Below are 144,179 nucleotides of genomic sequence, written 5' to 3'. Positions count from 1 at the left end.
CTGAAGGGTTGAACTCTTGACACCTATCCGGGAATCTGTCTTGCGTTGTATTTAGTTTCATAGCTAAGAATTCTAGCAGTTGTGCCTTAACACTTGAGACGTCAAGTTGTTTTATGTTGTGTCCAGTTTTGGCTGTGTTTTATTGTCTTAAAATTATTGAAATTCAAGTGATTTTTTTCCCTGGAAATTCATAAGTGTTCTGATAATTCTTGGACAAAGACATTTCTGAAAATTATACAGAATTTAAAAACTGGAATAATATTTTCTGTGATTCAACAAGAGATGTTGACATATCAGCTTGTTGTCTTCACTCGTTTCTGTTACTTATTTCAAGAGCATAGACTCATATATGTATGTATGTATGTATGTATGTATGTATGTATGTATGTATGTATGTATGTATGTATAAAAAGAAAAAGTTCCCTATCCATTATTTCTTCGTATGCATGGGTGGTGCTGATGTGTTAGGTGTGTAACTTTACTGAAACGTTTTGTCTCGACCATTTTGATATAATATTTTGTGGGGGATTTTTTTCACCGCCAAAGTCCGTGACAGTTTCGTGATTTGGGACAGATCTTGTAATGTAATATTCCAGGATATTGTTTGTCTCCACATAATTCCATGTTAGTTTTTGGAATTTTGAATAACTTTTGGTTTCTGCCACTGGTCACCATATTTGTCGGTAAATATGGTTGTTGGTCATCATGGGTCGGTCTTGTTCAGTTAGTGTGGGTGATGGTCAGTAAGACTATTTTCGTCAGTAGGTGTGTATGGTGGTACTTAAGTGTGGGTGCTTTTACCGAGAGTGATGCATAATGTTAAATTCCCCTCATGGCAAGCATATGGTGATTTTTAACATAACTCACTTTCCTCCCCAACGTGATGTTATCCAGGATGACCGAACATTGGATTTTTAAAAAAAATTACCAAACACTCTTCTCTTCCGGTAGTTTCATCCCCCTATTCCATACTGACATCATTAATTAATGTTCTCCCGACGTCATTATTAATCGCTAGCATCGATTTTGTTTCACTTACCACTAGTCAATTTTGGACACATGTTTTGTGAAACACCACACTGAAAGAGCAATTAAAGTGTACACAACAATGTCTAAACATCATTAAATATGGCCATTTATTACAACGGAAACGAATCTTTGCAGGCCAATATTCAAAACTCTTCATACCAATAAATATCTTGATACAAATATGACATCAATTCATCATATAATACACTATTCATCTTGAGCATCCTTGGGCTTATTGCAACAAAAAGTGACAAAGTTTACCACGATAGAATTGCTTCACAGGGACACAGTGTAAAGGTGCTTCTGAGATATGTGTAAAACTGATTCTAAGACTGCTGCTATGGAGCATTAAAGTTCATGGGATGCTACGTTTATGCAAAGAACGTCTCCAAAATGATACACACGCTGCCAAATCGAGGAGTGGATGGGGTGATCTCATACAATTGTAAAAAAAAGTTCCCTAAACACACCTTATGGTGTATATAAAGTACTGAAAGTGTTGGGTTGCTTTTTTTTTTCATTAACTACTTGTCAAGTTTTACATCGCTTAACATGAAGCAGTATATTGTTAGAAAACTTTTTTATATTCGGAAAATGTGTAATTCGAATCTATCTGTCCATATATATTTACATACATATGTGTGCTCGCAGGAGAAAAAAGTATGGACTGATGACCGTCAACAAAAGAGTACACAGACAAAAGTAAGGGTTCGGTTATGGCACCGAGACGACCTTCCCGCTGCGATCGGCGATTCCAACTGGTTTCACGTGTCTTCGGATGACCGAATATATATATATATATATATATATATATATATATATATATATATATATATATATATATATATATATATATATATATATATATATGTGTGTGTGTGTGTGTGTGTGTGTGTGTGTGTGTGCGTGTGTGTGTAAAGCTTCAAAGAGAAAAAGAATACGTCTTAATGCTCATAGATTTAATAACGATGATGTGCAATTTGTCGATACTCGTTTTCAGTTACAGTTTTCTCGTGGTCATTTTCCTTAATTTACACTATACATTATACAACATTACTAAGTCGAGTTAACTATTCTTTTAAATTTAGAGGAAGCGGAACATGTTCCGGCCTTCCTACCACTGACTGGAAAACACTTCTGAAATACGACCGTAAACACCATTGCGTATATAGTGGGTTTCACGGTTAGTATCTCCCTTTGAAAACACCAGAGGGCATCTCGGTGCAACTCACTTCCGGATAGTTCAATAAATTAAGATGGCAGATGTAGATCAAGAAAATGTTATCAGCTGGCTAACTATCTATGAGGCGCCGTAGCGGACAAAAGCTTGTCCTATGAGAAAGTTGCAGTTGAAATCTTGATGTCGTATGTCGAGAACTCCAATATCACGTGTTGGACCAGGTTGCATTTCATTAAATTTCTGTTTTCTAGATCGAGATTTAAGATTTTATATGTTGATTGTGGTTTAAAGTTCTATTTCTTATGTCGACATTTTACAGTGTATATTTTGAATTACACAGCGGTGGTTGAAATTTCAATATCATATGTCGTGAATCCCTAATTCATACGTTGTATGCAATTGTTTGAGATTAAAGTTTCATTTCATATGGCGAATATTTAGATTTCATCTGTTGAATTTCACAACAACGAGAAGCAGCCTCCTTGTTTAAAAATAGCACGGTCCGTTCACGAGAGCGACCTCTAGCGAAGAAATTCGTAGTAATTCTCGACCTATGCATGGTTACTTTCAAACTGTCAATGCATGGAATGTAATGGCGCCTCATAATTGAATACACGAATGATGTCTCGTAATATTCGATATTATTTTGAATTGTTAAAGTGGACATTGTGTAACGTTACCTTTAACACCAACACATCATTTCACCATATAAAAATAACAATTCTGACAAGCACAATAAAATGTCCAATCACCGCTCTGTAATTCAACAGATACAATCTAAAAACTCAACATACGAAATTGAACTTTCAGCACAATCAATGTGATTCAACATGATAAATTGAAACTCTCGACATATGACATTAAAATTCCAACAACCGCCGTGTAATTCAGAAGATACAATCTAAAAAACGCGACATTGGACATCGAATTTTCAATCAGCGATGTGTAATTCAACGGATGAAATCTAAATACTCAACATATGAAATTGAACTTTCAACATAAACTCTTTGAACCATACGTAAATTAGGAATTCTCGACGTATGACATTGAAATTTCAACACCGCCGTGTAATTCAAACGACACAATCCAAAACCTCGAAATAGAAAATAAAACTTTTAACCACTACTGATTAATTCAACAAATACAGCCTAAAATCTCGACCTAGAAAATGGAATTTTAAGGACAAGCATTTTTGATACAACATGTGATATTGGAATTCTGGACATATGACAACGGCAACGTTCTGATTGGACCAGCTTTTTTACTGCTACGGCGCATCATAACTATCGACTACAACGTGACAATCAACTCAGATCAAGTATAAACTGCTAGACTGATCCCAGCATTGGTGTATTCTGGGCTGATTGAAGAGTAAGTAGACCAGGCTAGGCTGATTCCAACCTTATAACGTATTCTGGACTGATCTCAGCACAGTAGAACCCCTGCTAATCTAATCCTAGTATTAAAGGGCGAATCCCAGCTTAAGTAGATTGTGTTATGGCTTATAACATATTCTGGGCTGAACCCAACTAAAGCAGAATCTGTGCTAGGCAGATCCCGAATTTGTGTATATTCCCGCAGAAGTGTATTCTGGGTTGATACCAGATTGGTGGACTAGAGCTAGGCTGATCCAAGCATGAAAAAGTATTCTGATTTTCTCATATTTACACTTTCAAGTCTGATCTGCATTCCACATTCCACTGAACATGATGGTTGTAAAGTTGCCGATAAAGAAATTTAAGCACGACACCAAAGCTCGACCAGGGTCGATCAATCTCCTTGCAAAATTAAAATGTCCCATCGAACTAAGAAGCCCCCGTTTTGTACACGATTTCCTATAGACAAAGGACTGCACGGTACCGGACATAGATCGAACCTTTTCAAAAGGTAACCTGGCCTCCATGCTCTTAGAGTCCATATTAATATCCAAATATTCAAACTGCTGTGTAGTTGCTCTGACAATTTTGTTTGGTGACAAAGGCACATTTGGTTTGTTAAAAACCAAGAAGAGGGTTGCTATTGGTCTGCCCAGTTTACCATCTGTCAACTTGAGAAAGTCGTCTAACAAATGCAGTACATATTGCGCATCATATCTGTTCTGTAAAATCCAGCAAAGTATCTGAGAGAAAGATTTTTTGACCAGTCCTAGTACCGAAAATCAATAATGTATCGAATAATATTTCTTGCCCCATTTCACACTATAGAGCAGCCAAAAAGGATCCATGATGGGCACCAGTGTAAAACAAAACCTTTATATCAGGTTTACACACTCAGTTTCCTCTGCCGGTTGTTTTTATGACACTGCATAGTCAATTTTGACATAAGAAAGTGAAAATTCATCCTTGCCTACGAGAACAATTAAGACTCGAGTGTACCAAGTTGTCATGAAGGGCAGACAGGTCCATTACAAATATTTTCTTACCGGAATACTTGCCTTATGCAATGCCCAGTGGGCTAATGCGATAGAGACGATAAGGAAGCTGGCCAAAAGGTCCAACTCATATTGAAGTCACATCTGGCTGCAGCAAAGCGGATTTCAAATTTTTACATTCAAGAGGCAGAGTGGGCAAATTCCCCAGACCTGTGTCAAAACCATTGCCGAATCCCACCAACAACGATTTAACAAATTAATTTTCAAGGTGGGACATAAACTCTAATTCTGACTGGGAAAAGTTCACTGTGCCTCTGATCTGGGTTTTCACAGATCGAACAGGGTGTGTTCCTGGAAGTTTTTGAAATATTTCGTGTGCTTGCAGTGTCCACCGTTACGAATTAAGCACTTAGGCAAACTTGAATGTTGCCACATTGTGTCAACTGACATATTTTCGGAGAGTTGAAATTATTGCACATTTCCCTGTCATTATGTCTCACCATAACCCTACCATGGACATCGGTATTTGAACTCTTGCTTGGAAATGATAGTATGGTTTGTTTTCATCAGCTAAACTGGGACAAAAAGTTGAATAATGGAGCGTGATGTTGCAAAGTGCACAAGCAGTTGCTTTACAGTTAGTGAATATGAAACAAAACCTTATCCGCTGTACTTGGACGCTATGTCAATAATATCCTTGTCACACAAGTCTAGTTCTGGGTACTTAAGGGATTTGCATGACATATGATACTCTTATGAATGCCAAATGCTAGAATAAGTTACGGTAATGGAAGATAAGTGTTCACGCGAAGGTCAGATTCTTCGCTTGAAGTTTCAGAGAGAACCGATGGGAAGACATTATGAGGGAGGCCAGATTCAACTCTTTACCTTCTTGAAGCTGTTTGCGCAGATTTGGATGAATGTTCTCTACGAAAGGCAATGACTACGCCGTGTATCCATATGTCGTTCTGAAGTAACTGACTGAGGGTCGCTGAAATGTATCGGTGGTTATGTTGCGGCTCTCACTAAATGGATGTGCATTATCGTCCCGCAGCACTGCATTATTGATCAAGAAGGGATTATCCAACGGTAGTGAATCTGCATGCCCCAACGAATACGTGTCTGACTGGCATGTGCTTTCCGTGTATCATTTTTTCCTTCTATTGTCAAGCAAGGAACGAAAACTCTCTGATAAAGTAGTCACCGTGTTTTGCAGTGCTACCACCGTCCTTGATAACTGTGTCAAACATTATGCAGGAAAGTGGGAACTTCCGGTTGCACATGAGCGAAAGTGTCTGTTATTAGAAACGGTTGATTGTGAATGTTATTAATGTTATATATATTTATTTAATTGTTTGTCTGTTATTTTTAATTTTTTATTTAATTATATGCTATTGTAATTGTCACAGAAGAAGGTAAGGAATAATTTGGTTTTGCCGTAAAACGATTTGATCATTTTCGTCGTACATGCGTACAACGTTACCTAGGGTGGATAATTGTTTTTTCTAGGTAACAACTGAACTACCATGTATCTCGTCGTAGATCGCTTGCGGTGAGAGACACTAAAAGCACGGTAAGCACGGGTATTTGACCCTTACCAATACTCACTGTCCTGTAGATTTAAGGTAAGTTTGTCTTCTAATTGACACACTGCTCTATGGATTTTTTCAAGGAGTGAACGTTCTCCATTTATCTTCTCCAGCCATAGGGTTAAGTGTTACATTTTTATTTTATTTGATATGTGAAGCATATTCGATTTTTAATGTTGTATAGTGAAATTATGCCTCTACTACGACGCGGATTTGAAACGTTGTGAATTTTTGAATTGGTACAAATTGATAAGGGTTTAATTTAGTAGCATGTATCTATAGATTTTAATTTCCGTACCTGTTATTATGACCAGTTTGGTTTTATTGTAGCTGTCGGCACTTGTCTGTATGTTTGTCTATACGTATGTCTGTGCGCATGGTGGATCCATGAATGGTGGGCGTGGCCAATACAAGGGTGCCAACCCAATTTAGAAGAACTGTGTGCTGTCGGTGCATATGTATGTGCGGGTATATCAGGATGTCTGTCTGACCGTCAGTGTGTCGATATGGATATGGAAGTTGATATAACCATTAAGGCCATACGAAGATGAAACCGCTAATTTGCAATCTTGTGCACATGGTGGATCCATGAAGGGTGTGCGCGGCCGATACAAGTGTGGGCCGCCAACCTACGAATTCGGAAGAACTGTGTGGTTTGTAAGAGGACACATTTTCACGTTTTTACAAATATTTATGAATCATACGGATGTATAAATGACCGAGTCATTTGTTTGTTTGTTTCAATTGATTGTTATTTTAATTTGAGTACAATTGGGTCATTTTGATTAATGAGATTATTTGAATCTTATTTTCATTTTATGAGATTATTTGAATCTCACTTTCATTACATGAAATTACATGAGATTATGTGAATATCACTTCCATTATGTGAGATTATACGAATCTTGCCGTCATACATTTTAATATATGAATCATTTTGTTTTTGTTTTCCTAATTATGAATGTTTGGATAAAGTAACTGAATGAGACGTATGTTTAGAGTATGAAAGAATCACTGTATTTGTAGTTAATGTTATTCATTAATTCATATCATACTTCATCACATTGTGTTGTGTTGCCATTTGATTCAAGCATCCATTCAGGTCTATCCTGTTACAGTTATGTAACATTGTTTACTGGACTTGACCGTGTCCAAAATTGAGTTCATTTCTGCTTGACCTAATTGAACTTTATATTATATTTTTTATTTCATTTATGTAAGCAACTAACAATAAATTCATTAACCAAATTATTATTCAAGTAAACAAGTAGTAAATATGTTGAGCAGGGTCAGGCTTTTTTTGAGATTCCCGTGTGAATTTTATAGGTTATTGTGATGTAAGTAAACAAGTCTCATTAGATCATACTAGAAGGCTATTTTCCATTAGGTAATGGTTATTTATAGAAAATGCTAATGTGACCTGAGATCAAGCAGAGAACTATATTATCTTGTGATTATGAGGATTTGACCAGTCGTGCTACATCTAGTATTCAGCTGATTTATTTTCTATGGAAATACAAAAGTGCTCTGATACAATTCTTGGATAAAAGCATTCATTGGAATTTATACGGAATTAAAACCTGGAATAATATTTCTGTGATTCAACAAGAAACTGTTGACACATCAACACTTCGCTGACTACAACATACACATCGTTACCTTCAATTTCTGATCTCTTCGATACTTGAACTGAGTTTTATTCAGGACTTTTTATTACTAGGACTTGTGTCTTTAATTTTAGGATTATATTTGGATTTAATTCGCAATACAGTAAGTTCTTTTTTCTCATTTTTCACTTTGTATGCTAGGGAAATAAATTATTTGTTAAATTTTACAAAGCTCATTGTCTTCACTCTTTTCTGTTACTTGTTGTAAGAGCATAGACTTGTAACATTAGTAAATTCCCGGAATAAACGAATCAAAAGAGATTTCCTCAGTCCAAGGCTGAATTTAATGTCCTGATTGGAAAGTTCTTTTTCTAAATTTATAAAGAGACCAGTTCTCCGGTAATGACAAATTGTAGTTGGTCGTAGATGGTGAGCCTCAGCAAGCATGAGGCTCGACCTTATTGTTACAGCGACCTTTCCGAATCATGGCAACCTAGTACTAATATTAGTACCCTTGTTCCTACCTCGTGGACAGGGTACTAACATGAACATATACATGTCAATGGAGCAAGCCGGGTGTGAATCACACCCTGCGCTCTTTTAGCCTAATATCAACAATTTGAACATATTCCTTGCATATAATCAAATAAATTGAGTAGTCCTCTTATTTAATACCTTAAGTATCGAAAATCATTGTAAAAATAGTTTTAAAATCTTGTTTACCTTTTTAATCCGATATTTTCGTTAAGATTGTCCGCCATATTAGTTCAAATAATGATTACTTCCGTTCTCAGCCTCGTTTGTTTGTGTGCCATATAAGGACATTGAGGCCTTATTTGCAAACGTAAACAAATCGTAGTAAAAATTTGGCGCAGTTTGAGTAAGAAATTCTGCGCATTAAAAGCAAATACGGTTTGTCGGCAACTTTGAAATTCCACCAAGAAGCCATTATTCGCCACTTGATTGATAATAACATAGCGTAGAATATCCAAAAATGGTCTGGCAAGCCTTAAGGAGAAAAGGGGTCACGGCGAGAGTCTCGCGTTATCTGTCATGGCTGACACGATGAGGTTAGTGTAACCATGCCAATTTATTGTATCGTGCAAGGGCTTAATAAATTCAAACCAAGCTAAACTTCTTTCACAACATGATTATACTTATGTAGTAGATTTCTGCACTGTTTGTTTATCTGACTTTAGTGATGATCTTTTTTGGCTCCATTACATGATATGGGATCAGTTCGTAGCCTCAACCTCAACAATAGCATGGCATGGAATGCATATATATATATATATATATATATATATATATATATATATATATATATATATATATATATATATATATATATATATATATATATATATATATAGTAAATGAGCTATTTAAATGTATCATTTTATGTATAGTTGTAAGTCTTGTATAAACTAATAAAGTAAGGTATTGTTATTACAAGCCATATTGATATCTAAACAGGCCGCATGATAGAGTTAATCTCTTACGTAAGGTTACCGTGACCAGAGAGAAGATCCGACACTTGGATCGGCACAGGCTCGAGCGACTTCCCACCTATGTTACAAAGATCAGAGGAACCCGCGAGGAACCGCGGCTTATTCTAAATCCGTCCCCACGTGGACAGACAGCGAGAAGGACATTGTCCGCTATGTTTGATTGGTTCGAATGAAAGAGACATCTAATCGGAATTGAGACGGAGGGTGTGGTAATAATTTCGATCTGAATTATAACTTCTACTAGCAAGCGAAAATTTAGTTCTCCTGGGAAGATTGCTGAACAAATAGGATTATTCCGAGAAAGCACTCGTAATTTGGAGATAAAACTTAGAGAGGAGCTTTGTAAAGGTCAGTAAGTTATTTGCTCGATTTTTGCAGAATAGTACGGCATTGTAATTGTAATTATGTGTTGCATGTATACTTAATTACTAGGATCGTATAATTGCCTTTGTAGTGTTTAGTTTACCTGCGTATTTGAGAAATTAGATTGAGTATTATGTAGAGATTTATGTACATTGTTAGCTTGTGGTCGGAATTAATTTTATAATTCGCTATTAGATTACATCGTTGTAAAATAGTGCATTTATTCATGTGATATATTAGATTTTATACATACTTGAATTATGAATTTGGAAAATGGTTGAAGTGTGTAAGATTAGTGTACTTTTTATGAGTTATAATGTAAAGAAATGCGTCTGATTGTTGTGATATTGTTTAGTATAATGGATTAGGAATATGTACTGATGTGATGCAATTTATTGATTTATCTATGAATAGTAACTGATGCCGTGCTTTTGTTACGACGTTGTTTTATCATACAAGAACGTATGAGTATTTCGATGTGAATGAATACGTGACCTAAGAAATTTAATGGCCGTTATTTGATGATAGGCTGGGTGTAGTATGAGATGAGAGGGCTTAGGAAAGGATTGTACCGTACTTTTGTTTTCACATGAAGTTTTTGGGGGGACATAATTTCCGGTTTAGTGAGTCCGGAGTCTCTAAGAGAGGAGACTGAAGTAAGACTTGCAGAGCAGTCAGAGTCGACAAGTCTAGTCCGTGTAGAGTCGAGGAGGAGGAGGAGAAAGTGGAAAAGGAGAAGTATACAGAAGTCGAGGAGGAGAAGGAATTTTGAGAAAGTCGGGAGGAAGAGAGGAAGGAATAGGAGAGAAGAATACACAGATGAGTAGAATACAGGGACAGATGGAAAGCTATCTCACACTACAAATCAAATGATGAAATAGGCTTTCACAGGATCGAGCGGAAGGAGAGTACTATACCTGGGAAATTTTAATCATTTGATTATTGAATTGTCATTAAATTGTTATTAGTTGAATTTCACATTTTTGTATATTCAATCATTTAACCGTCGACATTGCTGATTGAGGGCTCGGAGCTTTACATCTGTCTTTCACTAATTTAACTTCCAACCAAAATAGAGCCTGGGTGAGACTGCTATAATAATTTAAATAAATATTGGAAGCACCCACCCCACACCTACCACAGTGACGGCAATAATATATATATATATATATATATATATATATATATATATATATATATATATATATACACACACACACAGGGGAGATGATGTGTTGTAGGTATTGAAAATTACTTTTTTACTGTTATAATAATAATAATAATAATAATAATAATAATAATAATAATAATAATAATAATAATGGTAGTTTATTATTATTATTATTTTATTATTATTATTATTATTGATATAGATTTGTATATTCAAGTCTGGAGTGGTTGTATGATGATCAGGAAGAGGAGCTGTTACTGCTGTTATTATTAGAGTGGTTAAACTGTTAATCCTATTGTAACTATTTCTTTCCTTTAACTGTATCATCTCGCCTTGAACAAAAAAAAACTATTAGAGTACTTTATAAAATTCATACATATTCGAACGAAATGTTTAATCTTGAATTTAATTCTTAAATAAACTTCGTAATTTTGTTACATTTAGTATAAAGATTTGATGCATTTAGATGTGGTTTTTTTTAACATAGTATATAAAGGTCATTTGTTCTCAAACAAAATCAAGACAAAACATAAGCATAGGAAAGAAAGTGTTGCATAGCATAATGTAAGGAATGACGATGTTTTTAAGGGAAATAACAATCGGAATCAGACCACAACATTTACCTCCCTTATGTGCTTTTTATAGCTCTTCAATAATCTGATTAAAATCAGAACCCCCACTGTCCTGCGCGAAGATCTGACAGCGACCGCTTTCAACGTAAATGTCGAAATATCTAAATATTCAGACTGGGATGGGAATAGTGGGAGGAAACTCGGACTAAACATGGACGAGTTCCTATTAAGTCCATACGGCAGTGATCACTGTACAATTATCCTTAATGTTAATAATATTTATTTATATTTCAAGACATATTTTATTTTCCTTAGTCCGTCGACGTTGACAATTACCTAACTATTTATGGCTATTTATTATCAGAAATTTAAACGTACACATTTCATACATGCACATATATAAATGTTTTAATACTACGGCATTAGAGCAATAAATTGTCCAAGGTTATTTGGAACATTTGTAGATGTAAGGATATTTCATTTGCAACATACCATCGAGCTCACATTATAACGGTGCTTATCCCCCCTTTTTAGTTGATCATCTCCCCTGAATTAAGAACGAATAATTATACTTTAATAAATAATACACATACATTCAACCATAAACTTTTTAAATTGCTAGACATTCCAGCCTTATTTATATGATGCCCCTAAAGAAGTAGGATAAATTATGCTTAATCTCTAAGCATTTATTTATATTTTAAGTTTATTACAAACAGGTATTGCATTAACAGACGCTGTTTGTTAGTGGATATATATTCCATTTGTCTTCAAAAAATGTTCAAACATATGCTTAAAAGAACTATTTGTGAAGATTTTCGGGGTAAGCATATTTTTAAATAAAAATGAAAATCTTAATATCGAGTTACTATATTAAATTGTTGTAACAATGCATCCAGTTTCGGTTTGTTTTTGTTTTAGAGAAAAAGGCACATTGAGACGGTTTAATTCTGTTTACTATTGTTTTAATTGATGAAAAATTTATGTACTAACTTTTGATTCAAGGGATAGCACTTTCCGTTCTGTTTGATGTATATCTGTAACTCTGTATCTTATTCTCTATACCTTGAATTATGTCTTAGGACTGTGTAGTTAAATGAGAATTAATTACTAGGTCGACATGCGAGTGTGTCCGCTACGCAAAAGTGCATATACAACAGACATTTTAGCATTTTTTGGTGATGTGTGCTTTGTTGTGATGGTACATGGACTGGTGCGTGCTGGGAAGGCGATAGCTGCCGTTTTACCGCGAACCTGGGTTAGAATCTTCGTACGAATTATATACGTATATTAACGGTACAAATTCATACATACATACATACATACATACATACATACATACATGCATGTCCAAAATAAATAAGGCGGCGATATCTACAATTTAAAAAAAAAAAAAATACCATTAGGCACACAATTATACAAAGTTTTGTAAATTCAGTGCTTTCTTTATGTTTACTATTTGTCTTTTTTTTAAGTTTGCCTTTGGCAGAGAATGAATGAGAGTAGAAAGCGCATACTACAAGGTTATTTTTGTACTGTTCGCTGTCATTTTCTTGTACAAAGATCTTAGCTAAAACTTGACAAATAATTATCTCATACTGTACCGAATGCACATGAAAGGGACTATTATTCGCCATTATATATATATATATGTTGAAAAAACAGAGAAACTAAGATATTAAATTGGTAAGTATTAGCCATTTATCTGTAATTTTACTATTGTATGCAGTTGGATATGTCGAGATTATAACTACTGTATCTTTTTGAGAATTTTTTTTATGCAGCATAATGATATAAGAAGAATTTAAAGGTCAATTCTGCTCTGATCCATTAATAAATAATAATTGTTAGACCCCGCATCTTTTCCAAGAGATAGCAGACGACATATGTTAGATCTCACACGGTGCCTCAATGTATTGTCGCCCTCGGCCGAAAAGAAACCGTTAGTTAGTTTGAAAATTACCGTATAGATACCTAGTGACTTAGACTCAATAAAAAAGGGACTATACAAGCATACGTGAAAATGTGTTCATCTCAGTTTAGATGTTTAATTGCACTTCGTCAAAGCAAATTGATTTTAAAATAATTTAATTTTCCTTGCATTCGCACTGACAAAGGTTATAAACAGACATAGTTTCAGCAAACAAACACTTTACAAAGAGCACCTCTATTGATTCCAAGAAAAGGCGGGGTGTATAAACATACAGTCAGGTATCATTAGTATTTACACAATACGCAATTACACTTTTCCTTTTCATTATTTGCGTTGTCCTAGCGACACGCGCCGGCACGTGCGGCGCTCATATCAATGGCCGGTCCGCTTCTTTGTACCAACTGTTATTGACTCCGTGGCGTCTTCTCTTGCTTTGAAACTCATTAACGGAATGAAAAAATTTCTTGAAATGAACACAATTATCGCTCCTCTTAAGTACTTCTCACTTTCAGATATATTTAAAGGTGTTATCGAATAAACTACTTGATACTTAAATCAGGTGTCATTGTTTCAATTGAGTCAGAGAGTAGACGAACGTGCAAAACTCCCACCCTGTAACAAAGCGTTTCAAGTTCATTACGTACGAGTCTTTCCGTGCGATTCAACTGACACAACCATAAAAAGGATACAAAATTTTTAACAATGCTAAAATAAAGCGTGGTTATAGTGACTTTCCATTATACTAGTAACACCATCATCACTCGGCTTGAAATCGAATTTAGTTTCCAAAATATATAATATATAATAATCTAGAAACGTACGAATGTATTTTGTGGACAAGTTGCTTATTTGTTGGTGTTTCTTTTTCGTTTCTTTTTTTTAAATTTTATTTTTTGTTTACATTTTTTTAAAATATCTTTTTGTTTGTTTCTTTCTTTCTTTCTTTCTTTCTTTGGCGGGGGATACAAAGTTGATATATCCCCATTAATCTAAAGTCGGTACGATTGCGCTGCACCCAGAGAGGGCTGCAGTCACATATCTCACGACATTCGCACTCCGGACTTAATCCTGACTTGCCGTTCCCAGTTAGATACAGATGGACACATATAACATCGAGTTAACAAGGGCTACAGCTGCCCCCAATACTGAAAGCCTTTGTGACCAGATCAAGACCCGATATTGCCAGTGGTCCGGTTACAACAACTTCTCGGACCGTGATAACGAGGATTCTACCCGATTAACTTATACAGAATGATGATACCCTCGTCCGCAGACTTTCTATCTGACACATTGTACCCTTACGGCACCTGCCTCCAGTCGTCATATTTTCCTAACTAATTAGCATATCGTGTTTTCGTCTTTGAATGATCTACCCGAGTCATTTATGACACGTCACCATTTTCTACACTTCTTACATTTCTTATTTTGTTCCTTTTTATGTTAATGATCCATTCTCAATGTATGATAACGTTCTGTATGCGACAACGTACGCTCTTAACATAAATGGTGTTAGTCGAGTTTGTTATTATGTTTGCAAGTGTCTGACAAATTTTTTATCTTGTTTAGATACCTATATATTACATATAATAAAAAAACCCAGGTATATACAGTGGCGTAGCAAGAAAATCTGACCCCTTCCCTGCAAAATATAATTCTGGGACCCATTCCTAATTTTAAAAAATGTTTAGTTTTCATGGGAATTTTGGTTTCCACTCAGCTTGGCTCCAGCCGCCCACCCACGCCCACCCCCACTTCACCAGCTCCTCGGACGCCACTGGGTCGAAATAGTTTATATAATTTCTAACCTTCATTAGTGAGGTGTAACCGAGCATTCGCCAGTTTGCAACATACATGTATATTATCGAGATATGTTGTTGTGTTACGCAGCTCTCTTAAACTTCAACTTTGTAAATATAAAACATTTTTTTCTTCTAGCGGCTGGAAATCAATTTGAAAAGATTGTTTACTTTCTGAAGTGCACTGTCAAGGGGCTAAATGTCGTATGTAAAAAATGATCATCAATGCTAATCTAATCTATCCCCAAACACCCGATACGGTCCCGGAGGTTGTTTTTGTAATGGAACAAAATCCAGCGCTTATTTACAGTATTCTAAGTTAGGACTGAAAATCATTTTAGGTTTTGAAACTAATGTCCATTATAAGCCACCGAGAAGCGCTTCCCGTAAACTAGGCAGTTATGAAATAAACCTACTTAAAGAGAGACGAATCTTTTATTTGCCGTCCGTACTCGCTTATACAACGAGTCCAACTGCAAACTGCATATTCCTTGATCTAAATCGCATAATGTGCCGGATGATCAAGGTCTATTTTATTTTTTCTGCTGATTGCTCTGAAGAAACTGAATAGATCCAAATAGTCTGGTGCATTATGCAGCGGCATTGTTTAGGTCTGTGCAGCTTCCAGCTGAACTCGATTATTAAGCGAGTAACAGTGGGTTCTGAACGAGATTGTGCATAGCTGCCTTTTCAACGGTGTCACACTTCAAAATTGTATACTAATCAATAAATTATTAAGAGACGCTATCCGTTTGGTCAATTTAATTGTTTTTTTTCGAAGATGTAACAGTTTAAAGGCGGTATTTTACACATGTATATATGTATAATAATATTTCGGGAGATAGTCTGTATCCTTTCGTGAACTCGAATCTTAATTTTGGAATATTGTTGAAGGCATTTTCATGAAAATAATACATTTTATTATGAAAATCACAGCATGTTAATTAGATTTTGAGAAAATAAATGTGTTATCTTCTTGAACAGTTGTGTTATGGCATGCATGAATTGCCACACTGTACGGTCCAATTATTTTTCTTAATACATATGAAAGTTCAATAGGACTCGAGAAAAATCGGAATTAAATCGTTTTGAAAAGCCTACTTATTAAAAAAGACAAATTCAGAAATGATGTTGCTTTGTTTTTGCTTTGATTTTCAGGACAATTTTCGTAGGGATTAACAAACAAGGATACATTTTTGTATCTTCATTTATAAATCTGAAATGAGAGCTCCTTACAACAACAACATAGAAAGAAAGAAAGAAAGAAAGAAGGAAACTGGAACTAAATCCCAATCATTGTTCAACAATATTAAAGTTTTAATCGTGTCAAACAAGAGTCTACCTGAGTCATTTGTATTTATAAAGTTACGTTCGCATTACCTGTATAATTTCTTCACCTTTTCTACATAAAGATGTTTACATTGCCTGTCTACTTTCTCCTCATTTACCGTATAAAGTCACGATTACCCTACTTTTATGCTTTCCTGACAATTACCGCATAAAGCTATTTTTCTCTTACCTGACTTGTTTCTTCACATTTACCACACACACACACACACACACACACACACACACACATTTTAAAACATCTGCGTGAGATTTTATATTCCATGACATTTTTTATTATTGCTTTTTTCTTTGTTGCCCCATCTAGTTTTGGTTTCGATTTTTTTTTTAAATTCCATTGTTTAAAGATCCTCAAAAATGCATCAAGTGCCTTGGAGTTATCCTCGGCCCATTAAATTTCTTGAAGGTCGATCAGTTCTATTGTTTTACAGCACTTGTGATAATGGCAGTGTCGTGATGTCTAATATCAGCGACTGGGCGTTATGAGCGCGCGCTCTCTTCACAGCAGCCCTCTTCTGTGGTCACTTGGCCTCGTTCTGAGTGTTTGTGCGGTTAGTTTGGGTGTATTTGTTTGTAATAAATGGTTTCTAAACGAGATAGTCAGAGCAAGTTATCATACAAACAACGTCAATTTCACCAAAGTGTTGTTATGTCGGTCCTTAGACCACTACACGTCATGTTAACCAGCCAAGAATAATCGTTATCGATGACAGTCATTTACCTTGCTGTCGATGGTATTTTCAATACCAAGTGAGAACATAAAGAAGAAACAAGGCGAGTCAAAACATTCAGATTAAAATTTGCGTTTTGTTGCAATCATTAATATCCATCGGGTTTTCGTTTTCCAACGATTAGAGATGTTGCGATTAAATCATAATAATAATATAAATCACTGGCAAACCAGTGTATTGTTCTTTTTTAAAAAAATATGCTACACGCTAGCTTTAATATCACTATTAGCAGTCAAAACGTGAATTGAAACACACTGTGACACCCCCACCCAGCACATCTATCTCACTAATAAAATGCGCGGAAAAGAAAACATTAGCTTGTTTTATTTTTTTATTTGTTAGTTTCAAACGAGGCGACAGTAAACTATGTTGATCAAGGAAATAACGACTCTTTTTTCTTCTTCTTATTCTTGGCCCAGCGACAAATAAACTCTCAAAACCGCCCGGATTTTTACATCACGCGGAGCCCCTTTGAACTTTTTCAATGATGTATTTGCACGCGTTTCGCTCGTGTGTTTACAACTTTGTCCGTGCGTAAACAAACATCCTGTCTCCTTCATTCGAGAGAGAGCGCGGCATTTTTTTTCCAATAAACTAGTTGTGCTGGCAGCCTTAGGTCTATATTTGCATTCTGCATAATGCCTATTAACTCTTTTCATAAGAAAAACAAAGTCTTCTGCCGAATATTTACTTTCAATAGCTTTCGATTTCAAAAAAAATAACAAACCCTTTTATGAAAGTATTCTAAGTGTAACTCATGGTCCAGCTTTGACAAATACCCGAACGAGTCTCCAAGTATTGACACAGTTCGTACAATAGAATCCGTCAGTGTTTAACAGAGCTGTTTTTCTTTACTGACTTCAATTACTCTAATTCAATTCATTAAAGTTCTATATAGTCTCCAAGCAGTAAATTTTAGTTTCTTATTTTAGGCTCAGTTCCCAAGCTGCCTGAACTATGTAATATTTATTCATGAAAGCGAACATACACAGAGTATGACAAAATTTTCATTCCTTTTGGTTTTTGCCGACCGCTCCGGAGGCTTAAGTGGTTACAGATTCCGCCTCAGATGCGGAAGGTAACCGGTTCGAACCCTGGTTGAGTCATACAAAATACTTATAAAAAAAGAGTATTGGCAGCTGCCTTGCTAGGCGTTCAGCATTAAGAGGTTAGTGTTAGGACTGGTTGGCCTGCTGTCAGGATAATGTGACTGGGTGGGGCATCATGCTACATGTCTGCAGCCTGCTGCCCCAGTGCTAGACTTCGTTATAAACTGCCAGACTGAAGACATGGTAGCAATATGTCTGAAAAAGTGTTAAGGCTACGTTAAAAAATCCAAATCACACACACACACACACACACACACACACACACACACACACACACTGTAATTAATGTGTTTTGAAGAAAACAAAATTTTGTACCATATTCCAACGGGAGATTCCAACTAGTCATGTAATGCCTATGGACGTTCCTTCAAGAAAAATACGCGCGCGCGTGTGTGTGTGTGTGTGTGTGTGTGTGTGTGTGTGTTGGACTTTTAACGTTGTTTTTTTTTTTTAAATTCAGTCATATCGCTATGATATCTGCAGTGTCGAAGTTTATAAAGATGTCTAGCACTTGGGCATCATGCCGCCAAAAACGTATCACAATGTTCCACCCAGTCACATTATCCTGACACCAGGCCGACCAGTCCTAACTTTTAATGCTGAGCGCCAAGCGAGGCAGCTGCTAGTACCATTTTTAAAAATAAGTCTTTGGTATTACTCGGCCGGGTTCGAAACCCACCTCCCGCATCCGAGGCGGATGCTCTAACCACTAGGCCACTAGATGTGTACGTAAATATGTATGTATGTATGTATGTATGTATGTATGTATGTATGTATGTATGTATGTATGTATGTACGAACGATGTCTAGCACTTGGGCATCATGCCGCCAAAAACGTATCACAATGTTCCACCCAGTCACATTATCCTGACACCAGGCCGACCAGTCCTAACTTTTAATGCTGAGCGCCAAGCGAGGCAGCTGCTAGTACCATTTTTAAAAATAAGTCTTTGGTATTACTCGGCCGGGTTCGAAACCCACCTCCCGCATCCGAGGCGGATGCTCTAACCACTAGGCCACTAGTGCGATAGGACAATACTCGTAACTTACAAACTCTTTCGGAAACGAACCAGGACAGCTCTCTTTTTAATAACATGAACTAGATTGCCCTTTAAATTTATGTTATTCGACCTAAAATAGAGGGAGAATCTTGTAAGAAATTTAGATTTTGAAACGGATATTTACAAACTAAAATTTTCACCATTACTTCGTCCACCCACCCGTCCACCAACTACCACCAACATGATGATGATGATGTTACTACTACAACTACTACTATTACTAGAAATACTACTACTACTACTGTCTATTACTACCACTGCTACTATTACTACTACTCCGTACTAGGTCGCCGAATGCGTTCCGTTATGAGGAACCTTTGTAGAATACCGCTACATTTTAGCTATTTAATCTGAGAGTATGGGAAATTTACGACCAATTATCACTTCACGAGACACTAATGTAGCTTTTTAAACAAAATAAAAGTGTCACTATATTGACTCAGAAAAGTGGCAAGTTATAAATTAAAACACCGGAAAAAGGCATCCCCTCAATTATGATAATTCTAAAGTAAAATCCCATCTTTTTAATCGTAATTTACTAATTCATTTATGGAATATGCTAAATTTCTTTGCTTCTGGTTCATCTATTGAGATGTGTACGTAAATATGTATGTATGTATGTATGTATGTATGTATGTATGTACGAACGATTGCATGCATGTATGTCTCCTGTTTCCTTTTCTCACTCTTCAGTTGTAACATTTTGATTTTGCTTCCATATCTTATACACATACCTGTTGACTTTGTGGGTGGGTGGGATGTATTATTATTCGAGGAAGACTTTGTTCTGGCTGAAAAGGAGGGACTCTTTATTTTTATTTTTATTCCCTGTACCACACAATGGTAAGTAGATATATCGTTACAGCTAAAGACAGAAGTGAACAGATGGTTCCCAAAAATGAGACAAAAATAAACACAGAAACAAATCTATGCAGGTGTCAAATGCACTTTATATCGGTGTATAAAGGTAACCAGGATTTTCTGTCAAATAAAAACAATTTTATTTGAAATCAAACTTTTCTGCAGCTTCTTTACAAACGTAGGAAAATGCTTTTGTGCCACGAATTTCTCTACCAAAACCACAGTTAGAACAATAAGAAAACAGTATACACACAATAGTTTGTTATTCGTTTTGCCGTGGATACGATTAGACGTCGAGAGTTTGCTGTCTAATATTCAAAACTCTATCGTGCGTTTTTATTTTGGACATCCGTGTTTTTTAAAACTATTTTTAAGCTGGATATAATTATCAGAACGGGAACCACAAAAGATGATCAGATAGGAGAAGAGTACCGTTATAGTCGATGAGAAAGTTGCCATCTGATTTGTCCAGACGTCTTTAGCCTCACGCGAGTTTAGAGACTGGCCCAACAAGTTGTTCAAGGAGGGATGACAGGATTTTAACAAGTTTCTTAAGATAATAATAATCATTTCTGTCAATGTCAAATAGGATTATTTATTTGCATAGTAAATAATTCTTACTTGCCTCGTGCCACTCACGCGACATGACAATAGACTGGATTTGATTGGTTGATTTTACTCAAGTGTCCACGTGCCGAAGTTCGGTGTATAAATAATAATCGCGCGTGAACAGGTATGGAACTTTGGAGACGACAGACGACAATAGCTCTATTACAAATTAATAGGTCATTGAGCTACACCGGACATCTATCAAAAACCGATTTCCTAAATTAGTCTGTTTTATCTGACCAAATAACTGAATAAACATGGAAAGTTTTTTGTACACGTTAGATGAAGATTTATTCGATTTGTATGACACGTTGGAATACAGTGATGATTTAGGATCGTCTTGCTCTAATGAATCTGATCAAGAAAATCAACAATATCTTAGCTTGAACAAAAAATCCCCAAAAGGACCGGTCAAAAAGGTGCAGCAACGGAGAGCGGCAAACATAAGGGAACGACGAAGGATGAAATCCATTAACGACGCTTTTGATAATTTGCGGTCATGCATTCCGGCAACAGTGAACGCGGACAGAAGGTTGTCAAAAGTAGATACACTGCGGCTGGCAATTAGATACATCAGTTATTTATCGGGTATAGTACAGACATGTGACAGATACAATGGTGACAATCAGTTTAACAGGCACAACAGACCACAGGAAAAAGTTATTCTCAGATGCCATTTTTCAGGTAAGAATATTTACTTTAAAATACCTACGTTTTCCTTCCTTCAGTAATTTCATCCGTTGCTCAGCTGTAAAAGAGCATTGCAATAAAAACTACTCCAATGTCAAGAGGACAAAAAACAACTCAGAAGAAGAATACTCTTGAAATATAGAGTAAACACATGTTAAAACACTGGAATTCATTACTTTAAAAGATAAAGTGAATCAGTCCATATCATTGTTACACTTGAGGTTACCAGTCCTTCGATATATTTTTATGCAAAAGGTCTGTGACGTGTCATGCGCTTGTAATATTCCAATCGCTATTGTATATGATCTTTCTTGAAAACTTCACATTTATAACTGAAAATTGTACTTTCCAACAAACTAGAAATGAATAAATTATGTTTTTCTTAATATGAAATCAAACATTTTAATATTGTTTACTTACTATATAAATGTCGATATGATCTTTAAAAGGGTACATAACTTTCCTGTATCTATGCCTCTTAGGTATATGTACAAAATGATCATCTTCGGCAAGTATCAATGCGTTCAAACACATTACAGTTGAGAATTTTGACCAAGAATGTTGATAATGTCGTTTATTTAGTAGATCCTGGAAGCATAAACATTATCTAATGTTGTTTCTTCTGCGAATAAACGAATAATGAAAATTTATTTGATTGTTAAGTATAGGGGCATAATAATTTAATGGCAATATTTGTACATTGAGATTAGTTTTTTTTCACTAGCGACCACTGTCTTGTTTTCTTGTAAATAGACATATAAAAAATTGTTTATATTTTGGCTCCGAAATCTTGTTTCGAATATGTTTTAGCTTCATACAAAGTTTTATAAATGATGCAGTTCACCTGTGAGTTTGGTAAAATTTCAGTGGAAACCATAATGTTCAGTATTGATATAGTGAACTGTTATCGCCAGAGCAGGCAGAACCAAACTCATTAGCGTACTACGTCATATAATATTACTCGCTAGCGTGCTACGTCATATAAAATCAAATTATTTTATGTTGAAACTTATCCAGTGTGAATTTTAGTGATTACTGAAAATTTAGTCAAACGGTTGAGAAAATATTTAAGCTTGCAAAATAGTTGTAGTCCGATAAGTTACAGACATTATACTTAAAAGTTCGCCAAGCAGCCAGTGAGCATTTTAAGTTTTGCGATGTTCACACCTTTGTCGGTGATACCAAGTTCTCGGCACATGTCATGGTTTAAATGCCACACGGTGATGTGTTCATTGGACTAATGACAACTGTTAGACCGAAACGGATTATGACAAAACACTCAGTAGTCTATGGTCAATATCTGGTACATCATTTCCCATCCTAATACCGTATCAAGTTAGGACATACAACATACGGCATTTAAAAAAATAAATATCAACTTAAATATTCGGTGATCTAGATATTGTACCGAATATGTTGCATAGAAAATGCCAGTATCTTATAAAAGATTATTGACGGAAAGTGCGTGAATAATTAAATACATTTTTTTAAAAACAGTGTCGGAAAAAAGCAATTCTGGTTGGAAAAGGCACGTCATTTCCAATATTTGCACACCATTTGACAGGTACTTGAATGTCAGATACCAGTGTTTCTGTCTAAACTTATTTTCGGTGCTTTAAGATCCAAAACTCCAAATTGTTATGATTAAAATGGCTGCTGGATCTTTTAAGAATAGTTGCTTGTTTTAAAGTATAGCACTCACAAACCATGATCAGATATTACCCGCTTCTGCTCTTTATGTGGAAGTGACGAATCACTCTCAAACGTAAAGATGGTATTATAGCAATTTTGCGAAAAGTTATAAAATGAACATAGATAAAAAAAAAGTTGAAACGACTAAAGCTGCACGTATGGTCAGTATGACATGAAGAGAGAGAGAGAGAGAGAGAGAGAGAGAGAGAGAGAGAGAGAATGATGCTTATGATGACAATTTTGGGAGAGAATTACGAAAATACTTTACATTTAAACGCAGAAGCATAACGAGGACGTATTTCACAACTTGCACATACTACGATGGATAGTTATAATGTTTTAAATATTAGTACGCTGAACAACAAAGTTAATTATTAGTGAACACTACGTTAGTGCATACCCTTTAAGTACACCCCCATACCTCTACACGCATTCTCGGTCTGAATATCCAATTATTAAATATCATTTGTATTCACTTTTTGGTATGGTGTTCTTGCACTGGAAAGCTGCACTTACAGCCTCATAACGGCTTCAAATTGTCTACCGCTCATTTAATTTTTTATTACGGGATTCGAACAAAAGTCACTTGGAGTTAAATAACAGTAGTCCGATAAATCAACACCCCAAATCTGTGTTGATACTAATGGACGATATATGGTGCAGATGTCGCCTGTTTATTAAAATGAGCAATTTCGCTGCATACAAATCTTTCCAGAACAAAAATTTAGACACATACGCGTAATTGGTAACAGCCATATCTAGTGCAAAATTCAAAATGGTCACTGGACAGGGTTGTGCTATTCCACGTGGATTTACACGTCACCAAACATAAGATTTGCTCCGGAAATATAATGAACATGTCAACAAAAGAACCCTTCGGCCGACGGTAACTCCATAGCCGCGAGAAGTACAGGTAAGTGTACAAAATGTACACTGATGGGTGCAGACAAAAAATTGGCTGCAGACATTTGCAGGTTTTAATGAATATGTGATATCAGCCTCGAAAATGACAATCAATATCATCACGGGTAAAGGGGTGAGGGGTTGATTTATTGGCAAAAATAAGAGTTATATGGAGGGTGTAGTGCTGCGCGCCTTCAGAAAGTCTGTTACGACGGAGGATTTATGTACTGGCGCATTATAATTGAGTAGACAGACACTTAGGGTACCTTGCTCGAAATGTTGGTTCGGTAGTGTTCCACAGCTTTTTTGAAACACTTTGGATGCAAGAAAATGTCAAGTGACGCAAGCTGAGTCAGGCACAGAAGTACAAATGTCCTGGCCTTTTACAAGGAAAATGGTGCATATACAATTATATAAACAGTCCGAGTATGTCGAGAGATTTGTGGTCTCTGCTTGTTGCTTGTGATTCACACAAAAAAAATTCTCTTGAGTTGTGTTAAAAAAAAGGAAAACATGTTTCATCACCTGTGACAATCTCATTCAAATTTCTCTGGTCATTCTTGTAATATTTGACGAGTATTTTTTGGAGATTTCAACCCGAGCCTGTTTTTAATCAGCCATTAACAAATGCGGGACTCCATCTTGCACAAACCTTTATGAACTTCAGATTTTTCAGTATATTAAAACAGTTGACGAATTATTGCCCGCGATAATAGAAATATCTTCCTCTTTGAATCTAACCTCTTCATCACTTCTTTCCTTCATAACAGCCACGTCCCTCCCGCTAGTCGCAAACAATGGTCGTTTCAAAACGCGGATCATCTTCCGTGTATTTATGTATTTTTAAAGAATGAAAACACCTCAAAAATATAGGATATGACAGAGAATGATATCGGTAAGCTTTAATCAAGTCGGCCTTGATATCAGTACCATTAAAGCGTCCGGATTTTAAACTTTGCTCTTTGCTCAGAGGCAGAATTATTATCCTTCTCTGACATTTTTACGTCACTATCATTTACCTATATCTGCAGGTATCAGGTGCACATTTGCAGATGTACATCGTTTTAAAAGAAGTTATTTTGACAATCAATCAGCATTGAACTTGTCCACCACAAGTTAAAACAAACAAAAAAGTTATAAAATATTCACTACAGTTTAAATATCCTCGCTTAAACCACTTAAACAAAAGTGTTGCATCACGTGTCTCATTTTAGTCAAAACTGTGTTGCATCTGTCTTCTCCGCCCACACCAACATCCTTCACTCATTTTGCGTCGATCATTGCCTAAATGATATGTTTAAACATATTTTCATTGTTTAAGTAGATTTATGTTGATTTGATTGTTTGCAATGCGCTTGGGGAAAACAATATAACGGGTAGTAGGCTCTACTCGGAAACTTCTTCATAATACTTCATGGTTTGACACAGCTCAATGGTTCATTCCAATTTTTGGGCTGATCGGTTCGTTCTCAAATGACGTCACATATAGCAGCAAACAGAGTCTTAATAAATGGAGATGATGTAGTCGGTAATTGTGAACAACCTAACTTTTGATTCATTTAATGCTAAATTTCGAGTATACTGCTGGATTAATGCTTTTCCGAGAAACTAGTTTTTTTTCTTCATTTGAACATTTACTCCATAATTTACCTTTCAATACATAGTACAATATAAAAAGTTCAATCATGTCTTAATTGGTCTAACCTAATACAAGTTTTGCCTATATTTTTTTTCCAGATTCAGAATTAGACGAGAATGACAATATTCCACTCTTAGGCCACTCGTTGTCGTGGACCGACGAGAAAATTCCCATCAAATCTGCTGACAACAAACTGACAGCTAAACTCTGGTACCCAGAGAGGCCGACAGAAGCAGATTTGCTCAATTTGGTGTCGTATTCGTCGGACGTGTCCGGAAATTGTCCCTGAAAGATTTCGTGCACACGATGTGTACTTGATGATGTCATCACTGGTACAGGAATCAAGGTCAAGGACAGTTCCGGATCGGTGAGAGGGTCTCGCTTAACGGTGTGAATGACAAGCGAAGCTTAGGAATATAGTACATTCTCTGACATAAAAAGTGACCGGGGAATCAGAGATGAAGATGAAAAAATGAAAAAATCGAACAATTTACAGTATTATTGCTCAGTATATGTAACGACCGGAACAGTGAATATTCGGAACAATCTTCTTTTTCTGCTCTTATATTGTATACTATGACATTGAAGTGACTGTGAAAAGATTGACATTACCCGATGATAAGATGTTAGAGAGGGTGTTCGTAAAATATTCGTTTAAAGCTTCAGACAAGGAATCAAGATGAGACAGAGAATTCCCATTCCTTCTATAGTTGTGTGTTCAAGCCACTACGCTTCTTTGTATGAAATCATATATCTAATTTTGTTAACGTTGGGTTTGTGTAGAATTTACATCAGAGTCCGTGCCTTAATACAGAACAATCGGTTAACTTGCTTCACACCTCTTCATGGAAAACAACTGTTTCTCACACTTACAGCTTTCCTTAGCTACAACCACTACCACCATTCTCTATAAGTAATATTCATTATAAACAGAGAAGAGATAACATTTAAGATATCTTGGAACGTAGATTCACTTTCAATTCCTCCGAAGAAGTGGAACATTATCAACCTTTCGATAAAAGTTAATATGTGCAATCTTGGGGCTAAAGTATGTGAAAGTTAGGCATTTCGGATTGTCATTACTATGGGAACCAATATGGAGGCAGTACAGCTCCAAGATGGTCTTCTATGGAGCCGAAGCCTGGGTTGACGTCAATTATAATACGAGTTCTCCGATCTGCATATTGAAAAATGGCACCAAACCACAAGGGCGGTCCTAGAATAGTTGCCAGCAGCTGGCGCCTTAGGCGAACCACGCAATCGGCGCCCCCCCCCCCTCGAATTTCTCCCAAAAAGTTGGTGTCCCATTTATCTTGGCTCCCTAGGACACCGCCTAGTTTGCCTATATGGACGGGCCGCCCCTGCCTAACAATTGTATCTAAAAGAGCAAGCAAATATGTGTTACTTAAACAATGTTGTGATGGAAACATAAATATAATATATATACAATCCTTTTTTTTCCTTGTCGTTAAATAGAACAGCAAAAAGGAAACCAGCGCTAAACAAATAAGACACCACTGCAAAGTGGCAAGAACTGGAGCCATCACTGTTGAGCCTGGGTGTGGTCCTTTTTATAATCATATTTTAAGGAAACGAAGTAAGGAAGTTTTGTATGCTTGTTAAAAGAAAATTATTAATATTTGTAATATATATATATATATATATATATATATATATATATATATATATATATATATATATATATATATATATATATATATATATATATATATAAAGAATACAAATCATATGGCGAATAACAATCCTTTCAATTGCATTAGATCCAGCAAGGGATCACGGGTTTCAGAGATTGATTAAGATAAATGCAATGAACTGACAACGAACAGGGCGAAACTAATATCTAGCTAACCTGGGCGTTTTCGACTCTTTAATGAATCTTTTTCAAAGGCAAATACAAAACATTGACAAGACAAACAAATAAATCACAGAATATATATATATATATATATATATATATATATATATATATATATATATATATATATATATATATATATATATATATATATATATATATATATATGTTAGTAATTATTAATTCGCCAGGCAATTTGTAAGTTATATGACTATATGAGTGTACATAAATGCAAATACCATGCATCTATTTTTATTTTAATAAACAAATTTCAGTGCTGCTGAATGCATTTTTTTAATTACCCCAGATTTAAGAAGTGTGATTCAAGGTACCTTTACGCATGGAGCTCGTTACTGTAGTACAAATATTTTATGCTCCCTGTTTGGTTTTTGCTGGTTAAAGTGGAACGAGACCATAACTTCTTATACTTTCGTAATATCGGCAGGCATATAGGGAGGCGAGTGGTTTGTTAGGTAAATGTATGTGTAGACGGGAGTTGCATATTACTTAAAATGTTTTTATTATTATTCCCTTATCTATTAATTGCTTTGTTGTTTTGTTTTTTAATAGTAGTGTTTCTTAGGATATAGTACTGAGTATGATATTTATCGACCCAATTTCATCAACGTATCAAGTTTCATTCTGTTTTTCAAAAATATTTGAGGGTCAGGGTCTACAAGAAACTCAGAAATAATGTTGTTGGCTAATTATTTAGAAATACTGAGTCCAAGATGACGTGGTGTAGTTTGTAAAATGCAACTGTTGTAGGAAAATGAATACGTAGCCTGAGAGATTACGATCTGATTTACAATGACACACAAAGGCCTTACCAACAAAACACATTACACTTGTTCAAAAAGATTTATATTAATCAATTTTAAAATAGCATAGAGATGGGTGTAAGAAACATGTAACTTATAAAGTGCTGTCTCAATAGGTAGGTATCGGATTATCTTTCATCCACCATAAACACAAGCGCGCATGTACTCAGCACACTTATAAACAGTGAAGAAAAAAGTACATTGCCAGTTTCCACTCATCCAAGGGCGAGGTCATAGTGTATTTTGCATACGCTGTTCATTAAACAACTGACTTCTACACCAGTGTTTCATTATAATACAAAACTTAGTCAAACTACTCTGGAAGCACACCAACACCCACGCATCATAATATCATTTTGCGGTTAGTGCGTCGCATAGGGCGGAAACCACGTGCATCTTTTTTGTATTGCCATCTCGTCTATTGCTTTAAAAACTGCAGTTTATCCCTCTTGTTAGAATGTTCTTTCCAGATATTCTTTTTGTCTTCCCTGGCAGGTTCCATTTAAGTGCATTTAACACCCACACATACATGCACGCAAATACATTATGGCTCACGAATGCGACGGGGCCATTGTAATAAAGTAAAACTGGCGTCCTGTAGCATCCTCTTGAATGAAAGTTCCACTGCCAGCTTTTCATAGGTGTAAATATGCAATACAACTTCAAAGTCTGGTACCGCGCGATGCGTAAGAGTTCAGTCAGTGAACAAACAATGAGAAAAAAGTAATTCATTTCTTCCGAGCTAATCGAATTTAAACGCTACCTTGTCAAACATGAGTAGTATTGATCAAAAATTCTGCTGTACACAACCGTCTGTGACCGAAACCTGTGTGACAGTAGCCGTATTTCTTCCACCGGTGACCGGGGAAATGCGGTTTGTGTGACAGTAGCCGTATTTCTTCCACCGGTGACCGGGGAAATGCGGTTTGTGTGACAGTAGCCGTATTTCTTCCACCGGTGACCGGGGAAATGCTATTTGAGTTAAAAAAAATTAATCTTCAATCTAAGATAAAAGTGTTAGGACACAAGTTCTTCGAGCCGTTAGGAGAAACGGTAACCATAATTAGTTTCGACCTTTTCCCACGGTATTTTCACAGTCATTTGTGCTACAAAATAACACTGATGAAAAAAACATTATGGATTCTTTCATCAACTATAAAATAGAAAGATGGAGTATTTGACTAGGAGAAATAAAATATTTAGAGACAATAGTACCGTGACAAATTTATGACTGTGTTTCCCCTAGAAATTGTCAGAGTTGCCAGCCCCTAAATTTAGCTGCCATGAGCAGCTGACCTTTCTGCTTAATGGGAAATACACCACTGCAGTTGTAAATAGTTCAGTATTATTCCGATTGTCTAGTTTAGATAAAGAAATTTGGTACAAAAACAAAACCCCGCATGCTTTCTAAAAGCTTAGGAATTGTCAAGCTAACAATCTTCAGGTATTATATAAAAAAATGTATACAGGTTTTCAGTATCATTATGGCATATTTTTGGTGCTGAAATTAGTTTTAAAATTATTTTGGTTTAAAATTACAAATAGGATACGAATTTTTTTTTATAAAAAAATCAAAGCTAATTTATTACTGCACCACTCATACATTTGAACACAAAATCAGATTTTGAAATTACTGGACAAGTTCGATTATGAAGACCATTCAGCCAACAGCACTGCCTATACAAAGAACAATATTAATTTTGAAATTTTCCACACTATAATGCACCAGGCTTTACTACATTAAATTAAACTGTTTTCATACGGGTGATAGATGTATTCAACATAATATAAAAGCAACAACGTAGGTATTAAGTGATAATGTCGATATGTTTACGAGTTTGGACGGGATGGAAGTGGGCACAAAAATGATAACGTTATACACCAATGACTGAAACGAATGCACATCCTGCAATTACTTTTAATGAGAACAACTTTGAAATATTCAGCATCAGTTCTGATCACAACACGATTAAAACAGTGCAGAATGATTAAAGAATAAATTAGAATTAGAAGTCAGCAAGTACACATTCATATTCAATTAAATTCACCATGCAACTTGAAGATCTCGTAAATTAAACCACAACAATAACAGTATTACCAATCAACATATTCCGTATGAGAAAGAGAAAACAAAACGTTGATATAGCTAACTGGAATCATGTACCAAAACTAGCTGATAGAAAAAGACGTACTGTTTTGGAGGAAAACAACATGAAAGATATCAAAACATGGAGAGAATATTTAGAAAATAAATTAACTGCTTTTAAGCAGCGTGATTCTGATGTAGCAGACACAGTCTAATATCTGATGTAGCAGACACAGTCTAATATCTGATGTAGCAGACACAGTCTAATATCTGATGTAGCAGACACAGTCTAATATCTGCAAAAAGAGACTGATGACAAATGGAGAAAAAAAAAAAAGATTTCAGTTACGAATGAAATGTTCAGATTTTGTATAACCTGACCTACTATATACAACAACTGCAACAGTAATTAAAGGAGCAGAAGTACAAGGATAAGTGCATAAACATCAATGCTTGTAGAATGTCATGAAAAAATATATCTCAGAAAGACGTTAACAATTACAACTGGAACTGTTACAGAAGATCGAATAATGAAAAACAAAAACAAAATAACAACAAATCAAATGAAAAGACAATAAATAATTGAAGCACACAAATTGCTGACTTAAGAGCATTTTTAATACCCTTCAGCTTTGCAGAAAAAAATGATTTAAAAGAGATACCCCCTCCAAACAAGCACCGAGGACACAAATACACCAAATTAAATATTAATGAAAGTTCGTTTAGGCCTGTTTCAACATCTTACGAAAAATCCATAATACATTTGAACTGTATGATCAAAATGACAAAATGTATTTTATTCCAAGTGTTTCACAAAATGTTACGTGCCGCTGCTGAACAATGAAAAAAACAATGGAATTTAATAACAAAATACTATACTGATACAGAAATTATCAGCAATATCTGTATGATACAAGGTAGAATTAGAAAGAACAAAATAATAATGAAGTGTCTGAAATAAAAGATTAATCTCATTTCAAACAAGGTTTTACAGCGGAGATAGATATATTCAAAACAGAAGAAGCTAAGTTATAGAACTGATGTAGTTGAAATAGAATTAAACAAAAACATATAGAGATTCAAAACTGAATGAACGCGGAAATGGATATAAATAATATTGCGCTTTAAGATAGAATTAGACAATTTAAAATAGGAAATTAAGAATAAATAGGAGTTTGAGGAAGAATAGAAATTAATTCTTTCACGAATTTTACTATACGGTTTTCGCATTGTACCAATTTAATCTCCATCCATAAGAAACAGAAAAAAGAGTGGAAGTAAAAGATTAAATTTCATTTGCATTAAATGAATCGCGAGCCGGGTAAACGTTGCAAAAATGGTTTGGATTTTAATTTTAAGTCCTAAAATATTAGAGTTACTACTTAGGGATTTGACTATGTTCCATCAGGTTTTCCTGAATACAGATTACACAAAGCAGATGCTTCTCTTCAATGTATAATTCAAATCAGCAAATCTGACCTAAAAACAATATTGATGAACCTGTATATTATTTTGGGCTTTAATATTAATTTTAACATTGGATTTGAAGTAAATAACTAGCATGCTCATTGCTCACCTTGAAAATAATGACAAATTTTAAAAACCAAAACAACCTCAAATCACTGATTTCTACCAAACGTCTAATTACCATATACACTAAGCGTACATATTCACCGTACTTGAAATGGGTATTACTGTGCCTATTGCGTACAAGTTTCTTTAAACGTATCTTCAGTGTTGTTTTCTGTAATCGTGTATAATGCATATTTGCTTCTTAAGCACAATAGATAACAAAATGACATCAAAAGGTAACTACACAATTCATCACAAGCGGGGAAAGATAGCACTAGAAATTAAATAACCTCATCCCAATACAACAAACACTTTATCATAAACAACGAACATCATTTAACCTGAGTAAATTTTACAGATTTCAATATCAAAGCTAAACCCAAATGTATGAATTGTACTATGTAGTTGCTTTCTGTCGTTTGATATGAAGGCGAAATGAGATAGTAACAATGCAGGGATGAACAATTTGACTAAAATGTTCGTGAATGGCATCACAATATGATACGGAAGCAATGATATTTTCAAGTGGAATGTCAACAATATGCAGAGATCTATGGTTACCTTAACCAATTAAGACATATTTGACTAATTAAGACAAGAAAGCTAAATGAAGAAAATTGCAATCGGGAGCAGGTTATGCACAAAGCATTCTTACTGCAGCAATACAGTTTGTGTGCGTGATATGAAGTTTATATTAATATTGGACTTTCATGTACAAGCAGGTCACTATCCACTCACCCTTGAGGTTTTTCGCAGGTTCTCAATTAAAGAAAACACTTGCAAAAGCCTCTAGCAATGGTAATCAAAGCTATAAATGGGAAATCATCTGTTTCCAGTATGATATTGTTGCTTCAAAATTGATTGCTTAATCATTCAATGAAAATACAGAAATGGGATTTCCTTGAATTGCAATTAAATTACAAGAGAGTTGAGTGACGAAATAGCAGCCAATACGATTTTTTAATACCGGTAAATGTCATACCTGATTCTCTCAGAATGAGTTTTAAAAAGTGTTTTGAGAAATATTGAGAAAATGATTCAGAAACGTTTTACAATCTGCAATTGTAGAAGGTCCATTTATTCAAGGACTTTTCGATTGATACAGCAATTTACAGAAGTCATAATTACTTCTTTGATGAACATCAAAAGCAAACATTCATTAGTAGCGTATGTGTTTTAATCTGTAAACTGATAAATATCGTGTCATTCTGATATACATTCTGACGGGTTTCATGGTAGTGGTCCTTAATTAACTAGCGATGTACTAGCTATTCAGTTATTCACTTTTATGTGAAGAGAGAAATCTATATATTCTCACAAGATGTGTGTCTTTGTTTGGTGCTCAGTCAAGCTTTTCAAAACAGTCAACAAAAATCAATGGAGGGGCTAATCGTGTGAATATGGTAATTGCACCGAATCTCACAGATATTGAATGCAAGAACTTTTTCATGTCTAACTCTTCTGTTCCAAAGTCTTTCGACACAAAATGGTTATACAAACAAAAATGAGGTGATGGTAATAGATCTTGAAGTTAAACCGGATTGTACGTGGTTAGAGTTACGTATTGGTGTCTATCAGAGAAACTATACTTAGTGTATGGTTGATGACTGATGCAATCTTGATAACGTAAAGAAAAGAAAGCAACAAACATCACCAAAATACTCTTTCGTAGTAGACGTTTTGAAATAATAATATGGACGATCGTACAAGTCTGTGACGAATGACGCACACGAGAATGTTAGTTTACAGTGGTCTTCAAATGCAAGGAGATATAGGATACGCAAACCTTGTTTGTAGGGAGCCATGTTATTCAAGGAGAAATGACGGGAACAATTGTAAGAACTCGCAAACAGAAAAAGAAGTAAAGGCCCAAGAGACTTGAATATCCCCTTTACTATGGCGTGCCAATACGTGCACGTTGACATCCCAAACTGGATGTCATCATACAAGACTACACTGCTTGGTGTTCGTTTCTATTTCATGATTGTGCGGTCTGAGTAAATTCACCTCATTGTAACGCTCCATGTGATTTCGTTAAAAACATTTGTACAATATATTACTAATTTGTAAAAAAAAAATTTTATTACATATTTTGTATATTTTTGCAAAATTTCGTTTCATTCTCTTGATTTGGAACAATGTTTTGACATCAACCCACATCAATCGAAAATTGAAACATCGTTCATTTCACCCATAAAAAGTCTCATTCAGCTGTCGTAAATTAAATATATTATCTATTTGACTATCGCCAGTAATCAATGAACTTCTGCATCTCAATTAAGCCATGTTAATCTGGTATTAATTTTTCAAAACCTTAACGGGTATTCCTTGTAATAGTCATGCAAATGGAATGGAATCTTAAATCCCACGTCTAAAATACATCGGGCATTCTTGCTGAATGAAACATATTTCTGGTTGTTGTTCGGTATGATTTATACTTCTTTATCTAGATCACTTTCACCCATATCCCAATGAACAAATTACTATCATAGCCGGGCAAGTTATGAACGAACAAATCTGTAATTTAAATTGCTTTATTTATAAGCTGGGCATGTATACTTGCCTGCGAAATGGTTTAAGCGGAATGATATAACCGTTGCCACGTATCTCTCGTGCGTGTGTTTTGCCGTCTCGACTTTGTTTTCAGCTATTTGTTCTCACAGATGTATCATATATTTGTTGAGAAAAAATCTGTTTCGTCTTCCTCCGTGGACAAGATAGATTTTGTATTGTTCGGTCTGAATTTCTTCGTACTCTAGCTTAGCAATTTTACCCAACTCATAGTAAAATACTTTAATACAAGCTGTTCCTCTGTGGTTTATATCTTAATTGGATTGATTTAACATATAAACAAAATCCAGATAAAACGTGTTAGCTGTGTTTAATATCCATTATTGTGCTTTCGGCACACGTGTAGCGAGATAATATATCGCGATCTCCTTAGAAGAGGCAGTGCCGTGAGTCGCATTCGGTTAGGTATGACTTTGGGATTGCACCAAAAGTGCACATTTTCTATGGCGTGACTTTGGCACAAGTATTCCCTTGTGTGTTATTTTCGCTTTTACATGTTGACTCTGGAACGACAATACTGTCAATACTTTCAAAATCACAACAACATCCGGACCTTCTAATTGGTTTGATATTTTTGTTGTTGTTGTGGTTCAATATTGCTAAACAAACCCCTCCAGGCAGAATATCTATCAAAGTATTTGCAATATAACAGTCTTATATGATATGATTTTTGCATGTGTATTGAAAAAATCACGCATTTATTTACATATATATTTTATTCGTGATGTCTATTTATATATGGTGATAACAGGTTTCACAAATATTTTTGTTCAAACATAATGGAGATTTCCATCTTGTCAGGCATTAGGTCCACCATTTCGAAATATACTTAACAAGTCCACGTGAATTTCACTCTCCATTTTATTTAATTCTCACAAGATGTTGGTAGTGTCTCTCAACTGTACATATGGTGTCTCACACTTCAAATGTTTCAGAAACATGTACGAATATATGAAATTCATAAATATTTTGTAAATATCATGACGCTGCTGAAACTCATGACTATCGAAATTGTATTATGAAAATCTATGTGACTACACAGATTGATCATGAAACATCTATCTGATAATCTGCAACCCGTTCGTGTATTTCATACAGATTGATCATGAAACATCTGATAATCAATGTGACCACTTCGTGTACATCACACAGATTGATCGTGAAAGAAACACATAATGATAATCAATCTATGTGACCACTTCGTGTACATCACACAGACTGATCATGAAAGAAACGCCTGACACTGTTTTATATTACATTTTAACCCATTCTGGCAAATCTATGTATAATATTCCCAGGTTAATAGTTAATATTTATCCATGTGCAATGTGAAATATTCAGTTTCACAAACATCCATATAATAATATGTAATATTCTTGTTTTGTCACGTCTTCAACAAGTATATATTTCATTTATCCAAGTTCAAAATATCCCCATAATATAAAAATTAACTATTTCAATTTAGACAAGAAGAATGATTTAAAGATATATTTTACTATTTACCGTTATTGGGCTCATTCGAAGGAGCGATTGTCTCGATTTTGATCACTTTGGATATTTGACTTGATAATGACTCAAATTCTTTTATACTATTTTTATTTAATAACTAAACATTTATTGCAAATAACATGTTAACATTTACTTGCAAGATTTACAACAATTCATTTTGGGAAACAATATGATCCTGGAGAAATATTGGAAATGCTGTACGATAAGACCCGAGTAAACCAAGTCTTTATACATACCAGAAATAGAGGTATAGCCCAAAATTATGGCTATACATGTATTTATGTGTATAGTTAGGATTCTTTTATTATATCGTGAACCATTTTAGTTAACGAGTAATACAATAATCAAGAAAATACAGCATGTATATATGTAAACTCAGATGTTTCCGAACAAGTATGCTACTAGAACAGCATGCACTAGCAAATGGGCATGTACGAAAATTAGTTATTTCTTGCACCTGTATTGCAAGAAATATTACCTTACATTTCTGCTATAGACATTTAACAAAAACAGCTAATTTGTGATCAATGGTATTGGAAAGTGAAGAAATTGCTTGTGAAAGAGAGTGTCGTTAAGGGGACAAATATCATCCAGGCGCTGTTTAACTTTCCGGTGATTGGTCGATTAAATGTTGAATAGATGTCAATATTAGCAGGCGTCGACGTGTTTGATTTCCACTAATGATATTTAATTTATCGACTTTATCAATTGCATGTTAATGTTGCTCTCTCTCTCTCTCTCTCTCTCTCTCTCTCTGACACACACACACACACACACACACACACACACACACACAGAGGCACCCATATTTATTTCAGAGAACAGACAAGATATTTTAAATATCAGCAAAGATGGCGGAGAAAATGTCCTCTAAAGGGTTCAGTGCCTCATAGTTAATTAATCCATTTCTCAAATTTTGTCTGTCCCAATTAGGCAACTTAATAGATGAAACGACAACTTCGACCACCATACTGTAGCCATGTACCATGAAATTAAATTTTGTCTGTAGTCTGTAATCTTGGGAATTTGTTACAAACCACATTCACAAAAGGATATCTTTGGCTAATAAGTTCCATTAGGAAGATCTAACCGCCTGAGGTCAGAGGGCAAGTAGCTGTTAGTCCCAATATTGGACGCATGGATTAACGGCCTTCTGGTATGTCAAGTCAGACAATTCCGAAGTTAAAATCAAATTTTGTTATTGTTTAGTCAACTGCGAGCGGACAGATGATTTTCAAACAGCCAGTTGTCAAAATGCATTTTGACGATATTTGAGCTAAACGTCAGAAATATGAATCAATGTGGATAAAAAGTACTTGAAGGCATTTGAAATTTGTATAATCATGGTCTCAGTAGAGCAGTCCCCGTCCGTTCAGTTCTTTTAATTGGTCCTTAATTTTGTTTCCTTTTGAACATATGCTATGACGAATATATGAGATATTATATTGAACATTGTTAAGCAATACCATTTATGTACGACGTTTAATTCGAGAACCTGAACGAGGAATATCATAAAATTAGACATGCGTACTTTCGGTATTATACTAAGTGCTGTATACGTTTGCATCACAAAATCAGTAACAACGTATTTTTTAAAATAAAAATAATATATTTTGTATTTGCAAAATAGATCTAAATTTAATTTGTTTGCATATAAACTCCTAGCAAAGTTCTCCTAGTTGATTGTATGTATTTCACGCATTTAGTATATAAAAAGTGGACAGGATGGGACATAGAAAGATGACGAACAAGAGCATTGTTCACAATTTGTTATTGATGCAGAGAAAAACTACTAAAGTAGAGAAATTGCTAATCGAACATAACATAAAAAGCGCATGAAACTTAATGCAAAAAATCTCATTAAGCATAAAACAAAATCACATTTAACATAACACAAAAGTATATCCTGCTTAACGCAAAATGCATATCAAACTTTACATAAAACTCATATCCAGCTTAATACAAAAAATCACATTCAAATGAACACAAAACTCACATCTAACAATAAAAAATTTCACACCCAACTTAATATAAAAATCACATACAACTTAACATAAAAATTACATCCAACATAGTACAAAAATCATATCAAACGTTATGATAAAAATCACATCAACACAACACAATAATCGCGTCGCATCCAACATAATATAAAACTCACATACAACATCACACGAAAATCACCACCGATATAACATGAAATCTAACATAAAAATCATATTTAACTAAACACAAAACTCACTCATATCCAACTAAGACCAAACATTAAAACTTTAAAAAAAAATCTCGTCCTACTTTAAACAACAATCACAGTACATTTCACAAAATATCGCAGCAAATTTAAAATAAAATTACAGGGACCAATGATTCAAAGTAGGTGCAAATTACTTTAATGGAATATAGTAATTCAACTAGATGGTGTTGTTACCGTAATGGAATATAGTAATTCAACTAGATGGTATTGTTACCATAATGGAATATAGTAATTTAACTAGATGGTTTTGTTACCGTAATGGAATCAGCGGCGTCGCTAGGGTTGGTGTCACCCAGTGCGGTAAACTCATGGTGTCACCCCTCCAGACTTCCACCATGGATTTCTTCTTCTTAAAATAAGTCCACAGTATAATATAAAAATAAGCACCAGACGCTCTGCAGACTGCATGGTGGCACCCTGTGCCTGCTAGTCATGTATTTAACTATGATCGGTTATCCGCTTATGAAATCCGACTAGACCGAGCAGTGTGTGCTCTGTAAAATTTGCAATTTTTCATTTTGGTGTCACCCCTCTGAGATTGTATCACCCGGTACGGTCCTCACCCCCCGCATCCCCCTAAATACTCCACTGAATGGAATAAAGTAATTTTACTAGATGGTATTGTTACTATAATGGAATATAGTAATTTTACTATATGGTATTGTTACTATAATGGAATATAGTAATTCAACTAGATGGTTTTGTTACCGTAATGGACTATAGTAATTCAGCTAGATGGTATTGTTACTGTAATGGACTATAGTAATTTTACTAGATGGTATTTTTACCGTAATGGAATATAGTAATTCAACTAGATGGTATTGTTACCGTAATGGAATATAGTAATTCAACTAGATGGCATTGTTACTTTAATGGAAAATAGTAATTCAACTACATGGTATTGTTTCAATACACTTTAATGGAAAATAGTAATTGAACTAGACAGTATTGTTACTTTAATGGAATATAGTAATTCAACTGATAGCATTGTTTCAAGACGCCCTTTCCCTCAGCACTATCTTCGATTAAATTCACTCTGAAAATAAATTAAGCACAAGGAAAACAGAATATTAATTACCGAATATATCAAAATTTAAACATGTTTCCTAAAACAATGGACCTTTAAAGGCAGAAATGTTTTAAACATGTCAATATGTAAATGCTGAGTTCATGGAGATTTATGTTTAATTCTGATTGCTTCACTTGTTTATCTTTATTTCAAGCAAGACGTTAAATTTGGATAATATATCGATCGGGAGAAGAACTCAGCAACGTCTATGTACATTCCTTCAGGCTGCAACAACAGCACACGTGTGGATTTTCCCATATATCCAGACTGATAAGGCATGTATCAGACAGAGTAGGGTGACGACCCTTATCACAGATAATATTTCTCAGTACAAGGCGGTAAGACTGTGGCAACGTTAATAAAAAATAATACTGATGTTAACCACGTTACTGGCAGTAAATAATAATAATAATAATAATAATACCAGACAATACTACAACATTAAGGATGTTGCTTAGAGAAATATGATGATGCTAAATAACAATGATGATGATAATGAGATGACGAAAAAGACCGGGTGATGATAATAACCGTCATATATCACACTTAAAATTATTTTTGCAATCATCACCATTATGCCATCAATATTGTAATGTCATATGAAGTATTTAACAATATCACTGGCAATATACCAAGAGTAAAACAATAAAAAAGGAATTTAAATTTTCATGACAATAACTGACACAAGAGAGTCTGAAGGAAAAACAAAACCTCAGCTATGGACAAACAAAAGCAGTAACGTAAAGGAAGAGAAGGTGAATCTCACCAGCCAAAATCCACTGAAGGAAGCAATATATATATATCTATATATATATATATATATATATATATATATATATATATATATATATATATATATATATATATATATATATATATATATATATATATATATATATATATATATATATATATATATATATATATATGTGTGTGTGTGTGTGTGTGTGTGTGTGTGTGTGTGTGTGTAAGAGGCATGATGTTCGCTCAATCAGTGTATTTTCAAAAATATTGTAAAAAATATGTGGACATCTCGGAAAATTTGCCCGATCAAAAATATACGGTCAAATTAAATTCGTTGGACCTTCGTGCGGTAATAGTTTTCAAAAATCTATAAAATCTGGCAGGTTTTAGTTGTTTTACCACTAACAATGTGATGTAATCATAAAATATACAATCAACAAGCATACACGATTCTTACAGATAACGATGTCTGTGCTGTTCATAATTGCCCCACGAAAATGAATGACCCGAGTTTAAGATGTATTTATCCTTCGTACCTTTATTACACATGACGATAATTTGTTGGTTTGTATTTGTCCCCAGCAAGAACAGATTTATGGAGAAAAAAAAACCGAGTCACAGCATGGCCTGGTACAAAATAACTGGTAAAATTAAGATGTGAATCGTTGCTTAGCAACATATATAGACACAAAAATACACGGAAATCCAACAGTACACACAATGCAGTGGAACAAAAGTTTCACACAAACACACACACTGATTCGAATCCGGATCCGCGGGTAAACGGCATCCACCGCGGACCTTAATTCGAATCTCTGTAGAATACGAATTAAAATTTGCTAACCTATACGATATTGCTATTTATTGGCATTTAAAAAAAACTCTACTATCATCAAGCAATTCTCATGTAGAGTCCAGGTATAACACTTTCTGTTCTGTTTGGTGTACATTTTTAATCCTATTTAATTGTTTCCATACATCTTTTATTTCTATCTAAGGAACCTGGAATGACTCTGTACAAATGGGAGTTAATTACTAGGTCGACAGGCGGGTGTGTCGGCTACGCACGGATACCTAAACCACCGACTTTGTAACATTATTGTTTGGTGATGTGTGCATGGTAGAGATGGTGTAGGGGTCGGTGGTTACAGACAAGGCGATAGGTACCGTTTACCTGCGGTCTCGGGTTCGAATTTCCGTACAGTACCAATTAACATTCTCTAACCAGTATGCTAATGTTGTTTATTCGTATTTATAAAACTTATGCTAGTATTATCAAACAGTCTCCTGTAGAATCAAGGGATAGTACTTTCCGTTCTGTTTGGTGTATATTTGTAATCCCATACATAGTCTCGAGAGTATTGTGCCACGAAGAGAGACTATGATAAAAAGGTCCCTTTTCATCTAATGTGAGGAAGAAATAGAATGCTTAAATAATTTATTCAAAATATAACGTACTCTTTTTCTTCTCCCCCTTCTTGTGTCACATAAATGACTGCATCGTTTTCCATTTATCGTCCTATCAACATAAGAAGGATATCTACGATACGTTTCCATTTATCGTCCTATCGACATAAGAGGAATATCTACGATACGTTTCCATTTATCGTCCTATCGACATAAGAGGGATATCTACGATACGTTTCCATTTATCGTCCTGTCAACATAAGAGGGATATCTACGATACGTTTCCATTTATCGTCCTATCAACATAAGAGGGATATCTACGATACGTGTCTGATAAAGTATTTTTTTTCTTTTAAATCATCAAAATCTGAAGACTGATCTTTTCGATGTATTTTTTTATATAAAAGGCAATAAAGGTAATTTACATTATAAATTTTTATCTTTTGCTGTTTAGAAGGCTTCACTTAATCAATCTTAACACTGATTTTATACGATAAACGGACGGCTTTAATATGATACTAATTGGCCAGTCAGCCTCACGACTGTACATCACATGCAGAGCTCTTTGATTTCAAACTGGGTTTTTTTAATGACTCCTGCAAAAAAGCTTTCAGGATTAGCGCCATTCTTTGCGATGAAATTATTATTTAAAAACAAAGTTAGCCACCAATTGCCCAAACATCCAAACTAGTGATGTAGCAGTTGTTAGTGGTATTAATGTCTCCGCGGCGCGTGCTTGCTTGCAGGAATCCCTTTATGGTCTAAAACACCAGCAATGAAACACAAATTAGCATTTTTATTGTGTGCATCGAAGTGTAATGTCGGCAAGAAAGTGCAATATGTAGAGTATATGAAAATTCTGCAGAGCAGAATTTTAAAATATGCATTTTTCACAAGCTATCGAGGGAAGAAACTGGTGGTCATTTTCATCAGCAACATATTTAGCTATAATCAGAAACGGTGAAAGGTTTACAAAGAGGTGCATATAATAACTACGTTTGTACCTCTACACATACGTCTCTGTAATATTGCACGTGTAACCGTTCCAGACCCTTCAATTGTCGAATGGCTATCCTCCTATTCAAGCTGAAAATACGATCATTTAAACACAAGAAATTAAGAAAGAAAGAAAGAAAGAAAGAAAGAAAGAAAAGAGACTGAATATGAATAAATGAAATAAAGAGAAAGTAGAAAAATAAAACCTCGAAGGGACTAACCCATAACTGTCCGAAAAGAATTTCCAAGAATTCAAGGTAAGACCATTTATTCTTTTTAAATACTTAGTGTTGAAACAATCTCTGATATTCTTTGGGCGACAAGACTTTCAAATTAAGCGCGGTGGCTGCCATATTGGATGTAACATCGACACCATTTCATTTAAGACAAACTAGACATTATAAGAATTATTCTGGCAATAAACCAACGTTAATATGTCTTTCCATCACGGAGAAGTGGCGATAACGACATTGGCAAGCTGTCATTGTAGCGGTCATATTACATGTCAGCTCGTCACAATTTTAATTTCACAGCAACTAGAAACCATACGAAAACGTCGGGTGAAAATCCCATGTTGATACGAGTTTTCGTTCATGGGTCTAATTAGAGATAAGATTTTCAAGCTCGATGATGTAATAAACCGGTAAGTGACAATGCTATGCTGATAGGACTATCCACTGAAGGGTAGCTGCGATGAAAATATTTTTACAATATTGTCAGGCTGGCTCCTGTTGTGGTAACTCTGGATGTCTCCTAGTGAGAAACCAGTGTTGATGTGATTCACCATTCAGAAGAAGCTATTCTAAGATTTTCAAGGTGACAGCTGATGCTGTCATACCGGGTGTATGAGCGGCACCATTTCTGTTTAAAACCAAGCAGACATCATAAGAAGTCTTCTGGTGCAAACCCCACGTCGATATAACTTTGTCCATAACTTTGTCTTTCTACTTTGTTACGCAGTTTACAAGATGTCTTCAGGGGCGGCCATACTAGACATCAGATCGGCACATTTTCGTTTCGAGCCAGCTAGACATAATAAGATGTCTTTTAATGAAAACCGCAGGTTGTAACGACAATCAAATCAGAAGGATTAGCGTTGACACGATTTTCAAGATGGCCATTGCGACGGTCATATTGAATGTACGTACGGCAACATTTGTATTTAGGGCCAACTAGATTCTGGGATGAATGTGTTTTTAAAGGTTCAGGGCAATCCTCCAGTAGTTTAGGAGGAGTAGAGATAACACCATTATGCTAACCGACGGACAACAGGTCATCCTATTATCTTCTGGTCTATGTCACGTGGAGCTAAAAAAAGTGAGCCAAAGACTTACACCATACGAGGGGCAAATAGTCAACAGAGGACCTTTCCACCTTTGTGCGAGTGGCTCCACTAGCGCAGATGAGCTTGAGGGCGATAGATCAAACACATGCACATAAACCTAGGAAACATTCAGTAATTTGCATTAAAATAATTCAGGAAATATTGCAAAACGTTCGCTCAAAGTCGGAAGTTCGTTAATTATTGTATTTGATTCAAACAACATTTCATATTTATACATTAAAGAACTTTCATATGCACGTGAGCGTATGTGGACTTCGAAAAGTCCACCACAACTGCATCATCTAACTTTTTGCGACATTTGCCGAAGTGGGGTGGAAATAAGAGATACAAAGTGGGACCTACGGAAGTACATCTGCTGGCTGCATCAGAAGTTACGTATACCCCTGATCAGCAATAACAATCCAGACCTCTAAACGAGTCCTGACACGAGTAATTCTCTTTCTGTCTCTGTCTCTGTCTGTCTCTCTCTCTGTCTCTGTCTCTGTCTCTCTCTCTCTCTCTCAGGTCGTTTCCCACCAAACGTCATTTAAAACTGGTACATTTTAGTCTGTTTTAACAATATTTTTATTAATTGACAAGCCTGCGGCGGTTCGAGTCTAAGATTCAGCCAATGTGGGTATGTGAGAAAGCTTGCCAGTAGCTTCTCGAGGGTCGGTGGTTCTTTCCGGGGTTTTTCCGGGTTCTTCCTCCACCATTAATACTGGCCGCCATGTATAGCCTATCGTGTGCTGAAAAATGGCGTTAAACCCCACAACAACAACAACAACAATTGACAAGCGGTTCAAGTTTTTCCTATATTGCCTTCAGTGGTGTACTAAGGGTAAGTGGCGCCCAGAGCGATGATGATGGCTCCGCCAACGATTTTCCTGCAATTTCATTTTTATTAGCTGTTTTGACGTTCCAAGACATCAGCCGCCCGTGGCAACCGCCCCTACCATTTTCCCCGTTAATACGCTACTGCCTGCGTTACATAACAGTTGACCATATAATTCAGCAGGTTTATGGCGTTTCATAAGAACACAACTTGATGGAAATTATCTCCCAAACACTATATCATGTCGATATTACTTATTTTATTATTGTCTAATAAAGGTCCCGTGGAGTGGCTTTTAAGAAAAAGTTAATTATTTTTTTTCTATTTTTAGTGTATGTGTGCGTGTGTTGTTGTTGTTGTTGTTGGGTTTAACGCGATTTTTTCAGCACACGATATGCTATACATGGCGGCAAGTATTAATGGTGGAGGAAAACCCCGGGAAAATCCCGGAAAGAACCACTGACCCACGAGATGCTCCTGGCAAGCTTTCTCATATACCCACATTGGCCGAATCCGAGACTCGAACCCACGCAGACAGAGGTGAGTTGGCAGTGATTCGTAACGGAAAGCGCTTTAGACCACTCGGCCACTAGGGGCCCCAGTGTGTGTGATTTGGATTTTTAACATAGCTTTAAAAAAAATTCAGTCATATCGAAATGATGCATGCAGTGTGGAAGTTTGTATTGATGTCTAGCACTGGGGCATCATGTCACAGACATGTAGCATGATGTCCCACCCAGTCATATCCTGACACCAGGCCGACCAGTCCTAACACTAATCTCTTAATGCTGAGCGCCAAGCGAGGCAGCTGTTAGTATATTTTTGTAAGTCTTTGGTATGACTCGATCGGGGATCGAACCCAGGACCTCCCGCATCCGAGGCGGATGCTCTAACCACTAGGAGCGGTATCTATTTTTAGTAACATTTTCCATATTTAATGGCATTGTTCGAAAAAAATATAAAGCTCCTCATGTTTTTGTTTCGTAGTTGTTGAGAAGTTATATAATTTGTCAACTAGTATTACCGGAAGTCATATTAATTTTGATGGCAGATAGGCATCTTTTGTACACATTGGAAATCCCTTCATGCCTGGACGCTTAGCTGAATCATGTCGAGTACTTTTAAAAGAGTCATTTTACTTTTATCGATTTTTGTTTGTCTGTTCGTTTTTAGCAATGGCGGTCATAGCTGAAGGCAAACTAGAAATATTTACACAAATGTGAAATCTATCCATGTAAAGAATATAAAATTCTGTTAAGCATTCATTTGAAGAAAATTAGTTTTTTTTCTTCTTCTGTTTAGTAGTGGTGTCTAACTATGTAATGACGGACCGGTCTCATTTTATACAAAACTGAAAGCCAATTATGTCTGTATGCTTTCTATTCAATTTGTTAAAGTGTTTTGTGGAACAGTTTTGGAGCAAAATCTCTTTAAAGGCAAGATATGAAGTCGTTCAGTTATATATTTAATAACGACAGCCGAATTTGATTGCGGATTGAATAATTTCGTACAACTTGTTCACGCGAGGATGCTTTCCGTCAAATTTGATTGCGGATTGAATAATTTCGTACACCTCGTTCACGCGAGGATGGTTTCCATCAAATTTGAATTAGTTTTTATTCAGAGAATAATTATTGAAGAAGCCGTTTAGGTTTTCTTTTTGTTTGTTTTTTTTTTTTTTTTTTTTTTCTGTAATGGTGGCCATATTAGATAGCAAATTCGCACCGAATGCACAAAACTGAAAGGCCATCATAATGCATAATTTGTCAAATTCTGTTGAGGGGTCTTTGACAAAATAGCGTATATAAGTTGTTTATACTTGTAGTGATGGTGGCCATATTAGATGGCAAATCGCCGTCACTTTGTATGAAACTGAAACGTCTTAATGATACGAAAATTTTTGACAAATCACGGTAAATTATGTTGAGGGGATTTTGAGAAGTCCTGCTATTTATACTTATGTCTGATGGCTGGCAGGCATCATTCGAACAAATCTGAGACACCTTACTAAGTTGCTGTCAACTTTTGCCAAATTCTAAACTGAGGTTTTTAAGAAGTTGTTTAAATGTTTTTCCCCTTTTGAGGTCATATTTTATGAAAAAAACTGACATTAAATGAACAAATCTACAACAAACCATTGATACCAAAATGTCATTTGTGCAATCTTGTACAAACTGGTCGAGCAGTTTTCAAGAAAATATTATAAATACCCACCAATTGTGAGGAGATTATAGACAACACAGTAAGTCAAGGGACATACCGTAAGATTACTTGGTCTTTCAGCCAGCTGAATTAAACGCCTACGTTAACTTCATTCAGTACAGCCTTTCAGAAGTTTTAAGACATGCAAAATGGCCTCCAAATGGATTAATTAACCAGGGGAAATCACATTATAAGAAAAATGACCAAATGTCGAACTCAATATGCAGTACAGTGAAGTCACAAATGCTAGGGTCTGTACATCGAACTGTATTAAAAGTCTCTCTCTCCCCTCCCTCTCTCGTAATTTAATTCCGCAAAAGTTGATTTCAACCTAACTACTACTTCCCAGCTTACAGAAGGCAAGCAGCAATGGACGTAATGGCTCAAAAGAATTAAATACGTATATATTTGAGCGGGTGGACTGATTGATTGATTGTCTATTTTTACGGCGCATCAGCATTGTTAGGCTATTAAGCACCATACGAAAGGTTATATGTAGGATTATTTAAAAGTGATAAAAGGTTTCTTATCGACAAACGCGGGTGGACAGACACTGCAACAAATATAGTAGAAGAGATACATATAAAATGTTTATCTGAATATATTTGCCACAAAAGTATAAAGTATTGCAAATGCATGCATACATTGAAAAAAAATGAATACATCACTTTAATAACAATAAATACATGTATAATGTATATGGAAAAGAAGGAAAGCAGGAATTGCATTCATTTGAAATATGACTGATATGCTCAAAATGTAATAAAAATGTAAACTTCCGTATGAACGTATATGAAGATCGATGTAAAAATGTTTACTGAACTGAATGACACATTATAAATGTCTTAGATTTGTCAAGCTGGCCACTAGACTATACACTATATTTTCAGTAGAAAGAACGTACATGGTTAAACATAGTATACACAAACGTATACAAGGCACGTTCTGTATATAAAAGTTTGAAGACAATACCTATCAATAGTGCCAGCATTATCTATATCTACATAACAGTCCTCCCACTGCATAGACATATGAAAGTCATCCCACTGCAAGGGTGATATCTGAAAGTCGTCCCACTGCAAGGGTGATATATGAAAGTCATCCCACTGCAAGGGTCATATCTGAAAGTCATCCCACTGCAAGGGTCATATCTGAAAGTCATCCCACTGCAAGGGTGATATCTGAAAGCAAGATACTGACAACCCTGCTGATACTAAAAAATCCATTAATTTTATATCCTATTATTATATGTACATATACAATAAATCACAGGTAACACTAATGGCTAACTTAAATCATAAACTATTTCAATATTACTTTCCATGATGCGTGGTATACTAATTTAATAACTGAATTGAGTCGAGCACAAAGTTTATTGCTACTTTGTCAAGAACACATAAATAATATTTCTTTAATATTGAATATGAATAAGCAAATAAACAAGTTTTTCATATCTTAAAGGAGTAATAATTAAAATTAACAAAAGAGTGCTCCCCTCCTCAGGCTTAGCATTAGAGAAAAAATGTACTGTTGGCCTCAATGTTCTTCCATCGTCACAGTCACGGGGGGAATTCTCATGGCTAGTGCAGAGATTTCATCGTTTCATATCAATGTGCATAAGCCTGCTTAACCAATCACTGCAAAGGAATTTGGGTGACCGAGTTGTCAAAGGCGATCATTTTTATAGATCATTCATATCTCATCTGTGTCAGCATGGGTCCGAGTCTCGCCATGCATATCCTATCATGTGCTGAAAAATGAAATTGTCCCCCCACACATACACGAAACCAAACAAACCAATCATTGCGAATGCAAGCAAAATATAGTGACCATTGTAACCCAGCAAGCTCGAATAAGCCAATCGAAGTTTCTCTTTTAAACATGGTCGTTAAAACAGCACTTGCAGGAAATCTCTGCACAGGCAGTCACAGGTGACTAAGCAGATTGTCTCCTGTGCCTTGTGACAATGATGTTCCTGACAATCTACACACTGATGACGTACATCCAACTGCAAACGTGACCTAGATCTTCCAATCTCAGCATGCATCTAACTGCTAACATAGTAGACATAGATCTTTCCATGACAACAACAAGTTAGCTGCCCAGTAGTAGACCCAGATCTTCTTGTGCCGTGATTCAAATACAAAATTAGAACACTCTAGATTGGCCTTATTAGTCTGGAAAATTGGAACACCCATAATTGGCCTCATTACTCTGGAAGATTGGAACACCCAAGATTGGTCTTATTACTCTGAATGAATGGAAGACCCATAACTGGTCTTATTACTCTTATTATACTAGAAGACTGGATCACCCTTAATTATCACTATTATTCTGGAAGACTGGAACACCAAAAGATTGGTCTTATTACTCTGGAAGACTGAAACACCCTTAATTATCCTTATTATACTGGAAGATTGGGACACCCAAGATTGGTCTTATTACTCTGGAAGACCGGAACACCTTTAATTATCCATATTACTCTGGAAGATTGGAACACCAAAGATTGATCATATTACTTTGGAAGACTGGAACACTCATGATTGGCCTTGTTACTCTGGAAGATTGGAACACCAAAGATTGGTCTTATTAATCTGGATGATTGGAACACCCTTAATTATCCGTATTATACTGGAAGATTGAAACAACCAATATTGATCTTATTACTCTAAAAAACTGGAACACCTTTAATTATTATACTGGAAGATTAGAATACCCAAGATTGGAAGATTGGGACACTCATGATTGGCCTTATTACTCTGGCCAATGCAACATGCAATATTGGTACATCACTCTGGACGATTGGAACACAAATAATTGGCCTTATTACTCTGGAAGATTGGAACACCAATAATTTGGCTTATTACTCTGGAAGACTGGTTGTTGTTCTAGGATTTAACGCCATTTTTCAGCACAAGATAGGCGATACATGGCGGCCAGTATAACTGGTGGAGGAAGAACCCTGGAAAACACAAGGAAGAACCACCGACCCACGAGAAGCTACTGGCAGGCTTTCCCACATACCCACGCTAGCCGAATCTTGGACTCGAACCCACGCAAACAGAGGTGAGATGGCAGTAATCCGGAACGGTGAGCGCTTTAGACCACTCGGCCACTCGGGGCCCCGGAAGATTGGAACACTCGGGATTGGTCTTATTACTCTGAATGACTGGAAGACCCATAATTGGCCCTGTTACTTTGGAAGATTGGAACACGCATACTTGGTCTTATTACTCTGGTAAATATTGAACCTTCATTTATTAGACATCTTCACATTTTTATATGGTCCTTGAAATACTGAAACCCTGGCTTCAAACACCACTGACAATCTTGTGAAAGAGAAATATACTGTGAATTGAAATTTTTTCACTGACTACCAATTCCCATGAATTTCATGGTTCCTATAATCTACAAATTGAAATGTCCAGTGAACCAAACAATAATCCTTCTGTGGAAGAGATGTTTAAGTATGAATGGCTTCTGTTAAGAACACTTTTTTTGGAGCTCCTGAATTTTGTTCCAAATATATTTAAAAATATTCTTACTCTGACTTGTAGAAAAAAGAAATTAGATCTATTATATTAGTTGCAAAAATACTTCTTTTGCAGCAAGTATGAAAAGGAAATTCCTGCCCACTTTCCCTTCCTAGAATTTTACATGATTGGTCCCTAACTTGCCCAGCAAAAAATGAATTGGACTTTGGGTCTAACTCGGACTGCTTTATGTCTTGATTGTGAACAATCTTACACATGGGAGGTCCAAAACAGAAATATCAAGAAATAAAAAGATGAGAATTCAACACCAGATTTAAATTCATGCCATACAATTTACTGATCAGAAATGGAGAAGACTGTTCCTGCCAACATCTGCACTGACAAGTACAGTGTAATTGTCAATTACCAAGATCAAATGCAAACATATATTTTCAACCTCCACCAAATTGCTTTCATAACATGATTATGACCCAGTATGGTACCCAGCAGTCAAACCGAATTTTTCCATGTTATTTACCAAATAAAAAACCTTTGCAAACTTTCCTGACTGTTCGTGGTTTCATTACAGATCATGTTAGTCTGCTGTATATGGCTGACATAAAAAAGAAACAGGGCACATTACTTGTCAAGTTGGCTAAAATAGATGTCCTAGATGCAAGGTTGTGGGATGTTAAGATGAAGTGAATATTCTCTTCATAACTTATTCCAGAGTGGGAAACACTGACCTTTGTAAGTGACCTTTGTCAGGACAGTGAGTTTACTACTAGCACTCAAGGTAGTAAGCATGTATGACAAATGGATACAACCTGGATTAAATGAAGCAAGAGAATGTGTCTGGGAGAAAAAATACTTGATTTACAAATTGCAATACAGAAGTATACATGACAAATAAAAATTCATGGGTATAGTAGAAACATAAACAAACTCAAATAACCTGGAACACGACACATTAACAATTTATGAGATTTTATTAACGATGAGTTGGACGATTTTGCTGACCAAATTTATCTTGAAAGAGGCCAAAGAATGAAACCCCAACCTATCATAACAAGGTTTCCAACCCAAACCTATCAAAACAAGGCTCTCAAAAACCCAACCTATCAAAACAAGGCACCCAACCCCAACTTATCAAAACAAAGCACCCAACTCCAACCTATCAAAAGAAGGCACCCAACTCCAACCTATCAAAACAAGGCACCCAACCCCAACCTATCAAAACAAGGCACCCAACCCCAACCTATCAAAACAAGGCACCCAACCCCAACCTATCAAAACAAGGCACCCAATCCCAACCTATCAAAACAAGGCACCCAACCCCAACCTATCAAAACAAGGCACCCAACCCCAACCTATCAAAACAAGGCTCTCAAACCCAACCAATCATAACAAGGTTCATAACACCAACCCATCATAATGAGGCTCACAACACCAATCCATCAAAGCACACTGTATTTTTGTTATGGAAATAGGAATATCATGAAAGGCAGCACTGGAAAAATTACGGAAAAAGATGGATGGGATTGGCCTGCTTTTGGTGTTTTATGGCACATCAATATAATTAGGTTATTTAGTGCAGATGTAAATGGGTTAAAGTGCCTCAACTATGCTGCCTTAAATCCCCAATCATACTGAGGGTTTCTGATATGAACATGGGCAATACTGGAATTTTTTAAAAATTGAATAGATTCTCTCCATTGGCTGACTCATGCAGGCATTTGTTTAAGTAGAAGACACCGAGTGTGACACAAACAATCTATGTGACATGCTTCAGGTCTACAGAACCAGATTGAAACGTATTAAACAAATCCAATTCATTTTCACCAGGAAACTGCCAAAAACCATGCATGTGAATGACTGATAGATTGAGAATGACTGCAATAAGTTTAGTCAGTGTGGCATAAAATACCCATTGCCTATTGCTGACAGTGTGGCATAAAATATCCACTGCTTATTGCTGACAGTGTGGCATAAAATATCCATTGCCTATTGCTGACAGTGTGGCATAAAATATCCATTGCCTATTGCTGACAGTGTGGCATAAAATATCCATTGCCTATTGCTGACAGTGTGGATCAATGTGGTTTGCTGATTTATGCAAACATGAAAACAACATAATAATAAACTTTTCCTTTTTGAATGTATGTGGTTAAAAGAACAAGTTAAATTATCCATACCTTAATCATTTCTTACAGCAAACTTGTCATTTTTTGTCTTGAAACTAAACTGTGACAAGGTTTGAAGAATCACAAGACAAGAAATTGAAAATTAAACACAATGCCAACTGTACTATGGATGATAGAAGTTTGCTTGTGGGGAAATCAAGTAGTAAATTAGACACAATGCCAACTGTACTATGGATGACAGAAGTTTGCTTGTGGGGAAATCAAGTAGTAAATTAGACACAATGCCAACTGTACTATGGATGATAGAAGTTTGCTTGTGGGGAAATCAAGTAGTAAATTAGACACAATGCCAACTGTACTATGGATGACAGAAGTTTGCTTGTGAGGAAATCAAGTAGTAAATTAGACACAATGCCAACTGTACTATGGATGATAGTTGTTTGCTTGTGAGGAAATCAAGTAGAAAATTAGACACAATGCCAACTGTACTATGGATGATAGAAGTTTGCTTGTGAGGAAATCAAGTAGAAAATTAGACACAATGCCAACTGTACTATGGATGATAGAAGTTTGCTTGTGAGGAAATGAAGTAGTAAATCAACCCAACTGTTAAAGATTAGTTCAGAAGATGTAAAGATGTATAGGAAGAAATCAGGGTTATTCACAGACAATCAACAGGTCAGAAAAATGAAAAATCATTCTCCTGTATTCTTTGCTTTGCACTTGGATGATATTCAGAATAACTTGTCAAATTTAAAGCACAATGGCATTACAAATGATTTATTGGTTGGAGAAACAGTAAGGTATTTAGAACTTTCTGTCTTGCAGACCATGCTATTTTATTGTCAATAATCAAACAGATATGCAAAAAAATTAATGCCAAAAATGTAAGCTTCTCATTAACACAATCAAAACCAAAGTTATCATTTTTTTAAAAAAATAACCAAAAGGCAAAATGTGAAGTACAAATTTGTAAATTCAGAACTTATATTCAGGGTGGACTGTGATAAATTGTAGATATTTACTGGGAATAAGTAACCTATTTAGCCAAGCCAGGAAAGTTAGAAAAGAATATTAAATATTAACATCAGTTTAAATGTTTTGATATGAAAATATGGATCAACTGTCATATATTCAGCTTGATCAGGAGTTTTAAAAAAAATCAGACGTGGCTGAAAGCATTCATTTGGACTTTCAATGAACAGAATTAAAATCATCCACCCCTGCATAACTGCCATATGGCAAGCTTGATAGAAAACTTTATGGTTATAGACAAAAAGAGAATGTTGGCTATTGCATAAACATCACTAACGGTAAACAAAAGAAATTATTTTATATCATGTATCTGATGCTATTAGAGAATTATGATCAAGGCATAAGTAAACAGATAGACAACATTAGTATCTAATCGAATTTCAATTTAATTGGGTTATTCAAAATATCCACAATAAGTCATGGTCAGATAGAATCTTTAAGGAAAGACATTTTTTATCATGGGAATTATCTACTATTAACTTGACAAAAGCTGATACTATAACAAATTTTTGAAAATACGCTACATTGTTTATCTATAAAAAGAAGCATCAGTAGGAATATCTGCCTAGACATTAAAGGTGGAGTCAACCTAATAAACAAAATTGCATGGGTGGTAAATTTCATTATCTCCTTGTCCGCTATTTCTGAGAACAAAGAAAGAAATTACTTTCCCTAATCCACAATATTATCCCTTTCCTAATCCACAACAGTTCCCTTTCCCTAATCCACAATATTATCCCTTTCCTAATCCACAACAGTTCCCTTTCCCTAATCCACAATATTAACCCTTCTTTAATCCATAAGTTCCCTTTCCTTAAGCCACAGATTTAAATGCCAACAACATCATTTTTAAAATATACAAAAACATGAAAATAGATGAACTCACAGTAATCCAAATTACTAACATTAAAACAACAGTGGCAAGCATTGATGATATTAGACAATTTATTAACACAATATTCTCTCATGCAAATGCCATTCCCTGAATTTGGGCACTTTTTATATATGACTGCACAAGTCATATCCAGCTGCAAACAACATCAACCCTGATCTGCCATCACATAATGCACCAGTTACATTCAACTACATAGACCTGATCTGCAATTGCATAATGTACCATCAAATCAGGGTCAATATTCTTTTGCTCTACTGATTAGTCCTAACAAAATGCCTAGACTCAGATCTACCAGCTCATTATGTGATGGCAGGTCAGTATAATTTGTAGCTGGATCAGACCTGCATGCAAATACTTAAGGTATGTAGCTATGTTTTTTTACAATTATGTTGCAAGAAAATGTCTAGGGGATGGAATTACTGATGTACAATTTAACAATATCAATATTTTTATCAGTTGCCTAAACAATAAAGAGTAATTTAGAAATAAAATATCCATCATGGTTCCCTGCTTATTTTATGATTTCTACAGAAAATACCATATAGTTTGCACTCTCACATTTTATACTTATGCTATACTGTGTTTCCATAGTAACAGAAAAAATATGAACATAAAATATTATAAACATCAAAAGTCACCTCCACACAACTTGCCCGAAACTTGTAACAATGATGGTTCAACAATTTTTTTCAGTATGAGAGTCATACTCTTAAAAATAAAACTTATGGACAGCAATTTGTCGGCTTTAATGACACTTATATCATGCCATGAAAATGGGAGTAATGGCCCTTCCCAAGGACACATCAAGGAAGCTGACGTGGGGCTGAGCTGGACAGATATCAAATCTATAAGCCTTGGATTATGAGTTCAATGCTGGGCCAACTGTGCTAGCACAGTACCGTTATGGATGAGAGACTAGATATAAATCAAGGAGCTATGGGTTCAGTACCTGCCCAAGCCAGCTGCCTTAGTGTGTAGATTGGAGAAAAACTTAGTTCTTATGTCTTCTGTATGAAATATATATAGCCAATAAATGTACTCAAATTGGCACTAAAATCTAACCAACCAAACAACCATTTGGAATCCAAATGTGCACATGGGAATGAAACATAAATCATATTTGCAAAGCACAAATAAAGTTCTAAATTTTGTGTGTTAAGGTGATGCAGATAAAAAGTGAAATGAAAGCAAAAAACTCCCAAGAGAATGCATAAGGTGAATGCAGGAGTAATGTATGTACTTGTAAATCAAATCAAAGTGCACAGATCCAGATCTAGCATTACATAATGTGCATGGGTCCAGATCTAGTATTATTACATAGTGTGTACAGATCCAGATTAGCATTACATAATGTGTACAGATCCAGATTAGCATTACATAATGTGTACAGATCCAGCTCTAGCATTACATAATGTGAATAGATCCAGATTAGCATTACATAATGTGTACAGATCCAGATTAGCATTACATAATGTGTACAGATCCAGCTCTAGCACTACATAATGTGTACAGATCCAGATTTGCATTACATAATGTGTACAGATCCAGATTAGCATTACATAATGTGTACAAAGCCAGCTCTAGCATTAAATAATGTGTAGAGATCCAGATTAGCATTGCATAATGTGTACATATCCAGATCTAGCATTACATAATATGTACAGATCCAGCTCTAGCATTACATAATGTGTACAGATCCAGCTCTAGCATTATATACTGTGTACAGATCCAGCTATAGCATTACATAATGTGTACAGATCCAGCTCTAGCATTACATAATATGTACAGATCCAGATTAGCATTACATAATGTGCACAGATCCAGATTTAGCATTACATAATGTGCCAGTAAATTTGGGTTTATGCGTTTGTTATGAGTAACCAGCAGAGCAGTGGTTCCCAACCTTTTGTGGCCGCAACCCTAAAGAACCTTTATTCTGAGACTCACGACCCCATTTCCACACTTTGATAAGTTTTTGCCACCCTCAAAAAAAAGCCTGCTGACTCTCCTGAACATCTTCATGACCCTGATTTAGGTCATTACCTGGGGTTTGGGAACCATTGCAGTAGAACAAACAATACAAGCCCTGATCTGCCAGCACAAAATGCGATGGCATATCATGGTCTATGTTGTTTGCAGTTGTATTTGACTTATAAACAAGTACAGATGGTAAATATGATATTTATTCTAGTCAAGACTGATATTAGTATATCCTTGCTTTACTTTTACCATGAAACTATAGATGTATATTAACATAAATATCATACTGATTGCACCCAATCATTAATACTTATTAAGCTACCATTAATAGTTATTAAGCTACCATTAATACTTATTAAGCTACCATTAACACTTATTAAGCTACCATTAGCACTTATTAAGCTACCATTAATTGTTATTAAGCTACCATTAATACTTATTAAGCTATCATTAATACTTATTAAGCTACCATTAATAGTTATCAAGCTACCATTAATAGTTATTAAGCTACCATTAATAATTATCAAGCTACCAATAATACTTATTAAGCTACCATTAGCACTTATTAAGCTACCATTAGCACTTATTAAGCTACCATTAGCACTTATTAAGTTACCATTAATATTTATTAAGCTACCATTAGCACTTATTAAGCTACCATTAACACTTATTAAGCTACCGTTAACAGTTATCAAGCTACCATTAATAGTTATTAAGCTACCATTAACACTTATTAAGCTACCATTAACACTTATTAAGCTACCATTAATACTTTCAGGAGGATCATAAGGAAGAAAGCTTAGGGATATCTAGGAGATAAACATACAAAGACATAACTCATTAAGTTATTCCAGGGGTTGTGACAACATTACAGTTCATGACAGACTTAAGAGTGTGACATTAGAGAAAGGAGGACATATGTGTTCTAATGATGCCAAGTAACATAGATGTTCTAATCACTATAAAATTACTGCTGACAAAGCATATTTTACAGCAGATTCTTTTGTGTTCAAAATATTGCCAGTTCCATAACCGGAGCCTGTATCAGGCTTTTATACTACTTCACATTACATCTATTGTAGACTGATCCAAATAGTACATGGACAGAAATTAGTTTTTTGCAAAATTTAGAAGTCTGAGATTTGAAGAAAATGGGGGCCTGGAAGCAAAAATCAAGGTTCCATAAGCAAATATACAAATATAAAATGTTCATCCCTCTACTCATGCATGGGTGACATAGCAAACATAAAACAACTTCCTTCATATACCTAAGCATGTGGGAATATAAATGTATCTCAGAATTAATTGTACTTGGATTGAATCCAAGTAGCAAGAAAACTTTGTCTCTTAGCCACATTTCAGGTAAAAATGAAAATAATCTAGAAACAATGAGTTAAAATTACTGGTGACTGCATTAACTTACAGTAATTTTTGATTACTCTTGTGGATTATGATTAATTAGCAAGGTAGATAAATGCACTTTGATACAGCAAAAGTGATGCTGGATTTAACGCTTTTTCTACTTTTTAAGCTTTTAAAAAAAAAGATCTTTCTTTGCCACATTGTATTTGTTTTCAGTAGCATTCAACACAGTACTCATCCATTTTGCAAGGTGAAATGTACATCTGCTTCCATATTATATTGATCAGAAAAAGAAACAAGAGCTTCAAGTGGGCCTCAGATTATTCACCTGGCTCATCATTACCATAAAGCCAAATACAAGGGCAGTTGGAAATCAAATCTAATTAGTATGATTCATTCTGACATAGTGTGTGTGTGTGTGTGTAATTTGGATTTTTAATGTAGCTTTAACAATTTTTCAGTCATATCGCTACGATGTCTGCAGTGTGACAGTTTACAGTGATGTCTAGCACTGGGACATCATGCCACATACATGTAGCATGACGTCCCACCCTGTCACATTATCCTGACACCAGGCCAACGAGTCCTAACACTAACTCTTAATGCTGAGCGCCAAGCGAGGCAGCTGTTAGTACCATTTCTGTAAGTCTTTGGTATGCCTCGACCAGGGACTGAACCCATGACCTCCCGCATCCAACGTGGATGCTCTAACCACTAGACCACCGGAGCAGTCCATTCTGACATAGAATGGTGTCTCTAATTTGTTCATAATGGCAGCCATATTGGATGGTGGATCAGCATCATTTGTGCAAACTTTAAAACCTTTCTGCAGGGATGATTTGTCAAGTTTGATCAACCCTATTCAGCAGTTTTTCAAATATTTATTCAACTTCTCTTGACTGGTTTTCAAGAAATTTGTTTCAAGTTATTTTTTTTAATCCTAAAAGTAACCATACCTAATAACGGATTGGTATCATCTGCAAAAATCTGAATCTCTTATGCTAGACTGATTTTGCCAAGAAATTTGTTTTAAGTCACTTACATGGTTTTTCATGTTTGAAAATAGCAATCATATTCGATTGCTGATTGCGATAATCTGATTTACATGGTTTTTTTATGTTTGAAAATAGTGGTCATATTTGATTGCTGATTGGGATAATTTGTGCAAATTTTAAAAGCCTTTATGCTGGGACGCTTTCTGTCAAAATTTGGTCAAATTCTGTTTGGCAGCATTTGAAAAGAAGCTTTCTATAGGATTTCTATTTTTAGTAATGACAGCCATATCTGATGAGTGATCAGCAACAGTTAAACAAACGTGAAAGCTCTTCATGCTAATAAGTCTGTCAAATTTGGTCGAATTTTGCAGTGGTTATTATTAACAAAATAAAATCATTTTAACAAAACTGAAACCTCAGATGCCTTCTGTCAATCTTAGTCAATTTTTGCTGAGAAATTCTGTGAAGAAGTCATTTAAAGGTTTTTTCTATTTTATTAACAGTAGTAAATGATGGCCCTTGATGCCAAGATCCTTTCTTTAAACTCGATCAAATTCTTTTGAGCGGTTTTTGTGAATCTTCATTTCAATGTTTTAATACTTTTGTTAATTGTGGTCATTTTATAACAGATCAGCATCCTTTGCACAAAACTGAAGGGTTTACAATCCAGAATGCTTCCTGCAAAGATTGTTTGATAATGGTCAAGTGTTTTCTTGAGAAGTAAAAAGTAGCAACTGTTGACAGCTAACAGCTGATGCATACTGGATGTAGGACCATACTGTAAGCTCGAAGGGCTTTGCTGAAAGTTGTAATAAAAACATGAATGTAATAATGGTACATACCTGATTACATCAAGAAATGCAAAACAAAAATTCTGATGATAATGCCACCCAGAAGATTAGGGAAAGCTTATAATTAAGACGAAATGACAGAGTGTTCTTTGAGTATAGGAAATATACTGAGACTTTGCATAAGATATACTTAGAATATTACAATAGATAGGGTATGATGGAACTCTTTCCTTTTGGGAAGTTTTCAAACTTTTTCTTGTACCACTGCTGCTGCGCTAAGGCACGGACAATCTGACTGACTGATACATAGCACACACACAACCACCAGCTGTAATGTCTGAAGCCAAGGGTCAGGCCAATCCCTACATTGATCAGGATCTCCATAAGGAAATGAGGGGAGCTAACTGTGTCAAACCAACCTCCACTGGGAAGCTTGTGTTCATTAGTCACAACATGACCTGCATTAAAAAATGTACAAAGGTTGTAATAAGCAGCTAAATGGTAAGTGACATAGTAACAATAAGCAGCTAACTGGTACATAACACACATGATAATAAGCAACTATCTCGTAACATGTAATAATAGGCAACTAAATGGTAAGTTAACATTGTAATAATAGGCAACTAAATGGTAAGTTAACATTGTAATAATAGGCAACTAAATGGTAAGTTAACATTGTAATAATAAGCAACTAAATGTCAAGTAACACATGCAATAATAAGCAACTAAAGTAACACAACTAAGTAACACAAGTAAAATCAACAACTAAAGTAACACAACTAAGTAACACAAGTAATAATCAACAACTAAATGGTAAATAACACATGTAATAATAAGGAACAAGTGATAAGTAACTTGTAATAACAATACATGAATTGGTAAGTAACATATGTAATAATAAGCAATCAAATAGTAATATGTGTAAAAACACGCAACTAAATGGTATGTAACACGTTATAATAAGTAACTAAATGGTAAGAAACACATTTAATAAGCAATCTGATGCTTCTGCCATTCAGTGATAAAGGAAATGTACTAACAATGTAAAAAAAATTTAATTAAGTGATAAAGGAAATGTACTAACAATGTTACAAAAATTTAATTAAGTGATAAAGGAAATGTACTATCAATGTTACAAAAATTTAATTAAGTGATAAAGGAAATGTACTAACAATGTTACAAAAATGATAAAAGAATTTTACAAATATTGTTATAACAAAATTAATTAAGTGATAAAGGAAAGGTACTAACAATGTTAAAAAATGTATTCTTAGTTACTCATGCAATAAATGTTCCATCTTTCACCACCCCAGAGCTTGGCCTAAATTTATCCAGACTTTTGACATTTGCATATCAAAATTCTCTGCAGGTTCTGGAATGTGAAATAGGCCCAATCTACCATCCATCGTGTTTTATGAGGCAATCAATGGAAGCAAAAGCAGCAGTCACCATGGTTAGCTTGCGGAACTCATGTTTGAAAGAGTGTGGGTTCAAATCCTACCATTGTAATGACCTGGATCAGCTACAGTGGTGTGTCTATGGGCAAAGAACTTTTCTTTATTGGCAATAAATAACCTGCTTATGTTGCTGTGCTCTCATACACCAAACCAAACTTCATCTGTCGGAATTTTTCATACTTGCAAAACTAAGTACAATTTCTAGACAAATAATGCAGCCTTCTGAACAAATTATGCCATAAATTGACAATGGGCAAGTATATGAACATAAATTAATTGTAACTGCTGTATACTGCAGAGTGAAACAACCCCTGCAAGTGACGAAAAAAAAAAATGTTTGCAAGAGTTAACCTACTTCTCTTGTATAATGCAGTTGCATAGACAGATCTGTCTAAGCATTTACTATTATGTTTGCTGTCACTAATGAATGCAGCAAGTAGTACTGACTGCATTATGATAGCATGTTTGCTGTCACTAATGAATACAGCAAGTAGTACTGACTGGATTAAGATAGCATGTTTGCTGTCACTAATGAATACAGCATGTAGTACTAACTGGATTAAGATAGCATGTTTGCTGTCCCTAATGAATACAGCAAGTAGTACTAACGGGATTAAGATAGCACATTTGCTGTCCCTAATGAATACAGCAAGTAGTACTGACTGCATTAAGATAGCATTTTTGCTGTCACTAATGAATACAGCAAGTAGTACTTACTGCATTAAGATAGCACGTTTGCTGTCCCTAATGAATACAGCAAGTAGTACTGACTGCATTAAGATAGCATGTTTGCTGTCACTAATGAATACAGCAAGTAGTACTGACTGCATTAAGATAGCATTTTTGCTGTCACTAATGAATACAGCAAGTAGTACTTACTGCATTAAGATAGCACGTTTGCTGTCCCTAATGAATACAGCAAGTAGTACTGACTGCATTAAGATAGCATTTTTGCTGTCACTAATGAATACAGCAAGTAGTACTTACTGCATTAAGATAGCACGTTTGCTGTCCCTAATGAATACAGCAAGTAGTACTGACTGCATTAAGATAGCATTTTTGCTGTCACTAATGAATACAGCAAGTAGTACTTACTGCATTAAGATAGCACGTTTGCTGTCCCTAATGAATACAGCAAGTAGTACTGACTGCAATAAGATAGCATTTTTGCTGTCACTAATGAATACAGCAAGTAGTACTTACTGCATTAAGATAGCATGTTTGCTGTCCCTAATGAATACAGCAAGTAGTACTGACTGCATTAAGATATCATTTTTGCTGTCACTAATGAATACAGCCAGTAGTACTGACTGCGTTATGATTGCATATTTGCTGTCACTAATGATTACAGCAAGTAGTACTGACTGCATTAAGATAGCATGTTTGCTGTCCCTAATGAATACAGCAAGTAGTACTGACTGCGTTATGATTGCATATTTGCTGTCACTAATGAATACAGCAAGTAGTACTGACTGGATTAAGATAGCATGTTTGCTGTCCCTAATGAATACAGCAAGTAGTACTGACTGCATTATGATTGCATATTTGCTGTCACTAATGAATACAGCAAGTAGTACTAACTGGATTAAGATAGCATGTTTGCTGTCCCTAATGAATACAGCAAGTAGCACTGACTGCGTTATGATTGCATATTTGCTGTCACTAATGAATACAGCAAGTAGTACTGACTGCATTAAGATAGCATGTTGGCTGTCACTAATGAATACAGCAATACTGACTGCATTATGTCATATTTGCTGTCACTAATGAATACAGCAAGTAGTACTTACTGCATAAAGATAGCATGTTTTCTGTCACTAATGAATACAGCAAGTAGTACTGACTGCATTAAGATAGCATGTTTTCTGTCACTAATGAATACAGCAAGTAGTACTGACTGGATTAAGATACACCACTCCCTTGATAACTCGCGTACATCGGGGTCCAGAAACATCGACCGCACTATAAGTGAGGCGCGAGTTATCGAGGGACCTATAAAATAAGCCCAAAACCAATAAAGTGATTGACGACATAACGGAGAAATATGGGGGGGTGGGGATAGGCAGATTATACTGTTGAATACTCACTTTATAATCGTTCTGAGATTAACTGTTAATAAATATCTCTTCATAACGGTGTACTTTATTATTTCCTCATAGGACAACATTAATTTCAGGATAAATTACAGTATATTGAGGCGATCATCGAAAATGTTATTCCACGTGGTTTCCGTTCGCTTAACATGTGTACCACTTTACGCATTGTGTACTACGTCACTAATTTTTATGTTGAATTGGATACATTCTAGTTTTATTGTTTGATCCAAATTAGACGTTTTTTTATATACAAAAGATCGACTCTTTTTGAGAAACAGTGTCGATCGAACGATAGATAGATAGATTTGAATGTGATAGAAGTAAAATGGAAAACAAAAAAAACAAGGGTTAATCAGTACTAACATATTTAATTAGTCTACAAATTTAAAACAACGTAAATTAGAACAAGTTCATACTTGCCGTTTGTGCCACGCTTGACAAATATCAATTCACTTTTTGAAAAAATCAGTTATTTTTTTTGTGTGTGTGTTACTCCTTGGTTTCTCTGCTGCCAAGCAAAATCCCTCAGATTTCTCAACTGCATGAGCTTTACGTAGTCAACATTTTGGGTCTCCAGCCACCTTATGGCAATATCAAAATATTTTATTGCTTCCTGTGCAGAGGGGTGGGGGTGCAACATCTGCGTCTGCATCACTTTCAACACTTGTGTTACTCCAGTTAGAATCGTCTTCTGCTGCAAATTTGTTCGCTATAGAAATAATTATAGTTTCATCTGACATGTATTCGGCTGTGAGACAATCATTGTCAGCACAAATCCACTCCTCCATATCATCAAAAGAAACGCCCATCTCAGGACCATGAGTCTGTACGAATTTCTCCCAAACAGCCTTGGCATTAATGACATCAGTTTCACTGAAATATTCGAAGTCACTATCATCGTCGTTGTCTCTGTTACTGTTTTGCTTTACGTCAAAGGCAGCTCCAAGACCCTTAATCCAGCACCCGAGGTCTCTTGTAATCGATTTTTTTTTTAATGCAACAAACACTTCCCCAAGTTGTTGTTCAAAACAAAGCCGGCATGTACATGTAATTAGGTTCTCACAGAAGTACTCACGGGTTTCGATGTGACGGTCAATTGACTCTTTTCATGTTTTCAATGAACAGAATATGTTGCGATTATAATGTTTACACTGGAACGGAATGAAAGGATTAGAACGTGACTTTCACACAAGAAGACGTTTAATTGGTGTTTATTTCATTCTCTGTTGCCACCTGTTAGCATTTACCAGAAGTTTTCATTGATCACTATTTCACCAGTCTGTTTATTTACAGTATACTGACAACTATTTATCATAAAAACTTACATAATATATGATATCTTTAAACAGAGGTCTCGTTAGGATTTTAAAACTGGGTCTTTCTGCCTCTGAGTTCCATCACTAAATATCAGTACATTTTCTCACTCGGTCGCCAGTCAAAGCCTTTGAACTAGCCGCCTAGCTGTTGCATCATGTTCTTTTTTTTTAATGTACTCTTATAAAATGGCCACAGTACATCAAAGAGTCTTTCAGTCACTGAATTCTGTCATTGTAAATATCAGCACAGTTAACTGATCAACTCATTTTCCCACAAAGCAGGTGGCTGAAATAGGACCAGCAAATCTTTGAATTTTCCCGTGCACCTATTACATGCGTACGGAAGACTCCCGCCTCAGTGATTTTCTGCATCCCAGATCAAAAATTGGCATCCAAATACGCGTAATTAGGCATTTTCGAGATCTCTGAAATTAATTCTTCTTTAGAACTTGCAAATTTCAAAATATGGATTATATTTTTACCGGCATTAATCACTATTTTCGATGATAAAACGAGCAATGTATCAAGGTTTAATTTATCAATTCTTATCGTAATTTTTTATGTTCAGCATATTTTAAAGATATTTTAAATAAATTTCTCTGAAAAAAATCAGGAGCCAAGACGGACACCGCGTTATAAGCGGGATCGCGAGTTATCCGGGCGTGAGTTATCAAGGGAGCGGTGTAGCATGTTTGCTGTCACTAATGAATACAGCAAGTAGTACTGACTGCATTAAGATAGCATGTTTGCTGTCACTAATGAATACAGCAAGTAGTACTGACAGAATTAAGATAGCATGTTTGCTGTCACTAATGAATACAGCAAGTAGTAATGACTACATTATGATAGCATGTTTGCTGTTACCAATGAATACAGCAAGTAGAATTCATGCAATACATTAGTAAATACTTTACATTTGTGTGTCAATACCTGCTCTGTTCTTACGGAGTTTTGCCAGCTGGTACTGAAGTGTGTTATCTTGGATAGAGGCCCATACAAACAAGGCAACTCCTGCCAGATGGCGCCAACTGACTAATGACCATTCAAACCAATCTGAAAGTACAGGAATTTAAATCAGTATAAACAGGAAATAGTGATTTATTTCAAACAATGACTACCTGGTGCACTATACTATCAAAGTCATGGAAGCCATGTACCATCTCGTCATCAAGTACTTACATAGTGTTAGTCTAGTATACACTCTGAACTATATTTTCTGAACAATTGTGAATGGATGTTAATTGCCTACATCTGGTCTGATATTATCACTGAGTTTGGCTTTGATTATTCACACTTTCTCAACACTGGCTTCACAGGTAATATTTTGTGACCCGCAATTTATTTTTTGTTTAAATCAGCATTTATCTAAGTCAGGAAATAACTTTAAAACTTAGGAGAATCCAAGAAAAACCATGTATTTCACACCTTTTTTTCTAAAGGATCAATTGTGTCATTTTGATACTATCATTCAGTCTTTTGCATTGCTCCTTTCTTTAAAAATTACATATTACTTCTGTGAAATAGCTTTTCTTTAAATATATACTCTTTATGTGAAATAACCTTTGTTTAAACATAATATATTCTTCATGTGATATAACCTTTGTTTAAATATTATATATTATGTATGTGAAATAACCTTGTTAAATATATTCTTTATGTGAAATAACCTTTGTTTAAATATTATATATTCTTTATGTGAAATAACCTTTCTTGAAATACTACAAATTCTTAACATGAAATAACCTTTCTTTAAATAATATATATTATGTGAAATAAACTTTCTTTAAATAATATATATTCTTTATGTGAAATAACCTTTTCTAAATAAAAAAAAATTCTTTATGAGAAATTACATTTCTTTAAATATTACAAATACTTTATGTGAAATAACCTTTCTTTAAACATTACAGTCTATGTGAAATAACCTTTCTTTAAATATTACACAGTCTATGTGAAATAACCTTTCTTTAAACATTACACAGTCTATGTGAAATAACCTTTCTTTAAACATTACACAGTCTATGTGAAATAACTTTTCTTTAAACATTACACAGTCTATGTGAAATAACCTTTCTTTAAATATACATATTCTATGTGAAATTCCATTACCAATAAACACTGCTAAATCAACAATTCATTCTGGTATTAATTAAGATGACCATTGTCACAACAACCACATGGCTATGCAGTGTTATTTACATGGCAATTAAATATGCTTATCACTTTGGTTATCCAGTTGAAACCAGACTGAGGGAAGAATGAACAGAAGAGATCAAATCAGCAAGGTTGCCAGTAGGGAAATGAGGGTCTCTTTAGGGAAATGAAAATCAGTCAATGTGCTAATGAAACCGTTGTCCTTACAGTATATGTTATAAGGACAAGCAATCATATGTACTACTTGTTATTTGTACATGAAAATAACAATAATATAATTATCATAGAATAGATTTGCAATAAAATGTTACTTATATCCAAGACAAAACAAAACAAGCACTTAAAAGATGGTATATGTATATATACAAATCAATATAATGGAATCCAAGACTTTCACATTTATGATGGAAAATGACAAGGTTTTTATATTTCATGTTTGTATGACTATAATGAAACAATAAGACTAGTTGACCAATGGTCTGTGGTCTTCACTTAAGTACGTACTGGGATGTAATTTTTGTTGGGTAAGAAAACATCAAATGGCTTCAGAACTTGTTTTAAAATGCATGTGGTGTTTTGTTATGGTGATGGACTTTTTAAGGAGAACTAATTAATGATAATACTTAAAGATATGGTCTGTGAAGTCCTTTGTCCATTTGTTAATAAAGACCAGTACATATTGTAATGACAAAAAGCTTGTGCACATAGGTGCCAGCAGGATTTTTTGTGAGGGGGAGGGGGGTAGGATTTGGGGGGGGGGGGCAGTCACACAGCTGGGAGAGTTAGTCAAGTAAGCAGTCTGAAACTAAAGCTGATATTTACTAAGTGTTTGGAACTGAATCTTGTGTCATATTTTCAGTTTCATTTGCATGATTAAACTTGTCGGAATTTATATACATATATCTGCAGTATGATTTTGGGGGGTTATGTGACCAACTTTTACCTATGCTGCAGGCGCCCATGCTTATGCATCAATCTTTGTATTTTCTCACCAACAATTAATTATTAAGTTTTGTAAAAACAAACTGGCAATACAGTATTTTTGATCTTTTTTGCAATTGTAAATCTTTTTAGTAGTAATTTTATGTCCGATAATTTAAATACAAAGTGATATGTATGAAAAATTATGATACATTTAAATAATTATTATTTTGATAACTATATTGTGTGTGAAAAATTAAAGGGTACGAAAACAATACATGAAATACAGTAAATGTTGAATTGCATTCAACCAATTTGATGCTCTAAATTTTGTATTGCATTCAACCAATCTGACTGAGGTTCTATGAACTGTATTGCATTCAACCAATTTGACTGAGGTTCTATGTACCATATTGCATTCAACCAATCTGACTGAGGTTTGATGTGCTGTGGTGCATTCAACTAATTTGACTGAGGTTCTATGTACTACACATTGCATTCAACTAATCTGACTGAGGTTCGATGTGCTGTGTTGCATTCAACTAATCTGACTGAGGTTCTATTTACTACACATTGCATTCAACCAATCTCACTGAGGTTCGATGTGCTGTGTTGCATTCAACTAATCTGACTGAGGTTCTATGTGCCACACATTGCATTCAACTATTCTGACTGAGGTTCTATGTACTACACACTGCATTCAACCAATCTGACTGAGGTTCGATGTGCTGTGTTGCATTCAACTAATCTGACTGAGGTTCTATGTACTACACATTGCATTCAACCAATCTGACTGAGGTTCGATGTGCTGTGTTGCATTCAACTAATCTGACTGAGGTTCTATGTGCTGTATTGCATTCAACCAATCTGACTGAGGTTCTATGTACCATATTGCATTTAACCAGTCTGAATGAAGTTCTATGTACTGTATTGCATTCAAGCAATCTGACTGAGGTTCTATGTGCTGTATTGCATTCAACCAGTCTGAATGAAGTTCTATGCACTGTATTGCATTCAACCAATCTGAATGATGTTCTATGTGCTGTTGCATTCAACCAATCTGACTGAAGTTCTATGTACCAAATTGCATTCAACCAATCTGAATGAAGTTCTATGTACCATATTGCATTCAACCGATCTGACTGAAGTTCTATGTACCATATTGCATTCAACCGATCTGACTGAAGTTCTATGTACCATATTGCATTCAACTGATCTGAATGAAGTTCTATGTACCATACTGCATTCAACTGATCTGAATGAAGTTCTATGTACCATATTGTATTCAACCAATCTGAATGAAGTTCTATGTACCATATTGCATTCCACCAGTCTGAATGAGGTTCTATGTACGATATTGCATTCAACCTAAAGATACAGCTGTTGTATTGCATTCAGCCAGTTTGACTGAAGTTCTTTGTTCCCTACTGCATAAAGGTTATATATATATATATATATATATATATATATATATATATATATATATATATATATATATATATATATATATATATATCCACCAGGTGATAAAAACACCTATGTCAAGATCATTGATATGACTTACAGGTGATAACAATACCTATCATTTATATAAAATATCTTACTAAAGCCACTTCCATTAAGAGCTGGGGCTTCTGACAGGATGGTAAATCCACCCATGATGGTGTACACGTAAGGGCTGATGAAGTCCAGAAAACCCTGGGTTGTGTCGCAGAAAACGTTAATATATAGGCTACGGTACAGACGCAGAACTGTGTGTGTCAAGAGAAGACTTGTACTCAGTAACACTGACAGTTGGTCTGAAAAAGATGAAGGAAAATAACTTTGATGTTAATGTTCAGGATGGGATGAGTCATTGTTTTATTGTCCTATGTCTTAATCCAACTGAAACAAACTCCAAAGCTTGAAAACTAATGTCACAAGTCATCAATGTACTGTCAATGAATTTCTTGTACTTCTGGTTTCTTCTAATTAGTTTCCTCCACCCAAACTTCCACTTTCTTTAATTTCTGTGCCTTTAAAAATTAAATGCAGAGCTTTCCAAGTTTCCGTACCTAAGAAAATAAATTAAAATACAATACAGAGAATCATTACATATGAGTGTAAAAAAGACTACTTATGTAGAGCTTCTTTTTGACACAACTGGTAGCCACTGACTCAAGGAAATGTGTGAAAATTTGACTGGGATATTTTATGCACATACTCCACATTGTAACATATTCGAGTAAAGAACAAAAAAGGAAATGAATTTCTGTTGTTGTTTTCTTTCACGTCCAAATTTTTTCCAAAGGCTGGATATCTTTCACATCTAATTTGGTCACCATGATGGCATTTATGACACATGTCAAATCTGTGATAAATGAATCATAAAAATAAATATACTATAATATTCAAAATTAAAAAAATATTTTGTAAAAACACAATAATAATAGATTGAATTTTTGGGCATGAAGAATGAAAACATCCTGTTAATATCATTAAATTTGTAACAAGATTACTTGGGAATTACCATATATTCCTTGCTGATGGAAAATACCCAAGTACTGGTACAGTGAAAAAGTACCATGGTATGTACTACTTGAAACAAATACCATCATGGTGAACCAGTATATCAGTAATACTGCACTCCTCTAGTTCCTGGCACCTTTTATACATTGTAATTAGCTGAGATGAGCATGTTATGTATATTTTATTTAATTTATAACTGATTTAATTGTAAGTTTTAAAATCTTTTTATTTTTTTAATTTCATTATATGTCAAAATAATGTAGTTCTGTTTATTAGGAACTTGATACTTTTCCAGAAAATAGTTTGACCTTGCCTGTTCATTTTAGTAAACACATAAGGCTAACCAGATTCCTGACTTTAATTCAAAATTAGTAACAGTCACGTCAACAAGTTTTTTTTATATTTATTTTTATTGTGGGAATAATAAGGTTGAGATTGAGGCTGTGTTGGATATGTGACCCTTGACTTGTAAATAGTTTTTAGTGAAGTAAACAACTTTTATTCTCAGAGTAAAATGATTGGTTCTTATGAAGGACACACAGGGGTATGTGATTTTTTATATGTAAACATGATCATGTGACCCTTATCTGGGCATCTGTTTTGCATAAAATTCAAGTTTTAAACCATTGTTTTAGAGAAATAATCTCAGTTGGGCTTCTAAACACTGAGACATAAAGGTGTTTCTTTTGTTGTGTCCTTTTGGGGATTACATTTTAATGTTTATTCAGATTATTTGGATTCAAAACGATTAATTTGTTTCTCTGGAAATATTTTTGAGTGCTCATACAGAATTCTTGAACAAAGACATTTCTTAAAATTTTTATTTAGATTTCCAAAACCGGAGGATTATTTCTCGTGTTTCTACAAGGAACTGTAGACAACAACATTGAACTGGATACAGCATACATCATTGCCTTCCATTTTGGATTCTTCACTGGGACCAGAACTTGAATTCATTAGAACATTTTATTATTAAGACTTCTCAAATTTTATTCATGGATTATTCTTGGATAATTTTTGGATTTAATTCTTAAAACAGTAAGTTCTTAATTTTTCATTTTTACAGTATTTTTCCAGGGAAATAAATAATTTGTTAAATGTTTCAAAGCTTGTTGTTTTCACTCTTTCTAATGTGTTAGTGTTTATTCGAGCCTAAACATGTAACATAAGAAGTAATCTGTTCATCTGCTTATTTCCTCATGCCAAATTGCCATTAAGTTCACCAGCTGGCAAAACTAAAACCAGCTTATTTATGTCCTCATGCCAAAAGGTAATTAAGTTCAACACCTGGCAAAATAATCCAGCTTCTGTCCTTATGTCAGAAGGCTATTAAGTTTAAAAGTGGGCAAAAACAATATCAAGCACATTTATGTCCTTATGCCAAGGTCAGTAAGTTCAACAGCTGGTCATTAAGTTCAACAGCTGGCAAAATAAATCCAGCTTACTTATGTCCTTATGCCAAAAGGTCATTAAGTTCAACAACTGGTAAAAGGAATCCAGCTTATCTTGCTGAGTAAGCATTTAATAAGGTTATCATACAAGCACTTGCAGGCACTGCCATGACAGTCAAATGTCTCTTTTCATGTTTTAAAAGAAGGCAACATAATATATATTATACGATTACATTGAAATAAACTAAGAATGGTGAGCTCATGTAAAAAACCTCCTGCCATCCTGTATCCCACCACTACCTAATGATAGACACAAGTCTATGGATTGTACAGCAGTGAGGATATTTTTCAAGAACTCTACAAGGGCTTCCAAAGTCAACAAGGAATTTTTTCAAACAGAAATTTAATGATCTTCAAATGCTACAGTTTTGTTTATCAACACACCAATATATGCAACTGCCAAATATAATGTAAATAACTTTGTTGAATGCCTTGCACATCACTTTTAGTGTTTATTCCCCTTAAAGGCTTTCACACAATGTTAAAGTGAGACATGCTCCCATTTTGAATTGTAAACACAATTGATTCCTACGTGGCTCACATTCCTTACTGAATCAGACACCTAATTAGCACTGAATACAGTAAAGGGACACTAATTCATCTGGTAAAAACTAGTAACAACCAGTGCCATGTGTCACTTGATCCACCCTTTGTTGGAAAATACGAAACAACAAAAATCTTTTCGAATTTAATAAGGGATATATTTTATTGTTTTAATATTTTATATTCCAACATAAAAATTAAGTTTATTCATGACATCTGAAGTCTCGAACCAGGTTGTTGTTTTTTTTAAAAAAAATTCAAGTAGTTTTAAGTCAATGTCTCAAATTCGTTGATTTTTTAAAGGTTTTATAAACCATGATGTATAGACAATAATTTCCAAAAAAGTGCATAACTCTTTCAAAGAGGCATGAATACATTGAGTGGCCAGCATGCATTTCTTTTCATGACCAGAAATACATGCATAGGTTTCAAAGCAAATCATACTGTAAATTGTAAGAGAAGTTGATTCCACACAAACTTAGCAATACAATGCATCCAGCTGAAGGTCAAATTTCTAAAACATCACAATGACTTATCAAGATAACCATCATAATAATATCTGCTCACTTTCATGGAGATCTCAATAAAACTGCAATAAAGTTTCATTAAAAAGATTCCATCTTCAGAACATGAAGGGAGACAACTCATTATGAGAGCAAAGTGATGACCTGATAAGAGCATCTTCCGGTGATGGCCATAATATGCATGGACACGGTCAGTGAATTTGATGATATAAACCCATATTCCAAGTTTTACTGAAATTGAATCAGAAATATGGACTCTAGAGTGGTAACAACAACTGTTGATGCACAGATTCCACACAGTAGCAGCAGGGCATACGATCGATTTGCTGCCAATGTGGAAATGTCAGAAAGCTTGCCAGTAGCTTCTCATGGGTCGGTGGTTCTTTCCGGGGGTGTTCCCAGGTTCTTCCTCCATCATTAATACTGGCTGCCATGTATAGCCCATCGTGTGCTGAAAAATGGTGTTAAACCCAACAATAACAACAACAAAAACCATCGGTTTGCATGATGTTATGACCTAGTGCAAACACAGTTATTTCATAACATGGTTATCTTTAGATGACAACCACAATATTTTACCCCGTTTCATGGCAATCCATTAAAAAGTAGTGGACTAGTGTGCTAACAAGATTCTGCCATGCAATTCAGTATGGAACAAGGCACTATAGGACAACTATTTGTCGATCAACTGATGACCATAATATGTTACAAATTTCATGGTGATATATTGAAAACAGTTGGGCTAATTGCAATAACAAGATTGTGTCATACATCGCATGAAGAAACATGGCAAAAAGGGCAATATCTCAAACAAATATTAAATAAGCAAAGTGATTTGTCAATATGCCTATCTTCAGGTGTTGACTATAACAATTACTAAGGTTCATGCCAATCCATCAGAAACTGCGGGACTAGCTGTGCTTATGAGATTGTGTAATGGATGAACAGACAGAGAAAAGGATTATGATATATACTCCTTGTCTTGAAGTTAAGCATCAAGATAAAATCCAAACACAAATTTCACTTGAGAAGATTTCTGTAACTGGTATTAATTTTTAATAATGTTTCCACAGTTGGCATTTCCCAACATATCTTTGGTCAATATTTCATAGATTATTGCGTTATTTAGTGGGAAATATTTTTTCATGATAATATTACAAAATATATCTCTTCTTTTTAAAATTTGTGAATTTCCTCATGTCAGTTGCAAATTTCATCAGTCTAACTGCCATTTTAACAAAACAACAATTGATATCTCAGAAACTTTCCAAGTACTTTTTATGTGAATCAAATAGAAGCCATTTTTGCTTTTTCTAATGAAAAAAAACTTTGATGCACACCTGCCCTGACATTACATGCAGGTTGACCAGTTAACAGAGGATGCTGTGTATCTGCAATAATATGTTGTTCCTACCCCTTAGTCATCCATGAAATATGCAGTAAGATCCCTTTATTTGTATGATTGGCATTAATATTGCTACAGGAAGAGTAAACTTTAACCCTCAGTGACTGCCATTGTTACTGCTATGAGAACGGTAAGTTTTAACCCTCAATGACTGCCATTGTTACTGCTATGAGAAGGGTAAGTTTTAACCCTCAATGACTGCCATTGTTACTGCTATGAGAAGGGTAAGTTTTAACCCTCAATGACTGCCATTGTTACTGCTATGAGAAGGGTAAGTTTTAACCCTCAATGACTGCCATTGATACTGCAATGGGAACAGTAAGCTTTAACCCTGAATGACTGGCACAATAGTACTATGGGAAGGGTAAGCTTTAACCCTCAATGATTGCCACTGATACTGCTATGGGAATGGTAAGTTTTAACCATGAATGACTGGCATTGATAGTATTATGGGAAGGAAGCTTTAACCCTGAATAACAAACTCTTCTACTGCTGTTCAAGGAAACTCCCTCTGATTGTGAAAGAATGCATTTCTCCTATTTTGCAGAATAGTCTATCTTTAGAAGATCCCTTTATAAGTGCACATCCTTCTCATTAAAATTTAAAGTATGAGTGTAAATATTTACTAACAACTTAAAACTTAACATCAGAGTACTGTACAGTAGAAGTAGAAGGTATTTTAGCTGGCTGCTGACTGATTTTGATAACATTAAATTCACTTACCTGTATCCACTCTTCCAGTGACTGAAAATCTGTCCAGGATGCTCTGCACCCATCCATAATCACTAATACCAAAACAGTAACTATTATAGGCCACCAGTACCACAACTGTATTAAGTCCCACTCCTAACAGGAGCCGACGCACTGGCCTGTACATGCAAGAAATAATACAACACAGATACAATGATAGATAAAGATAATTTGTGACAAGACAGCTTACTGGTGAGAAAAAAAAATTCTTGAGGATATTTTTTATTGTTACTGTTGAAAATGAATGAATTTCAGGTAATTTCCCCCTTTGTTCCATACATGTAACTTAGATCTAAATCCAAGATTTATATTTTACAAAAATCATTTAAATTTTCTTATATTTATCTAAATGTCTGAAGTAAAACACCATGTTCCTGTTTTTGGCATATTTTAGCAATTGGGAACCACAGAACTTGATTGTTTGTTTTATTGTTTTATAGACCAAACCATGTTATAAGCAACCAGGTCAGTTAGCTGAAGAAAATGATGCATGTACCCCAAAAAATTTGCAGGTAGGGTGGGGTAGGCAACAAGTGTGGGCGCAAAAATACGTGCTTCATTGGCACAGTTGCCATCTTAAATTGATGCATATTAAAAGAGAAATGCACCTGCAGCAAAAACTGACACCGTGTAGAATGCTGACAGAAGTTATGTCATGTAACAATATGGCAGGAAATGGATTATCCGTATTTTCATTTTAAACAAGCTGGGGTAATAAATCTGATAATTTGTTTTAAAACTATAAATCGACAACAAAACAGCACAATTACATTTTTATTTTATTCATTGTAGCTACATCCAACAAAACTTTAACCTATGGGACTCACCCTTTGCTGTAAAAAGTGGTCCCCATTTATGAAATTGTGATGCACATAGCAAACCACTCAGTCTTGTCTCCTGGTTTGAACTGTACAACACCATGTACTTACTTACAATGGTACCAGGGATCTTGACATAATAATGGCACTTACCAAACATTTTTTCCCAAAAATGAACATTACAGTCAGATATTTGTCAAATTTAATATTAAAACATTCAAAGGAAGTATAGTAAATTGTAAGTACGTGTGTGTGATTTGGATTTTTAATGTAGCTTTAACAAATTTTCAGTCATATCACTTATGATGATGTCTGCAGTGTGGCAGTTTATAGTGATGTCTAGCACTGGGGCATCATGCCACAGACATGTAGCATCATGTCCCACCCAGTCACATTATCCTGACACTGGGACAACCAGTCCTAACACTAACCTCTTAATGCTGAACACCTAGTAAGGCCGCTGTTAGCCTCGGATGTGTCCCAGGTTCGAACCTCGACCAAGTCATACCAAAGACTTATAAAAACGATACTAACAGCTGCCTCGCAAAGCACTCAGCATGTTCAGCCTGGTGTCAGGATAATGTGACTGGGTGGTACATGATGCCACATGTATGTGGCACAATGCCCCAGTGCTAGACATCACTATAAACTGCCACACTGCTATGCTTAAAAATCCAAATCACATGCACACGCCCAAACCCCGAATGGGTGGGATAATGAGGCAAGTCTCATGTCCCTTAAAGAACTTAATTCCAAATGAAAAAAAAGTTACCCGCACAAAATTTAAGTTATGGAACAGATAGTATAACACCAAGATTCAGATTAACTGCAGGAGGGAGATGCGGAACACAAGAACGGACTGTGGTTTCTCGACATGAAAAAGTATAAAGCTGCATAACAGCAATGAGTAAGTTACTATTGCTATTAAATAAACTTTCACAACTCTTTTCTCTTTTGCTCTGTGACTCTAGAGTGCTTAAGCAATTTGGAAACATGCAATGAATAATAAAATATATGGAATAATTTGGGCACCTTGTACAGAGCATCTCTCATGTCAAGTTAGTTAATAGTCGTCTGAGCTCATATGCCAGTCATGTCCAGCAAATACAGCTGCTGTAGAAATAGTGTAAATTGCAATGTCCCGTTATTAACTAAAGGAAATACAGTTTTACCATACAGTGTTATTCCCTGTAAGAAATAGAATCGAGATGCACTCTGCCTTACTTCAAGTGCACCCTGCTACTTTGACAGTGCGCCTTCTTGCCCTGATATGAAATTGACCTTGGTAGGTTCAACAATAAAACCTTTAAGTTCATTTTCTTTAAATAATCAAGATTTCATTAATCTCAATTACTTTTTAATTCAACATCATGCATTTCTGCTTTAAAACTGGAAGGAATTTATACAATACATTTTGTCACTCTTCTACAGCAAAAACAAGAGAAATACTACCAGCTGTATGCTGCAATTACTGCCCACCAAACCACTCAACAATTTGGCTCTCGAATCAAGTTTTATTGGTCCAACTGCACTTGTATAGAAAATACACACGGACTTATTTTCTGGTCATTGGACAACACTAACAAATGTTACATGCTGGCAAATTCTCTACAGGGGCCCCAAGTGGCCAAGTGGTCTAAAGCGCTCACCATTACAGATCACTGCCATCTCACCTCTGTCTGTGTGGGTTCGAATCTCAGGCTTGGCTAATGTGGGTATGTGAGAAATCATGCCAGTAGCTTCTTGTGAGTCAGTGGTTCTCTCCAGGGTTTTCCCAGGTTAATTTATACCAGCTGCCATGTATCTTGTGTTGAAAAATGGTGTTTAACCCTACAACAACAACAACACAATCAACTGCAGCACATCCATTTTATCTGTACATTATGAATTCAATGTCAATACATTGTACGGTCAATGTTCCATTACCTTTTTGTGAATCTAAAGTATCCCTTTTCTCTAGCAAAATCCCTGTGAACTCCTGATCCAAATGCTGTTTGATACAGGCCTTTAAGCAAATAGGCCCCTGACAGTGAACCCCATAGTATGTCAAACCCTGAAGGGGGATTCATGGCCCCAAGAAACCGACTCATTATCTACGCTGCTATTTTCTGAAAGAGAAAGAAAATGTATCAATTAAATTGAAAGTACAAGTGTCATTCACCTCTTGATTGGACACACCATTGTGATTAAATTTTTTACACAAATTTATTTATTGTAATTAATGTTGTCCATCTTCATTTAATGGAAGTCCCTTGAAGATATTAATGCTAAGAGTCAACAGGGTAAAACATTTCCAGGAATTCAAGACAGGACCATTTCTCCCTTTTAACGGCAGAGTGCAGAAATCACCACTGATATTCTTCAGTGATAACAAGATTTGCAAATTAGCTGCTGTGGTGAACATACTAAATATCAGCATTGCTGTGGTGAACATACAAAATATCAGCATTGCTGTGGTGAACATACAAAATATCAACATTGCTGTGGTGAACATACTAAATATCAGCATTGCTGTGGTGAACATACAAAATATCAGCATTGCTGTGGTGAACATACAAAATATCAACATTGCTGTGGTGAACATACTAAATATCAGCATTGCTGTGGTGAACATACTAAATATCAGCAACGCTGTGGTGAACATACTAAATACCATCATTTCATTGAGGACAAATTAATATCATCAGAAGTGACTGGGTGAAGGAGCAGAGACAGCAACATTTTCATTTAGGATCAACTAAGTATCACAAGAAGACTACTGGTGAAAACCCCATGTTGATATAACCATCCATTTGGAAGGAGAATAGACAGCAATATATGGTTGTCAGAGATGCTGAAATCCACGTAAAACTATGGACACTTTTAATTTTTCGATGCATGAAAATACAAACAGCTGAGTCCTCTGTATTCAATTTTTTTGATCAGCAAAATTCTTTTTTATTTCATCTGTTTCAACAAAAAAGAGTAACAGTCATATCACTGTGAACTAACAAACGAAGATCAAACAATTCTAAGTGTTTGGATTTAGCAAAGTCGCATTGATCTGATTTTTACAGATAAGGAGATTAAGACACCTGTTAATCTATTGTCTGTACCTGGTGATTAAAAGACTAACTCCTGTACATGCAATACTGACTTAAAATGTTTCTCTGATTACTCATAATCCATATATTATAAATCATTATGTGATGTTTAGAACACCTGTATACAATTTCAAATAGTGCCAAGATTTTAGGACTTATTTTGTTTGTCAGAGGAATATGAACTCCCATGTTATTTTTTATAATCACAAAATCAGCTGTCTTACACATGAAGTTACATGGCTGAGTACATTAAGTTAAATGGCTGAATGAGTACATGAAGTTAAATGGCTGTATGAGTACATTAAGTTAAATGGTTGTATGAGTACATGAAGTTAATGGCTGCATGAGTACATGAAGTTAAATGGCTGTATGAGTACAGGAAGTTAAATGGCTGTAAGAGTACATGAAGTTAAATGGCTGTATGAGTACATGAAGTTAAATAGTTGTATGAGTACATGAAGATAAAGGCTAAATGAGTACATGAAGTTAATGGCTGTATAAGTACATGAAGTTAAATGGCTGTATGAGTACATGAAGTTAAAGGCTGAATGAGTACATGAAGTTAATGGCTGTATAAGTACATGAAGTTAAATGGCTGTATAAGTACATGAAGTTAAATGGCTGTATGAGTACATGAAGTTAAAGGCTGAATAAGTACATGAAGCTAATGGCTGTATGAGTACATGAAGTTAAATGGCTGTATGAGTACATTAAGTTAAATGGCTGTATGAGTACATGAAGTTAAATGGCTGTGTGAGTACATGAAGTTAAATGGCTGTGAGTACATGAAGTTAAATGGCTGTATAAGTACATGAAGTTAAATGGCTGTGCGAGTACATGAAGTTAAATGGCTGTCCATGAAATTAAATGGCTATTTTGCAAGGCCAGCACAAGAAATAAAATTGTACATTTCTGACCAAACAATGAGTCAAATTATTAGCCTCTGATTATTAATGTTGTCATGGTGACCATTTATTTCTGCAATGATCTGTCTTGCTAATGCATGTCCCTCATTTCATATACATGTATAGTGAAATGCCACAAGATGTAAATGAGAGAAATATGTTATAAGTCAGGTAGATTTATCATTTTGGAGAATTGGGGAGAGTGCTGAACTTTCAAAAGTTTTATTTATTTTCAATTTTCCTGATATCTAATTTGTAATATGATCATCAGTTTAAGACAATGACTTTGCAACCACAAAAAAACACCAGAAAATAAAAAGAAACCAGTGATTATGCTGGATGGTGATGCTGAAGCATGGTTTATTCATCATAATTCACCTGAAAAAGAACCATTCATTTAAAAAGAACCATTCATTTAAAAAAACCATTCATTTAAAAAGAACCATTCATTTAAAAAGAACCATTCATTTAAAAAGAACCATTCATTTAAAAAAACAAACAAAAAAACAAAAGCAACAATACTCTGGAAGAAGGAATCATTTATATTGCATCATTATTCATCAAATACTGCGCTGATGTCAAGATACATTGAGTCTGTAGATCAGTCCACCATAATTAGAATGTGCATTACACCTGGACTGCATCATTATTTTCATTCAGATATCAAGAGTGCCCTCTATTGTCATTATGGGACATTAATCTACTGCATTGTGCATCAAGCTAACAACCGACTTGCAACTTTCGTTGTGCAACACTGTTATAAAATGAATTCTGTCACATTCAAAGAGATCATTTTGAATTGGAAAGACAATTAAAAATGTTAAAGTGTAATAAAATTGCAGAAGAAAAAAATAATTGACATGGAATCTAAAGATATGAACTTGTATTAACACACTTAACAAATTCAGATATAAATACTGGCAGATGTAAAGATGTAATCTAGAATGTACATCCTACACACATAGAAAATGCAAAATATAATAATGCATAAATGAATATACAGCATATACTAATTGAAAATACATGCATACAATTGCTTTTCAAAATTGCACAGAATTATGGCAGCAATATATCTCCATACTTTTGGTCTATGACCAGTAGAGCTAAAAGTAAAGCATTGTCAAGGACGTCTGAGGAGACCAATTAACCATATCAAATGATACGTCCTGTCCTCAATCAATCAATTAACATAGCCTGCAAAATATAATTTACTCTCGATCACAGACCTACCTGCATTCAGTATCAGCATCAATGAAACAAATAAAATTCACACAAATATGTGCATTCAGTTGTGTTTGTTTTATTGTTTCTATGAATGATGACCTAAGTTCTTACCTATTTTTGTTTCCTTTTTTTTCTCTTTTAGTCTCTCACTGACATTTACAGGATCTTGAGAAAAATTGGTCATTGTGTATACATTATTTGTAAATCTGAACCAATTTACAGCAGATAAAAATACAGAATCCCTTGTGCACAAGTAAACAAATGATGCTGGTAGACTGGTACCAGCATCACTGCTGGAGCTTCTTTTTTTAAATTGATGAAAAGTTTAATGGCAAAAATGTAAATTTTGGTTCAAGATCTTATTACCATTGCATGTCAGTTCCTCCATTGTTTTTTTGTAAATAGGATAAAAATGAGTCTCAAACCAAGTAAAACACATTGTGTACTTTGTTTACATTACTTGTAATTATCATTCTTAAACATCTATAGTACAACTCACATATGCCATGTATGCACTTTGAGTCACTTTTTGCAGCTTTGGTGTCATGTTGGAGAAACTGATTACACATACCTCAAAATGGCATTTATTCACTATATTTTGTTCCTTCTCTATCAAAATTCCACCTAAGATTATTGCACAAATTCCTCCAGAAATGCTTAAGGGCAAATTCAATGATAACGTACATCAATATTTTTCAATGCAATCACTATGTAAGGTAATCCTGTTTAATCCGGTTTCTGTCATGCACTATGATGTAACAGGGAATATGCCTGCTGATGGGATGAAGAAGTATAAATATCAACAGAGATGCAACAATGTCATTCATAAACAAAGCTTGGGAACACACCAGCAAGAAAACTAATTTTAAAGTGATTAAGCAATAAATTTGTACTTTTGACCATTGCTGGACACTTGAGAGAATGCAGCCATGATAGGCCAGAGATGTTTGGGACCTGGTCTATTTTACATATAAAAATATTTGCAATTTTACCACTCCCACCCACTTTGCTTATAAAACTTATCATTATGTTACAAGAAACTTACTTTAACAACAACTAAATTATCATTATAACAGTTCACTCAATTTTGATATTTCACAATTTTTCATAAAAACAGTTATATAAAATAAGTAAACATAAAATGTTTTTGTGTCATACGAAATTCTTATTTTCAGTAATACTGATTCACTGTGTCCCTTTCATTTTTGGTTCTTTTACATGCATTTTCATTCGAACAATTCATTCATTTGTTATTTCTTTTTCATTAATTTGTGATAAGTTCTTTTACAAGCATTTTCAGTTGACCAATTCATTCATTTGCTGTTTTGTTTCTTTTCATTAGTTTATGATAAATTAAGTTCATCCACACAATATATTTTTGATTAGTCATGTCATAATATAGTCATTCACCCCTAAGGAACCTCCCATAGTAATGTAAAGGAAAATTGCAAGTACATTTGAAGAGAAAAATTCTTACATGCAAGTGACCATAGCATGTATAAAATAAGGTTACATGTATTTTGTTCAGTCTTCCTTTAATAGTCACAAAAAATATAAAACATTTTAAAACCCCGCTGTATGAAAGAATAATTTAGTTAAGTCACATGTCCAACTGTGCCATAAGTCTTGCCTCATTGTAAATCACGCAATCACAAGAATAACGTTACCTTCTTTTGTTTAAATTAATTTCCATCCTTATGAATATATGCCTGCAAAAAAACAAAAAAAAAAAACACGCACATAAGCAAAAAGGCTCTATGAAACATCTATCACAATAATGATCATAAACAAGATTTGCTTCATCTCTGTCTGCGTGGATTCGAGTCCAAGGCTTGGCTAACGTGGGAAAGCCTGCCAGTAGCTTCTTGTGGGTCGGTGGTTCTTCCCTGGGTTTTCCAGGGTTCTTCCTCCACCAGTTATACTGACCGCCATGTATAGCCTATCTTGTGCTGAAAAATGGCGTTAAACCCTAGAACAACAACAAGAAGAAGATGCCCCAACTCTCTGAAATTTCTCAGCTGGAATGCACACACAAACTCAAATTTTGATACTCTGTAGAAAAAAAATTACTTCAAGACTGCTGGGTAATAAAGTCATTTTATAAAAAATAAAATGAATATGAAATAATCCCAGGTTGTCCATCACTTACTTCAAGAACGCTGGGAAATAAAGTTATTTTACACTTATAAAATTTGTATGATATAGTCCCTAGTTGTGATTCATTAACTTCAGGAATGTTGAGAAATAAGGTCATTTTATACTAATGAAATGAGTATACCGGTAATGTAATCCCAAGACTGAAACAATATCCACTCACTGAAAAAGAAAGGGAATTAATTTAATTCATCACTAGTACCATCATGGATACCTCCCCCCCCCATGCTGTATTCTCTGGGAAAGAAGTACAAAAGTTTTGAGCAAAACTAGTACCATCGTTGGCCCCCCCCCTCCCAACAAAAAACAATGCTGTATTTTCTCAGGAAAAAATAAACAAGTTTAGAGCCAAATTCCAAGAGTTTTTGTTCCATGAAATTCAAGGACTTTTCAATAAGAAAACCAACTTTATCAAAATTCAACAAGTTTTCAAGGCAACCCCTCAAGTTCAATAATTTTTAATACTGCATGAACCATGTCCACCTTTTGGCAGGCATACAAAAGCTGAACAAAAATCAACAAATATTGATGAAAATTAAGGAAGTTTAATCATAAATACATAAATTACAAAAAAATAAACAAAAGGAATAAGCTGCACTAAAATAAGAATTGAAAATAGAACCATGAACACAATCAAGATGTACTGGCCTCATGTTCATGAAACCCCTTAACCTGAATGCACGCACAAACTCAAAGTTTGATTCTACAAAGAAACCAAATTCATTTCAAGAGATTTTAAAGTTGAAGAATGGTGGGAAGAAAAAAAAAGAAATTTCATGAAAATGAAAATAAAAAGAATATGATAAAACGTTGAATATGCATTCACTGCAAAAGGGAGATAATTTGGTTCATCACTAGTACCTGGCTAGAGAGAATATCAAGTGATAATTAATTTTGGGTTTGGTATGTATCTTAAAAATCTGATTAGCAAAATCTCTGAACATTGTCACAAAAGCTTAGGTGGCCAAGTGGTCTAAAGAGCTTTAGGTTATGGATCACTGCCACGTCACCTCTGTTTGCATGGGTTCAAGTCCAGGATTCAGCCAACGTAGGTATGTGAGAAAGCTTGCCAGTAGCTTCTCGTGGGTCGGTGGTTCTTCCCGGGTTCTTCCTCCACCATTAATACTGGCTGTCATACATAGCCTATCATGTGCAGAAAAATGGCATTAAACCCCACAACAACAACAAAAGCTTAGAATGGAGGATTAAAGTTATTTCCCCCAAAATACAATGGGTAGGTTTCCCTAAAAGAAATATATTTGATTGCCACAATAGCTTTTTAAGGGGACAAGATATGTTCCTTTAGTGACAAATACAATCTTTTTCAATGTGAATCAATGAATATATCTTTAATTTTTTTAAATTCATGGACAAAGTCTTAAAAGCAACTTATTTTGTCTTGCAGGTACAGCAAGAGTTCCTCAACATACTGGCTGAAAAGAGTTTCCAGGAATTCAAAATAAGAACATTTCTTTCTTTCAATTGCAAGGTGTTGAAACCATTGCTGATGTTCTTCTGATGTAACAAGCTTTTCAAATGAACAGCTATGGTGGACAAAATGGACGCCAGCTTGGCACTATTTTCATTTAGTACCAAGCAGACATAATTTGAAGCCAACTGGCAAAACTCTCAGGAAAATATGGCCACCCATTCGGGGTATGTTTTATATCCCTATCATAATTATTTGACTGCAGTTATCAGCCTTCAATCATTCACAATTGCACAAGGTCAAATGGATCAAAATGAGTTGCCACTGCCCCAAATACAGTGCTTTTCCAATACAGGAAATACTGAACAGTTGTTCATTACATTATACCTGCATTAAAAGTAACTCCAGAACAAAGAATAATAGTGGCCAAGATAGGAGATTTACTATTTTTTCATGAAAACCCATGTCTATTTGACCATTCATTCTGAGCTGAAGCAATAACAATATTTTCAAAATGGTCACTGTGGTGGCCATACTGGATGTCCAAGTAGCAACTTTTTCACTTAGGTGGCGCTATACAGTTTCGCATTTTGCATAGGGTTAGGATTTTAAAGAAAAAGAATGTCCCCGGCTTTCCTCACTGGTTATACTGGCTATTTAAAAAAGACCTTGTATATCTTAGGTATAATGCAAAGAACCTTTAATTCCCTTTATTTTGGTGTATGATTGATGGGTGTACTATGGGTTATAGAGTATACAGCTTGGCCTTACTTCAAATGTGCACCTTTCAAAAAAGTGCTAGCTCTACTTGGTCATTTTCACTTCCTGAACTTCAGAGGTAAATTGTATAAAAAAGAGCCAATAACTTTTTTTACATTTTATATATTTGGTAATTCATTAATTGCACTTTCAGAAGCTGGTATTGTCTAGTCTGGCAAAATTCATTTTCCCTATTTTAATAGCTGCTATGTATAGTGTACTTTAGACTAATTCAGACTGATTTTTTAACACAAGGGAGCAGTCATTTTAGTTAGCAGTGTGCTTAAATCATGTAAAATTTCCAAAAGTACAATATCCAAAAGAAATATCATCCACATTACATTAATGTAGCATAGAGGTATGCAAACATTCTCTCCACTGTGCATGTTTTAAATGTGAACTACTTCACCTTACATACGTCACTCTCTCAAAAGTACATATTATCTGGTGAGCGCCACCATAAAGAAGATGTAGGTATTATTTTTTTATGATTTAATTATGTTTATATGGCTGAAACATTTAAGTCGCAAGCATCAAAACAATCCTTATGAATAATTCTCCTGCCTTTTTCCACACAGAACAGTATTTATGAGTGTCAGAGTCTCTAACAAGTCCAGCCTACCCCACCCCATGATAAAAGTGAGCTATTTTAAGAATGCACATTACATTTTGTAAACATAGCAACCAATGTTATGCTGAATGACAGGAACATGAAACTAGCCAGAATTATTTCTGAGATATCAACAATGAATTTTACAATTAGAAAAGGGAGGTAACTCATCAGCTTCATAAAGGTCAAAGGTCAAAGTGTAAAATTTTGCCTACTGTTTAATATGGAAGAAGCGAATTCACTTTCTCTTCATTTATTTTTTTATTTCATTGCAAATAAATGAAAAGAAACATTTTCACCATATATTTCTGTCACTTACTGCAACAGTTTTAAATTTAAGTTGACTCTATTCCTATATTCTAAGTCTTCTAATTTCCCCATAATTAAGGTCACTACTCACACAAACATACCTCATGGCAAATTATGTAAGCAAGGGAAAAATGATCATAATTAGCTTATTTTCATGCTTAACATCAATATGAATGTACCATTTTATTCAGAACATCATACATAATTATATGAAAATAAAAAAAAATAATTGCAAACATTTTTTTTGTTTTCTTTAAGGTGGCGCTATACAGTTTCGCATTTTGCATAGGGTTAGGATTTTAAAGAAAAAGAATGTCCCCGGCTTTCCTCACTGGTTATACTGGCTATTTAAAAAAGACCTTGTATATCTTAGGTATAATGCAAAGAACCTTTAATTCCCTTTATTTTGGTGTATGATTGATGGGTGTACTATGGGTTATAGAGTATACAGCTTGGCCTTACTTCAAATGTGCACCTTTCAAAAAAGTGCTAGCTCTACTTGGTCATTTTCACTTCCTGAACTTCAGAGGCAAATTGTATAAAAAAGAGCCGATAACTTTTTTTACATTTTATACATTTGGTAATTCATTCATTGCACTTTCAGAAGCTGGTATTGTCTAGTCTGGCAAAATTCATTTTCCCTATTTTAATAGCTGCTATGTATAGTGTACTTTAGACTAATTCAGACTGACTTTTTACCACAAGGGAGCAGTCATTTTAGTTAGCAGTGTGCTTAAATCATGTAAAATTTCCAAAAGTACAATATCCAAAAGAAATATCATCCACATTACATTAATGTAGCATAGAGGTATGCAAACATTCTCTCCACTGTGCATGTTTTAAATGTGAACTACTTCACCTTACATACGTCACTCTCTCAAAAGTACATATTATCTGGTGAGCGCCACCTTAGAACCACCTAGACCATGAATGAATGTGTGTGGCAAGTTTCATGGCAATCATCAAAGTAGATCTGGAGTAAGAATAAGAAAAACTTGTGCTAAAGGACAGACAGATGATGGACGAAAGACTGTCCCATAAGCTCTTCTGGTCTATAAGCTGATGACCATTGTTATTGCTGATTTTGTCTTTGTTGTTACCATTGTTATTGCTGATTTTGTCTTTGTTGTTACCATTGTTATTGTTGACTCTGTCTTTGTTGTTACCATTGTTATTGTTGTCTTTGTTGTTACCATTTTTATTGCTGACTTTGTCTTTGTTGTTACGATTGTTATTGTTGACTTTGTCTTTGTTGTTACCATTGTTATTGTTGACTTTGTCTTTGTTGTTACCACTGTTATTGTTGTCTTTGTTGTTACCATTGTTATTGTTGTCTTTGTTGTTACCATTGTTATTGTTGACTTTGTCTTTGTTGTTACCATTGTTATTGTTGACTTTGTCTTTGTTGTTACGATTGTTATTGTTGACTTTGTCTTTGTTGTTACGATTGTTATTGTTGACTTTGTCTTTGTTGTTACCATTGTTGTTGTTGACTTTGTCTTTGTTGTTACCATTGTTATTGTTGACTTTGTCTTTGTTGTTACCATTGTTATTGTTGACTTTGTCTTTGTTGTTACCATTGTTGTTGTTGTCTTTGTTGTTACCATTGTTATTGTTGACTTTGTCTTTGTTGTTACCATTGTTATTGTTGACTTTGTCTTTGTTGTTACCATTGTTATTGTTGTCTTTGTTGTTACCATTGTTACTGTTGACTTTATCTTTGTTGTTCACTGATTTATTAATCCAAATTCTAATTAAAAACCATTTCAGCAATTTAGTGTAGAGCTATGATAATAAACTGGTATTCTGTCCATGCGTGTGTGATAAGGATTTTACACAGATCAAAAGTTACATTTAAAAATCATTCATCAACTGTATAAGTTTTATCCAAATTAATCCAAAAGTCTGTTCTCTAATGAATTTTCAATGTTAGGCCAAAAACATAAATTAAAAAATGTGTTTCCTATTGCACTGTGTTTAAAATTAGGCTACCGGTAGATAGGTTTTTTTCACATTACATATATCATTTTACTTATTAGTATGTACTAAGTGCTTCAAAGTAACTGGGCAAAACTGGCTAAATTAGCTGCACAAATCAATGGGTAGTTGGCCGACCGGAAATTTTTATCATTGGGGGGAGTGCTAGGGTCAGTAAGGTGTAATGGGTAGTTGGCTGACTGGAAATGCACATACTTTTTTGGGGACATTATTTTAACAATTGCTGTAATGTTTCCTGATCCCTAAATCGCACGCAAATCTAGCTTTGGGAGGCAAACAAATCAAACATCATTACACAAGCTCTTGGGCCAGCCTGTGATTCAAGAAGTACAGAAATGTGTCAAAAAGATAAATTTATTATCATGATGGATGAATCCAATGACCATGGTAGTGAAAAATTTGTTGCCATTTTAGATAAAGTTTTGGATTGTTCAGTGAAAACGGTTGTAACTGGTTTCTTGTCAATGCTAATTTGTAACACTGGTATTATGCAAATTTCATGCAAGGGATGCATGTGTTATTTGGCTAACACATGCCTATACAAAAAGAAAAGAAGAATATAAAGAATTTAAACAGTTCACACACACAGATGCAGCAAATTACTGAAGCATTTTCCAACAGGGTGGCTCTCTCTAAGTAAATATGAGGCAAGAAGGCAACAACAATGGCCTGCCTTGAAGGCAACTTTAATGGGTGCATTTTGATGACAACACCAAACATGTATATTTCTTGCGTATTTAATCACTTGTGCATCAACAACGCACATAAATTACAAATTTAGCCATTCCTTGACGATTTGTAAAAATATTCAAAACTCCTTGTTACCTCATTAACCCTGGTGCTTTGTTGACATGGCAGGAGGTAGTAGCCTCCTGTCGAGCTCTGTAGTGTCAAGGTCATGTAAGATACACTAAAGTGGGTGGTATTATAGAAAGGTAGACAGATGTAGCTCTACAATGATACCAAATAATCTGGAAGTTCTAGTTACACTACAAAATACAGAGGGAAAAACCAAATTTGTTTTACCCAATTGTTTTCTACCCAAAATTTGTCCGTGGTCGGAATCGGATTTTGTGTCCGGATTTTAGACTTTTTGGTCTCAGATCTAAGGCAGACCAGTCTGAACTGCACACAGATAGATGAACCTTTGCAAAAAGTAAGATGGGCATTTGGAATAAAGTGTGGTCTCGATACGAAAATGATAGGTCCGTTAAGCAAAAAAACAGAACTCCAACTTGACCTCTTCTGCTCATGCACGAGCGAAAGAGCCAATGAAACACGATGTTTCTAACACATCTTGGAATTAGGTTAATGGAAAATCATTTGGAAGTCAATGTATTAGAATGTATCCAGAAATAGCCCACAAAACGTGTTTTCTACTCACAATGAAGATGGTGAAATATGTGGTTCATGAGTATTCAGATGTAAAAACAACATGAATGATGAACAAGTACACTTGTTCTACCATTTTTGGGATTTCATTCTGCAGCCATTGCTTGAATTCAACACAACAATTCAGGCTGGAGAATCAATGTTTGGCTATTTGCATGAAGATATGAACAGATCACTCCAAAAGTTTTTGGGAAAGTTTTTCAAAACATCTGCAATAACATGTTAAAATTTTTAGAAGTAGATTTCAAGAATGCAAATAAGCTACAGTTGGATGACATCACATTAGTGGGCATGAGGACTCAACAGATGAAAACTCAGCCCTTCTAGTGGGCATGAGGACTCAACAGATGAAAACTCAGCCCTTCATGAGGATTTTGAGAAATCATATTTTACAACTGTAAGACAATTCCTTGAGGAAGTAACTGACGAGATGATTCAGAAATTTCCATTTAAAGATGTCAATCTGAAAGCATTGGGATTCTTAAATCCTGATCTCAAACAAAAAGTCCACTGATAATCATGGTTAGAGCATACACCTTGGATGTGGGAGGTCGTGGGTTCGATCCCCGGCCGAGTCATACCAGACTTACAAAAATGGTACTTACAGTTGTCTTGCTTGACGCTCAACATTAAGAGGTTAGTGTTAGGGCAGGTCGGCCTGGTGTCAGGATAATGTCACTGGGTGGGACATGACGCTTAATGTCTGCAGCATGGTGCCCCAGTGCCAGACATCACAAAAAACTGTCACACTGCAGACATTGGAGCAATATGACTGCAAAATTGTTAACGCTAAGTTAAAATCCAGATCACAAACACACACCACTGATTACCACTCATTCAACAAGCAGACCTTGTCAGTGTTGATTTACCAAAAGATAAACTGCTTGATGAATATTCTGATCATCAACTAACACCCTCAGATGAACTGCCAACATTTGTTTATGGTCAAACTGCTCTGGATGATTTTTGGTTCATAACTGCAGATATGAGCCTACCAATTGGTATTATTCATTTTATATATCTGATGGAATTGGCATTTGCTGCATTATGTCTCCCACACAGTAATGCAGATATGGAAAGATGATTTTCAGCAGTGAGAAAAATCTAAACAGAATCCAGACACAGTTTGAACAATGAAACATATGGTACTCTCTTCAGTGTTAATAAACTGAATACACTCTGACTGTTTTGATGTTACACCAAATGAAGCTCTTCTAAAGGAAGTTAAAAAAAAGAATATGTTTTGTATAAAGAAAAGTCAAAATGTAGCAACCAGTCAAAAGTAGACTGTTAAGTTTTATTATATTTGGTAAATTAAATCTTTAACAGGGGCCCCGAGTGGCTGAGTGGTCTAAAGCGCTCTCCATTACAGATCACTGCCATCTCACCTCTGTCTGTGTAGGTTCGAGTCTCGAATTCAGCCAATATGGGTAAGTGAGAAAGCTTGCCAGTAGTTTCTCGAGGGTCGATGGTTCTTTCCGGGGATTTCCCGGGTTCTTCCTCCACCTTTAATACCGGCCACCATGTATAGCCTATCTTGTGCTGAAAAATGGCGTTAAACCCTACAACAACAACAACAAATCTTTAACACACACACACACACACATAAGTGTGTGTGATAATCCCACAGTAACTATACAAACCCAGTCTCCCACTTTAAACGACCAACACTCTCACATTACCATAAAAGTTGGCATGTCTGATGATGCTTACTTACTGCTTGGGAAACAATTAAATGCAGTAAAATTACATTTTCTCAGCCTTAAAAAGCATCAAATATTCTGAAGCATGTCACATATTTCAGGTGACTAGATGATAATTATTAAGTAAATCGATAAAATAAGTATTTCAGGTGACTAGATGATAATTATTAAGTAAATCAATAAAATAAGTGTTTCAGGTGACTAGATGATAATTATTAAGTAAATCAATAAAATAAGTGTTCACAAATCCTTCAGCTGTAAGTAAACAAAAATTACAATCTAGCTTTCATTGACGATGATGTTGTTGGTAAGATGAATCAGCTGTCTTATCAGTCAAAAACAGTTATTTCCTCAAAATATCCCATATTTTAATCTTAATTTTTTTTACTCATGTTGGGGTTAAGTTCAAATTTCTCAAGGTTAAGTTCAGTTTTCCAGTTGGTTTGACTTTATACAATTTGCAAATCCCTGGTTGATAAGTACGATGTCCACTGAACTGCAAACAATCGGAGGTTTCTATAGAACTTTAACACTGGAGTCATGGACCCTCAGCCTCCGGAAACTGGGCATACTGGTGAGAAATGATTGAGCTGGTTGTATAGACATAATATTCAAGGCAAATCAACAATTTTCATATAATAAATCATGTCCAATATAAATATTACAATCTTTTGGTTTCATTTTAAAAAAATTACTTCATCCTTTTCCCGTCTGAATTAGAGAATTCCTGATTTCAATGAACTCAAGTTTTTATTTTAAATAACCTCTTGGAAAGACAAGATTCAAAAACCTGAGCTTGTTAGTGAAGGTCAAGGTTTTCCACAACTTCAAAAATATTTAACGACTAAAAGCAATTTTCTTTTAAATTCAAGGAATTTTCAGCGTGACTCCTCAAACGCAATATTTTACTGGGTTGTGAACAAGGTCAAATCAATCAATGATTTCACAATGTATTGGTAGATACAATCTACACCATCAATTCCACCACTGATTTCACTATGCACTTTTAGAACATGATCAGTGCAAACAATTCTACCACTGATGTCACAATGCACTTTTAGAACATATCTATGCAATGAACAACACCACTGATTTTGTTATGCACTTTTAAAACATGATCTAGGCAATGAACAACACCTGATTTTGCAATGAATCTGAAAGACCATGATCAATTCCACCAGTGATTTCACAAAGCACTGATAAGGCATGAACTACACCATCAATTCACTGAAAATTTCATAGTGAACAGGTAGATACAAGTTACCACTAGGATATCTGAATGTTTGTATACAGCAATTTATCACCACAAGTTACTGCTGGGATATATGAATGGTTGTACATAGCAATTTATCACCACAAGTTACTACTGGGATATCTGAATGTTTGTGCAAAGCAATTTATCACCACAAGTTACTGCTGGGATATCTGAATGTTTGTGCACAGCAATTTATCACTTAAAGTTAAGGCTGGAATCTGAAAATGGGTAAATATAAGAAACTTAAATATTTGAAAAGCACATGACCAATTAAAACCTTTTAGTTCCCAGTATATATTTCCAGAATCCTGGATATCAGTTTATTGGCAGCCTTTGCCAATAATCCTTATTTTAATTACCAACTCTAGGAGAAATTGAAAATAAAAATAAGATTCACTTGATGCATGGAAGGTAATTTAAATTCCTGACACTAAGCAGCACTTTTTTCTGCTTTTTATTGTGTATAAAAGAAACCACATGACTAAAAAATACTAATGCATGACTAATACACACTAATGCATGATAATAAACACTAATGCATGACTAATACACACTAATGCATGACTAATACACACTAATGCATGACTAATATACACTAATGCATGAAATGAACAAGTAGTATTAAATCATTAGTAGTTTTCAAAGAACCCCAAAACATGAAGAATATTTTGTTCCATTATGGAGAATACGCATTAAAGGTACACAACAAAAACAAAATAAATATTAAAAGTGATTCACACTAAGAACTTCTTGCCTGAATATCTGGAACAGAGGCCACTTCTATCCTGGTACATTTTGTTTTAAGACAGAAAATATTCTCCACAGAAAGATTTTAAAAAATACAGTTTGAAAAAATAGAAAAACAATTTGATGATAGATCAAGAAAAACTCATTTTGACGCTGAGCATATCTGACTGACATAGAGCAAGCATACCAGTAAAATAGAATATTAAAACCTCCTTATACATTGGTACAACCAAGGAATTTTTCATTAAATATATATCCTGCAAACTATTGGACAAGTGAAAGAAAAATAACATAACTTAAAAACAAGTCAAGAATTACAGTTTTGATGATATTCCGTACAGAACTGCAAATATAGAAAATGATTGAAGTGGAGTGAAGTTAAGGATTATAGGCCGAGTTTCCTCTGACCATTCCCACTCCATCCAAATGTCAGAGGAACTTGAGATATGTAATTAGGTTTAATAACACACAAGCACAGTCCTGGCTATATGGTGCAGAGCACATTTAAACATGACCCCCCCCCAAAAAAAAAAAACAGGCACAGAAAATAAAAATAACAAAAATGTTAGAATCCTTAAAAGTACACTGTAAAAATTTGTACATAAACCTAAGTCTATTAAAATATTTAAAACATTTTTGGTGGCTACATGATGGGACACATTTCTTGTTAGGGAACAACCATTTAATTTTCTGCTGGAAGGCGTCGGATTTTCTTTGAGCCATGATATGGGGTTTGGGGTTCTATCTCAATCATTTTTCTACAAGATAATGGATATAACGGGGGGGGGGTAAATCGCTGTCCCTCCCCCCCCCCCGCCCTCGGGGAGGGGGGGGGCTTTAAATGGTCAGTCCTTTAAGCTTGGAACAAAAGAGAACACTGGGAGGGAAAGATGCCCTTCACGTGACTGTCTGGTCTATCTATAGATCATAATAAATCAATTCACTTGTTGTAAGCGCTCTGGTTACTTGATGACATTCCACTCATGTTCACCCGACTATCATCTGATTAAATACTCTATCGAAATGATTGTGAAATTCAGAATATGCCAGTTAAACCGCAATGCCAACTGACGCTGCCTCAAAAAGACAAATAGGCACAAACAGACAGTAACAAAATTTACCTCTAACTTAGCACGTATACTTCCTGTCAGTCCCAAATCCTTCACAAATTGAACAGCTACTGATTTACCTGGTGAACCAAAGGACCGCCTCTCATGTAGCCATGTAGTTAGGTGCCCACCCCTATCATCATTGATGGATGTCATTCAATGATTTATACTGTTTACCAAGGAGATGGTCTTATTAAAAAGGTATAAATTACAACCAGCGTCTGTTGTTTTAAATGACATATATACTTACTGATGCACAAACGGCGTGCTACATATGCTGTATTTCAGGCTGGGATTACATGTCGATATATCCCTTAGTTTTGGTGTACAATATCTTGTATATAGCTTAATCAACGACAAAACGTGAATTGAGTGCAGCAAGGGAGGTAACCCAAATTAAACGCTGTGATACCAATATGACAGATAAGCTACTTCTGTTTCCTCATTTCCAGTAATATTATATCAATTTAAGCCCTAATGAGCTTGCATACCATCATAGAGTATTCAAATTGCATACGATATAAAACTGGAGTTGTAGATGCATATTTTTTTAAGAAAAAGAAAGTAACAGAGAAAAGTAGACATTTGGAACGGTCATGGTTGATTAGCATTATCTCGATGAAGCAAAATATTTCTTTTGATATTTTTTATACATGGATATTTGGAACACGCAGAAATTGGAAATATAAAGGGTTAACGTGTTAAAAATGAATTCTAAAATGTAGTAAACCTCAGTTTTAAAATAGATACTCAGCTCATTGCAAATACTGTGAAAACATGAAAGTGAAATATATCCATTTATTTTTCAGTTTAAACATGTAAGATTATCAACAACTATTGAATTTTACTTGATAATATTTATTAGATTTAATAATCTTAAAATGCTCTCTCTCTCTCTCTCTCTCTCATAGATCACATAACATACGAGTAGTGAATGGGGTGAGATTAGCGACAATGGGAATTAGCATTAAAAACACCCCCTGGGTAAGATTAGCGACAATGGAAATTTAACATTAACCACCCTGGGTAAGATTAGCGACAATGGAAATTTAACATGGGCAAAAAACCCTGGGTAAGATTAGCGACAATGGAATTTAACATTGGAGAAAGGAAAAAAAAAAGGAAATATCCATTTTAGCGACAAAGGCATTCGAACAATGGAAAAAAAATATCGATACTAGGGACAAAGGCAATTGAACATGGGGAATAGAGTTTGGGTCTGTCTAGGGACAAGGGGAATTGAACATGGGAATAGAGTTTGGGTTTGTCTAGGGACAAAGGGGAACTGAACATGTTAGAAAAAAAAAAAACTACTTTAGGGACAAGGGGAATTGAACATGTGATTTTTAAAAAAAAAATTAAAAAAGGGGTAGGCAATGGAAAGTCAGTCTCTTTTCGAGAAATGTGGGTGGCCCTGAAAAGGGCCTTTGGTTTTATGTTAATATTAACATAGACGGCATCTGTCACATCTTCTTCTTCTTAAACTCCTTCTAACTGCAGGTCCATACACAAGTACCCTCTTGAGGCATCCTTGTCTTTCTATGTAAACTCTTCTCATCCATAGACTAGTATCTGTCCTATCAACAACAGTCCACTTGGACCGGACATACATGAGCATGTCCGTCCTAAACATCATTGAAGACACAAGGGTGGATGATTCAACTGTGGTCCACATCGTGAGGCGACGAGAACAGGTGAATCAATGCAGTGAACTGCGCTTATTTATAGGTTGAGGAATTTTTGAAACGGATTGAGTTCATTCACCAATCCGAACACGCGTTACAAAATTCAGTCAGTCCGCATCCAATCCGAAGAGAGCAGTCTGTGACGTCATGTGGTCTATATAGATTCGCTATCGCCTGTGTGCTGTCAATCTATGCGACAGTGATTCAACATGGCGGAAACTCAGAAAACGATCCATTGGGGGTGCACCAGCAGTGGAGACCGCCCAAGGGAACCCGGACTTACTTTCAGAAGAGGTACATTGGGATTTTGTGGATTTTCTTACCTCGCAAGAATTTGTTCCGGAACCTTCGTCTCATTCTTCATTACCGCAAGTGGAGAATTTTAGACAGAGACAGAAAGAAGATTTGGAGAAATTTATGGAACGACAAAAGGAAGCGGAACAAGCTTTTCTCCTACAGCAACAGCAACAGCAACAAGAAGAGGTAAGAAAAAAAACAACAACAAGAAGAAGTAGCAGCAAAGAAACAAGAGGGTGAGAATCAAACGGCCACGGTACTGTTGGACATTTTAGCGGAGTTAAGAAGTCTGAAACAAATGTATCAGACTTCTTTATCACGACCGAAGAGAATACGACCTTCCCGAGCTAAACACGCCAACCCTGTGACTAAGCCTATCGTACCACCCTTAGTGATTTCAACCCAATCATCATCATCAGAAGTAGGCCTCGGCCGTGGCAAAGGCTTAAGGCAGATAAAGTTGATTGCTTAAACTCACCCCTACACCAATAAAGGCCCTTTTGAGGGCCACCCACTTCTCTCGAAAAGAGATAGCCTTTCAATTTGCCAATAACTCAAAAATCAACAAAAAAAACAACAAAAAAACATTTTACCCTTATAGTACATGTCTGTGTATGAGTGCGTGAGTGTAGCTTCTTATTTAAAATCAAAACTCAAAGACACTTACCTTATATAATTAATGTATTCTTTTCTCCATAGTTACAATCCAATTCACAATTCACAACAGAACACTTTATAAATTACATTCACTTCTTCTGTTTCTTTTTTTACTCTCTCTTTTTTTCAATTTCTTCACCGTCACAGTCTTTTCCTCCTCTTCCTCCTCACTTTCTTCCCTTCTTCTTTTCTTCTCCTGTTTCTTTTTCTTCACCTGACTGCTTTCTTCCTCTGAAGAATCTCTCTCTTCTTCTGAAGAATCCCTCTTTTCTTCCGACTCCTCTTGTTTCTTTTTTTTGGCAATCTGGAGACCAATGTCCTTTTTCTTGACAATAATAACAGGTATCTTGACTTTTGTCTTTTCTAGCCCCTGTTTTTGTTCTTTTTTGACGGTCTGGACACTCTGAAGACCAATGCCCTTTCTTCTGACAGATATAGCAAGTATCTTGACTTTTATCTCGAAAGGAAGGAGAGTAGTCCGTCGGCTGGTCTGAAGAGAATTTTCTAACGACCCCTCGCAAAGCTCTGATGAAACGTTCCATCTGGGTAGTCTCTTCCATCGTTGTGCTCGGTTTGAGAGTGAAATGAATAGTGAAAGGACAAGACACACACCCTTTTTATATACGCTGGTTTGCCATGACTATAAATTAGTCTATGGTGTTTAAACTTGAGTCATTTGACGTTTTGCACTCAAGATGAAACGATCCTATTCATTCGAGAAGAAAGAAGAAGAAGAAAGTAAGAGGCAGAAACGTGATCTATCGCCTCGTACCAGAGCTGAAGTCTTGGCACAAATTCATGCCAGTGATTTTGAAGAGGACATGAGTGAACCAGAATCCGAACCCTCTAAACAAAGTTCACCACCCTTAGTCAATCCTGAAAAGTACTATTCCATTCGAGAGACGGAAAAGCGCTCCTCTTGAAAATTTAGAACCACGGCTTACACCTACACGGTGAAGTTTAAAGATTTCAAGTCCGACGTACCATTGGAGAAAGCAGAAGGGTTTATCACCGAGATGTGGGATTCTTTGCTCACCGCACTCAAGCGACAATGTCAACCCAAAGAAGACGATCGCTTGACACTATCCATAGATCACGACAGCTTGAAATCCCCTGTTTGGATCGAGTTTAGCAGACCCGCAGAACTAACCCCTTCCAAAGTCATGGACAAGATTCAACACGTACAACAATCTAATGACCAGTTTGACATCACCGATGGTAAAGCCACACTGAAAATGGCCCACGTCTCTCCTCCTCAAGGGACCGGACAACGCAATAAGGTGTTATTGGTGAACGACCTTCGCAACACCAAAAAGAGTCTCGTCCAAATTCACAATTCTCAAGACCAGATGTGTTTAGCCCGAGCCATCGTTGTGGGACGAACCTATGCCAACAAGAACGACACGGTAGAATGGAAAAGAGCCTGGAAAACTATTCAACGATCCGACCGAGCCAAACAACGAAACGAAGCAGAACTCCTGTTACAACAAGCCGGACTGTCCAAAGACACACCCTGTGGCATTCCTGAGATGCAGAAATTGCAAGATGTCCTAGCTCCACTCTACACCTTGAAAGTGCACCCTCAAGAAATGCGCGGACCTCTGTTGTTTCGAGGGAAAGACTTTAAGGACGGAAAATACATTCATGTCTATTATCACGATGAACATTTCGATACCATTACCACTATCACTGGATTCCTGGGATACAGTTATTACTGTGAGAAATGTGACTATGGCTATAACAATCGAGAGCAACACAAACATTGCGGATGGAAATGCCCAGGATGTTTGGCCTCTCCACCCTGTTTGAGCGAAGGACAAGAAAGAGTACATTGTCCTGCTTGTCTGCGCACGTTTGTCAGCCCTGCCTGTTACCAACAACATCTGAAGACGCAAGGTTCACAGCAGAAATGTGCTTGTCAACTGCTGAGATTGTGCCCTACGTGTCGACAAGGCCGACGTACCAACAGTACCAAGACACACGTATGTTCAGGAAAAAAAAATGTCACATTTGTCACCACATCGTGGACCTGCAACACGAATGCTACGTGCAAAAATACCAACCCCCACCAGAGAAAGAGGATGGTCACAAGAAGAAAGGCAATTTCATCTTTTTCGATTTCGAATGCATGCAAGAGACCGGCATTCACATTCCTAATTTCTGCGTGGTTCATCGAGCGTGCGAGAAGTGCATTCAGGAACCTATCTTCAGTCATTGCCCTCACTGCAGTAAGATTCCCGGAGGGCGTGAAAAAATCTTTCGAGGACCGAACACGTTAGCCGATTTTGCCCAATTGGTCTTAGACCCCATCGACAAGACGTGGAGCCAAGAGGACATCGAACGTTACGGAGACTGTCATCGTCATGCCACAGTGATGGCTCACAATTTCTCCGGATACGATGGACAGTTTCTTCTCAGATACTATACGGAACAAGGCACCGAACGCCCTAAAGTCACTTTGAACGGAGCCAAAATCATTTTCATGCAAGTGGGACAAGTGCAGTTTAAAGATTCGATGAGCTATTTGGCCATGCCTTTGAGTCGAATGCCTAAAACGTTTGGAATGACAGAAATGGCTAAAGGGTACTTTCCACACTTTTTCAATACGGAAGCCAATCAACACGCCGTTCTACCCCATTTGCCTGAGGCTCACTATTACGACCCCGACAACATGCGTACCGAACAACGAGAAGCTTTCTACGCTTGGTACCAGACTCACGCCTCCGACCCTTTCGACTTTCAGGAAGAAATGCTAAAGTATTGTCGTTCTGACGTGGACATTTTACGGCGTTGCTGTGGAAAATTTCGAGAACTGTTCATGGAACACGGAGTGGTCGATCCTTTGAAAGAAGCTTGCACCATTGCCAAAGCGTGTTCCTTAGTGTATCGACAACGATTCATGCCTGAAAACACCATGGCTGTCATTAGTCCTCAAACGACCCACTATGTCAAACGTCAATACTCGGTCAAAGCCCTACGTTGGCTACATTACTTGTCGACAAGGAAGACAAATGGATTCAGCATGCCCGCAACGGAGGAGGCGAAAAGACCATCGGAACGTATTCGGTCGATGGCTGGGACTTAGAAAACCCCAAGATCGTGTACGAGTTTAACGGTTGCTTATTTCACGGATGTCCCGTCTGTTACCCTGATCGTAGCACTAAAAATCAGTTTTTACAACGAACCATGGAAGACTTGTACCAGGACACTTGTCAGCGACGCCTAAAGTTAGAACAGCAAGGATGCCAAGTGGTGGAAATGTGGGAACACGAGTACGATCACCGTATGAAAACCGATCCCGAGTTTAAACGTGCCGTGGAAAGTTGCAAGCTGATGGACCCCCTAAACCCGAGAGATAGTTTGTACGGAGGAAGGACCAATGCCACCTGTTTGCTGTACCAAGCCGACGAAGAGAAAGGAGAAGAAATCAAATACTTGGACGTGTGTTCGCTGTATCCTTACGTGTGCAAACATTGTCCCTTTCCTCCAGGGCACCCACAATTGTTCACGGAACACATCGACCTGAAAAACATTCGACAATACGAAGGCTTGATCAAGTGTAAAGTTTTGCCTCCCACGAACCTATACCATCCCGACTTACCTCACCATTGTCAAGGCAAACTGATGTTTCCCTTGTGCCGTACTTGTGCCGAAACGTGCAACCAAGACTAACCTTGTCAGCACACTCAGGAAGAACGGGCCTTGACGGGAACCTGGGTCAGCGTAGAATTGTTCAAAGCTCTGGACATGGGATACCAACTGTTAGAAGTGTACGAAATTTGCCACTTTCCCAAGACACAACAATACCACAAGGGTGACCCCAGTCAGAAAGGCATTTTCGCCGACTACGTGGATGCCTTTTTGAAACTGAAGCAAGAAGCCAGCGGCTATCCTTCCTGGTGTCACACTTCCGAAGACGAAAGGACATTCACAGAGAAATACTATGAACAAGAAGGCATCTCTTTAGACCACATCGAGAAAAACGAAGACAGGCGGTCGTTTGCCAAAGTGATGTTAAATTGCTTGTGGGGTAAAATGGCACAACGACCGTGTTTATCCAAGACGGAATATTTGACAGAACCTTCCCGCTACTTTCAGATGATTCACGACAAAACCAAATACATGAAACACGTGGACGTCGTTCGCGAGGATTTGATCTTGGTCAATTAGGAAGAAGATCTGGACTTTGTACAAGACGACCCCTTTGGAAATGTCATCATTGCGGCTTACGTGACAGCTCATTCTCGCTTAAAATTGTACGAAGCTTTAGAACTATTAGGGGAACGTGTCCTGTACTTTGACACGGACAGTTGCATTTACATCCATCACCCGAGTCAACAGCACCCTGACATCGAAGGAGACCGTTTAGGAGCCTGGACAGACGAAAATCCCGACGACAAGATTCTAAGTTTCGTCAGTGGTGGTCCCAAAAATTACGGCTACGAATACCGGGACCCACAAGGACAATTGCACACGACGTGTAAAGTGAAAGGATTGACTATGAATTATCGTACCAGTCGTGTGGTGAACTTTGGGGTATTGAAAGAAGCCTTGCAATCGGGAGAGGATGCAAACTTTAAAGTGACCACCTATCAACCGAACAAAATTGTACGTTTACCCACTCACCACATCGTCAGTCGACCCTTGGAAAAAGTCTATCAAATCGTGTACCAGAAGCGAGTGCGACTTCCCAATCATTTCACCTTACCGTATGGACACGTCGGTATTGGTCTGTATATAAAAAGGAACCCTAGGCAAGATCGATAGTTCATTGTGACTACCAAGACCGAGCGAACAAGATGAATACTTTCAGTGAAACACAAAACAAGTTTATACAGGCACAATTCAAGTGTGGGGCTTCTGAAGTGGAATGCGATTGTGAGCCTTGCGATTTTTCAACCTGTGTTAGTGACGGTGCCAGAAGAACCCGTCACCCAGGACAGGACTGTCGTGGACAGGCCTGAAAGACCCTTTCGGGAGGACACTTGTGTGACCTTACCCCCTATAGAACTGGTCAGAACATTACCCAAAACATGTTGTACAGACACTTGTGTTTATTCCACGTTAATGGTTATCATGTGCCTTTTATCCTTGTACTTAAGCCTTTGGCTTTTATGTATTTTTTGTCTTTCGTATTCATGTTTGAAACATTCAATAAACGTGTTCTGAAAAAAGTATATAAACTCTCGTCTTGTTTGTTTTCGTGTCACAAGTGACATTCCAGACACTATGGCTACCTCTGCTGTCTCTGCTCTCTCTTCCTCTACTGTCAAAGTCATCGACGAACACTTAGATCGTGCCAGTTGGGAGGCTTTGTATCTTCGCCATCCCTTTAACATGCTCATTGCTGGACCTAGCGGTTCAGGCAAAACCGAATTCGTCAAACGTTTGATCGAACATAAACATCATTTGATCGATCGACCTCCTCAGCGGATCGTGTGGTGTTACAAAGAGTGGCAATCGGCGTACAGCCTCTTGCGAGAAAGTCAAGGCGATTCCATCGTGTTTGTGGAAGGCATTCCTAAAGAAGACGACGGCATCGTCTCTGACTCCCGTCAAACCCATTTGGTCATTTGTGACGACATGTTAGGAGAAGACGAAGAAGAAATTAAACTGTGGTTCACGCGCAAAGGGCATCACCGTAATGCCAGTGTCGTTTACATCACCCAAAATTTGTTTCAACAAAGTAAAGCCCATCGCACCATCAGTCTCAATGCGCATTACGTGGTCTTGTTTAAAAGCCCTCGAGATAAATCGCAAGTGCAAGTCTTAGCCAAACAGTTAGGAACGCCTTGGCTGACTCAGGCGTACGACGATGCCATTCAAACGCCACACGCCTATTTACTCGTCGATTTGAAACCTACGACCCCCGAGGATTTGCGATTTCGTACCCACTTGTTTCACCACTGGGGCCAAGACGGAGGGCCTGTCCTGTACACGTCTCCGTCCTCGACTTAATTTCACTCCACAACAAAATCTATAAAAACCTCAGACCCTTTTCGTCTGTCTCAGACACATTTTGAACATGACGTCCCTTCAGTCGCATCTTCCCGTCAAATTGATTCGTGCCTTGTATGGCATCAGTCGAGAAAAAATCCACAAATACGAGCTCGTGTCTTAGAAGCTAGTCTCAAAGAAGTCTTACGATGGTTCACGGTGACGGCACGTCAATTAATCCAAGGGATCATTGAGATTCCTCATCAAACCAAACGCTTTTTTGATCGAAACAAAGTCGCTTTGGTCCAACTGGCCGATCCCTCATCGACACTCAAACTAGTCGCAAGAGAGGCACTTCTTCGGCCAGGACGCAACTTTACACTCGCAAACCACGACCTGCCACGGCGGTGACTGCGTCTCCGGCAGCCTCACGTTCATCCACTTCTCCGTTGATGACACCAAGAACTGAAGAGTGCTTGGAGACGTTGATCACACCAAGAACATCTCCGTTGATGACCCCAAAAAGAACTTCCCCAGTGGCAGGACCTTCCAATTTAGTGGCAGTGGCTGCTGCTCACAAAGTACCTTCTCCCAAAATCAAAGTCCAAGAAAGATCGGGCATGTTACAAAGTTTACTGGATTTGTCCAAGCAAGAACTGGCTCGATTTAGTCCGTTGCGTACCCCTGCACGACGTGTCATGCCTGTCCTTAAACTGATACGACGTAAAGACAATCAGTGGCGACACGTTCCAGTATAAAAAAGGTCTGTGACCAAGTAGGGGTATCAGTGTTTTTTGGTGCTGAACACTCAAAGATGTCACCCTCCAGAAAACATCCCTCTTCTAAACAGCCCCAAGGAAAGAAAAGAAAAGGTCTGCCTCCTCGTTTAGTTAAACATGGGGACATGTTATCTGTCCTGTCCAAAGCTTCTCCACCCCTACGAAAAAAACTCATTCAATCGGCCTCCAAAGAGGTCATCGATACCGTGTGCGAATGCTGTTTGAACGTCTTGAAAGGCACGATCCCTTTGTCCAAACACCAGAAACAATGCTTAGGTAAACATCGTCACGTTCATCGCCAAATGGTTCAAAAGAAAATTCCCATTCGTCAAAAGAAGAAGATGTTGGTCCAACGTGGCGGCATTTTGCCCCTCTTGTTAGGTCCCTTACTGAAAGGAGTCTTGGGAACCATGTTGGGAGGACTGGTGGGAGCAAGATAAAAAGGCCCTCGGAAGTCCCAAGATCTCAGAATCTACCCCTGACAACCCCATGGAAGGACGAAAACTAGCTTTAGTGCCTTACAAACGATGGATGGAATACCATCGGTGGCAAGAACAACGCACCCCGCATTTACCTCCCAATCCCCATTTGAGCGAGATGTCCCAGTTACAACACGAATTGCAGTCCTTGATGGATCGCCAAGATTTGTCCGAAACAGAAAAATCGCAAAAGTACGGTCAACTCTTTCAACGACTGCAACTCTCTCACCAGAAAGCTTTAGACGAAACAGCTCTACCCACTCTGAAAGATTTTAAGACCTTGATGAAAAGTCCAGCACCATCACCAGTACCAGTACCAGTACCACCACTACCAGTGACCAAGACAGAAAAAGGAGAAGAAGAAGAAGAAGGGTTTCAAACTCCACCAGAAAAAGTACGCAAGTTAACAACACCACCTACCTCTAGAATTGGATGGATTAAAAAGATGATGGCCACCCCTTCTTCATCACAAGAGAAAAAGAAAGTGAAGACAGAAGTGAAGACAGAAGTGAAACAAGAACCGATATCCCCCGCTCAGACATCCCCCTCTTCAACACCTATTGCCGGTCGCACACGCAAAGCATTGCAATCCAAGAAAATACCCCAAGAGAAAAAGAGTAGCATCCTCCAAGAGTGGGTGTCTTATTAACACACAAACACAAAAAAAAATGGAAAAAGTCTTAGCCAGCATTTACTACGATCCCTCTCATCCTGTAGGTTACGCAGGAGTTCAAAAATTGTATCGTGCTGCCAAAACTCGATTGAAAAGTCTCCGTTTACCTCAAGTGCAACGATGGTTACAAGAACAAGCTACCTACACTTTACACAAACCCATTCGACGCAAGTTTGCCAGAAGTCGCACCCGAGTGGAAGGCATCGATCATCAATGGCAAGCCGATTTAGCCGATGTCTCTCATTTGGCCAGCTACAATCGTGGCTACAAAATATTTGTTTTGTGTCATCGACGTCTTTTCCAAATTTGCCTGGGTCGTGCCCTTGACTTCCAAATCGAGCAGCGAGTTAGTGCGAGCCCTGCAACGAGTGTTGAAACAAAGTGGCCGTCACCCTCTTCGATGGCAAACGGACAAAGGCACCGAATTTCTGAACCAAGCTTTCCAAAAAGAATTAAAGAAACGTGACATTCATTTTTTTACCACCGAGAATCCTGAAACCAAAGCCATCATCGTGGAACGTTTTCAACGCACTTTGAAAGAACGCATGTGGAAATATTTTACGCATCACCACACTCTGAAGTACATCGACATCTTACCGCACCTGGTGCAAGCGTACAACCAATCTTACCATCGAAGCATCGGACGTGCCCCGCAAGAAGTGACTCCCGACAACGAAGTGCTGGTGTTTGAGCGTCTGTTTGGTACGTCCCCGACGAGGGCTGTCCCCAAGAAAAGTGGAGAGTTGGCCGTAGGAGATTGGGTGCGCATTGGCAAAACCAAACGCACTTTCGACAAAGGTTACTTACCTAACTGGACGACCGAATTGTTTCGTGTCACTGGACGAGTGCATGGCCGTCATCCTGCCGTCTATAAATTGGAAGACATGAACGGAGAAGTGCTCAAAGGAACGTTTTATTTGCTCGAGTTACAACGTGTCACCAAAAAAGAAGACGACGTGTACGACATCGAAAGCATTCTCGAACGCAGAACCCGTAAAGTGGGCAAACGACGTGTCAAAGAAGTCAAAGTACGTTGGAAAGGATATCCACCCAGTTTTGATTCTTGGATCGACGCTTCGCAAGTCATCGACTATAAAAAGAAGTGACCATCATGCCCTTTCACACAGACGCAGCTACGTCGACCACTCCTTCACCTAGTTCTTCTCTGTAAGATTTACAAAAACAACCCTTGTGGGTGTGGTGTGGAGAACGTGTGCCTAAAACGCAAATCGTCTTTTTCTGCCAAATCTTCGTGGTGTATTGTGTCATCGGGGCAGCCATTGCCAATTTGAGTTTGCAACAAGTAGACAAACAATTGTGGACCATTTTATTGAGCAGTTGCATCGGTTACCTGCTTCCCAATCCCTCCCTGAAATTCTCCTCGAACGGGAACCACGGAAACCTTGTGGCCAGTGCCAGTGCCAGTCACCACTCCAACCACAACCAGAACCCCATTTTGAGCGGAGACACGTCTCTGACGTCCAGTAACCCCTTGGACAGCCACAGAACTCTGGAATTATGAGTCACCAAAACCTATTTTACTTAACCTTACCCAGTGACAGTTCCATGGAGGTGTTTCCCCACAACACGTTGTGCTGTTACACGGCCAAATTACCTCAGGCCATCCCCTTAGATCACGAAGCCCATTGGGAAGTGGCTTTGGTAGAAATGATTCACCCAACACAAATCAAAAACATCACTGAAACTCAAAACACTTTTGACGTCGAAATTCTGGACCCAACAGTGCAGCAAACCATGACGACCACTTCTCAACATAAATCACTTCCCAAGACCCCAATACCCCGCAGCAGCACTGACACTTCTCCTCTTTTTTACATTTATCACTTTAAAATTAATTCAGGCCATTATTTTAGTGGTCAACATCTGGTGGAGGCTATCGCTGACAAATTCTATGCAGCCTTTGACAAAGTTCTGACCGGACTAAAAAAACGTGTCACCATTGAGTACCACAAACTGTCTCACCGTCTACTCATCAAATTTGAAAGTGAGGAAAAAAGTATACGTATTAAATTTTGCCCTGAATTGTCTGAGATCTTGGGTGGAGACCTCAATATGGTCACGGATAAGCAGACCAAAAAGATTCACATAGCAGACATTGACAACAACGGGCATTTTGCGAGGTATTTTCGTTTCCCGGTAGAACTGAACCAGGGACTGAATTTGATCTTCGTGTACTCCGATGTGGTTGAGTACAACGTGGTGGGACACACCTCCGTGCCGTTACTTCGTGTCATTCCTTTCAAAGTAAATTCTGCCACGGCCACTGACGAGGAAGGTGGAAACACTTATCACGTCCACAGCGAATTTGTCCATCCTCACTATTTGCCTGTCAGCAAGTCGTATTTGGACACGGTCAACATTGCTATTAAAGGAGATTTGGGACAAAATATTCCATTCACCAAAGGAAAAGTCACGGTGAAACTCCATTTTGGAAAACGGTTCTCTCACGACTCGTAAGTCATGTATCCAGTGTACCGAGGGGTTGCTCGACAGCGAGGACACAGTTTAGGAGATATGTTAAAATCGGCCTTTCGTTCGGTGGCTCCGGTGTTGAAACCGACACGCGGATTGCACGCCTTGAAAGATGCGGCACTGACGCAAGGCAAAGAATTTCTCCAAAATGTCATCATCGACAAACAAAACCCTATAGAAGCTTTCATGAGGGCAGGCAAAAATGTCTTGCTGCAAACGGGTAAAGACCTTTTGGGCCAACGAGACACACCTATAAATGCCCTGCACGCTACTGAGTCAGGCATTCAGCAAGGACAAGGCAGAAAGAGACGACGAAGAAAACATCCTTTCACCAGACTTCACACGTCTAAAGGGAGAAAGATCAAGAAAAGAAGAACCGTTCGAGACTTAGACGTTTTCGATTATTGAGACACAGCAACAAAAAAAAATGATGCACCGAGAGTCATGCGCCTGTTCCAAGTCGGAACTAGATCTGTTTGCCATGACCCCCACCATGATGACGATGCAAGAATCCCAGTGGGTGGAATTTCATCCCGTCTCCTCATTGACGGATTCCGCTCCCATCGAGTTTGAAATCAAGGGACAGCCCGAAGATTACATCGATCTGAATAGTAGTTACTTGTACTTGAAAGTCAAAGTTCTAGATAAGGGAGGAGATTCTATAAGCGGCGAAGAGAAAGTAGCTCCCGTCAACAATTTCATGCATTCCTTGTTCAGCTCAGTGGACTTGTACTTGAATAACAAACTGGTCAGCAGCAGCATGGATACTTACCCTTACCGTGCCTACCTGGAAAATCTTTTGACGTACGGAATAGATGCCAAGAACACCCATCTCAATGCTTGCGTGCTATGGGAAAATGACGAAGCGGGCTATTTTGATAAAACAGGTATTAGTGAAGACCCCAAAAAAAGCAGACACCAATGAGGGATTTGTAGAACGAAGAAACAAAATATTAAATGGACAGAGTTTAGAACTGATGGATCGTTTGCATTTGGACATGTGGTTGCAAGAGAAATATTTGCTGAACGGTGTCAATGTCCGCTTGAGACTGAATCGCAGCAGTGCCGCTTTCCATTTGTTGGCTGATGGTGATGCTACTACTGGTGGCAATCCCAAAAGCAAAATCGAGGAGGCCAAACTTTACGTACGACGCGTGGAAGTGTTACCTAAAGTGGGAAACGACATCAGTCAGACGTTGAGCAGAACGACCGCCAAGTATCCCATACGACGTGTGGAAGTGAAAACGTTCACCATTCCCGCTAACCAATAATCCATGATCGAAGATCATCTGTTTCAAGGACAGTTACCCAAACGTTTAATCTTTGGTATGGTCCTGAATTCAGCCTTCAACGGAGCCTTCACTCAAAATCCTTTCAACTTTCAACACTTCGACGTGAAGAAAATCGAAGTCAGTCGCGATGGCAAGACCTTGTGTACCCGACCTTTCGAACCTAACTTTGACAAGAAGAATTACTTGAGGTCGTACTTGTCCCTGTACGAAGCCACCGGACAGTTAGGAACCAACACCAGTCACGGCATTACGTACGAAGATTACGCAGAAGGCTATGCTTTGTGGGCTTTCGATTTCACTCCAGACCAGGGCAGCGACGAGGGACATTTCCACCCTATAAAATCCGGCCAGATTCGTGTGGAACTTCAGTTTACAGAACCACTGAAAGAGACAGTGAACGTCATCCTGTATGCAGAATTCGATAATACCATAGAAATCAACAGTTTGAGAGAAGTCATTCTAGACTATTAGAAGCTATGGAAGACTGTTCTCCCTCTTTACCTAGTGGAGAAGCTTTGAAGATGGAATGTGAGGAGACCGTGGAAGGAGAATCCCAACACAAAGACGAAAAGGACATCGTGATCAAGTCGAGATGTCCAGAACAAGAACAGCAATTGGTCTCCTACTGTGCTACATACCTGGCAGACACAATTACGATATGGATGAAGCATGATTACTATGGATGTCAAAACATCAAGCAAGAAGAAAAATTCAACGAATATCTGGACGAAGCTTGGAGTCTGTTTAAAAAAGACGTGTTACGTTGGTGGTATAGAGACTTGCGTGAACATTTCTGTCCTCCATTAACGACTCGAGACATCCATTACATCAATGCCCTCTTTGACAAATTCAAAGAGAAAGTCGAGATCGAAATTGATCACTTATTATCAGCAAAAGAACATTTAGTGACTTATTTTGATCGTGATTTTTCAAGAAACGATGAGAAAGTAAATCGTTGATTTTGTGACTAGTATGCTTATTTTGTTGTCTTCAGCTAGGAAACGTAGTGTCCATCCATGACTCAATGACTTGCAACAGTGGAAATCACAATTTCATTCACAACGTTACCAACCCTGTTCAAAGTAGAGTGTAAATTGAAAAAAATGTTTGTCATTTGAAAAAAATGTTTGATGTTATATTGTTGGATTATTGTTCAAAAATGTTAGAGTTCTTGGTTAATGTTAAGTGATTTTGAATAAAAAATGTGTTTTGAAAAAAAATGCCTTTGTCTTATGTTTGGCTATAAGAATGTTGATTCATGCTCTTTGACTTCTTACTATTCCTCTCATGACACTCATTGAACGTTGCGGCTCGAAAACCGTGGAGGGATGTTTTCCTTCATGTCCGCGCTTTGACTTTAAGAACCGGGTTGTTTCCAGTCTAACCATCCATTGTCGACTCATCCTCCTACGAAGATGTGCTCCAAACTAGCTAAGCTAAACGAAGCCTACGTGAATTTGCATAGGGTCAGACACAGTCTGATACCGAAGCCAGAAGAGATAGAGAATGTGAGAATGTTAAAAGTTACTGAAGACCTGATAGAAGAGCTCTTCAGAGAAGAAGTGAACAGGGAGAAAGAAGAATGGACAGAGAAGTACAGACTTCAGAGACAGCAGCAGCAACAGCAACAACAACAGCAACAGCAGCAGCAGCAGCAGCAACCTGAACCTGACAGAGGCTTTGTCGATTGACGTATCGACACCAAAGAGTTCTTCTTCTCTTTCCGAAGAAGCAGACCTATCGCCAGAAAGTCTATCCTCAGAGGACATCGCATTCTTAGAAACTAAAAGATTGCCATAGCAAACAAAAAAAAAAAAAAAAAAAAAAAAAACAGCCCTTTTCAGGGCTACCCCAATACTCTAGAAAAGAAATAACCATCAATTTGCCAATGTGTGTAGGTAGAGTAGTGTGAATATAAACACTGACTCTTTTTTTAATAGTGCGAGTGTATGTGTTTGTGTGTTTGTGTTTGTAACATCTCACATACGTTGGTGTGGATAGTAGATTAAGATCATGTTTTTTTGGCTGTTTGAGGTGTGGGGAAAGTAGATTGGGGGGGTTGATTAGATTGCTTTGCGTATAAGAATAGTATATTGAAGTGATTAATGAAAAAAATTTTTAGAATAGGAATGGGTAGTATAAAAAAGTTAGTGAGTGTATTTTTTAGGTCCGTGCGTTATTTGGTCATGATCTAGGTAAGATCAATTTTATGTTTTTAGGGGATGTTTTCCTTCACGTCCGCACTTTTAGTATAAATTGAAACTCGTTCGGCAGTCCAGCTACCCTTGTTGATTGATCAACACCAGAATGAACACCAGACTAGCGAAACTGTTGGAACTTCATGTGCATCTGGATTATGCCAGGCGCCTGTTGAACGAACTGGCCGCGAAAGCCATTGTGGAAGAGGGAAGGGTGAAAGAGGAGGAGAGAAGAAACAAAGAAGAGGAGGAGAGAAGATACAAAGAAGAGGAGGAGAGAAGAAACAAAGAAGAGGAGGAAAAGGAGAGAAGAAGAAGAAATTTCAGAATCCCAGAGACAGAAATTTGGGATTCTGAAGCTATTTATCCTCCCTCTGCTCTCTCCCCAAAAAAAGTTAAAAGCAACTGGAGAACAAGATGTGTATGTGGCGCCAGGCCTGGAAGATGCCATCATTAACCATGTGTCCATGAAGTTCCAAAAACAGCCCTTTTCAGGGCTACCCAATACTCTAGAAAAGAAATAACCATCAATGTGCCAATGTGTGTAGGTAGAGTAGTGTGAATATAAACACTGACTCTTTTTTCATAGTGCGAGTGTATGTGTTTGTGTGTTTGTGTTTGTAACCGCTCACGTAAGTTTGTGTGAATAGTAGATTATGGGTTTATTTATTGTTTCTTAGCGTATGTGGAGAGTATAGTTTGGGTTTTGTAACCGCTCACGTACGATTGTGTGGATAGTAGATTATGGATTTTGTTTATTGTTTCTTAGCGTATGTGGAGAGTATAGTTTGGGTTTTGTAACCGCTCACGTACGATTGTGTGGATAGTAGATTATGGATTTTGTTTTAATGATTTGCGTGTGTAAATAGTAGATTTGGGGTTTGTTTATTGTTTCTTAGCGTATGTGGAGAGTATAATTCGGGTTTTGTAACCGCTCACGTACGATTGTGTGGATAGTAGATTATGGATCTTGTTTTAATAATTTGCGTGTGTAAATAGTAGATTTGGGGTTTGTTTATTGTTGCTTCACTTATGTGGATAGTATATTATATGAAATGAGAAAAGTAGGGGGATGTTTTCCTTCACGTCCGCGCGTTGTTTGGTCATGATCTAGGTAAGATCAATTTTATGTTTTTAGGGGATGTTTTCCTTCACGTCCGTACTTTAACTATAAGAACCCACAAGGTTTGATGTTCGAACCATTCTACGGATAAATAAAAACGAAGATGGTGGTTGCAAGTGAGTTGTTCAACAATTTGGTACATATATACAATTGGATAATGGATGGTATCTATGTAGTGGAGAGACTAGAAAAAGAATGGAAGATAGCAGAGTATCTGGACTACGCTAAATGCCTAAACGTAGCAAAAGAAGTGATAGCAGAAATGATAGAAGAGGAGGAAAAGAGATTGAGAGGTATGATAAATCCCACCTATGTCAGAGTGGGAAGCCTAAAGGAAGAACTTGACAATGCAAGCAAAGTCAGGTGCTTTCTTGAAAATATGTCACATGGGACAGAGTGCTCTTTTGTGGAGAGAGGTCAGGAAAGACTGAGGAAAGGAGAGGAGTTGATGAGAAAAGTGATGGAGGTAGAGGTAAAGAAGATTAAAGAGAGATGGAATAAAGAAAGAAAAGATCAGGAAAACAAAAAGAAACAGGCTGATTTTGAAAGGCTAAATCAGAATTGGATCAAAGTCCAGGAAAAGTTTAGAGCCTTGGGCCATCCAAACTGGATGCCAGAGGAGAAAAAGAAGAAGAAAGGAATAATGGAAAAAGTGAGGACTTGGTGGAAGAAGTGGAGGAGTTAGAAGAAGAAGAAGAAGAAACCCAAAGGCCCTTTTCAGGGCCACCCACATTTCTCGAAAAGAGATAGCCTTTCGATTGCCTACCCCTTTTTTAATTTTTTTTTTTAAAAAAAATCCCATGTTCAATTCCCCTTGTCCCTAAAGTAGTTTTTTTTTTCTAACATGTTCAATTCCCCTTTGTCCCTAGACAAACCCAAACTCTATTCCCATGTTCAATTCCCCTTGTCCCTAGACAGACCCAAACTCTATTCCCCATGTTCAATTGCCTTTGTCCCTAGAATCGATATTTTTTTTCCATTGTTCGAATGCCTTTGTCGCTAAAATGGATATTTCCTTTTTTTTCCTTTCTCCAATGTTAAATTCCATTGTCGCTAATCTTACCCAGGGTTTTTTGCCCATGTTAAATTTCCATTGTCGTTAATCTTACCCAGGGTGGTTAATGTTAAATTTCCATTGTCGCTAATCTTACCCAGGGGGTGTTTTTAATGCTAATTCCCATTGTCGCTAATCTCACCCCATTCACTACTCATACGACTCGAATACTTTTCAAACTTATACTTTATTTATCCCAGGGGTAGATAAGGCTTTCTTTCTCTCCATATATTCTTTTGCTCTCTCTCTCTCTCTCTCAGAGGCATAAGTTTCCGTCGCTTATTAATATGTCAGTGGTCACACAGAGATTTATTTCTCCTAGTATTGTCTCTCTATCCGTGGTAGCGTAGAGTTTCCTTCATCTCCCTTAAATTTTTTTTTTTACAACAGAGGTCATGTGGTTCTCCCTTAAATTCTTCTGTCATGTGCTCTCTCTCTCTCTCTCTCTCTCTCTCTCTCTCTCTCTCTCTCTCTCTCTCTCATGGCTCTATTTGTCTCCTATTATGTTCTCATATTAGGGATTTGTCTTGCCTTCCTACTGTTCTCACTCTATTAGAGGCCACATTGGGGTTTTCTACTATTGAAGAAAAGATAGCGCAATAACCGTACTACTTAATATTCAGTAGTTTACACAAAATTCACGAACACTCCGGTGGCCTAGTGGTTAGAGCGTTCGCCTAGGTTGCGGGTTTGAACCCCGTCCGTGTCATACCAAAGACTTACAAAAAGAGTACTGACATCTGCCTCGCTAGGCGCTCAACATTAAGAGGTTAGTGTTAGGACTTGTCGGCCTGGTGTCAGGATAATGTAACTGGGTGGGACATGATGCTACATGTCTGCGGCATGATGCCCCAGTGCTAGACATCACTATAAACTGCCACACTGCAGATATCGTAGTAACATATGGAAAAAAATTAAGCTACGTTAAAAATCCAAATCACACACACACACACAAACAGACAGTTGCACATCTTACACTGTTATTAAAGTCCGCGATTTCGTATCTTGGTATCGCGCGTGTATACCGCCCCGACCAATAGCACTGATTTTACCTGCCAGCATGAACACTACACTGGGGAAGTTAACAACAGTCAACATCAACATTATTTGCTCACAGCAGTCGACCATCATCGGATTATATAAATAACATTATTTACAGCACACAACAAGCAAAATTTGACCCAGGGGAACACGGGACAACTTATGATAAGAAACATTAGCTATTCTCATTAAATTCAGTTTCATTTCAGTTTGATTCGCGTAATCCGCTGCCAGGCCCGGCCCTAGGATGTGCGGGGCACAATGCAGAATGCGGGGCCCAAAGCAGCAAGCGATGAGCGGGGACCCAAGCAAAAAAAAAATCGCATTGTGGAGTTGATTTCCTGAAAGCGCGGGTCCCAAGGAGGTTGCCTCGTTCACCTTGCAACTCAGTGCCGGATTAAACCCTGTGGAGGCCCTTAGGCAGTCGAAATTTTGGGGCTCACCTCGCAAATTATCTCCTAATACGTTTTATCAATATTATTTTGATCCGTTGTCCCGAGGCCCCCAGGCCGGTGCTTACTCTGTCTATTTGGTAATCCGGCACTGTTGCAACTCAACCACAGAAACGATCCTTAACAAACTTATGAAAGACTTATATATATATATATATATATATATATATATATATATATATATATATATATATATATATATATATATATATATATATATATATATATATATATATATATATATATATATAAACTGAAGCTGATATCAAACTTGAAATAGCCGATCGCCCCGGACTAATATTCGAATGTCCCAAAGTACACAGATGGCACACGAAAACCAAGGCTGGTATGGAATTTATAAAAACTGTGGCTTAAACTAACACTACCCACAAGAAATAAAAAAGCATTATTACCCGCGCTTTACGAAGCAAAAAGGACTCCTAGCACTTGCGAGAGACAAACTTCACTTTAATGCCATGCTGACTTGGATGGAATACAACTGCAGATGAATATTCCCAGAAGCATTCCCGTAAAACTCAAGTGCTTGAAGATTCCAAAAGTAACCGTCAAATTCAATCCAGACAGCATTACCTAAAAACAAAGTGACCGAGCTCAGAAGACACCTTCATTTATGAAAACCAACAGGTTTTCAGCCGGTTTCAAGATGCGATCGCTGAATCCATAATAGATGATAATGCTGTCGCTTATGGAAATTAGTGGGAGTACCGAACAAGAGATTTCTGTGGGTACCAACAAGAGATCACTGGGGATACCAACAACAAGAAAAAGATATGCTAACGAATCATTTTCATAAGACTGCAACATATTGTGATAGAACATGTACGCTTCTTATTGACCTCGATAATTTTAATGATATGTCGCTAATTTTTGATGAAAATCTCGAAGACAAGCCCGTGTGTAAAGCAGGGTATATATATATATATATATATATATATATATATATATATATATATATATATATATATATATATATATATATATATATATTTGTGTGTGTGTGTGTGTGGTTTAAATGGAAAATTAATTTTCCCAGAAGTTCTCGACTGTTGTAATTACTTTGACTTATTAGGACTAACAGAAACCAACTTAAATGTGTTAGGTATGATCACTATACCGAATCATTCTTTGTACAAAGAAGAAAAATCGAATTTGAAAGACAAACATTCCGTTTGGTTGGATTGCATTCTGTATCAGAACGAAGTTAAACATGACCAATCTTCTCATAACTTACATACACTAATAGAAAATGAATTGCAGTCTTAAATTACAAATCAACTCATAACTTACACAACTAATAGAAGATGTATTGCAGTCTTAATATTACCAATCTATTCATACCTGGTGGGCACATGTTTACACAGAAATAACCCGGATGATAAAATGAACATATGTGGGTAGAATGTGCAGACTCCCAGGCCAAATTTAAGCATAAGAACTTCAATGAGAGAATGTTCAGACTCCCAGGCCAAATTTAAGTATAAGAACTTCATTCAGAGAATGTTCAGACTCCCAGGCTAAATTTAAGCACAAGAACTTCATTCAGAGAATGTTCAGACTCCCAAGCCAAATTAAGCATAAGAACTTCATTCAGAGAATGTTCGACTCCATGCCAACTTTAAACATAAGAACTTCAATGAGAGAATATTCAGACTCCCAGGCCAAATTTAAGCACAAGAACTTCATTGAGAGAATGTTCAGACTCCCAGGCCAAATTTAAGCATAAGAACTTCATTCAGAGACTGTTCGACTCCCAGGCCAAATTTAAGCATAAGAACTTCATTAGAGAATGTTCAGATTCCCAGGCAAAATTTAAGCATAAGAACTTCATTGAGAGAATGTTCAGACTCCCAGGCCAAATTTAAGCATAAGAACGTCATTCAGAGAATGCTCAGACCCCCAGACAAAATTTAAGCACAAGAACTTCAATTGTCCACCAATTCTGTTGCAAACTTGTCCCTGCTAATTAGGAAAATTACCAACGTCTCCGTGCACAGATACGGAAACGGGGCCCTAACGACCAAACCCTGGAAACTGATTTACAGACAGTAAAAATTGAGTAAACGGCTGCAAGCGTTTATTGATCTCTTCACAGCACTTCAGCTTCCTACCCGTGACAAGGTTTCACGTGAACTCACATGGACTACAATCACATTTTCGAAAAGCTTCAGTGGCAAATAGTAGTTTCGGACCTTGGGAACCAAAAACAGGTGACGTGGTCTCAGATCTCCAATACCATCCTACTACTCTGATCTTGTGCTATTTACGTAAATCACAGCCATCTTCTGATAAAGCAGCAGACGTTTATGACGGACAAGATATAGGTAGTACGTGCAATGCAATAACAACAAAAATTAATACAGAATACACAATCATAATAAATAATCCTACACATGTACGACACACACACACTGTATCCAAAATTCTAACAACGAACATTAGGCCTATTGAAAATATGCAAGGGGTCAGGACAAGCATACATTCCAAATCAGAAAGCATCCTACCTCTACCAAACAATCATAAACAGTTGCAAACAGAGGCAATGTTAAATAGTAAGCTAGGGTTTTGGTTGATTTTATTTGAATTTGAAAACAACTTTTTAAAACTGACAACAAAAGTGCCGGGAACTGCACCTGGGATACTATGCAACAGAGGAAGCTGCAAGGCAAACGAGCTTGATTTATACTGTATAAAAGGAGCTTGATTTATACTGTATAAAAGGAGCTTGATTTATACTGTATAAAAGGAGCTTGATTTATACTGTATAAAAGGAGGAATCTTTGTCATACTTGATGCTTATTTAATCACCGAACAGCGACACCTATATAGACAGGTAACCAACTCAGCAAAAAGGTTGCACAATAAAGACAAATTCTATATTGCAGCATTAACACAAGCCAAACCAGAAATGCACTTTCTTAATAAAATCATTTGTTTTGATGAAAATATAAGACTTTATTCTCGCGCTTTCAGGGGTAGCATGTAGCTTTCTTTCTGTTTCCAAATAGTGTTTCTATTAGTCTCCCCTTATCATGAATCATGTAGGAACTTCTCTCTTGTATTATTCTCTTTACATCAGAATTCACTTATGTCGGTCTTTTTCACACCTTTTCAGAGCTCACATTCTTTCTCGCCCCTACTATTCTCTGGTAAAGGTCATGCAGGGCATCATTGCACACTTGTAGCATTCTCTTTCAATCAAAAGTCAAGAATGGATTGCGTTCCATTTCGTTTTCTTCTTCTTCTCTCTGTATGTGTCAGTTTTCTATCTCAAATATTATTCCATCTTTATCACAAAAAAATCTGAGTTTTTCATTCCATCTGATATTAGTCCCTCTACGAAGTAACGCGTTGCATTCTTTCTCTCAACTATTATCACATACCACAGGCATGTAAGAGTTTCCAACTGTCTGCTGTTGCCGGCAATAAATGTCATATTTTTATTGCGCACTTGACCGTACCCGTTTACTAGCACCACTGACTCGATCATAGGTCACTTTGGGGTTTATACTACTTTCTAGTCTGCTCTTAGAAGATGTTACATAGGATTTCGTTCTATAATTAATTTCTTTAGCAGAGGTCGTGTATGGTTTTCGCACAGTATGAAGGAGCGTTAACGAGTCGGTTCCTGGGGGAGGGGGCAGAGGGGTAAGGATCTGCCAGTACTTCCCACCGTATTTCAGTGCTCCTTTTTGGAGAAAATCAGCATTTCTTCTTTCCATAACAAGGGTCTTCCCAAACCCCTGCTGAAGGCCTCAAACTCAAACAACATAGAAAGCGCGAGCGACAGCCCATCCCCTCGCTGACACGAGCTGTACAGCTTGAAAAGCATGTTGGTAGTCATTCATACAGTAACGTAATATCTACGGTAAACATCCGCCCTATCAACCACTTTTTGCACAATCGCCAGCACTTGTTTGCTTCACTTAATCTAAGAAGCTTTACTGGTTAAAGATTGTTGTCGTTCATTACAAGAAATGCGATATCTAACGTATAAAGCAGCATTTTCAATCGCTTTTCTGTACGAATACCAGCATAGTGCGTGTTGGCTTCACTCGATTTAACAAATTACTGATGCGAGCCTAGAGACAAATAAGTAAAATATGTGCTAATATATGTAGTCGTTATTATTTCATTGATAAGAGCAGTGATATAAATTCAACCCCTCATCCACACACATGATCAAAGTAATGCAAGTGAAAATGTTTTAGCGTTTAAAATTATTACAACAAGCATTTCTATATGGACGGCAAAATTATCTCTTCGCGACCGCACTGGGCGACTCAATGTTGTTCAATTCTTCGCTGATTGTCACAACGTGGGTGTTTTGTGGGCCCCTTAGCATATTTCAGTTTTCACCTGGGTTTTCAATCCCGTCCAATACCTTTGAGTACTCATCTTTTAAGGGCCTAGAGGTGTAGTTAGTTTTTGACAGCACGAGGACATAAGTCGTTCATTTTGGCTTTTACCTGGAGATGTCCACTAATAAACGTATCTGCAATCACAGACATTTGACAGTTTATGGCGCCTGCCTCAAGCCTCACAACAATGGGAATGGCAATAATGAAAGGGGAAAGGCTTAAACCACAGGCTCACATACCTGTACTAGCTGTAGTAAGGGCGATCCCATCACTTTGGATGTCACTGGCAGCGCGTTGGTACTTTCTTTAGGCAGCAGCCATACAGTCTCGTTTCATGCTCAAGCCAGTATCAAAGCTTGTTAATTTGCTGGAGTGTCTAAAATTCCCATCATTCATGGCATTTGCAACCACGGTCGTTCCGATACATTCCCGCCTTTAGAATCTCAGCGTTGTTGTTCGTCCTTCGAGTTCGAAGATGACCATACCTTAATAACTGGTTTATGTGAGCCCGCGAATCGCTGATCAAGTCAATTTGTGCTCTGAACTGTCAGTGGCACACTTGGCAGGAGATGCTACTTGGGTTTGCTTGATCAGTAGAAGACTTGCTGAAGTTCTGAGATGTACCACGATCGCACTTCTACACTGCCTCTGAAAATCCTTTCAAGATCTGTAGCTCTTGGCTGTATACCTTCCAGGTTTCGCAAGCACAAAGAGGGACAGCAACACAATGGCTTTGTAAACCTTAAATTTTGTTTGTAGATTGATCCAACTGTGCTCAGACACATTTGCACGTAATCTGCCAAAGGCCAGACTTGTTTTGGACTTCACATGACTAGGGTTCCAAGATAGGTGAAATTGTTCACTGCCACAAGGGTTTGGTCATTTGCTGTGATGTTCGCCTCTAAGTAAGGCTTTACTGGTGCAGGTTGGGACATCGCTTCAATCTTCTTGTTAATGATTCTGAGACCGAAAATGTCACAAGCTGAAGAGAAATGTCCATACTGTGGTGCATGTCAGACTCAAATATGACATTCAGGGAACAGTCGTCAGCAAACAGGAAATCACGAACAGTCACTTCCAGTAACTTTATCTTCGCCTGTAGTCTCTGCAGATTTAAAAGCTTGCCTTCAATGCAGTATCTAATGTCGATGGCATGGCAGAAAACATACTGAAAAGGGTTGGGGCCAACACACATCCCTGTTAAGTGATAAGGAATGATTCAGATGACTGTCCTTCGTCCACAACACGAACGATCATGCCATGATGGAACTGCCCAATCATCATCGTGGATTTCTCTGGGCAACCAAATTTTGCCATTATCTTCCAAAGGCCTCCACGGCTGACTGTCATAGGTTTCTGTCAGGTCAATGAATGTAGTGTACATGTTTGAGTTCTGTTCCTGGTATTAGTCCTGGAATTGATGAGCTGCAAACAGAGCCTGTGGTCCTTGTCCTCCCATAAAGCCACACTGACTCTCGTGATGCATAAGACGCTTCAGCAGAACTCTCGCAAGTATTTTGCCAGTTACTGACAGCAAGGAGATGCCCTGATGGTTCTCGCTGAACTATCTGTTGCCTTTCTGTTAGTTTAAGTGGACGATGGATACATCCTTTTATTCCTGGAATAAAGTTGCCCGAGTCCACAATGACTGCAAAAGTTCAGAAAGTTTCTGTGACACGTGCACAGCCATGAGTCTTGCAGAGTCGCCCTCACTCTCTCGACCAGGCCTGCATCAATCCAGTAGCACGACAATGTCAATACATCTGGAGACCGGTCCGGATGGCCATCAGTTTGTACATCTGAGCTGATGTCCTGAACTGCCCATACAATCTGCCTTCACATCCGCGGGATAAGTATATCTGCTCGGCCGCCTGATCCACCAGAAAAGACTTACCAGAGGAAGCCAGGTGTAGCTGTCCACTCTGGGTCAACAGTCACATGTAGTACTGTCTAATGTTACTTATGGTTGCAGCCGATGCCAGACAAGATTTCCGACTGCTCTGGTAGCCTAGTGGTTAGAGCGTCCGCCTCGCATGCAGGAGGTCGTGGGTTCGATCCCCCGCCGAGTCATACCAGACTTACAAAAATGGTATTAACAGTTGCCTTGCTTGATGCTCATCATCAAGAGGTTAGTGTTAGGACAGGTTGGCCTGGTGTCAGGATAATGTGACTGGGTGGGACATGACGCTTAATGTCTGTGGCATGATGCCCCAGTGCTGGAAATCACTATAAGCTGCCACACTGCAGACATCATAGTGATATGACTGAAAAATGTTAAAGGTACGTTAAAAATTCAAATCACACACACTCACAAAATCTCCATGGTGTAATCTTAGGGAAGGATTGAAATCAATACTGGGTGATCAAGCTAATTCAGAAAATCAAATTTCTTGGATTAACAAAGACATTTTTGTAATCCAGGGGCTCTTTTCCTTTTAGATATTTGGCCACGAGGTAGTAAGCTATTACTTCTTTGGCAGTGACAATAAATGTGCCTGAGAAATGATAGTTGTGATCCCAATAGACATACCCCCTTAATTGGGTTAAAGATAAACTGTGCCAGGGGATATACAGCCTGCATTTCTACCACAGTTATTCAGGAGAATAGTGTAGAGGCGTTCTGGTATTATCAAATAGCTTGCATTTGTGAGGGCTAGACAATTGTTCCATTTAATCGCACTGGTAAACGCTGTTAATGAATGTCCCCACCTTACAAACTCTGCAGACAGGTTTTACAGGTCAAGCAGCAGGGGGGGCGAATCGGACATTTTGTCCAATCGTTATTTTGCTTAATTATTACTTTCTGCACTCAATGATCTAGTGTCGTCAGCGCCTGGTAAAAAAAAAACGACGACGACGCTGGGGGATCGTCCAATCGTCATTTGGTTTAATTAACACCTTCTGCGCGTCGATCCCCAGCGTCGTCAGCGTCCGGTAAGCACATCGACGACCGCGTCGATGTCATTGCCCCCTCTGCTGCTAAGTGGTTATTTACAATGAAAATTATTTACAACTAACCGAATATTTGGTCAAGTCCGATACGATATCGTGTCCGAGGATCATGTAAATTTATCGTTATGAATCCATGTGGGGTCGACTGAGCATGACTAAAAAAGTTTCGAAAAACATTAAAGTCCATGTCACCGCCGCACCATGTCTGCCAAATATTTCGTAGCGTGTGTGTATCAACGCCGTTGAATACAGCAAGAATATTGCAGTTATCTCTGATTACTTTTGGAATCTGAGTGTATCGTTGAGTGACATATATCACGTCAGTGTTTTTATGCCTGCCTCTGGAAAATATCCTAGCTGGGTTCTTTTGATTGTCTAACATAACATCATCGTACACGACTAGATTGTTAACGTCGCCATCAATATCATCAATACCCGGTGCATCATTGATATCCGTAATAAACTCAATAACATTCTTTTTAGCGATCGCTGATGCATTCTCGTTGAAATCTTTCAACACCTCGTAGCATCGTTGATCATCTACGCTAGGAGCAACCAAATACAACTTATCCCACTTCATCCATCTCATTATTAAATTGAGTAACAATTGCGTCTTGCCGGATCCAGATGGTCCGATGATAATCATCCGGATCGAGTTTGGTAACGCTGCAACATGCTTAACTGGTTCTCTTGTTTTAGTCGCCGAAAAATCAATTATATTCATATCTCTATACATAAATTATGGATCTATATTGTGTGAAGTGTAGAGTGCGTACTGGCACAAATGATATGACAACCGTTACGACAAGAAATAACAGATCGGCGCTTACTGGTAAGTGTGTACAATGCGGTACAAAGAAATTTAGATTTATTTCTATTAGACCCGGAGATGTTTTAAAAAAAAGCGAGGAGGTGACATCGCAGCCAAATTGGCAAAACTCCCCGGAACACCGTGGGCAAAGTATCCAGGAGAAAAACACCTCCCAGGATATAACTACTGTGGCCCCGGAACACGATTAGATATTAGACTCGATGATCAAAATCAGCCCAAACCCGGTGAGTATCCAATAAACGCTATCGATAAGGCGTGTCATGCTCATGATGTTGCTTACAAAAGTAGCGATCTGCAACAGCGTCATATCGCGGATGTAAAATTAATTCACGCGCTAAATGCTATTCCTGATAAATCCGTCAAAGAAAAATTGGCCTCATGGTTGGTAAAATCGGCTATGAAAGGTAAATTAATGATTGGCGCTGGTAATTAATAACAATCATCCAAGAAAAACGATGGATTCCATCTATTATTCTCCGAGAGGATACTGGAAGGGGAAGGCCGCAATTGGTAAGCTTGCAAGCGCTGCAAAGGTAACAAAGACCACTGCGGCTAATTGGTTATCCAAACAGGCTATATGGCAAATCTATCTACCACCGCCTAAACAAATCAACTTCTCGCGCTTTGATGTCAGCGTACCTAATGAAGTTCATCAGGCTGATATACTATTTCTGCCGCATGACAACGGTTACAAATACGCGCTAACCGTAGTTGATGTTGCGAGTCGATACAAACAAGCGGAACCGTTGAAAACAAAGTCAGCAACTGAAGTAGCCGATGCGTTTGAGCGGATTTATCGAAGAGGTCCTCTGCGCTGGCCAAATCTATTACAAGTTGATCCTGGTAGTGAATTTCGCGGCGCTGTTTTATCAACGCTGAAACATCATAGCGTCGCGATACGACGAGGTCATACTGCGCTACATCGTGATCAGGCAATTGTTGAACGATTCAATCGGACTCTCGCTGAACGGTTATTTGGATATCAATACGCGAAGGAATTCATCCAAGAAAAACGATCTCGTGAATGGGTTAAAAGGTTGCCAGGTGTAATTGCAGCGTTAAATAACGAGATTACCCGAGCAATCAACATGAAGCCCAGCGACGCGATTAAAAAAAAGTATATACCCGGAAGATCAAAATTAAATAGCGTTTCTAAGCCGATTCTTGGCGATGTCACTGTTAGATATCTATATGAACCAGGAGAGCTTGAAGGCGGTAAAAAAAGGGCTACCGATCCTATTTGGAGTGTTACCACACATAACATATCAACGATAACACGATCAACTGGTAGACCACCGATCTATAGACTGGATTCAACTGCTCCTCAGCGCGGATTTACACGCGAGCAACTACAAGTGATACCTAACGATACTCAATTGCCCCCACGTGGTCTTAACTAGCGCCGTTGCGTCTATTGCACTCAAGACAGGTCAACCTCACATTGTTTTTGACATGACCGAGACTGTTATCGATCCTATCCACGGTAAATTGGCGAGTGTCTTTATCCGAATAACGCCAACTCATTATACAATTGCAACTCGCGCAGTGATTATTCTGTTGTTGTCGTAGCGAGATTATTAATTCGGCATCAATATCAAAACGCCGCTGTTTTTTTTTATCCTGTTGGCGGTAACCCGAGAGTTTTCTATCAATGACGCTTGCATCGATAATGTCGTTGTCGTCACTGACCTTGTCAGCGACTCCGTCACTGACTTCGTCAACAACAATTCTTCGAAGCTGATTTATTCTCCGTACTCTGGACACTGCAAGATAGACTAGATTCGACCATTCGATGCGATTATCAACTATCCAAACAATTGTGTCCGTGATGGTTAGTCCCTGCGAGGAATGTATTGTTGTTGCGTATCCTAACGTCCACGGGGATTTATTAGCACGTAGCGCGTCCTCGACGACGCTGATATCAACGAGCACAATATCATTCAGCACAAGAATTTGTTTTTTTGTCCCCGACGCTGTCGGGGCTGGAATTTCAACTTCAATGTTCTGCCGCCGTGTGTCCGCGGGTCTATAACATAATGGCACTGGACGCGTTGGAAACTTTTCCTTATGCAACGTAAACAACTTCCGCTGAAGTGTGTCTCTGACTATCTTTCTACTCGCTACAATCAAATCGTTTGGTCTCCATGTTTCCCAGAATTCATTCAACGGCGTTTCCGGAATTACCTCGCGGATTATTTCACATTGAATTCTATCCGGCTGTAATCTGATTAATTTCTTAACCTCGCGCAGTTGTTCATCAAGTGCTCGGTAATCAGTATCGGTTTCTTCATAATAGTCCACAAAACCCCTTAACCAATCATGTGGACCCTCGCCGACAAATGGTGGTGGTTGGCCATGGTCCCCACACATGATTACCGCTGTATTCGCGCGCAGCAACCACTCAAGAAACATTTGTAAAGTATCTAACGAAACAGTACATATCTCATCCCAGATGATAATGTCGGGAATAAATTTTTCACCCATTCGATCAGGAGTCCACTCACCGCCGCTGTATCGAAAGAAGCTGTGATAAGTAACGGCGTCAACATTTCGTTGTTTTATCTCTCGCGCTAGTCTATGAGTCGGTGTAAGCACGATTATACTTGCCCGCGTTCGAAATAATTCAATTGCCCGAGTCGTCTTTCCTGACCCGCCACAGCCGCTTAAATAAACCGTCTTGTGTCTACAAATTGGATCAGAACACGATGGTGCATTAGACCATTCTGATAATTTATCACCGCGTAAGTAGTTGTTCTCAACGGTGACATCTGCTGACGGGGAATAATCGCGTCGTATTTCATTTTTAATTCTCCATGTACCCCAACTCTCGTCCGGACTAGTAAACTCGGCTACGTTTCCCTTGTACGCTACGTCTATATAAAATGAATCAACGGCTACTCTAACCGCGGTATCGGGGAATCTATTTATCATCGAGAATAAATTGATAGCGGCATAACCCAGCATAGACGCCCTCAAATGCGGGTATGCCGGACTGTCTCCGTCGCTGTAGGTAACAACTGTACCTAACCTTGTTCCATTGGACAAGAAAGCTGTTTCGCAGTTCACGTATCTATTTTTTGCCACTGCGTCCTTGATTACGAAATCATATTCTGCATCATCTATAATCAGCCGTGAGCAATATCGTTTGTAATCGCAGTTTTTTCCACCTTGTGTGAACTTACCAATTATTCTTCTACCGAGATCTTTTGCCTCGTGGTTTCGTTGGTTAAATATCCTCCTGGACCATTCGATGATATATTCCTCGTCGGCATCAATGTTTTTTCTGGACTCGTCAATTATACTATCTAGACGCTCCGGTTCTGGTAACCAGACTTCAGTCTGCGCCCGATATGATATAATTGCGTCACTGACAATCAACGAAACTAGCATTTTACAATCAATCATATACCGTAGCAGCGCTATTGGCAGCCACTTCTTTTCAGTCATGTGTCTACCGATCCAAATATAACAACAGCGATGAAGTCCTGCTGCGAATTCAAATGATACTATGCGAGCGAATCCGGTTAAATCAAAATCAGGCAGTGGTCCATTAATAGCAACACGAGTCATTTCATGTCTGGGGTGTCCAAATCGTTTGAAATACTCAGCGGCGGATCCATACCCGAGAAAACTCGCTGGATAACAGGCAACCATATCAACCGAGATCATAGCGTCGCGGTTGTATTCAGTGTTCCATAGTCCACCGTGATAGTATTCCAAACAACTGGATTGTACATCCGGTAGAAATTCCTTGCGCGTTGGGCTCCACGCATTTTTCCTCGCTGCAACATGAGCTGCAACCGATGGAATCGTGAAACAATTTGTTAGCAGTTGTTCATCATGCTCTTCAAATTCCATGGCGGTTTTTTTCATCTTGTTGTGAAATGCTTCAGTGCGATATAATTCACCGTTTGGTCTTACAAACTGATCAAAGGTATCAGCGCTGCGAAGTAACCACACTGATACAGGGTCGTTTTTACACAAACAAGCAATAGCATCAAATAGTTTCCTCTCCGCGAGAAACCCGTTCTCTTCCAGGAATTCTTCGGGTATATACTTTACTGTTCTATCCCGTGGAAACACTGTAATCGCGGGCGTCCATGCGTGTTCGTTATGATCAATAATTTTGATTGGGGCTCCCTTCGATTTGTACTTTGATTCGTGTAATACTTCACCGGTTATCGTTGTAACGGTTATTGGAAATCTCAGTGATGTTTCTAATCTCGCTATGTCGCTGATGGTTGCTCCTCGCTCGCGCACTGTCTCCTCCCACTGGTTGATTTTGCTACGTCGTAAATCAGTCAATTTGTTTCCTCGACATGCATTTGTAAAATGCTCTATTATTCGTTCTGCTACACAATTTATCCCCGTTGACTGTTTCATCGGCGCTAGTTTTCCGATATCAGGTTTCTTATTTAACGGGTATATTCCATAAACAACTGCTGTTTCAGGATACGCTCGTTCATAGTATGGTCTGTCAATTCCGGTTAACAACCCCGGCTTGGAGTCGCGGCTAACAATGACTGTTTTCTTGTCGCTGAGAACTGGTTCAAATTTATCACGTATGATCCAATCGCCTGATTCCACCCGGACAATGAATTTTACTCTGAAGAAATACCTTTTACTGTCAAGTTGTGATATTATCATTGCTGCGCGGTTGTCGTTCATGGTAGCATCAACAATGCCATCAATTCGAAATGTTGACCAACTATGAGATGCACCATCACGTTTGAATTCATCGATACAATCGCGTATTTTATTCAACAGGGTTTTATCGTTTATTAACGCTTTTGGTGTGTCCTTGAGGACTCTATCGAGATTGAACTTAATATTTTTCCGGGGTTTAATTGCTGCTAATCTCTCAAACTCATCCATATAATTAAAACAAGTATTTAAATGAAAGAATATAGTATAATGAATCACTGCAAATGGTTGATGATTGGGTCGACAACCCCGTGCAATAAATCATGTAGAGGTGAATTCTGCGGGTATCATTTACAAAGCGTTCGTAATGGTTCTCTTGGTCCCCTCCCGTGCTTGGTTTGCCACGTCGGTGTAAGAGGAAAATCGCAGTTGTGTATTAATTGTGGCGGAAAGCGATACAGGGAACTAAAACGCTATTATGACAAGCGAATTAAAAACGCCGTCATTGACCCCACCGCAGACTTCGTCATCAAAACCCCCCAAGACTATGTTGAAAGGTTTATAATTAAACCAAATAATAAATTAGACAAATAGTATTATTATACAAATGGACCAAGAATTTCAGCCGCATCCTGTGCTCGTCAGTTACGAGGCATCTCGCGACGGCGTTGTTAGAAACCGCAAACTGAAGAAGCCGGTTGGTACCGTAAATAATCAGGGGTATTTGCAATTTGGTGCCGGAAAGAAGAAATATCTCTGTCACAGAATTATCTATGAATGCTTCCACGGATTGATCAAGGATGGTCTCGTTATTGATCACATTAATTCTAATTATCGAGATAACAGACTATGTAATCTGCAAGCTATCTCTCAGAGCGAAAATACCAAAAAAGGCCAAACCGGTAAATACCCAAAGAAAGCAAAAACCGTAAAGTCATTTGATACAACAACTCACGAGGAAAAAATATTTCAGTCGATGAATGAAGCCAGTAGATATTTTGACATTTGTATCGCCTCGATACGATTTGTTGCAGAACGAGTATATCAAACAGCGATCTCAAAAAAGACGGGTCACAGAATTCGATTTTCATATATAACAGAAATTAGCGAGTGACAAGGTCACCAGCGCCTATGGCGCTGACAAGGCCACCATGACAGTGTGAAACGTTATTGTCTGTTCCGGAAGAAAACAAAGTATGAACACCTCGGAATTGATACACGGGGTTTTCATTTTTTTTTATTTAAAAACAAGATGTTTTATAAGAATAATGAATATCGAAGACATCAATAATATATTAACTGAGATTTCAAAATTAAAAAATCAAGGAATTGAATTATCTGATGGTCTCGACAGTGAAAAAATATTATCCGATTATGAGATTATTAACGAACAGTCGAAACGGGGGCGTTTTACCCTGGCCCGCGAGTACTTTTTTATAAAACGATTACAACATACGATTAATGAGAACCTGTACCACAATGACGCAAATGCATTCATTGGACTATTTACTGCCGTTGAAATAATACGAAAAAAACTCGGACGTGTTTATGAACGACGCCGGGAGATTTCTAGTAAGATCAAAAACATTAGAAGGATTATAGACGAAAACTCCGTGGAGCCCCCGATGGTACACTCGGCGGAAAATTAGAAAATTGCGGATCAATTTACAATAATGGTAGGTGAATCACTTACTACTCGGTTAGCCAGAGAGCGGCTAGCAGCGCTTAAAAAGTTCATACCGTTACGAGACAGAGTGAGAGAGAAACTTCAAACGCGACAACAAATGCAAACCGATTTTACTGTTGGAAGCGAACAGTTATTTGCCCCGGTAACTAAAGCGACTAAGGATGTTACAGCTGCAACAGAACGAGCAATATACGGGGATATTCCTAAGGAGGGCGAACGGAAAGAGGCGCCTCTTCTTCCTGTACTTGAAAAGATAGCAGCAGAGACAGAACAAACACAGCAACGGATAAAACAACTTTCCAGTGATATAAAAACCCAACGAGAGTATGAACGATTAGCTGATATTGATGATTCTGAACAGGGTGATGTTGGTGAACTTCAAAAAATTTCCACTCAAAAAGGAGTCCCCTTTATAGATAAACTCACTGAAGGGGCTATAGCACAAATAAAACGACCTCAATTACTGAAATCCGACGAGTATAGGGTTTTTGGTAATTTTGCCGCTCAAAGCTATCATTCAAGAAAAAACTTTTTAAAAGACGAGTATAAAAACAGTAATATAAAACGAGATGACTGGGTTAATTGGTTGTATAAAACGAATAAAGAGATTGATCGCTTGGATACAAAAGAATTGGGATATAAAGAATTTAAAAAAGGAATTGATGATTATGATATACGACAACAACAAGAAATACTACAACAGCAAAAAGAAGAAGTCCGAGAAAAACGTCAAAAAAAAGCTGGTTCTAAAAAAACAAGCGGAGAGGGGTATCCAAGTGGTAGTGGTCTAGTTGAAAACGCTAGTGTTACCTGCCCTAATAGTGTTCTCAGTGATATATCACGGCTAGAGGTATTAATTGGAGGAAAACGAGCCGGAAATAACTCTACGGAAATAATCAATGAGGCTGCTGATATTTGCAAGCGGTTATTTGCAGGCGGTATCATAGACATTAATACATATCGAACGCTCATAGACGAACTCGTGGATGATTAATTGGAAAACTGGTGTTTTTAATAAGGATGATCATACACTACAATCACGATAAACCAGTACTCGTCTACGTGGTAAACTCGCGATTGCCTGTTTACCGTGCGTACTATGGAGATGGTCTCGGTAGCACCATTGCGGGGTTATTTACAAGAATGGCTCCAAAAGTAGCGCCGTTAGCCAAACAATTAGGAATGAAGGCCATTGATGTTATTCGTGATAAGGGTATTAGTGCCATTGGAGATGTTGCCGGAAAGGCGCTTTCAGCCGCGCGGGACAAACTAATGTCGTTGGTGAGGAGAAAAAAACAGAAACCACCGGTGATGCCATCAACGACAGTGATGCCTGCAAATATCAGTAAAGTAATAAATAACGCCGTGGAAGAAAAACTAGAGTCGTTGGCGGCTCAGTCATCCACCAACGCGCCCATGAACGCAATAGCGGGAGAGTGGTCTTAAACAGAATTCAAAGAATTTACGACGAAAAAATCGCAATTGAAAACATCAACATGATAAATAATAGAAATGTTTGCGCGAACCGCTGATCCCGCGTTTGATATGGACGCCCCAGTGCGCAGGGATGATTCTGTCCGTGATTATCAATATTATTCTTATTATGCAGCGCAACCCGACCTACGATCGCGAATTGAACTTCAGGTCCAAGATACCAGTAAATACTTTCTGCCGTGTGAAGCGTTTATCGAAATCGAGGGAGAACTCGTGACAAATGCCGCTGATAATGCACCGTACGCAGATGACGATCATGTTCGAGTTGGTTTCGTCAACAACGGTATCATGGCGTTATTTGAGAGCGCCAGATATCTTATTGACGGGCGAGAAATTGAATCAATAGAACGCGAGGTTGATGTTGCAACGACGATAATTGGGTTAGCGAGATATTCGGATGATTACACAAGATCGGCGGGTCCATCTATGATGTTTGCGAAGGACTCCGCCGATAACGCTGATCATTTTCAGTACATCAACGTGCTAATAAAAGAAAATACCACAATTGACCAGGATGAAGCAACCAATCCAGATCGCAGAGCAAAACCAGGCGCTAATTTCACTGTTATAAAAAGTCTTAACGATAATTACAATATGGGATTCTCAGCACGAATGTTGATGCTAAAAAGACCACGCCGACAGTTTTCATGCGCGATTCCACTCCATCACATATTTGGATTCTGCAGAAATGTTAGAAAAGTTATCTATGGGGCCAAGCATACAATCGCGCTGACGCGAAGGGGCGATGATAACAATGCAATATGGCGTGCTGCTGGCGTCGCTGCCGGTAAGGTTGTTTTAACTAAAATGGCATTGTGGATGCCGGTGCTGACTCCATCAGTTACCACGGAGGCACGATTGTTAGCATTTATGGAACAGGGAGGGAAATCGTTGTTGAGTTGGCTAGCGGTAACAACTGATGCTAAAGAAGATAACGTCGCCGATACGTTTACATGGCACCTGGCATCAAAACAGGGTGTTTCGGCCCCACGTCATATATTCATAGCGCTGCAGAATAGGAATCGATTGGGTAATCAAGAACACAGCCATATGATATTTGATCAATTAGGAGTCAGGGATGTTTCGCTGAGAATAAACGGACAACAGGAACCATCCGAGGATATACAGCTTAATTACGGTGACAACCATATCGCACGTGTGTATCATCGATTGCTGTCGTATATGGGTCGTGATCAAAACGTCGACACTGGTTTGCAAATATCACAACTTGATTTTAAAAACCGGTATCCGATTTATTATTTTTCGTTGGAGCATCTCGATTTAACGAGACAATCCGTCGTTGATATACACTTCCGAGCTCGTATAGCCCCCCCGGTTGGTGTTAATTACAGAGCGGTTGCCGTCATTCTCAGCGATAAATCAATGCTGCTAGAAGGTGTTGGTGGACGAATGAGAATCGTTGATGCGCCAGTGGAAAACATGTAATTGAAAGCACAAAACACGTTTACAATAAAATGTCGTATAGTGTCGTTAGTGTAGAGTTGACTGATGGTCAAGTCAAGAAATTACGATCAAAGTCGGCTAAACAATGCGGGACCACAATAACGCTGAAGCCGTCACAGATGGCGGGTGGTAATCATAAGATATCGTTGACGGCGCGTCAAATAAAACATTTCAATGATGCGATGAAGAATAAAAAGGGTGTTCAAATAGATTTTTCAGCCGCAGCAATTAAAAACATGGAAAAGACCGGTGGGATATTTCCGCTGTTAGCTGCGATTCCGGCATTGATTGCCGCGGCCGCACCAGCAGTGGCTAAGGCGGCTGCGTTGGGGGCCGTTGGTACCGCGGCGGGGATGGCATTGAAGAAGGCAACCGGAAAAGGCTACAAAAAAAAACGACCCGTGGCCGGAAAGGGTCTAAGACTACCGGGAACCCCGTATTCATGGTACTCGGGAAAGGGTCTAAGACTACCGGGAACCGTTTATTAACGCAGGAGTCAATGACTCCTGAGTCAATGACTCCAATGTCTAATTTTGATTTAATAGACGCCGCAAACGCGCTAGCGATAAAAAACTTCAGAGGTGTTTTTATGAGGGATCAATTACCGGCGGCACCAAGGAATATTGAAACCGGTATAATTAACCTCGATGGGTCCTCCGGAGCGGGAACTCATTGGGTTGCATACGCGATTGATCCGCGTGCGATAGTCTATTTTGATTCATACGGGTTAGCCCCGCCGAAAGAGTTCATGCGGTATATCCGGGCGTGTTCAGCCCGGGTTTTTTATTCCACGCTGCCAACACAGCGATTAAGTGACCCACCGATATGTGGCCGTGAGGTATTGAACGTACTCGCGGCGATTTCATCATCGCGGAAACCACCTCATGTGGTTGTAAACGAATACACTAGTGGGGTCGTAGAAGCTCAACGGATTTTAGAGAATAACATTTACAATAATAATGATTGATATCTGGGGGCGACCGGTTTCGGCGCTGAAAGAATCCACGGAAACGACCGCCGCCGACATAAAAAAACTAATTGAGGATGAAATCGCTGATACGTTGAATCTAACAAGTGTTGACCCGGGCGAAATAGTTGTATTTCAAGACCGCCAGGGTAAATTGAAATCCGGTAATGTGTCACTGAATGACGTTTTAATACGACAGCGTGATGCCGCCGAGGACACTATCGCGCTGTATACCAGCGACGGACGACTCAAACCGGGTGAAAATATATTGGATGTGATGGATAGGGTAATATTAGCCCAGAACGGTTTTATAAGGTTGAATGAATTGGTGATCAAACTCGACACGCAGGTGAAAAAATCTGTCACCGATATACAACTCACTACTGCTAGTTTTTTTGGGACCCCGACGGTAACCGAACCAAATCTTGCAACAATAAAAAATACTATTTCGGAGTTTACAACGCTGTCGGGCCAATTTTACACGTTACGAAAAAATGTTAACAGGATCGATGACAACTTTGATAAATTCCTTGGCAAAAAAAATACCAAACCGGATGAGATTACAATAACTATAAATGATATCACTGCGTATGGACAGAGAATAGAAACAATCAAAACTGATGTTGCAACGAACAAAAGGAGTGTAGACGTGCATGAACGGGAAATAGGAATAATCGGCGCTAATGTTGCAACGATCATAAATAATGTAGACTCGCATGGACGGAAAATAGAAACAATCAAAACTGATGTTACAACGATCATAAATAATATGAGCGCGCATACACAGGAAATAGGAACAATCAAAACTGATATTGAAGCGAACAAAAAGGGTGTGGACGCGCATACACAGGAAATAGGAATAATCAAAACTGATATTGAAGGGAACAAAAAAAATGTAGACGCGTATTGGCGGGGAATAGGATTAATCAAAACTGATGTTGCAGCGAACAAAAAAGGTATAGACGTGCATACATATGAAATAGAAACAATCAAACTTGATGTTGCAGCGAACAAAAAAAGTATGACCGAGAATACACGGGAAATAGAAATAATCAAAACTAACGTTGCAGCGAACAAGAATAATATAGACGCGAGTTGGCGGGGAGTAGGAATAGTTATAACTGATGTTGAAGCGATTAAAGACAGACTACCGAGAATGGCAGAGCAACTCGAAAAAATAAAAACCCCTCATGAGAACATCATTAACACAGTATACACAATTCGGCATGGATCATTCGATTGGACTCCTACACAGAATACAGTAAATATCACCGCAACTGTTAAGGGCATTTATCGACTGACACTGGTTTCAATGATGCAGTTTAATATATTATCGTCGAGTTCATCCGGGTTTAACAATACAATATCAACAATTATAGACAAGGACGCAACTGAACCGTTTACAATTTATGCCGTTGATGGAAATTTAGCCCGGGCAAACATTACATGGTATGTGGAATTTGTAGCGAATCTAAGTAATTAAAAACACTAGTTCTTTTAAAATAAAAATGACCACCAAGGAAATTGAATCAGAGGTATCACCGACGTCACATCAATATCGATTCGATACCGCAAAAGAATTTTCCGCGAACTTGAAAACGCTTTCCGAACAATACCGTGCAAAAATAAAAAAATACCGCCGAAAAATAACCGCCATCGACGCGATCGTGTACTCGGTATCGGGTATAGTAGCTGGCGCCGGTGTTATTTTATCCACGGTGACCACGATAGCCCCGATCGCTGTTCCAATCGCCGTCTCCGCGATGACAACAATTGCTGGAGTCGCCAACGCAATCACTAGGAAGATATCATCGTGTTTTCAGAAAAAACTCAACGAGTATACAGTAAAACATCAAATAGTATCCGACGCGTACTCGAAATTATCCGGGTTGATCTCGTTGTCAATTGATAATTTGTTCGTATCCGATGTTGAATTCTCCACGATGGTCCAGTTGTATAGCTCCGCGATGTCAAAAATCGAGGATTTTCAACTGGAAGCCGGAACCACCTGGTTGTTGAAATTAGACACTAAAGACAACGAATAATAATAATGTCGCTGAACCCCGAAGGGTTTCAATTACTTCAGCGGATCGCGGAGAACACCACTCCGGTACAAACAAATATGATATCAATAACGTCAACGAAACCCGAATTCAGTGTGAACTTCCCGTCGCCGGTTCCAGTGAAGGAAATAGCGCTGGCAAAATTGCGAATATATCACAGTTGGCCTAATATCCGAGCGGATGCATTTAACGGACAACAACCTAATAACTCGCTGGTTTTTGCACGGACAAATAAACCCGATGGGACCCCAGACTGGGAGGAGGTTACAATACCAACTGGGTCATACCAAATAGAACAAATCAATAAAGAATTTCAACGCAGGATAAAATCAATCACAGGAAAAGAATCAAAAATCGCTATTACGGTTCATGAACCGACGTTATCGTCGACGATTGAAATAAGCACACCGGGGTATATGGTTGATATTTATAACAGTTCAATAAGAACCATACTAGGATGGCCTAAGAATCCACCTCATGAAAGTCCGCCGGAATCTTACACGAATGCGCGATCGTATCATGAGATTAATCCCAGTTATCGAGATAATTTGTCTATTATGAAAAACACGTTATTACTCAGTCGGTTTGCATTTCAAAACAGGAATACCATGCAATGGTATTTTTTGTATGAGGACACCCCTGAATCACACGTCCAGCTCGCAGTTAGTTTAGATGATATCATTAATACGTTTGCTGAGATTAATCGTATTTGCCAATCACAACTAGAACAACTACGGAAAACAAAAGCACAAAAACACATCGAGGTGTTAAATCAACTTATATCAGACATGGAATATATTAATAAACGAATCGTCGGGATAATATCTGCTAACAGCGATGATAATAAGCAAAAATTCCTAACCGAGTATAATATCACAGAAGCCGATTTACCCGATTTTAGGTTTCCAGAATACAACGCGCCAGAACTAAGAAAGTCTCTTAATGATTTTTTCGCCCCATCAACTATCCTCAGACACGATAACGAAGATGGTGGTAGGCATATTGCTCCATACAACGTAAATATCGCATCGGTGATAGCGATCAATCTAGTGTGTGATGTTATCGAAGGGAGTTATCAGGTGGATACCAAGCAATCAAATCAAGCTCAACAGGGGTATATCCTTTATTCGTTTTCACCAACAGCCCCTCCGGGATTTTTAATCGTTGAGAGTCCGATTAATCCGGTCTATATGCGATGCCATGATCGGTTTTTAACGAGAATTAATTTCAGACTTACCGATCAGTCAAATAACCTAATTGATCTGCAAGAGGAGGAGTTAGTGATCACTCTGTTTGTAAGATCATAAAGACCCTCATTGTAAATAACCACTTAGCAGCAGGGGGGGCGATGACATCGACGCGGTCGTCGATGTGCTTACCGGACGCTGACGACGCTGGGGATCGGCGCGCAGAAGGTGTTAATTAAACCAAATGACGTTTGGACGATCCCCCAACGACGACGTCGTTTTTTTTTTACCAGGCGCTGACGACACTAGATCGTTGAGTGCAGAAAGTATTAATTAAGCCAAATAACGATTGGACAAAATGTCCGATTCGCCCCCCCTGCTGCTGGTCACACATGCATTTATGCCTGCACATTGGCTGTCTTTCGATCCTATGTCACTGATGTTAAGCCTCTTGGATAAGAAGTAGCAGTTCATCTCAGTTTGGCTGGGGAAACAGTGGCAATTACATATCTCTTCTCACTCATCATTCCATCATATTAAAAGCTTTGAAGCATCTAACATTCCCTCCTCATTTCTAAGATACATGAAAAGTAAATGTTTTCATCCAGGTTAGGCATACTGCTAATCCCAGAGACAATTCTTCTGTGTAAGACAGTACTCTCTCCCCCCCCCCATTTGACCCAGAGAAAGCCTTTCTTTGTGGCCTTGAATTTCTGTTTGACTGTTCTGCTGTGCAATGCTTACTCAATAACATCAGTTGCAAGGTTGTTAATCACATTATCCTTCGTAGGCAGCAGGATATTCATCACCATTGGCCCAAAATGGGTATGTGGTTGACTGGGACTCACATCAGACATGGTGAAAAAGCTTGTCTCTACATTGTCAGACTCCTTTACTCAGGCTCAAATGTCAGATTCTCAAATGTAAAATCCACTCCACTTCTTCCATTACTTGGACATACAACCTCTAAGCATTCAATGCTCAAAACAAAACTTCCTTGCACAAGTGCAGTTTAACAAGATGGCTTACTTAGAATACAGACATATACTTAATCATTACTGCTGCCTATTGAACCTACTTGGGGACAAAGGTGTTCAAAAATAGGTTTTTGTCACCAATGCTCTAAGTACAAATGGGCAAAACCAGCAGCTCCCAGTATGCTTTCTCAAATTAGACACATGTCATTGGAAGAGAACCCGAGAGCATCAGACTGGGCATAGACAAATCTGCTGTGCAGAACATTCTGGCACTGGCAGTTGGAGCAGGAAGTGGTAACGTCAAGGTAGCAGCAGACAAATCATTGTTGATGCCTGAGCAAACAAATTCTATGTGCCTTCAAACTCCTCGAGTCACACATATCCTACTATCAGTCAAGTCTGGATGATAGGATGAAGTATGAACTTGCCTTCAACAAATATGTCCATGTAATTAAGATCGCATGAGACCTGAATACCAGGTACACAATACTTGCATACTCAGTAAGGTAGTAATACCAGGGGTCATCATGTTTCATCACATGCTCCACCACTGAAAGGTCACATAAGACAAAAGCCAGATCTTATGAAACATCAATGTCCCTGCAAGGAGCTTGAATGGCATCATGATTCTGTTGGAAGACCCTGCTGTCAAATTTTCCCTGAACAATGAACAGTTCTACAAACGAAGGTATTGAAGATGAAGTTACAATCGATGATAGTCCTAAAATGCTACACAGCCATAGTCTCAGACCCTACCAATCGTGTGTCAAAATCAGGCAACACTTTATTTGCATTAAGCTTTGACACTACAAGGTTGCTATGGTGGCAAAAGACCTGCCCCTGGACAATGTTACATTTCTAATGTACCTCACTATCACTGGACGTGTGCTTTAAAGATAACTTCCTCATGGCTGCAGATTAAGAGTCTAAAATGTAAGCATAGTTGCTGTCCAAATTACAAAAATAGGAAAGATGGCAGCCAGCTGTACATCATCATGGATGCAAAGCTCAACATTGAAGATGGTTGGATTGTCAGTGCACTCTACTAAAATGCTGCCCAAATATCAACATCTGCAGAGAAAATGGCAAGACAGTCTGAATCTTCATGTTTGACCTCTTTGAAGGCCATTACTGGGGTGCATTTCAACATTTTGTCCTCCTCTGTTCAACCATCTGCTGACACCAAACACATGGCTGTAATTGGTCAGACTCCAAGGTGTATTTCAATGCCAGTAGAATGGTAGGTGTGGCAGCATATCAGTTAAAGCACCAGCCTTCTCCGAGTCCAACTACATAGATTTGATGCTACAATGCAAAGCCCATGATAAATAGTACCTATTCAATTAGGCTGTAGAATAACTCCATGCTGCCGAAGCTGAATGGATGTGTCAAAGAACAGAGTACCTTCACAGCATAGATAAGGAACTCACTGCCAAAGGCAAGCAGAGTGCACATTTCCGGATATCAATAAAGTATAATTCATTCTTACATGCCTTCAGAGACTTGTCCTTGGCCCAGTAGCCTGCCCTTACCTATTCACAGTCATAAACTAATCCTGAAGCCAACTGTGTTGACTCTTGTCAGCATTTGAAGAGTGTTGGCCCTGATCACCACAGCAGGTGACCTGGCAGCCTCTCTGATCCAAGCTGTCAGAAAGGTCTCCTGGATGGTCATTGTTCAGTGCAGACATTATCCCAGATGACCACCTGAGTGTTTATTTTCGACGTATTTACTCCAGAGTCTAACTGTTTCCATCACTCCAGTGAATGAAGCTATTATGTTGTGTGTGTACTCCAGGTTTTGTATGAGGATCTGTAGTGATTTAATAATTCAGATTGGCCAGTGTAAAAAAATATAATCTTTTCCAGGTGTCTGCATTATTTCAACTCTTTTCTTTATAACAAAATAAACAAATGAATTTTCAACATTTATATTGTTTCAATCCACATCCATATACATATGCCATATCTGGCAACTGTCAGTTTCTCTCACTGTATAAAAATCTGTACTGTGAGATCAGTCAAGACAGAAAGATAAAGTGTGTATAGTACTTAAGTATTATCATTATTGAAAATAAACAAATAATGAAATGATCTATGAAAATTTAATTTAATACTAATTTTCATCATACCTTGACTAAAGTGAAAAACTTAGTAAAAATACTTGAATGAAATAACAACTTTATTCTGTGCAAGTCTGTGATTTAAGATTTAATCACTGTCATAATTCATATAAATAACAGATAAATGCAAACATTTATACTTCTAGCTAAAGGTAGCAAATTGTCCACTTTAAGATTTAAATCTTCCTGAAATCGCGTCTCATTTTATCCACAAATATTTGATTCTGGGGAACAAGAAGACTGTAAAATGCAGTAACTATTGTGTGAAGCATAAGTAGTCATGGTTCATACAGCCCCACAGACTTGTTTTTAAGGTATTTTCTTTGTACTGAAAGTGAACATTCTCATTAAGCTACCTTGTTTATCACTGCATAAATGGGTACAAAAGTAAATAAGATAAACAAATATACTAAGCATCTGACTAAAACAAACAGGCCAATATCTATTACATGTATTATTTGATCTACCCAATTTTGTTTATTACATTTGAAAATTATATACAACAAAAAGCTGATATTTAAAGTAATTTAAAAAGTGATATATTCTATTGTGTGACTTTCTGTATTCCCTCATATAAATCAAAAAAATTTTCAGCAAGTTTTCAAGAATAAAACCAATCTTTATCAAAATTCAAGTTTTTAAGGCATACCCTACAGTTCCAGCTTTATTCAAGGTTGTACAAATCACAATAGTTCAACACAATGTATATGAACTAATTACAGCACAGTACTAAAACTCCCACTTGACTTGTTGGCAGAGAAAACCACTGAATAAATGTTACATTAATCTGGTCTCCTCGTATACATAAACACTTGACAAAATAATCCCAAAATTGTGGAATTACACAAGTCCTGCACTCTGACACATTTTCTCATGAACAACAATCATCCATTTATCGTGAATAACCTTATTAACATAATGGTTTCAAGGTCCGTTTATAAAGTGAGCTCAACTTCACCAGTGTTGTCTTCCTTTTCTCCTCAAGGTCTCTCTGACACGTTTTGCATAACTGTAAAAGTGGAATATCAGTACTTTTGTAGAATTTGTTGACTGTGGAGTCTACTGGCTGGAGTTTATTTGTAAGCGAGGCTCGCATAAACAATGGAGTGATTCTACTGTCTTTCAATTTAGCACTTTAATGTCTTTGTACATGTGAAAAGTTGTCATAGGCTGCTGACTGGGACAAGCATTGGGATGTTGGTAACATGTTTAGTTCACATAGGAATGATGATGTAATCTGCATGACTTTAATTGTACCACTCTTAAGTGATGTGTTATTTCAGTGACTAACTGTAGTGATGGTACAACTTTACGGACAGTGGTGTAAGTCAAGATCATACAGCTGTGCTTCAGTACCCACTTGGCTTTGAGTCACCGGCTGCATACGCTTAATTTGATATTGAACATTCAGATGAAAATACTGTAAATGACCGGCAGTGTTTGCTTTGCATACAATTCATACATACAATAGTATTGTTTTGAGTATTTGTTTTATTCCACACAACTTGACACATATAAATATACCAACACTGACTGAAGGAAATATATGAATTTAAGCTGTCACAAAAAATATTTTATTTACACAACTATTGACACCTCCAAAAATAAATGCAATCACAGAATATGTATACATTAGAAATGTTTCAGGAACATAATATTGGTTCTAGCAAATAAAATAAAAACTGAAAATTATGGATAAAAAGAGCTAGGATAATGAATGTTCCACTGACTATTTCATATCTACCATTATCTATCTACATTTTGTGTTTGTGAAGCAAGCTGTTTCTCAAACTGCTGAAGCTGCGTTCTGAAGCCTTCGTTAGGACAAATGGCTGGCCGTTTCTCTCTCAAATAGTTGAATGCCTCCAGATATTTCATTCCCTTGAACTGCATCAAATATCCAAGTACAATGGTAGCTGACCTAGAAACTCCAGCATTACAATGTACCAATACACAGCCTGCGTTTCTCCCTTGCTCTATAAAACTAAAACATTGTTCAAAATGTTGGGTAATCTGAACACCTGGATCATCTAAGATATGAATGTTCAGATATTTGAATTGATCTGGGTCAAGATTTTCTACAAAAGTTGCAATATTTAGAATATGTGTCACTTGGTATTTCTGCAACAACTCTAAATTATGGGCAACATCTTGTGATCCTGAAATAAAGGAAAATAAGTCATGCAAGGGCAATAAATCTAAGTTAATAATAATAATAATAATAATAATAATAAAAATATTAATATATTAAATCAGTTCCTCACCTAAACAACAAACTACATTGTTTGTAGCCTTTTGTGGTCATTGGTACAAATTTCCTATCTTGTCATTCAATGGCTATTAGATCTTTGTTATCATTCAATGGTTGTTAGATCTCTGTTTCATTCAATAGTTATTAGATCAGTGTTTTAATTCAATGGCTATTAGATCTGTGTTGTCATTCAATGGTTATTAGATTTGTGTTTTCATTCAATGGCTATTAGATCTGTGTTGTAAGTCAATGGTTATTAGATCTGTGTTGTCATTCAATGGCTATTAGATCAGTGGTATCCAAATTCCCACATTTCTTTAATGTCTGAACTACTTTATGCTACTAACTTATAGTATTATAAAAGTATTTTATGTGAAACACTGAATTATAAGAAATAAAGTCCAAATGGAATGGTCTGAACTAAAACACTGAACTATAATCAGTCCAATTGGAATGGTCTGAACTGAAACACTAGATATTTAAAGCATACCCATTATCAACCCAGGCAGAACCTCTCCAACCTGAAGATCTTGCCATAGGTCACACACATATCCCAGGCTTCCAGGTTGTGCCTCCTTGACAACCAACTTTCCTGTGGAGTCCTTCTCATATGTGGTGATTCTGCCATCAACTGTTGTCACTCTAGTCTGTGTTTTCTTCAATTTCGCCCGGTCAAACCGAAGCACAAGTTCCAACAGTGGATTCTTAATATCAGTTTTTTCCTCAGCCATCAAAAAACCTTATGCTATTAAATATAAGAACTCCTTTTAGTAATCAAATTTGATATAAATATATGTAATATATATCATGCTTCAAATCACTGGTGTAATAAAAATCATGCTTCAACTCATTGGTGTAATATAAATCATGCTTCAACTCATTGGTGTAATATATATCATGCTTCAACTCATTGATGTAATATATATCATGCTTCAATTCATACGTGTAATATATATCATGCTTCAACTCATTGATGTAATATATATCATGCTTCAATTCATAGGTGTAATATATATCATGCTTCAACTCATTGATGTAATATATATCATGCTTCAACTCATTGGTTTAATATATATATCATGCTTCAATTCATTGGTGTAATATATATCATGCTTCAACTCATTGATGTAATATATATCATGCTTCAACTCATTGGTTTAATATATATATCATGCTTCAATTCATAGGTGTAATATATATCATGCTTTAATTCGCTGGTGTAATATAAATCATGCTTCAATTCACTGGTAAAATATAAATCATGTTTCAATACATTGGTGTAATATATATTATGCTTCAACTCATTGGTGTAATATACCGGGTAAATCATGCTTCAATGCATTGGTGTAATATATTTTATGGTTCAGCTCACTGGTGTAATATAAGTCATGCTTCAATTCATTGGTATAATATACCAGGTAAATCATGCTTCAATACATTGGTGTAATATATATTATGCTTCAATTCAGTGGTACAATATAAATCATGCTTCAATTCACTGATGTAATTTATATCATGCTTCAATTCAATGGTGTAATATATATATATATATATATATATATATATATATATATATATATATATATATATATATATATATATATATATATATAGCTTCAATTCATTGGGGTAATATCTATCATGCATCAATTGATGGAGATAACAAACCAGGATTGTTGGTGCATTGGTGGGGATAATAATTTGGAAAGTGAATTTGAGATCTCATTTTGAACTACAATTTGAATCATGCTTGATACCTGTTACTCTTCTTATCTGTTCAATGCAAAGAAATAGTTTTTATATAACTATATAGCAATATTACTAATAATTTTTTTCACAATTCGGAACATTGCCATAATAAATCTGAGAAACAGCAAATTGGCAAAATAGTCTCTGAAATATCAAACATTATTTTACATACAATGTTTGAAATAATATATATACTCATGCCCTAATAAATGCACACCCCTATTATTGGTCAGAACCACCATACATATCCCATGCTAATCACGTGTCTTGATCCCAACATTCCTTGTGGGAGGGAAGTTACTGATAAAACCTGCTTAGGTGCTTTGTAGTTTTAATGCCCTTTTTCAGCATATGATAGGCTATACATGGCAGCCAGTATATCTTGTGGAGGAAGAACCTTTGAAAAACTCAGGGAAGAACCACTGACCTATGGGAAACAACTGGCAAACTTTCTCACATTCCCATGTCTGCCAAGTCCAACACTTGAACCCAAATGGACAGGTGAGATATCAGTGATTACAACCTCCCAAAAACATTTCTATTCTTTGTGGAACTTATCACAATGCATGTTTGCTATAATGATTACCTCTTAACTTTGTTGGTTAAATAAATCTCACAATTCAGCCGTACATATGGTGGTTCTCTACAGTTTCGTAGTTTGCATAGGGTTAGGATTTTAAAGAAAAAGAATTTCCCCGGCTTTCCTCACTGGTTATACTGGCTATTTAAAAAAGACCTTGTATATCTTAGGTATAATGCAAAGAACCTTTAATTCCATTTATTTTGGTGTATGATTGATGGGTGTACTATGGGTTATAGAGTATACAGCTTGGCCTTACTTCAGATGTGCACCTTTCAAAAAAGTGCTAGCTCTACTTGGTTATTTTCACTTCCTGAACTTCAGAAGTAAATTGTATAAAAAAGAG

General features: G+C 37.2%; 3 protein-coding genes across 5 annotated transcripts in view; 1 reads left to right on the top strand and 2 right to left on the bottom strand.

Moving 5' to 3' along the window:
* Window positions 1-20,960: 20,960 nt before the first annotated feature.
* On the top strand, window positions 20,961-27,690 carry LOC149779462 (pancreas transcription factor 1 subunit alpha-like). The gene is made up of 2 exons (XM_089938626.1): window positions 20,961-21,524; window positions 25,863-27,690. The coding sequence occupies exons 1-2, from the start codon at window positions 21,098-21,100 to the stop codon at window positions 26,051-26,053; spliced, it is 618 nt and encodes a 205-aa protein (XP_089794752.1). The 5' UTR covers window positions 20,961-21,097; the 3' UTR covers window positions 26,054-27,690.
* A 19,917-nt stretch (window positions 27,691-47,607) lies between these two features.
* On the bottom strand, window positions 47,608-94,681 carry LOC149779461 (polyprenal reductase-like). Its single transcript, XM_089940144.1, has 6 exons — window positions 94,576-94,681; window positions 77,575-77,756; window positions 74,804-74,949; window positions 69,254-69,448; window positions 65,505-65,627; window positions 47,608-60,163 (listed from the first exon to the last, which is right to left on the bottom strand). The coding sequence occupies exons 2-6, from the start codon at window positions 77,736-77,738 to the stop codon at window positions 59,904-59,906; spliced, it is 888 nt and encodes a 295-aa protein (XP_089796270.1). The 5' UTR covers window positions 77,739-77,756; window positions 94,576-94,681; the 3' UTR covers window positions 47,608-59,903.
* A 44,535-nt stretch (window positions 94,682-139,216) lies between these two features.
* The window catches only part of LOC149779460 (dual specificity protein phosphatase 19-like), a 12,369-nt gene continuing 7,406 nt past the window's right edge, over window positions 139,217-144,179 (bottom strand). For all 3 annotated transcript variants that reach the window (XM_089940140.1, XM_089940141.1, XM_089940142.1), the window contains exons 2-3: window positions 141,995-142,249; window positions 139,217-141,412 (exon numbers count right to left, since the gene is read on the bottom strand). In XM_089940140.1, coding sequence (XP_089796266.1) covers window positions 141,000-141,412; window positions 141,995-142,235 — 654 coding nt within the window. In that variant the 5' untranslated portion in view covers window positions 142,236-142,249 and the 3' untranslated portion in view covers window positions 139,217-140,999. The remainder of the gene's footprint in view (window positions 141,413-141,994; window positions 142,250-144,179) is intronic.

Source organism: Sinohyriopsis cumingii, chromosome 17 (assembly GCF_028554795.1).
Source record: "Sinohyriopsis cumingii isolate HCF-2022 chromosome 17, ASM2855479v2, whole genome shotgun sequence".
Taxonomy (NCBI): Eukaryota; Metazoa; Mollusca; class Bivalvia; order Unionida; family Unionidae; genus Sinohyriopsis; species Sinohyriopsis cumingii.
This window is presented reverse-complemented; position numbering and strand designations above follow the sequence as displayed.

What these genes read in the sequence shown, in the direction of transcription:
- LOC149779461 (XM_089940144.1), bottom strand. Translation starts at nt 77,738, where the DNA reads ATGAGTCGGTTTCTTGGGGCCATGAATCCCCCTTCAGGGTTTGACATA. An exon ending in CACTGGAAGAGTGGATACAG is followed by an intron (nt 69,449 to 74,803) that starts GTAAGTGAATTT and finishes CATCTTTTTCAG; the next exon opens with ACCAACTGTCAGTGTTACTG. An exon ending in TCTTAATGGAAGTGGCTTTA is followed by an intron (nt 65,628 to 69,253) that starts GTAAGATATTTT and finishes CTGTACTTTCAG; the next exon opens with ATTGGTTTGAATGGTCATTA.
- LOC149779462 (XM_089938626.1), top strand. Translation starts at nt 21,098, where the DNA reads ATGGAAAGTTTTTTGTACACGTTAGATGAAGATTTATTCGATTTGTAT. An exon ending in TCTCAGATGCCATTTTTCAG is followed by an intron (nt 21,525 to 25,862) that starts GTAAGAATATTT and finishes TTTTTTTTCCAG; the next exon opens with ATTCAGAATTAGACGAGAAT.